General features: G+C 44.3%; 10 protein-coding genes, 1 long non-coding RNA gene and 1 pseudogene across 15 annotated transcripts in view; 10 read left to right on the forward strand and 2 right to left on the reverse strand.

The window, feature by feature from the left end:
• The first annotated feature begins 5,458 nt into the window (after positions 1-5,458).
• On the forward strand, positions 5,459-11,003 carry odc1 (ornithine decarboxylase 1). The gene is made up of 11 exons (XM_084675625.1): positions 5,459-5,608; positions 6,885-7,031; positions 7,263-7,399; positions 7,683-7,856; positions 8,082-8,254; positions 8,357-8,573; positions 8,874-8,957; positions 9,062-9,224; positions 9,396-9,511; positions 9,818-10,032; positions 10,122-11,003. The coding sequence occupies exons 3-11, from the start codon at positions 7,298-7,300 to the stop codon at positions 10,258-10,260; spliced, it is 1,383 nt and encodes a 460-aa protein (XP_084531751.1). The 5' UTR covers positions 5,459-5,608; positions 6,885-7,031; positions 7,263-7,297; the 3' UTR covers positions 10,261-11,003.
• A 2,164-nt stretch (positions 11,004-13,167) lies between these two features.
• matn3b (matrilin 3b) lies at positions 13,168-17,360 on the forward strand. Of its 3 annotated transcripts, none has more exons than XM_084675637.1 (6): positions 13,168-13,425; positions 14,164-14,847; positions 15,181-15,300; positions 15,424-15,549; positions 16,484-16,586; positions 16,903-17,360. In XM_084675637.1, the coding sequence occupies exons 1-6, from the start codon at positions 13,218-13,220 to the stop codon at positions 16,955-16,957; spliced, it is 1,296 nt and encodes a 431-aa protein (XP_084531763.1). In that variant the 5' UTR covers positions 13,168-13,217; the 3' UTR covers positions 16,958-17,360. The 3 variants fall into 3 exon arrangements, with proteins under 3 accessions (XP_084531763.1, XP_084531773.1, XP_084531783.1); XM_084675647.1 differs by having other exon boundaries at positions 14,164-14,781; XM_084675657.1 differs by having other exon boundaries at positions 14,164-14,739.
• A 405-nt stretch (positions 17,361-17,765) lies between these two features.
• On the forward strand, positions 17,766-31,244 carry wdr35 (WD repeat domain 35). Of its 2 annotated transcripts, XM_084675668.1 has the most exons (28): positions 17,766-18,097; positions 18,427-18,544; positions 19,667-19,738; positions 20,280-20,372; positions 20,549-20,677; positions 20,924-21,057; positions 21,506-21,671; positions 21,929-22,074; positions 22,453-22,578; positions 22,807-22,992; positions 23,398-23,430; positions 23,514-23,574; positions 24,191-24,335; positions 24,595-24,664; positions 24,937-24,990; positions 25,098-25,207; positions 25,355-25,574; positions 26,078-26,158; positions 26,534-26,670; positions 27,461-27,664; positions 27,854-28,000; positions 28,303-28,435; positions 28,584-28,694; positions 28,895-29,059; positions 29,174-29,308; positions 29,562-29,718; positions 30,227-30,467; positions 30,595-31,244. In XM_084675668.1, exons 1-28 carry the CDS (start codon positions 18,074-18,076, stop codon positions 30,743-30,745), a joined length of 3,549 nt encoding a protein of 1,182 aa, XP_084531794.1. In that variant the 5' UTR covers positions 17,766-18,073; the 3' UTR covers positions 30,746-31,244. The 2 variants fall into 2 exon arrangements, with proteins under 2 accessions (XP_084531794.1, XP_084531804.1); XM_084675678.1 differs by lacking the exon at positions 23,398-23,430.
• Positions 31,245-33,764: 2,520 nt separating this feature from the next.
• On the forward strand, positions 33,765-34,827 carry LOC146299763 (histone H1 pseudogene; annotated as a pseudogene).
• Positions 34,828-35,158: 331 nt separating this feature from the next.
• On the forward strand, positions 35,159-44,151 carry LOC146299764 (uncharacterized). Its single transcript, XR_014731459.1, has 3 exons — positions 35,159-36,024; positions 36,504-36,571; positions 43,874-44,151. It is a non-coding gene; the product is annotated as an uncharacterized LOC146299764 (long non-coding RNA).
• LOC146299765 (histone H2A-like) lies at positions 36,614-37,435 on the forward strand. The gene has a single exon (XM_084675775.1). The coding sequence runs from the start codon at positions 36,904-36,906 to the stop codon at positions 37,288-37,290; it is 387 nt and encodes a 128-aa protein (XP_084531901.1). The 5' UTR covers positions 36,614-36,903; the 3' UTR covers positions 37,291-37,435.
• LOC146299766 (histone H3) lies at positions 38,217-39,263 on the forward strand. Its single transcript, XM_084675761.1, has one exon. The coding sequence runs from the start codon at positions 38,248-38,250 to the stop codon at positions 38,656-38,658; it is 411 nt and encodes a 136-aa protein (XP_084531887.1). The 5' UTR covers positions 38,217-38,247; the 3' UTR covers positions 38,659-39,263.
• On the reverse strand, positions 39,628-45,403 carry hhipl1 (HHIP-like 1). Its single transcript, XM_084675692.1, has 9 exons — positions 44,944-45,403; positions 43,834-44,480; positions 43,532-43,675; positions 42,965-43,293; positions 42,457-42,583; positions 41,601-41,746; positions 41,334-41,415; positions 40,639-40,721; positions 39,628-40,270 (listed from the first exon to the last, which is right to left on the reverse strand). The coding sequence occupies exons 1-9, from the start codon at positions 45,232-45,234 to the stop codon at positions 39,654-39,656; spliced, it is 2,466 nt and encodes an 821-aa protein (XP_084531818.1). The 5' UTR covers positions 45,235-45,403; the 3' UTR covers positions 39,628-39,653.
• A 1,099-nt stretch (positions 45,404-46,502) lies between these two features.
• On the forward strand, positions 46,503-80,576 carry ccdc85ca (coiled-coil domain containing 85C, a). 2 transcript variants are annotated; one of them, XM_084675737.1, is made up of 7 exons: positions 46,503-46,571; positions 46,688-47,598; positions 70,625-70,704; positions 73,390-73,491; positions 75,958-76,050; positions 76,192-76,290; positions 77,190-80,576. In XM_084675737.1, exons 2-7 carry the CDS (start codon positions 46,893-46,895, stop codon positions 77,277-77,279), a joined length of 1,170 nt encoding a protein of 389 aa, XP_084531863.1. In that variant the 5' UTR covers positions 46,503-46,571; positions 46,688-46,892; the 3' UTR covers positions 77,280-80,576. The 2 variants fall into 2 exon arrangements, with proteins under 2 accessions (XP_084531863.1, XP_084531857.1); XM_084675731.1 differs by having other exon boundaries at positions 46,513-47,598.
• Positions 80,577-80,700: 124 nt separating this feature from the next.
• On the reverse strand, positions 80,701-86,208 carry LOC146299769 (cyclin-K-like). The gene is made up of 10 exons (XM_084675717.1): positions 85,275-86,208; positions 84,957-85,038; positions 84,711-84,842; positions 84,518-84,623; positions 84,303-84,360; positions 83,729-83,898; positions 83,215-83,471; positions 82,989-83,016; positions 82,795-82,866; positions 80,701-81,907 (listed from the first exon to the last, which is right to left on the reverse strand). Exons 1-10 carry the CDS (start codon positions 85,469-85,471, stop codon positions 81,342-81,344), a joined length of 1,668 nt encoding a protein of 555 aa, XP_084531843.1. The 5' UTR covers positions 85,472-86,208; the 3' UTR covers positions 80,701-81,341.
• Positions 86,209-86,474: 266 nt separating this feature from the next.
• setd3 (SET domain containing 3, actin histidine methyltransferase) lies at positions 86,475-105,955 on the forward strand. Its single transcript, XM_084675704.1, has 13 exons — positions 86,475-86,619; positions 90,091-90,227; positions 90,645-90,737; positions 90,886-91,034; positions 91,494-91,566; positions 91,815-92,071; positions 97,809-97,867; positions 98,704-98,818; positions 99,724-99,798; positions 100,579-100,745; positions 102,150-102,235; positions 103,273-103,433; positions 103,646-105,955. The coding sequence occupies exons 2-13, from the start codon at positions 90,125-90,127 to the stop codon at positions 104,294-104,296; spliced, it is 1,989 nt and encodes a 662-aa protein (XP_084531830.1). The 5' UTR covers positions 86,475-86,619; positions 90,091-90,124; the 3' UTR covers positions 104,297-105,955.
• Positions 105,956-125,698: 19,743 nt separating this feature from the next.
• The window catches only part of bcl11ba (BCL11 transcription factor B a), a 47,466-nt gene continuing 31,856 nt past the window's right edge, over positions 125,699-141,308 (forward strand). The window contains exons 1-2 of the mRNA XM_084683268.1: positions 125,699-125,756; positions 138,835-139,380. Of these exons, the coding sequence (XP_084539394.1) occupies positions 125,699-125,756; positions 138,835-139,380 (604 nt within the window). The remainder of the gene's footprint in view (positions 125,757-138,834; positions 139,381-141,308) is intronic.

The following is a 141,308-nucleotide window of genomic DNA, read 5'->3' on the forward strand; positions in this document are numbered from 1 at the left end:
TATTCTGGGGGAACATGCCCCCAGACCCCCTTTGCTGGATCACAGGAAAAATAATAGGTTTTATCTAGAGGCTCAGCCCCCCCCAAAAAGGGGAACCTAGATTCACCCCTGCTGTACATCAACTCAATAGTGTCTGAAGTATTATTTATGTTTTTAACTAACCTAGTTGCAATCAGGATTGTCATGAAAACATAACTGGGCAGCTCAAATCACAAAACACCATCAAAGTTAAAAAGTATTTGTATTTGAGCCAGACTATTCATTTCTAGCTTTGCCATACTAAACTCCAGGAGCCAAAATGAGTATTTCTTTGGAAGAGGCAGAAGTATGCTGGTTCAGGATTCACAGACATAATCCAGCAGTAATGGATCACAGAGTTGGCTAGACAAAAGAAGGTGGGTCTGCTTTAACAGAGTAATCCCCATCGCTTTGTGGTTGAATAGGCCGTCCTGAGAAAGGACCACGCACACGTCAGTGGCTGCCCTCTGACGCGGGTCTAGGTTGGACCTTGCCTGAAAGTGTGGGACGATGAAGGGAGGGACAAGGGGTATATAGGTTATTTCTTAGAAACAGATAAGTGTTATGGTGCCAAAAGGCTGCCCTTTCATTTTAATCACTCCACCATTTAATTGAATTTAGAGTTGCTCTGACAGGCTACTCTGGTGGACTGAGGACTGCCTGAAACCTATTACATAAGAATAAAAAGTGATTTAGTGTTATAGGATATAAAGATAATGTGTCTCTGATATTGATTTACAACAAGGTTTGACACAGTAATTTAGCAGCCTAATCCGTGTTTCAGAATTTGAGATCTTTCACATGTAATCTGTCCTTGACGTGGAATCATTTTGGGGGTATACATTCTTTTTGCAATTCATTCTTTAGCAACGTTTCCCTTTCATGTTAATCTCTGACGCATCTCTCTCTGTTCTCCGCTCCTCCTCCTTCAGAAGGTTGGATGGAGTGCAGTAATGTGCTGAGGAGGGACATTTTCCCTGAACTTACCCACGTGGCATGTGAACGGAGAAAACGACTTCATCGCCGCCTGGATGTCTCCGTCTCTAACTCGGCCTCAGTCGGCTGAGAATCCAGACAGCTTCACCCCAATGCACTTAATATTGTGTTAAGTCATAAAATACATCCCCTCCCCATTTAAAATTGTAGTCTGTCTTTTCTCACTGCTAAGCCAACTCAGCGTTGAAAGTCCAGGCAGAGCCCAGACACGGGAGAAATTATGTGTCAGCAAGTTTGGACAAGCTTCAGTCCTGAGCCAGGGCCTTGTGGATTCTATAAAAAAGACTCCCAATCTAGGAAAACCTCTCATGTTGAGATAGAATTGGCTACAGCTGTCACATATTTTGTTGACCAAAGCTGTGTGTGTTGGTTTTGTTCATTTCTCATTCATTCAGGCCACCATCAATACATCCATACAGTATATATTCTCTTTCCAGAGACAAACCCTCTTCAGCAGGTGCAGTTAATCCTGGATCAGATGTAACCCTTGTTTGAATCTTCATTACTGTCTAAATTGCTTGCAAATAAACTGCATGCCTGTTTTCTTCCTGCTAAAAACAAAATGTATGAAAAATGTTGCAGTTCTGAGAAGCATGAGGTCAAGAAGGCTTAGTTAAATTCTGGATTCCTTATTGGGTGATTGACAGTACAGCCATAGCTAAATTAAAGGAACCCTCAACAGTAAATTACAGACACACAGGATTCAAGTTTTAAAGTGGGCTGCTCCCCTTTCACAGAAAAGGTAGTGAATCATGCCCAATGAAGGGAATATCCAGGGTGTATGGTGTCAGCACACACACAAGGACCCTGCTCAGGTTGCATACAGTATGCTATCACAATCAGGAGCAGTGGAATAGTGCTGTGGGGAAGAGTTTCCATTTTGGGCAGGATTGTGATTAAATCCAGAAAAGAATAAATAAAAACAGCGCTTTGGAAACAGCCTGCAGCAAAACCACAAGCTTCCTCTCCTGAGCATGTGTGGGAGACAACATAAAATGTGAAGCTTCCTCTGAGCCTCATCTTCCCCATTTTCTCCACATCATATTATAATACTGCTGGTAGATCGTTTAACAGGGAGGTCTTCTAACCCCTCCAGCTGCATGTCCGTCTTCTGTGACGTCAATACAGTAAGGATCAGAGCTCCTAAGTTCATTAGGGTTTTTACTGGTTATTGACCAGAGCTTACTCAAGCAACAGGGCTCAGTGTGGACCCTGTAATGACAAAAATCTACCTCCAAAGATTAAATATGTCCTTGACCTGGCGTCAGTCAGAGGTATTGTGGTTCTTGGACATCCTGTCTCATACCCATGTCATCTTCAGTTCTCTTGTTCAGCAGAAGAACACGTTTCATACAAATACGTTTAAGTGATTGGCCTGGAAACTGTGGTAAACTGTTGGCCCAAGCAACTGCTTCATAAATTTATTTTTCCTCGTTTACAGTAAAATGTGTGTGGAGGCTTATGTGGCCTTACTTTTATTATGTCTTTATAAACATCTACAGGCATCAGTGGTTGAATTGTATTTATATGTATTTTGGAGAAGCAGAGTATTACAGGCTTTAATGGTGGCAAATGGTGTATGGAACAACAGCTGACAAGTTTATCAAGTGTTCAGAACTAGTTTTACACAGTCACCCACCCACCCTCTCTCTCTCTCTCTCTCTCTCTCTCTCTCTCACACACACACACACACACACACACACACACACACACACACACACACACAAACACACACAAACACACACACACAGCTGTGTATTGTGGGCAGCCACTAACAATCATCACCTTGTCCAGGCTTTACAACATGGGGTCAGGCCACCATGGTCCATACAAACGAAATACAGAGACTCTATACACGCTGGAGCGGGAATGATAGGGACAAGAGAGAGAGAGACGGAAAGAGAAACAGAGAAAGAAAAAGAGTGTGAGGCAGAAGAAGGTGGCATTCCTTTGTCCTAACCCAAGGTCACCATGGCTGTTAGGCATGTATCCTGTGAGGACCTTGTCTTTTTCAACAGTAGATAAATGTCTGGTGAATGAATCAGCCCCTGGAGCACAGATCTCCTGCCACATGGAACTTGGAGCAGGCTCCTACAAGAATGAGATGAACCCAGATGGGAGTGGTAGTAGGACAGTATTCTGCCAAGCGTCGGGGGAGGGAGGGGCATAGCAGACTGTGTCATCTGGTTAGTCTTCCAGTGAGGCATTTTAAGCTCATCCTGCTCTGTACTTGATGTGACTCTACTTTGAAAACCATTGTGGTTCTGGATGGAGATATAGGGAAATGACTTCATCCTCTATCCTGACAGCAAATACTTTTTTGGAAACTGGGTGTTAAAAAAGGAGAAGCCTGCTTGATTGTGTCCCCTATCTGATTATTACTTAAGACCCCAGATAATGTCAACCCCAATGTATCCTGAAGTTAACATTGAAAAAACATGTACCAGAGTATTACATTCTTCCACATCATTTATGTTAAAGTAAAAATTGTTTCAGTGTCCTGCCTGATATGTACTGCTAGAACAGATAGGAAGTTCCCAAGATGGTTCATTTCTTTATAAGACATCCATTAACCCCATTCATGCTCTTCCTTCCTCTTTTCCATTTTTTAACAGGATGTAGGTCTGGATGGTGCAACAACAACACTAAAATAGATGCCAGATGCAGGTTTTAATCTGGTAGTCTAGGTTGATACACCTCAGGTAGAAAGCTGCTACTGACTTGCTACATTGTTGCTACTAACAAATCAGGTCAGCAGTGCATTCATTCGTTTGGCCTCATAAAAAAGGAAGAGAAGCATGAAATGTGTGAATATGGATGATGATAAGTAGATGTGACATTGAAATGCTTCAAGCTTGGGAAATGATGTGGTCTGGCAAGCTATAGTACTGTAAATCAAGGCTTTATCACTCTGAAATAATGCTACTATGAATAAAATGTACTTACTTACTTACTTACTTACTTACTTACTTACTGACATTACAGGTGAAAGGTAGTGTTGGGTCAATGTCCATGGTTCGCCTGACTGTGATTTTGATCAGTGACAGCAAACCAAAGTCTGGGTCATTTCAACCTAATCTTGGTTGTAATATAGTTGAGGGGAAACCATGGTAAGTGTGACAAAACACATCACTATGTTATTCTTACCAATAAAACAAGCAACAATTATATTCAGGCCCTAGAAAATCTAAAAACCAGACTTTTAGCACATACTGTAAGGCTACCTAGTGAATGATTAACAATGGATTTGCGTCATTCTTTTGCAATAAGGGTGATCTCAAACACATCCATTGACTGGCCCATCACATCCTGCTCTAAATCTCTGTCTTGCATGGACAGGAATAAGAGGGGGTTAGCCTGGTATGGTTTACCAAGTCTGAGCAGCTTAACTCCTGCTGTCATTGCTGCCCTTTTCAGTATGGACCTGCTGTCACTTACAGAGAGCTGACGCTCACAAACTAGGGCATGGTACTCCAAATCACAATCTCTGTCTACAGGGGTCAGTTCACAATTGTGCAATGTGTTCTAAATCAATGAATGGAATTGTGTTTGAATTGTACACTCTTTCCAGGGGGCAGATTTTTGCATTTAGATTTAAATTCAATTCAATGTATAATCTATACTCATCACAATTCAGCTGACACTGACACGTGAACCAAACAAGACTCCAGAGTTGTTTATCTTCATCAGTGACACAGGTGTATGTGTCAGTTTCCAACTAAATACGAAGGTTCTCTGAATTTAAGTGTAATTTGGTGATCATTTCTTCCATTGGCCTACATTGTTGCAAGTTTTACTCTCATAAGTGAGAAAGTGTGTTTGATTTTACATATCAATGTGCTTTAGCTATAGGACTTGAAGAAAGAGCTTGGAGAACAAAATTATTTTTACACCTTTATGAAAAACTGTCGCTCTTGGATTTTTGTGTATTGGAATTGTGAAAACATACAGCAGGAGTCTTAGGCACTCAAGATTGTTTCATGAATATTGTCTTATATTTTATGTCTTTTGTGTTTGTACGGCAGTATAAAAGTATAATATTGAGAACATTTTTGTTTAGTCTTTTCATTTCATTATTTGTTAAAGCATTTTTTAAATGTGTGTCTTTAAACGTGTGCCTTTAGACTTTAGTACAGTAGACTACTGTATAAATAAGCAGACACATTTTAATTACACTTTATATTGAGGTTGATAAGTGTATAAAGAAAACACAAAAGTAGGCTACTTTTAGTTTTAGTTAGACTAGTCATGTTGCAGCGTCACATAATAACAGCGTTTTCTATACCTCATCATTAAAGAGGAATTAGCATGTTCCTGTCTAGCTATCTCAATAGTCTTCACATTTTCTTTCCCCAGAGGAGCACATGGTTCCAAAGACAAGACTAAACCGGTTCATACGTAGACTTAAGGCCGGTTTCAGCTGGTACGTTGCCCTGGAAACGTCATCACTATAAATACTGTCGCTGTCCAATGCCGGTTTTCACTTCAGCTAGAGACTAGAGAAACGGAGACGGTACGGGCTGCTGAGGAATCGAATTGTTTTATCCCAAGGATCCTGATCTAATGGACAAACTCTTTGTAAATGCTTTTTAAGGTAAGCCTTCTCAATGTTTAATCTACATTTTCATCTCCGCTTTCTGGTTTATTTGCGTATCTAGTGTGTGAGCAATCGGACTCAACTGCCAATTCACCCTTCACAATGAATGCCCACGTTGCTTGTCTAGTTTCATACTCGTGTTCCGGTTCGAATTAGCTGGACGCCACTTACTCCTTGAGCCTCCATATGTACCAACAATACCTTAGGATGAACTCTTACTATGGTTTAATGATTTGTTTGACTATGAACAAGTGTTTGGTCATACCCATAATATTAGATAGTCATCATACCTAGCTCATCTTGTTACAGATCATGAGACGGTGGGGTTGGGAGGCACGAGAGTAGCGGCAAAGACGGCAATGAGAAAGGTCTAGAGAAAAAAGAACTGTCCCTAATATTAGTAAAAGAAGAACAGCGTACGTGTCCTGGTAATTTGACATGACGGGTTGCTTTATAGGAAAGCTCATACAGTTTTTATTTTAAGGAGCGAACTTGGCTACGTCAGAACGTTGGTTGGCTTTTTCTTTCCACCTCCCATCATTTTGCACTTGAAATCGCGCCCTTCCGTAATTTCCGGCTTTACCGGTACTGTCGAGGTGGCCTCCCTTGTGTTAGGCAAGGTTTCTCGATCTTATAAAACTGTTTTTTTCTACCTTTTATTTATGACTCATGCGTACGCAACACCGGTTACTCTAAATCAGTTTCATGTGATTTGTTATTTATGAAATAAAATATTATAATTTTGATTAGCTAGGTCGTCTATTTCAAAAGTGATTGTCAACTCGTATTCTGCCAGTAAAATCTGGTAAAGGACATTTACGTATCATTATTGTTCTTATTCGTTCCTTAAACTTAATAGGTCAATGCTTATCGACATTATAATCCATGTTAAGGGCAATTTTAATAAATGGGCCGAAGTGAATTAAAATGTGACTATATTACCGCATGTTAGTTAGTCGTAAGGTTGGAATAGATTAGTCGTTTAAGGCTAGGAGTGATTACTTGTCCGCCATGTGATCCATTTTCAGACTGAATAATGTAATTCATGAAATCATCATGGGGTGGGAAGAACATTCCTAGATAAAGTTAACCCATAATTGCTCACACACGGAAACGCCTAGATTGCCTCACAAACTTTATTTAGTCTTACAGATCTAAAGTGTAATTTCAAAACCTCAGGACACCGCCACAAAGTACATACTATGAACAAATGCCTTGGACCTACAGCCTTGGATTTATGTCTACTTTATGAAATCTTGTCTTTGTTTTACAGACAAATTGCTTTAGGAAAGCACACACTGGCTACTCTGCAGGCCCCGGCCTCGAGTCTTATCTGAAAGGTTTCAACTTCACTGGAGAACCGCCTTGGCTGCTTTGCACCTGATTAAGGGTTTGCCAAATTCCATCCGTTTGTGTCAAAGTAAGTGTCCATTGTAACCTGCCAGATACTAAATGTTTAAGCATTTGCTAACTCTCATAAATTTACAGTAACGTATACACATTTACAGTAGCCTGCAAGTCACTGTTGCCACATGTCAATTGGCCTCATAAAACTAAAAAGCTTTTAGAGGTTATGTTAGTAAGGCTAACAAGGCAACTGAAATTAGCACTAAGTATTACTAAAACGTTTCTCTTCCCCTTTCTCCCCCAGTTTCTTTTTGTGACCACAAAAGTTACTCTGCGACCATGAACACTTTCACTCCTGCTGATTTTGACTTCACGTTCCTAGAGGAGGGATTCTGCGCCCGCGACATTGTTGAGCAGAAACTCAACGAGTCATCTAATTCGGTGAGGTGCCTTTCATGCTTCTCAAATGTTCTATTCAGGAGAGTCAGCATATGAACTGACATGTCAGAGATTACTAGCATGTTTTCCAGAATGACAACCTTAAGGATTAACAGACCATTTACTTAATTTAAACTGGCACCATAATTAGCCCCCCCCTAGGTGCAGACATACATAGACTGGCCTGTAAATACTTGGGCCTTGGGAGTTGTAGACTCTATGAATGCAGTGCATTTGTTCTATATTTTTCTGTGGTTTAACCCACCCTTCTTTTCCCCCAAATCAGGATGATAAAGATGCGTTCTACGTGTGCGACCTGGGCGATGTGTTGAAGAAGCATCTGCGCTGGGCACGGGCACTGCCTCGGGTCATGCCCTTCTATGCTGTGAAGTGCAACGACAGTCGGGCTGTTGTTATGACTCTGGCATCTTTGGGCGCTGGTTTTGACTGCGCTAGTAAGGTGTGTAACGTTAAACATCATCATGGGCCCTGAAGTCTGAACATTTGAATCATTGTCTGTGTGGGCCACTGTACATTTGTGCTATATTTGTTTTGAAAATACTATCTTACAAAAGGCTGAACAAGGTGCTAGGCCCAATACATTCCATGTAAACTGACCAGGAAATTCACCTGTCTAAGCACCATAATCCTTTTCTAAGTTAGATTTGTTTGTTCTGCTCCACAGACTGAAATTCACCTTGTCCAGTCCCTTGGTGTGGACCCAAGCAGGATCATCTATGCAAATCCATGCAAACAGGTGTCCCAAATCAAGTACGCGTCAGCACATGGTGTGCAAATGATGACCTTTGACAGCGAGGTGGAGCTCATGAAAGTGGCGAGGTGCCATGAAAATGCCAAGTAAGCAAACGCCTCCCTCTGCTACCTTTGTCCTAAAATGCATGATTTACCATTATCTACCCACCACCACCATCTGTCCTGACCCTCTACCCTCCCCCTCAGACTAGTGCTGCGCATTGCCACAGACGACTCCAAGGCTGTGTGCCGTCTGAGCGTCAAGTTTGGGGCCACTCTGAAGGCTTCTCGAGGCCTGCTGGAACGAGCTCAAGAGCTGGGCCTGGACGTGATCGGAGTCAGTTTCCACGTGGGCAGCGGGTGTACTGATCCAGAAACCTACACACAGGCCATATCTGACGCACGTTGCGTATTCGACATGGCAGTGAGTCTTCTCATTTTCCTGGTCATCTTGAAATATAAGGATCTGGAAATGCTATTAGAACTATGCACTTCTGATCCTTGATTTTTCTAGTGTTCTTTCTGTATGCACTGTATGTATGTGGCTTTGTTTAAAAGTGTCTGCTAAATGAATTGAATATCAAATGTAGTAGATGATTACATCACACTTTAGTGTAGAGTTAGGTTCTCCATGCATATGGACTTGTATATTAACCGTGTAACAGTTGTTGCCATGCAACAAGCCCAGATTGGTCAAAGGTTAACTTTTCCATCTTGTCTTCAGGCTGAGCTGGGCTACAACATGCACCTGCTGGACATTGGGGGTGGATTCCCTGGGTCTGAGGACGTCAAACTGAAGTTTGAGGATGTATGTTTTAGTCACTTAGTTTCAGATAGTATGACTTGTACAGTGAGGGCTTCAGAACATGCCCATTTGAATACTTGCTCAATTTTAAATTATTTGCTTCTTAGATCACTAGTGTCATCAATCCAGCACTGGACAAGTATTTCCCTGTTGATTCCGGGGTCAGAATCATCGCTGAGCCAGGCCGCTACTATGTGGCTTCTGCCTACACACTGGCTGTCAACATCATCGCCAAGAAGGTCATCATGAACGAGCAGTCAGCCTCTGACGGTATGCACAGAGAAAGGGCAAAACTCTTTACACACACCTCTACTCTGTTTACATACTGATGTTTAACAAACTGCTATGATTCACAAACCCGTATGTCTCATAAATGCCTTTTTTTTTAATCAATGGTTGTCCTGATGATTAAACATCCATGTCACCTGGTTTCTGTTTCAGAGGAAGACGAGGGGACCAACGACCGGACTCTGATGTACTACGTTAACGATGGTGTCTACGGATCATTCAACTGCATCCTGTACGACCACGCTCACTGCCTCCCAACGCTGCACAGGGTACGGTCAAGCAAACGACTGCTTGTCATTTCTAGTAGGGCTGGCCCGTGACTACTGCAATGCATCAGGATAAAATAGTTAATTTGTTGATCAATTATTATTGATTTTTAAATGCATGTTTTTTTATAAAAACCTGGAGAAAAAAAGGTTGATTTATCCATCTTACTTTGTGTAATCTTTGTGCTTTCCTGATGCTTTGCATTTAAGTGAAACCACGCCCCAAAAATGATTATTGCTACTCATGACCACATTCCCTGCCAAGTTGCTGTCCATGATGTTAACACCTTCTGAATGCCCCTCCTGCAGAAGCCGAAGCCAGAGGAGCGCATATTTCCCTGCAGCATCTGGGGGCCGACCTGCGATGGGCTGGACCGCATCGTGGAGCAGTGCTATCTCCCAGACATGCAGCTGGGAGACTGGATGCTGTTTGAGAACATGGGGGCCTACACTGTAGCTGCCTCCTCCACCTTCAACGGCTTCCAGAAGCCTGACATATACAACATCATGTCCCGGGCCTCTTGGTAAATATTCTTTATGAAATAATAATAATAATAGCTGCAATTTCCATTTGGAATCTTCTAAATTCGTCTGTTTCTCTTGTTCTGTGCAGGAAATATGTGCAGCAGATCCGTGCCCATGGTATGATTTTTTCCATGGAGGAGGCGTGTCCCGGTGAGGTGCCATCCGGTTGTGGCCGTGAGAGTGGCATAGAGCTCCCAGCCAAGCCCTGTACCACCCATGTTATCTAACAGGCACACTGCCACTCTCCGGGCCTCTGAATCCTGTGTCCGTCAATGTTTCTTTTTTTTCTATTATTTTGTATTTTATTTGACCATTTTAAGGGCCAATTACTTGACAGGAGAAAGAGAGGGGCATGAAGGCACACAATTATTTTATTCTGTATGAAAGATGGAGATCTAGTTCTGAAGTGAGGCTAAATATCCCTCTGAAAGTCACTATGGGTATGTTCTCCAGAGTGGTAGTCTGTTAGTTCTTACAGATATATTTATGGTTTATTCAAGTACTGCACCAATGTTTCAAAACTATTTTCATTGCAATGCAAAATTGCTATAATAGTAATCTACAACTCCCTGAATGCCTTCCTTTCAGTTGATTTCACTGTTTTTTTTACTAATGATACTACCCATGACTCTTAGAGGCTGTTAGAGGGATGGTTTTATTCAGGGAATGGCTGCTAAGATAAATTCTCTGGTCTCCACTTTCTTACAGAATCCCTTTTAAATACAGGGACCCAACAAGCAAACTGTTCCCTCTCTTCTCCTTTTTATATGTATTTTATGTTTTAGTTTGATTTTAGCAAGTCAATTAGTAACTATTTAGATTTAATATTGAGTAACAACTAAAACGATACATCTGGATATTTAAATGGATGAGATGGGACTGCACATTTGTATCGCTTTCCTATGGAAACTTTTTTAAATTTTTCTATTTTTTTTTTGTTAATAAAATCTAGCTGCAAAGCTGACTTGCACATTTGTCTTTTGTGGTCCTTCTGGTGATGCATACCTTAAGGTAGGTCTTTCAACACCATGTAGGAATTTAGTATTATAAATGTAGTCCTTAACTGTTTAATGTATTCCAATATATTTAAGAATCAATTTAAAATGGTTTTTGTTCAGCATCTTATATATACATTTGTATTAAAGTCCCATGACATGAAAACTTCACTTTAGGAGGTTAACATAAAGGAATTCCCCTAGCCTTTACTTTGGTCCCCCAGTGGCTAGAAATGTTGATGGGTGTGAACCAAACCCTGGGTATTCTTCTCTGCCTTTGAGAAAATGAAGCCTCAAACGCTCTGTTTGAAAACCCCCCCTATTGTGATGTCACAATAGGACAGGTTACCTCCCCTTTTTTTGCTTTGCATGTACAGAGAATTTGGCCCACCAATGAAGCATGGCAGTTAGCCCTGCCTCTTTCTTCCTCATAGCATTGAAAGCTACAGACACAGAAATGGCACATCCTGAGGAAAGCTTATTGTGGGACTGCTCGTAGTAGCTTTAATTCTGCACCAAGGCTGAATTTCGGGAAAGACTTCAGATACAGTATTAGGGGACCACTAAGGACTATATAAAAGCATCCAAAAACAGCATGTCATGGGATTTTTAAGTAGTTGTTACTAATTGTAGGTAATGCAGATTTTGTTGAATTCCATTTTAAGAACTTATGACCGTTATTCAGGGAGGCAAAATGCTGGATGTAAGAATCCTATACAATTCTTTTTCAAGCTGTAATATGATTACATTGTACATTCTAGCGACTAGGATATTCTACTTGATTACAAATTCACATGTTCAGTCTGTAATTCAGCCAATCCAACAAAGCTTAAGACAGTGCTGAGGCTCCCAAGCTGCTGGCTTCTTGTCACCCATCTTGCAACTTCGTTTACACTGCTGTCTTAAATTTATCATAAAGCCTCATACCAAAACAACCAAACCTAAAAGTGTCGGTCCGCCACCTTGCAAGCATCGCTAATAGAATGGCTTACATTTCTACAAACTGCAGTAGGCCTACAGCAGAGCCGGCCCAAGGCTTGGGTGAAATAAGTGGCCGCTTAGGCCCCCCCGTGGCCACCAGAGGATCCCCGAGAGCACATGAAATTAGAGCTATTATGTAGTTATACAAATTCGGAGGGGCACCCAAATCAATTCTGCTTAAGGCCCCATAAAGGCGTGGGCCGACCCTGATCTACAGTACTCCAGTACTGTATACTAGCCTACATTGTCCTTGAGTCCTTTGGGTTTTAAAAAGTGGTGTAAATTCAGACCACTTGAGTAGATCTTTCTTAAAATGAATGCACAATTAAATCACAGAACTGAATCGAAGTGATTCATTAGACATGGTGTCAGGTTAGGCCTACAAATTCAACGATTTAGCAATGCATTCTGGACAACTTTTTGCTCACGTCCAGGCTACAACTTGATGGCTGTCACATGAAATGATCAGCCGTGAGTAATTTGTAGGCTGCAGTTGCTAGTTTTGAAATTACTCAATGTTCAGTGCAAGAATTACGTTCGCTGCTTGTTGATTTGTCTTCAGCTATGTTACTTACTTTTTTTAATTACCTCAACGTGCCACTAGAGATCCCCATTGCACAGCTAAATGGCAACCGTGTATTTGCTCTTGAAGTAGGCTATATTTATCCGATGCGTAGAGGCTCTCTGTGAAACCTACAACATCAACATGTAACAAGAGTATCTCGGGTGCATTATTCTGGAGGTTCAGGTGGATTGGTTGGAGTTACAATTAACTCTAATAAACTATATGTTATGTATTTTGTAACTAAATATAAGTAGGAAGTCATATCAAATGCTGTTTATTGGTGACACAGAGACCGAACAATAACAATAATATCAGTCATTTTACCAAAATTAGTCTATTGACAACGTGGTTGTTGGCACATAACTGAAAACTGTAACTGCTCGTCAGTCATGACTACATAAGCTAATAACAATTAACAGATGTTTGGATATTTGTTTGCCAACCTCATTTTCTAAACATGCACCCCACTGCTACGATGCGATGTCCACCCCCTCCCCCCCCCCCCAAAAAAAGTTTATTTAGCCCATCTCAAATTCGATTGGACAATCATATCCCACGTGTCGAGCATGGTTGATTAAAATTGCCCCGAGAGAGCTGATCTTTCAGAAATCAAGTTATTCTCGAGACGAATCAAAACTCAACAATGGGCTATAAGACGACATCTGTTGTCAGTGGACTCGTTTGGGTCGTGTCCATTCTTGGTTTGGAGGTGAAAGGAACGAACCGACAGTATGGATATCAACCTGAGTACCTCGCTGACAGTCCTGTTCTGGCGCAACAGATTCAAAAGAGCGTCCGTCGACCTGTTGAACTACAAACGCAGATATTCGAGAATGCTCTTGATTCAACAGGTTGGTTAATTGTATTTTAAATTTATTAACTTCACCGAGAATCCTTAAGCACGGGTTTTGCGCACGATGATCAACGTGCAGAGCCACTGCGCCTTAGCATCTTTAACATTTATTTTCAAGATTAAGGTATTAATACCTTGTTATAAAAAAAAAAAAAATTGGCTGAAAGAAACTGTTTTATACATGATTTAAACGAACTACATGCATCTCAATTTGTTTGAGGTGTCATTGGGACATGTATTCTGTTCGACTCTTTCACCCTTATTTACTTGGGGACAAAAATAAACTGCCATAATTATTGGTTTTATGGTACCCAATTGTCATGTGGTACCAGGAAATGGGAGCAACAGCAAACCCTTCAATTTGACAGCTGGTCCTGATACCCCTGGTGACCTTTCCACCCTATAATGATTAGTACATTGGTCGTCATCCTTAATCTATTAATCATATCCAGAGAATGTGTGTGTTCAATGCCCATAATGCATTTGCCTAAAAGAGTTTCTGATCAACACTGATGTTCAATTGTTGTTCATGTGTGCCAATATAGTTAGATAATTCATCCCTTAAAACTATCATTCATAGATTTTATTGAGGTGAAATGTGGCCTCTTCCCAGAAACACATTTACTTTTCTTACATATAGTTTCTATTCTTGTAGGCTACTTGATGTATTTATTAATTGTAAATGCCCAAGCCTAAAAGAAAGCCTACAACCATAAAACATCTTTTTTACTTAAAGGGTCAGGAAGGCACTGCAAAAGCAGACCTCTGGACTTGGTCTTCATCATAGACAGCTCCCGTAGTGTTCGGCCTGCAGAGTTTGAGAAGGTCAGAATCTTTTTGACCGACATGGTGGACACACTGGATATTGGCATGGATGCCACGAGAGTGGCTGTCGTCAACTATGCCAGTACAGTAGAAATCGAGTTCCTACTCAAGACGCACTCGGACAAGTCAAGCTTGAAGCAAGCCCTCAGCCGGATCGATCCCCTGTCCACCGGCACCATGACGGGTCTTGCCATCAAAACGGCCATGGAACAAGTCTTCACGGAGGAGTCTGGGGCCCGTCCCACATCACAGAGCATCGCCAAGGTGGGCATCATTGTGACTGACGGCAGGCCCCAGGATACGGTAGAAGAGGTGGCTGCCTTGGCGCGCGCATCAGGAATTGAAATGTATGCAGTAGGTGTGGACAGGGCTGACATGCAGTCTCTCCGTCTCATGGCCAGCCTCCCGCTGGAAGAGCATGTCTTCTATGTGGAGACTTATGGGGTCATTGAGAAACTCACGTCCAAGTTTAGGGAGACCTTGTGTGGTAAGGAAACAGAAGCAACACCCATAATGAATGCAGACAATGGTGCGTCTTCCGCTCAAGACACATTTGAAAGTCCTCCTAGGGAAAATGACTCCTTGTGGGCTGAAGGTGAGCTACAGCTACATCATTTTATTGCTTGCTGACAGGATGCACATTCATGTGATGAGAGATTCAGGGATATAGAAGAACGATTTCTACAGCCCTCAAGGACCGTTACCCTAAGACAACTTTAGATGTGTAGTAAAATAGTTTTTCTAAAACAATACTTCATGTGATTATGTGTAGTAGTCTTGCTTACTCATGATTTTGTTTTATTATCAACAAAGAATTAATCAAATCATGATCAAATCATTAAAACCTTTGCGCAAGATTTTGATCACATTGCTGATGGACTAAGCCAGTAATATGTAATGAAGCTTTATTAAGAGTCTTTGTTTGCAGGTGTGGACGCTTGCTCCCTTGGACATGATTGCCAGCACATATGTATCAACAACAAAACCTCTTACTACTGCCAGTGTCGAGAGGGCTATGTGTTGAATACCGACAAGAAAACATGCTCACGTAAGAATGTTAAATAGGTGTTATTTAGAGGTAGTTTTTGTCAGGGAAGGTGCCATGGAGTCTTTTGCGCAATATTATGATCACATTGCTGATGGACTAAGCCATTAATATGTAAGTCTTTAGTTGCAGGTGTGGACGCTTGCTCCCTTGGACATGATTGCCAGCACATATGTATCAACAACCAAAACTCTTACTACTGCCAGTGTCGAGAGGGCTATGTGTTGAATATCGACAAGAAAACATGCTCACGTAAGAATGTTAAATAGGTGTTATTTAGAGTTTGTTTTTGTAAGGGAAGGTGCTATGGAGTCAGAAATGAGTTGACTTAACATGAACCCGGTGCATTGCATTGAGATCCTCCATTGGCATATTTACTTGAGACCCCCTTGACCCAGGAAGAGGCATCGCCATGGAATTATAATTCATAATGGTGAGAATTCTTGTTTCCACATCTCATTGTCTTTAATGGATGCCAAATCTTTGATGACCCACACCCGACCACACCCATTGACAATGAGTGTTGTGTTGTGTACACTTTGTTTTACAAAAAAAATACTCAAGATGTGGAGCAATCTGTTCAACAAGTTTCACAGTAGTAAACCTGCCATATTCATGAATGGAACATGACCATCGACATCTATCAGACTGTATGTCCTCCGAGAAGACTCGATGTTTGTCTAAGTTAACCGGTCTTTTTGTTCATTTTGTATTCCCAGGTGTGGAGCTGTGCAGTCTGTACATGTGTAAATAAGACAGTGTTCATTTTTCAACCGGAGTACTGAACATTGATAGCTGAGCCACAATAAGGAGTGTTGAACACGATGAGCATAAGGAGCTTTAATAATGAAGAGTTGAACCCAAAAGAGGACTGCATTGCAAATTGACTGACTTGCGTCTCCTGGTCTGATGCATCACAGTCACCAATTGCATTGTGTTTTTCCATCTTTTGGGAACCTATTCTAAACTAAATGATTAACTGAATTCATGTACTTTTCTGTTTGATCCTTTCATGATAAATTTGATTGAATAATTGGCCTGAAATATGACTGCCACTTAGTTTTGTATATCTAATGACCAATGAATTCCCTTAATACTTAACACAATCAAGATACTAAAATGTTAACAAGTATAGTACTTTCCTTTAATTGGAAATTCAAACACAAATTCATTTAACTCTTTTCAGAGGAATTGCGTGGTGGTGGGGTGTCTGAAAATGCCTGCATGTGTGAAGCCCAGATTGCGTTCCAGAAGAAGGTCCAGTCTACCATCCAGGATCTCAACAGCAAACATATCCTTTAATTGTCCAGTTAACTTTATACAGTACATCCTCCCTCCCCTTTGAAAGATTCTGGTCAACACATTCTGGAATGACCTTCTATTCTAAAATCCTTGCTGCAGAAGCACCTCTTTTAAAGTAATGTAGAAAAAGAATGGAACGTTTGAAGATAATTCAATTGTTAATAAACTGTTTAAAAAAAACAAAAATTATGTTATTATACAGTGCCAAGTATACTGTATGATAAAACTTTAACTTTGAAGGGTTTGCATTTCAACATTTCCTTTTGTATAAGGACCAAGCATGAATTCCTTGACTTTCTGTCCACTTGATGACATTTCCAGGAAAGTTCAACAATTCGAAGATGGCGGTGGATTCTGAAGTGGGACCAGGAAACAAATCTGAGCAAATCACTGTCTTTTTTGTGTCACAAAAAACTGCTTATGTATAAAAAAAAGCTAATGTATGTCTTCTTGCTAAAACTTCAAGTGACTTAAAGTTAAGTTGTTGTGACTGTGCCAGCAAAACAAATGACCATACATGAAGTTGACAGTCTATAATTGCACACTGAGTTACCTTTCAGATGATTGAATGGCATTGTTATAGCCAGGGATAGAAGTCTATTCAAACTGAAGCTGATTTGATCAATAACATGTTTAATAATGTGCAATACGTTGTCTAAAATTGTTCATGCTTGTGGGGTAAATAGAGGGCACATCAAATTATTTACTGGAGTATTGGGTATTGGATATTTGCACAAAATTAAAATAAATATTTTAAAATATTTCAATGTATATTGTCTTACTTGTAGTTCACTAATGAATAATGTCTATGAAACTCAAATAAGGGCACTTAACACACAGAAACAGACTGACATTCTTGACTGAGACTGACACACTAAACAAGTATCCACCTGTCACAAAGATTGAGTCAGCATGTGCAGCCCCAGAATTTATGTACTTGGATTAATAAAAGTGACGTCCTTTAGCCAATGATGTATGTATTTACTCCTAGCGCGATAAGTTAAGATAAGTTATAAATACAACCAAAAAGAATGGTTTGAACCCCAGCCATTAACACAATCATGTATATCTGCAGACTGCTGCAACCGTATAACCAAAGAGTATTTGGTACAACTTCAGAAAGGACTACAGGAAACCGCCGTTACAGTTTCCGGTTTACAGTTACCTTGGATACCGAGGAACGCCTTAGTGGTAGCAATCAGCTAACGTGTTAGTGAGCAACAACATTATCTACATTTGAGAATAAAAATCCAGACTTTAAGGATACTATTATTTAATTGTGTTTTCTTTCGATGCGTTCTCGCAATGGAACAGATATGTAGCTAGCTGGAAAGTGGTGGTTGCTTTGTGTAGCGTTAATGTGGTTGATATCTAGTTAGCTTTGTGTAGTACTCTCAGGCTAGGTTAAACGTTTGAAAACCAAACTAACGTGCTACTTTGCCTGCTGCCTACATAGGTAGCTAATAGCAGAGCGATGTTTATTTATCTCAGTAAAAAGGTAAGCTATCATATTAACTAGTAGGTTTTTATTGACAGTATTGAATCGTTTTGAGAAATTTGGTTGAACGTTTTCTACACCCCTTAAAAAGTTAGCTAGTTCGCATCTTATTCGCAGCACTATTAGAGCAAGCTAACCTTGGAGATTCCGGAATGCATTGCGTTGTCTGTGTACATCTCTTTGTAACGTTAGCATGTCCCCCAAATTAATATTGATAAGTGTAAGATTGGCTAATCTACCTATCTTAATTTGGCCCTCTATGTTTCTATGTGTGACAAAGGGCTTGCTAATACTAACAAGGTTGTAATTATGCTGAACCTATGTCCCAGATTGCCATCCCCAACTCCATACACCTAAAGTGTGTATCCTGGAACAAGGACCAGGGTTTTATAGCTTGTGGAGGGGATGAGGGTCTTCTTAAAGTTCTCAAGCTTGACACTCAAACTGGTAAGCACGCAGTTTCATATGTAGTAAAGCTGTGTATTGTCCAGGCGTCTGTTTTGTGTCCATCCATGCCAGTTCTTTCAATATGACCACAGTGCCACCAGCATATTGTGAGCACAAGTCTATCTCATCCATGAACGTATCTCACTCAGTTGGTGTGTAGACAAGTTTCTTTCTAGTTATTTAGAAAGCACATTTTAAAACAACTGTTGACCAAAGTGCCACAGGCTGAGTAACAAAAGCTCTAAAACAACACAATAAATACATAAAACAATTTTAACAAAAAAAAGACAAGGAAACATAACTGTCATACTGTGGTACAACACACAATACCCATGTTATTGTACTTCTGTGGGTTTTCAACAGCTACTGTAATTTACTGTAGTTTGGTGTTAGAAAGATCTAAATCTTTCATGAGATTTGGCCGTGTGCCATTCAAAAAGTGCTAGAGTGGTGCCAGGTACCGCTTGTTCCTGGAAACATTACCTCTATTTTCTCTGTTGTAGATTTATGTGCCTGATTTTAAGCTGTCGGATTTGTTATCAAAAGCCTTGACAATTGTGGACTTTAATCAGAATGGAGAAAAGCGTACCACGAAAAGCGTACCGCGAACAGTGTAAAAGGATGTAAGACCCAATTAATTTACCCTAATGCCTCATGCATTGTTTTGCATCAATTGTAAACAGCAAACCTCTTTGTATGCAAAAAGGTAGGCCAATATGTCTTTAGTGTTGAATTTTAAAGGAACATGGAATGATTTCTTTCTGATTTTGTTTTGTTTTTGTCCCCTATAAACACTTTAGCTAATGAGGCCCTCTGTGAGTTGACTAGGTACACAGATTGCTCAGTGGCAGGGCAATGTCCACTTCAAATTTTTGGTGTGGCACGCTACTTTCCAGTCAGTTATGTTACAGCATTCCCCTGCCCCTTCCAGCCAATCGTCTTCAGCGAGGCGGGGTTTTCTCCATAGCTTGTTTTATGAGATCACTATCAATTAAACTTGAGATGGAAGAAAGTGACAAAGTTCAGACAATAATTGGGGGGCTGCTGCTCATATTTGAATTCATTTATTTAAGATTGAGAGTTGGTTTTAGAGTTGATTTTAATACTTCTCTTTCTCAACAGATGATGCAAAACTCAAAGGGCTTGCAGCACCCAGTAATCTATCAATGAACCAGACACTGGAAGGACATAGTGGTGAGTTACACACCTTGGGGAAGATGCATGGATAGGAAGCTTTTGTGCCTTCATTGCTCCTTTCTCTCACAACGAAAGTTGCTTGCTGGGAGGCAGTTTACAATCATGTCTTTGGGGATGCACAACTGTACAAGAGTAGACCTTATTCTTAGCATCAGATACTTTTTCTGGCCCTTTCTTTTAGGTGCAAGAGCATTTCTTAAAATAAAATAAAAAATTCAAAAATAAATTCTGGACAAGCAAAGAGTGGGTTATTTAGATTTGTACACATTATACATTATGTCCAACATATTTTGGACTGAGGCTAAACATTTAATTCACTATGTTAGTACTTGAATGAAAAAGTATCACTTTCCGCAGATTACTGTCTGTTTTAAGCACAGAATACAATATGGACCCTAGCTTACTATAATGATTCGTTATTTATTTATGTCAGTGCCACAAAACTCAATTGTTCATTTTAAGTTACTGTAATTTGTTGTACAAAAAAACCCACAACAATTAGGTTACTTCTAATTTGCTGTTGAATGCTGTGACACAGGAGCAGTGCAAGTTGTCACCTGGAATGAACAGTACCAGAAGCTCACCACCAGTGACCAAAATGGCCTCATCATTGTATGGATGCTCTACAAAGGTGTGTACGTGTTTGGTCTACTAGTAGTTGGTCAGACAAATTGTTTTTATGTCCACTGCAATTGGGTTTTGGAGACAGGTTGCCAATGGGGTTTTATGTAGTGACAGAGAAGAGCATTTCATTCTGATTTCCAATGAAATGTGACATGTGTTTTGGGCTTTCCTGACTGGTGTCAGGGTCATGGTACGAAGAGATGATCAACAACAGGAACAAGTCAGTTGTTAGGAGTATGAGCTGGAACGCAGATGGCCAGAAGATCTGTATCGTCTATGAGGACGGTGCTGTCATCGTTGGATCCGTAGATGGTAATACATGTGCCTTTGGAAAGCAAGGACATGTTCAACATCAACCTTGCAACTTCAAGGCTTGTATGAATGCTTCTGGACTAGAACTTGAAACAGTGTGTATGATCATTGCAGTGTTCATTAATGGGGATCACAACCAATGTGTCAAAAGTACACAAGGAGAAAATAATGTATAGGTCCAACAGTACATAAGTGTAAACTAATGTTATGATGGAGGAAAGTCTGTAATGTACTTGGTTTTCTTAGGTAACCGGATCTGGGGAAAGGAGCTAAAGGGAATCCAGCTTGCTCATGTGGCTTGGTCCCCAGACAGCAAGATCCTCTTATTTGGAATGGCTAATGGAGAAATACACATCTATGATAATCAAGGAAACTTTATCGTAAGTCAACCTACAGTATTTGTTAGGTCTCACTTCTAATGTTGGTGATTTCCTCAAAACCATTTGTAGACTTGTTTGAACTGTTAATAGGAAAACAGGAGAAACTAATAGTGGAGATCATTGAAATCTCAGCCTCAGCTAAAAAGGCCGGAGTTGCCACACTGGCTTATTCAAGACTGCTTAAAGTTCAACTGTAGCTGATGTTGCACAAAAAAATCACATCACATTACAACTTCTCATAACTGGAGTAAGGGCATATATTTCATACAGTTTCTATATTTAGCATTAGCATACAGACCCACATCTGTAGATAAAAAAAATCCTTTATAAGGATTGAGTACATTGCTAATACTCACTCCTTAAGTACTACATATCAGTGTCAGATATCAACTCTCCGAACTACTCTGTAATCCGACACGGTCAAGTCATGGTTGCCGCTGTGTTGTAGATGAAGATGACCCTCAACTGTCTTCACAACGTGACGGGAGTCATCAGCATTGCGGGGATCCACTGGTACGCAGGGACTGAGGGCTACGTGGAGCCAGACTGTCCCTGTCTGGCCATCTGCTTCGATAACGGCAGGTGCCAGATCATGCGCTACGAGAGTGATGACAGTAAGTTTCAGGCCTCAGGTCCCACACCTTGCCCCCTGCGACCTTGTGGTGACCAGAGTTCATCAGACAGGTGGACGTTTTGATTGCGGTGGTGTTTGCTTTATATGAAAGCATCTGCTACATGAATACAATGTTATTTAATAAAATAAAATAAACTGTGTTTAAAGGTAAGTGTGGGTGGCCATGATCACTTTCAGAAACCAAGTGTCAGGAATCCACACCCCCAACTCAACCCATCATTTGATCCCTCTAATTAGAGCCCGTGTTCATAGACACGCTCATGAACGTGGCCAGTATCCAGTGGAATCAGTGTGGCAGCGTGCTGGCAGTGGCTGGCTCCCTGAGGGTCTCCACCCTGGACAAAGAGGTCAACGTGGTTCAGTTCTACACTCCGTTTGGAGAGGTGAGAGACAGCACTTGGTCGTTGTGGCCCATTCCTAATGTTACCTTTGATTACCTTGAAACTATTTTATGATTGGATTAATAAACAAAATAATAGCGAATGCTATTATTGCTGTACAGTACATACATTGCAAATTACTCCTTAAAGAATACCCAAATTAGTGTTTGATTTAATCAAATACGCGAGTAGACCTAAAATAATTCAGCTATTTATGCTTTAACACAGTTACTGTCAAATGCCATATCTTTGGGAATCAAAAAAGAATTGGTACCCTGTATGAGAGGCATTTCCAAATAAAACAAATCTAAGGAATTGAGGGATTGATTATTCTAGGATCAGCCCCAACATGACATTCTTTATTCCCATGTTTTTGGACAGCACCTGCGGACTCTAAAGGTTCCTGGGAAGCAGATGACAGCTGTTGCCTGGGAAGGAGGAGGACTGCGTATTGGACTGGCAGTGGACTCCTACATTTATTTTGCCAACATCAGGCCAGATTACAAGGTACAATTCTGGTTTAGGTCATCTGTGCCTTTCTGCCTCACTGCTGACTGAGGAATACTGTCCACTTAAGCGCAATGTCAACATCATATTCAAATAGGTTTGATTCATTCTAAATAACACAGAAAATCTCTAGTTTGAGAATCCCAAATATACATAGTCAGAGGAAATGGCAGACTGCTGTCATTTGAAAGTAACTATCTCTCGCTCTCTGTCTTTCTCTCTCCACAGTGGGGCTATTGCTCCAATACAGTGGTGTACGCCTACACAAAACCAGACCGACAAGAGTACTGTGTGGTGTTCTGGGACACCAAGAACAATGAGAAGTTTGTGAAATATGTCAAGAGTCTAATGTCTATCACTACTTCAGGAGACTTCTGCATACTGGCCACCAAGGCAGACGACACACATCCCCAGGTACACACTCAGGAGTACTCATGCTGTCAAATCTTCAGAACTAGGACATGAGGGTTATTTTCTGATCTGGACAAACTCTGGGCTTGTTCAAAGGCATTAAGAGTGCACAGCTGTAGATGAAAGAGTCAGGGACTATGAGGTGCATGCATGATATTTCCCTGGACTACACAACAAAAGATCCTACACACTTCAGATCAGGGCCATATGCCGATTAAAAAACATTCAATGCATATGGAAATGTTCCTATTACCCCATTGGTCATATTTGATCCAAATCTATTCTTCACTAAAAACAGTCATTCAGTAATCACATTGATTCACCACTGGCCACTAATTACCATCATGCATGTTGGTGTACTGTAACAATGTCCTTACATCTCTGCACGCCCTACTTCTTGTCACAAAGGAGGATGCTGAGTTAGAATCGGGGAGTGCATTGGTAAAGTATACTTCCTATACATTTAAGGTGGTCAGATTTGTTACAACGCTGGCATTAAGGGGCTATTAATGATGTTTTTTCAGTATGTGTTGGTTCTCTGTAACTCCATCGGGACTCCACTGGATTCAAAGTACATTGATATCGGTGAGTCCAGAAATGTAATATTACATTTTGTGTTAATTTGTGCCAAGTAGACATTTGTCTCTTAATGTATTGTTGACTAAAATATGACTACTGAGGGAACGGCTTTGGCCTTAAAAAGTGTAATACGAGAGATGCATCAGTAAATGTTGCTTCCTCTTTCTGAACAGTTATATTTCAAAAGCCAGTCAGGGTTTTCTTTCCACCTTCAATAATCTCTTTCATGCGCCCACATAGCGAGTGAAGGGTGTAAATCTGTCTGGCTCGCATGCATTTGTTAGTCCCTGTCTGGTCGGCCGGGCTGATGCTACACATTTACCCAAGTCCTCATGCGAGGCAAGTTCAAAGTGAGTCAAACTGTACGTTCTGGAAAAGTTGGAATGAACTCCAGATATCAGAGTCTGCTAACCCAACACAGGAGTGGGGGACCTATGCTGCATCTGTTCCTGTGTTTGAATTAGGAAATGTTGCCCTTGTCGGAAACGGGGAAATGTCATTTAGATTGAGAACTGTAGGTAGCCTTTTTTAAACATGGTTGTGTTGTGCTCCATTGAAATTCATAATTTGTCATATTTTTCTGCCTGTTTTTCTTTTGTCTTGGTTGGTGTGCACTTCTTAGATCCACTGTTTGTGACGATGACAAAGACTCATGTCATCACTGCGTCTAAAGAGGCCTTCTACACCTGGCAGTACCGCGTGGCAAAGAAACTGACTGCCCTGGAAATCAACCAAGTGTCCCGGACTAGAAAAGAAGGCAGAGAGAGGTGTGGTGGGGGGGGGGGTGCCCGTTCAAAAACCTAGTGATGGTATTGGCCTGGCATTTGTATGTGAGGGTGTTTTGACAGTAACGTGACAAAGGTCAGAATGGCTAGACTGTGACCAGAGCACCGGCCCACAGACCAGCTTTGTAAGGACTTACTGTCCTGCCAAGCATGTCTTCATGCCGAGAGGATAGTCCAACACTGTTTTCCCCTGTCTCTGTCCCTCTTTTTCTCCATGACACCCACATCCACAAACACACAGGGTGTACCACATCGATGAGACTCCGTCCGGGAACACGGAGGGTGCCCTGGACTTTGCCAAGGCCTTCACGGTGAGTCACAGCAGCCTTGCAACGCCACTCAGCACTTTATCCTCAACTGGAATCCTTGGAAAAGGCCAACCATAATGTTATAAAAATGTAATGTCCATTGTGACATTAACCCATGTGATAACCCAGATTACTATGACTTCATTACTACCTGCTTCATGGCTTTAGAGTGTAAGTGCTATGTCTGCCCCCCCCCCCTCCCAGGCCCAGATGCAAATGCACATCAGATGAAGTTGTAATGGCAACTGTACCTTTTTTCACCTTTTACTATTTAGGCAACACAAGATCATATTTGCTGCATTACAGCGACTGACAAAACTCTTATTGTGGTAGGTACCTCTACAATTGTTCATAGTCGGATTATAAGAGTCAGTTTAGAAAGTCTGACCTGTTTTTAACTGTGTGCACATATGTGTTTGTTCTCATGTGACCACAGGGACGTGAGTCTGGGACAATCCATAGATACAGTCTCCCTAACGTGGCTCTGATCCAGACGTACTCTCTTAACTACAGGGCCTACCATGTCTCATTGAACTGCAACTCCAGGTGAGTGTTGACTTGCACATTAACCTGTTGACATTACCGAATGGTGTTTGGGGCTTGGGTTGGCTCGTGGACAGGAAATCTGTTCAATTTTCTTGAGTGTGTTTCAAGCTCCTTTGAATTCACTTTTTGATTTGGTCTTGTCTTCAGCCGCCTGGCAGTAATAGACGTGTCAGGAGTCCTGACCCTCTTGGACCTGGAGGTGCGCGTGTCTTCAGGAGACAGCTCAGGCAGCCCGCTTACTGTGGGGGACCCGTCCAAGTTTGAGAGAAAAGATGTTTGGGACATGCAGTGGGCGAATGACAACCCTGATCTGTTTGCCATGATGGAGAAGACCAGGATGTATGTATTCAGGAATCTCGACCCAGAGGTGAGATTTAAATAGATTTTTAAATAGATGTTTTTTTTCTTCACAAAAATGTCAATCACTGTTACAACCCTCTTGGGCCAGTATATCAGAAACGTAACTCTTAATGTGTGAATGATTGAGTTGTTCTATTCTTTTCTTTTCCCACCTAAACATGCTGAATACGAATGTTTAGACAGGGTCTTAAGTTAGGGTTATCTGTCCTCTGCTCACAGTATACCAGTCAAACCATGGTTTTTACGAGTGTGAGTACTAGCAGGACAAAAGCACAGTAGAAAAACAGTTCGCTTAGAAATACTTTCTAGAATTTCCATGACTTCCTGCCTCCAATCTATCCACTTTATGTTAATCCTAATTTGTATAATAACCTGTGACAACAAACACAGTCATAAAACTGACAAGTCACTTTGTGACAGTTCACTGCAAGGTGTCCACACCACTATGCATCCACTGCTTGACAATGTTCTGAAAATGCCTCTTGTATTATCTTTCTGTCTTATGATCAGGAACCCGTCCAAACATCAGGCTATATCTGCAACTTTGACGACCTGGAAATCAAATCTGTCTTGCTGGATGAAATCATGAAGGTACCAATTCTTACACTGTATTTTCACATAAATACCAAAGTGAAAGTAACACAATCTCTACACTGACCCAGTCTCATCTATATACTCAAAATCTGCTGATGCATCAATGCTGTGTCACAACCCGCTCCGGGCCGTGACAAAGAGGGAGTTGACACAAGGGGGTTTTAAGGGCAAAACAAAGGATGTATTTAACGACTAGTGCAGAGCAACACAAATCCACTAGGTGGACATCACAGCTGTAACCAAAGATGGATTATTCTAAATTATTCTAAAATCTATCTGATAAATGTTGCTTATCTAGGAGATCATGTCAGTGTCTTAAGTGGTGTATCGGTACACTGAAACCTGCTGTCTTTCTTCCTCCACCATATTCAGGATCCGGAGCGGCCCAACAAGGATAACCTCATCAACTTTGAGATCCGATCCCTCAGAGACAGCCGTGCTCTGATTGAAAAAGTTGGCATCGACGACGCTTCCCAGTTCATCGAAGACAATCCTCACCCTAGACTCTGGTAAAAACATGCAAAGCTACCTCCGTGTTTACACCATGGAGTCTGTTAGAGTCTACATCTGAACTACACTTTATTCTTGACAAGCATCCTGAACCGTTTCTATCTGACCCCACCCTCACGAGGATAGTCAAGTGTGATCAATTAAAGCAGATTTACTGGAGAGGTGGACTTTATATTCTGGTATATGCTACCAGTTCCCTGAAGTTTGTTTGAATGGGAAGTGTAGACAGTCTGTGTACATTTTGCTTAGACTTATTGCTGTATTTTGTATTCATTTGCACGTCATCAAAGGTAAGCCATTTGTTTACCTTTCACGTCGACGGAATCACGGAAATTATATTTAAGTGTGGAGAATCCCCACACCGCCGCGACAGAGCTTTGGACATTCAGAGAGGTGCTTTGGTAGCAGAAGTCCCATTGACGTCTTGAAAGAGGACTTTGTGTGTCTATGTTAATTCTCACAGCAGCACTAGGAATTTGTGAACCACTGAAATGTCCCCATCTGCCCTCAGTTCCGAAAACCGACCTGTAAAGCAAAAAAAAAAAGTTCATGGAAAATCCATTAAAGGAGATTCATTATCTATCCAATATTAATGTAAAACAATTTGTTTAAGATTTGACAGTCATTGATGGATACATTTGTGTGGTCATTTGTCCCTGGATGTTCTCCATGTATATAACTTAATCGTATACCACTCACAATTTATTGTCTTTTTTTGGGGGTAGTAAATTAGTAGCCAGATATTTTCTTCACTGTAGTTTGCCTGCCATCCTGTTTCCTGCTGCTTAGGCGACTGTTGGCCGAGGCTGCGCTCCAGAAGCTGGACCTGAAGACTGCAGAGCAGGCCTTTGTCCGCTGCAAGGACTACCAGGGCATTGAGTTTGTGAAACGCCTGGGAAACCTGCAGAGTGAGGCCATGAAACAGGCCGAGGTTGCAGCCTACTTTGGGCGGTTTGAAGAAGCTGAGAGGATGTACCTGGACATGGACCGCAGGTAAGACGTTTCACAGCGCCACATGGTGCCTGAAAAACATATTTGATACAGTCATTTAATTTCCTGTGAATGTGGTGGTATACTTTGTACAGTATCTGTAACTATTGATACTGTGGACAACTTTTGTTGTGTTTTCTTTCGTTTTTTTTTTACAAATGTTCCCTGGCTTGCTTTTCCTGTCTCGTTCAGAGACCTAGCCATAAGCCTGAGGATGAAGCTGGGGGACTGGTTCAGGGTTCTGCAGCTGCTGAAGTCAGGCTCAGGGGACTGTGATGACTCCTTGCTGGAGCAGGCTTACAACGCCATCGGAGACTACTTTGCAGACCGTCAGAAGTGGTATGATCATGATTGTGTTTCATTGAAAGGGGTCGATGAATATTAAAGAGGGGTTCTTTTGTGTAAACAGTGGTGTTTGTATGCATGTGCATGTTCTAATTCAGCCCGTGCCCCTCTCACCCCCAAACTCCGTTTTTTGGGAAGATGCTCTAAATATAAAGAATAACATCATTTTCGAGCTACTTGGTCAAGAGGTTGACTTAGGAGCTCTCCTCTAAGGCCACATATACTACTTGAAGAATGACAAGAGCCTATCTTCATCTTATGCTGAAATATTTCTTGCCAAATCCTCCTTTCTTTAGGGTAAACGCAGTGCAATACTATCTTCAAGGACGCAACCAGGAGCGCCTAGCCGAGAGCTACTACATGTTGGAGGACTATGATGGCCTAGAGAGGCTGGCTAATTCCCTTCCAGAGAACCATAAACTACTCCCGGTCAGCTCATCTTTATTTTTGTCCAACACTCAACACTACACTTCACAATCCCACCTGACTGATTGATTGTTTCCTTCAAAGTGACCGTGCTTACTCTGTTAACAATTTATTTCATGGCCAACCTCCTGTGTTCGTCTTTGTGTTGTAGGAAATCGGACAGATGTTTGTCACAGTAGGCATGTGTGAACAGACCGTGAATGCCTATCTCAAATGCAATCAGCCCAAGGCTGCAGTCGATGCCTGCGTTCATCTGAACCAGGTATGAAGCTTGAGCTTGTGTCTTCAACATCTCACCCATCCTTCACCTTCAACTTTAGGAATCGCGTGTATTTTGATGCAAGTTATTATTTGCTTAAGGAAACATAGTCCAATCTTAAAGTTCATGTAATATCAAACACACTGTATCAGAGAATTTGCTTCATTAATTAGTCAAGTTAATTCTTGACATCTGGTTCACAGTGGAATAAAGCAGTCGAGTTGGCCAAAAACCACAATATGAAAGAGATCAAATCTCTCCTCGCCAAGTATGCGTCTCATCTGCTGGAGAAGAATAAGACTCTGGAGGCTGTGGAGTTGTACCGTAAAGCACACCATTTCTTAGATGCAGCCAAACTCATGTTCAAGGTACATTCATGGATTTGAACTGTAGCATCAATGATATGGTGGAGGGATATTTGATGTAACGCTACAATCAAACTGAAACATGGTTATTTGACTATTGTGTGTGACCTTTCCTAGATAGCTGATGAGGAGGCTAAGAGAAGTACCAGGCCGCTGAGAGTGAAGAAGCTGTATGTGCTGGCAGCACTGTTGGTGGATAACTACCATGGGCAAGTGAAGACATCACAGCAGGCCAAAGGAAATAAATCTGAGGTAATTTACCAGCCTTGGTAAAAGTCTGCTGTTAATTTGTGCTTATAGTTCTTTAATTAAAGGTGGTATATGTTGTTAGCGTTTTAGAAATGAGAAACAACTTTTAAAAGACTTGAGGCACACAGACAATCAATCACGCCTCTTCAGCAAGATTGCCTTTTTTGTTGCTGCAGATTTTCATATGATTTCAAAAGATTACCAGCCAAATGTGAAGCTACTTTCTCAGACCTTCCTCTGCGTTGTTTCCATCCAGGCCACGTCTGCTTTGGCTGGGCTTCTGGAGGAGGACGCCACCTCCTCTGATGATCGCATCGTGGACCATGCCTGGCGCGGGGCAGAAGCCTATCACTTCTTCCTGCTGGCTCAGAGGCAGCTGTATGATGGCTACATGGAGAACGCCATGATGACAGGTACCCCCTGGACAAGGATTGAGAACCGAGGTTTATAGGCTGGTTTGCAGAAGCATAGTCCACCCATTCTCTTGTTATTATCTAGATGTATTTATGTACTGTGTGTATGATCAAAGTGTGGGACTTATAAGTAGGCAGAACCTGAAAGTGTCAGTAGGTCTTTTTACCAAATCAGAGTCGGTTACAAGCCTTAATGGTATGAAAATGACTTCTAGACACTGTTTAGGGGTGTGCAGAGATGCCAAATGTCTATATCTGTAGATCACAATAACATGATCTATATTAGTAAAGAACATATCCAGTGTGTCACCTAGGCCTCCTAAACATGAATGGGAGGGTTGGGTTGGTTAACTCTGTGATGGAGCATCTGACTGCAGATTTAAAGGTCACAGGTTCAAATTGTTCTATTTATGTCACTTTGGGGGAAAAAGTGTCTGCTATATGAATACATGACATTCCATATGTTGGGATTCCACCATGACAAATTAATCTTGTCCTTCCTCACTAGCTCTCCATCTCCGTGATTATGAGGGCATCATCCCTGCAGTGGAGATCTATTCCCTGTTGGCCATCTGTTCCTCGGCCAACCGGGCCTTCGGCACCTGCTCTCGGGCCTTCATCAAGCTGGAGTCCTTGGAGAGCCTGAGCCTGGAGCAGAGGCAGTTTTACGAGGACCTGGCTCTGGAGATCTTCACCAAGCACAGCCCCAAGGACAGTCGCAAGTCAGAGCTGGACAGCCAGCCTGAAGGGTAAGAGAGGATAGGCACTTGTGTCTGCACAAAGCCCTTTGACTAGAATTGCCTTAAATATATAATTCCTTTGTGTCTTGATTATACATACGGTTAACAATCTCATCCCTGTCCATTCTCTCATCAGGGCGGTAGGGAAGTTACCCACTTGCATTGTGACTGGGCGGATCATCTCAGAGTACCAGTTCTGGATGTGCAGTGTGTGTAAGCACTGTGCCTTGGAGCAAGAGATTGGCAGCTATAGTTTTTGTCCACTTTGTCATAGTTCATTGTCATGACATCCAGAGACTTCTGTGCAGATCTGAAGTCATTTCAAGGATGGAGAATATTGTTTCCTTGCAGTTAGACGTTCATCTGTTTCGATACAGGTCCCTGGGACAGAAAGTTAGAATGTTTATTCTTCAACTATTTCAGGATTTGGCTTACGAGATACCAGATTCTATGTAGACTTGACTTGTTTACAATAGGTAAAAAAATGTATGTCCTATATTCTCACATACAAATAACCAGTTTTTTACGTTTTAGATATCTTGCATAACATATCTTGTTCATTGAATGTAGCCTATGCGAACATGTATCTTCTGTTTCTTGTTTTGTCATAAAATCTGATTAGAAATAAACACTATCGTGTGGCATTTATATAAATCATATTATATATCAAAACACATTTGCAGTTTCATGCATTTTCTTGAGCATCTGTGTATCAGTAGATCCACTCAAAATGAGTTGTAACCTAAACTGTCTTTATATTAAATGTAAGTGTAACTTTCTTTTTTTTTGGGGGGGGGGGGGGGGGGGGGGGGGGGGTGTTTAACAGCTGAAAGGTGTTCTGTAACTGTTAAAATGTTTGTTTTCACATAACTTTGTCTTTCACAATTGATAACACAAAAGTATACTGTTGCATATTAAAAAAATATAGTGAATGTATTGAAGTAAAATACGTGTTTTGGTATTCTTTTTCAGTTAGATCATGCTGGTAAATAACCAGTACTTCCCACGGCCTACATTATATTGACACGGTGTAATGCTACATTGTAAACTTTAGGTGGAATGTTTCTAACTCACTCGTGATAAACCATGTCTGCCACCTCTTGCTATGAAGTAGCATTGTAAGTGTGTTGCGGTTGTACGTGTGGTCCGGTTATTTGAAGAAATGACGAAGCCTATTTTTTTCATTTTTCAAAAGAAAGTGGGCTCTTTTTTTAAAGGAAAGCTCCACCTACCTAAACTGATTCTGGCTCAATGTCCCTCCCATTGCAACGCCCACACGCAGCGCGGACTGCTTTCCATCAAGTCCGCAAATATGGTATAAGTAAATTGACGTTGCCGACCAACGACACTTCGGAGATCTCAACGTTAGCAATATGTCTGGAAGAGGAAAAGGTGGTAAAGGGTTAGGAAAGGGAGGCGCAAAGCGTCACCGCAAGGTTTTGCGTGATAACATCCAGGGTATAACCAAACCAGCCATCCGGCGTCTTGCTCGCCGCGGCGGAGTGAAGCGTATATCTGGTTTGATATATGAGGAGACTCGTGGTGTCCTCAAAGTGTTTCTGGAGAACGTTATCCGTGATGCCGTAACGTATACCGAACATGCCAAGAGAAAGACTGTGACCGCGATGGATGTCGTTTACGCTCTGAAACGTCAGGGTCGTACTCTATACGGTTTCGGCGGATAAACATTGACACCCTCTCAACTGAAACCCAAGGCTCTTTTAAGAGCCTCCCACATTCCCGTAATCGAGCTTTCCATGTAACCATGTCAGAATTTGCATTAGGAAATGCTTCCACAGACGTCGTTAGCGGCTGAGTTAACGTCTTGAATTCTTAGGCTAGGTTATTTGACCTTTAACCATCCCCTATCCCGATTGCCTAAAATGTTCTCACTGACTTGAGCCCTCGTCCAAGGCAAACTAAAACCATCCTAAAGAGGTAGTGTGCTATCCATCCTGACTCCCCCAGTCCGCTATTAATCGTCACAATATCTCAAGGTGCACTGTTCAGAATCAGGTGCTCAATTCAGAAAAATGCATGAATTCCAGTCGTGCCCAGGGTTGAGTTAAAGCGGTGCACTTGCGTTTTATATTTGTTACATTAAACATTTAGCCTTGCAGACGCTTTTATCCAAAGCGACTTAGAAAGAGCAAAAAGGTGCAGGTAAATCATAAACAATGTGGGAAGCCGAAACATAGCCTACATTGTGAAAAGCAAATAAGAGCCAATGGGTAGAACCAGAAGAGTTAAACAAGTTACAAATAAACGACATGATTCTCGAAATTATCACTGGTTGAACGCCTGAAGTGAACTGATTATATTTCTATTTAATTAGGCTATGCCTTTCAGGATTATTACATTTTAAATAGCATGGGCACCACTCGGCGCCCAATCCAAAAGATAAGGTTAGGGAGTGGTAAAACTTAGTGGTAAAAACAATCAAGCGTTGGTGAGGCATTAAACTGTCCTTGGACGAGACACTTGGCCTATCCGGCACATTTTTGGCTATTAAAGACAACCACATTTAAACAGGTAACAAATGAACACAATAGTCAGACAACAGCAATGTAATCATCAATCTCACCAAGAACATCACTGTGGAAGTGAGATCGATCGAATAAGCCCAGCTAACGTGGAGCCGTTGAGCTCCAAATCTGTTAATCGAATCGTGCGTTGCGATGCAACTCTGATTAATTGTCAAAAGGTGACAACCACAAAGAGTAGCCAAATGATGTTTAATTGTATAAAAATGTTGATACAATTGCGAAAGAGAAAAAACCTAGGCTTATTAGCCTAACTCGACCTTAGCCCCAGTTTCAAGACTGTGTTTTACATCCCACAAAGAAGACCAATTTTAAAGGCACTGGTACTGGATCTGGGTATTCCAACGTTGCTTAACATATCGCCATACAACTTAGCTCACAGGAAAACGTTTGTTGGTCGATAAAGCATGCACTTTTAGACACTTTCGTAGACAAATGGCACAGGAAAAACAATGTGCCCTGCTCCCTCCTTGAGACCAATGGCGATGTTTTGAGCTTGCCACAAAAAAGCTCTTGATAATTCAGGTGTCCACGCGACTCTCTTTTGAACATTGAAAAGGCTACTCGCGTGCCCAATTTTCTTTTGGATCGTAGCTTCAATAAAAATAGGATTTTAAGGCAATTATTCGCAAGGAGAAAACACAAGTGTCAGGGCATTGCAGCAACCGAGCAGCCGACCCGGCAGGGTTGAGTCTACACAGTTCTCATGTCGTGTTTAAGGACAGCCCACTGCCTGTTACCAAGCTACAGTCACAGAGTCAGACGTGTGTGATCAGTGCTTAACGAGAGATAGAGACATGGCAGAAGTCGCTCCAGCCCCCGCTGCAACCGCCGCCCCGGCAAAGGCACCCAAGAAGAAGGCTGCCGCCAAGCCCAAGAAAGCCGGACCCAGCGTCGGTGAACTTATCGTCAAGGCTGTGTCCGCTTCCAAGGAGAGGAGCGGTGTGTCACTAGCTGCTCTGAAAAAAGCTCTGACGGCCGGTGGATACGATGTAGAGAAGAACAATTCACGCGTCAAGATTGCGGTCAAGAGCCTGGTCACAAAGGGTACCTTGGTTCAGACCAAGGGAACCGGCGCCTCTGGGTCTTTCAAGATTAACAAGGCTGCCGAGCCAAAGGCAAAGAAAGCCGCAAAGAAGCCCGCCAGTCCTAAGAAGACAGTCGCAAAGAAGCCTGTTTCAGCCAAGAAGCCCAAGAAGGCCGTTGCAAAGAAGCCTGCTGTCGCAAAGAAGTCTCCCAAGAAGGCTAAGAAGCCCGCGGCAGCCAAGAAGGCGACCAAGAGTCCCAAAAAGGCCAAGAAGCCCGCAACACCCAAGAAGGCAGCAGCTAAGAGCCCTAAGAAGGTGGCTAAGCCCAAGGCAGCCAAGCCCAAAGCTTCAAAGCCTAAAGCGGCCAAGCCTAAGGCAAAGAAGGCGGCCCCCAAGAAGAAGTAAACATTTTCAGTATCATGTACTACAAAAAGGCTCTTTTAAGAGCCACCCACTTGTCCATAAAAGCGCATCACCATTTTGTTTGCAGCACAGTTGACATGTGGCAGGCGCATTGTCTTGAAACAATGTATCGTGGACATCAACTGGTATAACTGATTTACCATAAGACCTGTGCCGATTGTCTACGAGTGTAGGACTAACTCGTGTCTAAATCACAATAGCCTAGCTAGCCTATATGAAGAGATGAGTAACATTCTTGTGGATTATGAGTTACGCATGGCACATTCGGCGTAAACTATAGTAGCCTAATTTTCAATGTCATCCACTAGCCCGTTTGTAAAACGTATTTTAGACATTTAACTGAAATATCTAAAACCATTAAATCTGCGCGCTTTTTTTAGTAGCCTAACGGATTATTATAATTGGCGCCCAAAAAGATGACAGATAGTCGCTCCCTCCCGAGGGTGTGGTGCAAGAGCGTCAAATCCGAAAAGAGATAATGCCTTCTGTCGCTCGTTGTTTGGATCACGCCACACCGGGTTTGTGACCAATCAGTGCAATTGAAAGGAGCGGAGCTCTGCTCCCCCATATGGGGCGGAGCTCCATTAGCTATGGTATCTGTGCAGTCTTTCAAATATCATCGTTAAGCCTACTCTACAGTAAGCAAAGGCATTATCAGTGGAAGAGGCAAAACTGGCGGCAAAGGCGAAAACCAGGTAATCTCGTGCGGGTCTCCAGTTCCCCGTGGGTCGTGTCCAGACTTTTCCGAAAGGGCAATGCCGAGCGAGTTGGCACTGGTGCACTGCTGCCCTGCTCAAGTTCTGCTGAAGTTCTGGAGCTGGCCGTTAACGCAGCCCGTGACAACAAGACTCGTATTATTCATCGTCACCTGCAACTCGCTGTCCGCAAAATGAGGAGCTGAACAAGCTCCTTGGTGGTGTCACCATTTCTCAGTGTGGCGTTTTGCCAAACATCCAGGCTGTGCTTCTTCTCAAGAAGACTGAAAAAGCCATCAATTTGAATTGAAAAACCCATTGTTTCCGATTTCACACAATCCGCAGTTGCTCCCTAACTGTAGTTTAAGCATGGTTCTCCAACATGAACATTTTCCAAGGACCCCCCCATAATCGTAACACCCATTCAGCATACCCTTTGTGCTCTTAAAAGGACACAATCTGCTATTTTATTGGTGCAAATGGTCCCCAGCTGTATATTATAATATATGTTTCACTTTTTAATGATAGAGCACAATTTAACAATATAGTTTATGGCTATGGTTTCGCGGACCTCACTTTGAGAACCACTGGTCTGAAGGACCTGTCATGAACAGTTCAACGTGACGTTGGCAATAGGAAAGCTTTTATTTCAGTGATTACACAATGTATCCTACTTTCGATAACGTATTTTACTTTATAAATACCTGGCAAGAGCGAAAACCTGATCTCAGTTTGGGTAGCCATAATAGTTTCACAAGCCCCGGAGCTTACTGGACACACTTTGCGCGAGCAGCAGATGGCACTAGACTCTTTGACAGGACTGTTCGAGCTGAGATTACTGCACTGTTACTTCTTTCTGAAGGGCCAGGAACTGAAAGTAAGAAAAGAATCGGCTCTACAGAAAGCAACAATGTTGCAAACCAGAAGTTTCATTGTTGCATTTTTGTGGACTGTGCTTTTCAATGGAATTCCTAAATAAGAACTGCAGATGTAGTGACATTGCACTACTGTACCTCACTGTATTTCGCCATCAGGCTCCTGTATGGTCATTGACAGTAATTGATTGTCCTCTTAATAGTTACTACTCACAGTCACTCTCAGCTGCTGGTTGCACTATTGCACTTTTTTATTGGTTAGAATAGGTTATAGGGTTGTAATAGGTTTTATGTGTATTTAGGTTTAGTATAGTGTATTATGTATTGCTATCTGTATATTCAGCAAGTTTCACTTATTTAAGCGTAGAATAGATGTAAATGATGTTCTGTGTTATGTTATGCCAGGTGCTTGTGTTGTCTTGTCTTGAGACATTTCAGTGCCCAGTCTGACCCTGTGTTGTTCTGTGTACCTGCAAAACAGCAGGACAGGAGTAAGACCAACCTACTGGGTGGCGGTGCCATGCAATTTTACACTGCTTGGCGGTCATGGTAATTATCTGCTCCACTTAATAGCCTAAATCACATTTCTTTCAATTCAAACTTCTAACGAGAATGTTACTGATAGTCCTGGACTAAAGTCAGAAACAACGTAGCTAACTGTTGTTGCAATCTACCACAACCTCGACAGAAGGAACAGGGTTTGGGACTGATTGATGTGTAAAAAATCCGACTTCCCAGCTAAAGTTCAGTTGTTCCTTCTGATTGGATAACACCACACCGGGCTCGTGGCCAATGGGTGCTATTCATTGCATACTATATATTCTGTGCTTCGCTCAAAAAGATTACGCTATATCACGTTTTAACAATTTAAGTACTTGAAAATGAGCGGCAGAGGTAAAACCGGAGGGAAAGCCAGGGCAAAGGCAAAGACTAGGTCATCACGTGCCGGTCTTCAGTTTCCAGTGGGTCGAGTCCATAGACTTCTTCGGAAAGGCAACTATGCCCAGCGAGTTGGAGCTGGTGCGCCGGTGTACCTTGCCGCTGTGCTCGAGTACCTGACTGCTGAAATCCTGGAGTTGGCCGGCAACGCAGCCCGTGACAACAAGAAGACTCGTATCATTCCTCGTCACTTGCAACTCGCTGTCCGCAATGACGAGGAGTTAAACAAACTCCTTGGTGGCGTCACCATCGCTCAGGGTGGCGTTCTGCCCAACATCCAGGCTGTACTTCTTCCCAAGAAAACCGAAAAGGCCGCCAAAGGAAAGTAATTGTGTTGTGTAGAATTCCAAGTGTATCACCCACCCCAACCCAAAGGCTCTTTTCAGAGCCACCCACAACAATCTCAAAACTGCTTTCTTCCATCCTGTGCAATAATGTCTTCTTGATTATTGAAATAAATAAACTAAAAATGTTGTCAGACTACAATATAGACGATTCTCAAGTAGAAATACCTGTTTGAGTGAATTCGAACTGCACTTGATTTGGCTAGACTTGAACCAACATGATCAAATATTAGTCTGCCGGTTAGAGAAATGATTTGATATAAAGAGCGTCGATCCAATCTAGAACTGTAAAGTCGTTTTAAATACAAAGTTTGAATTCTTGAAGCAATCAAACGAACTCAATGTTACATAGACAAAGGACTTTTGATAGTGTAGAGATTAAACACAACTCTAGAATTAGGACAATCACAGCCGTAGGCTACCTTCTACGGTCCATAAACCTTATGTTGAACATACATGTGCCTTATGGTAGCCTCCTTTAGGACTAAAATGTTATTTTATTTGTTGTGCACTGGTAGTAGGCTAGGCTGCAGCAAATGGGAATGCTCTTGTAGAACGTCACACATTGTCATTATGTCAAGTATACATTCTTTATTCTGTCTTTGTTTCAATCTGTTGCGCGATCAATTAGGCCTATTAGGGTTCAATAAACAGTAAAATCAGCTTTGTCTAAAAATTGAGCGGGCTTATGCGCATCAATAACAAAGTAAATGAGGTGCGCTTGGAAGGAGGCTGGGGCGGGGTCTTGGGTTCAAATTTTAGGCGGGCAAAAGTTACTCGATTTCTGCGACCAATGGTCATCAGAGGAGGCACCGACAGCCTACCAATGAATTTGCTGAGAGAGGCCGTCGAATCAGCGCACGATGGGACCCAACATGGGTTATATAAACTTCTCGAGTAAGACATCTACACTAACTCAACTCGCTGAGAAGACGTTATACCATGGCCAGAACAAAGCAGACAGCGCGTAAATCCACCGGTGGCAAAGCCCCCAGGAAGCAGCTTGCCACAAAGGCTGCTCGTAAGAGCGCCCCAGCCACCGGCGGAGTGAAGAAGCCCCATCGCTACAGGCCCGGAACCGTGGCCCTGAGAGAGATCCGTCGTTATCAGAAGTCTACTGAACTGCTTATCCGCAAGCTGCCGTTCCAGCGCCTGGTTAGAGAAATCGCTCAGGACTTTAAGACTGATCTTCGTTTCCAGAGTTCTGCTGTGATGGCACTTCAGGAGGCCAGTGAGGCCTACCTGGTCGGTCTGTTCGAGGACACCAACTTGTGCGCCATCCACGCTAAGAGGGTGACCATCATGCCCAAGGATATTCAGCTGGCCCGTCGCATTCGAGGGGAGCGTGCTTAAGCATTACACAACCGTCCCATGATATAAATGAACCAAAGGCTCTTTTAAGAGCCACCTACATTAACGTCGAAAGGCAATATTTTCCATGTTACAAGCGTTTAGAAGGTAACTAATTGAAACTTTACTTGCGACCAGAGTTGTGTATTTTCAGCATTTTTATTTGGACTAGCTACGTCTTGTACCTCCTGGAAAAAGCAGCATCAATTTAAGTAACCAGTTTTGGGTTCAGTCTCTGCAGTCGGTAACTTTTACAAAACCAATTGTGTCACACAAATCGTGGAAACCTGATACATAATTGCTGAATTTCTGTGGTGCTATGTAGAATGCCCTCACCTGGCGTTCTGTGTTCACTACAGCACACTGGTAATTTCTCTTTTCTACAGGAAGACTAATGTTTGATTTTTTTGGGGGTGGGTGACCATGATAAGCCTTGTAGAAGAGCCTGGTTCAGATTGCTTTATTCCGCATAATCTCTTCTCGAGAACTGGCAACTGGTCTAAAATTCAAGGAACCCATTTAAACTAAAAACATGAAAGAATGTTCCCCTAAATATCTGCTATGACTTGATGTGGGATGCTGATACAGGATGTTAAAAAGATCATTTGCTTTACAATCTAAAGGCCCTTTAGTCCCCATATAAAGGTTTCAAACACTGTGTCTCAGTCCTTGTATGGTACTGAAAACCACCTGTAAGAAGGGCTGAGAACCAGTTGCAGAATATCATTTATTTCAGTGTGATCATCACATTCGGTAAAATTACCTGCATTTCCAAAGACATTAATTCACTGGGTCTAGGTCTATCTTCAGTATGTTCCATGTTACACTATGATGAGACTACTGAAGACTAATGACAAAATGCAAATGTCACTTTGTTGAGGTAGGCAACAGTGCCTCCACAACAATTGGTCAAAGTTAAAATGATCCTTGGTTTTAGTTGTCAAATGCAATAAGGAAACAGAAATCAACAAATTATTGGGTAGAAATTTTGTAAGGTTTTATACAACATAGTCTGAGTTACTGCAAATTACCCCAGCGTCCTCATTGTGGGCACAGTTATGCACACCAACGCCTGAGTGCTTGCAGTCTAAAAGACTCGCTTCACTGCCCTCGCACTGCACGTCATCCAGAAGAATCCGCAGATCCTTCCCTTCGCCAAATTCAGAGTGCTTGGCAGCCTTCAGCGTGTACCGGAAGCCCAGCTGCCGACACACCACTGCCGCGCTCTTGGTGTTCCACAAGTCGTCACACACCGTCCCCCACTCCCCGTCAGCAAAGATCTCCACCCTCCCGTGATCTACACGCTCCGCCCTGTCTACTGCCAGCCTCACTGCACCGTTCTGGGGCAACTCCATGAGTTTGGGAGGCCTATCAGTCCTGTGTTTGCCCTTCCTCCCACGGCCTCTCCGTCCTGACTGCCTGGGCGGTTTGGTCGTGGTCGTGGTCGTGGGGGTTGTGGTTGTGTGGAACTCGGTATTTTCCTCTTCCAGGAGGTCCATGATGTCTTGGAGCCAGTCTGGATTGACCCCCATGTCTGTATCTGTTTGGTACGGTCCTTCAGGGGGTTCGTTTCTGTGCTGCACCTTGGACTTCTTGGTGTGAATGTGAATTAAAGCTGCATCATTAAGAAAGACAAAAATGTATGTTAGTGACTTGGTTTGGGTATTGCGTTCTTACGTTCAAACATTTCTAGAGACGGCAGATAGAGTGTGGCTTGTCTGGGTTGTTATATGTTTTAGATCTATTACTTATATCACTTGTATTATTGTTTTTGTTGATTTTATGTAAAGCACCTTGAGCTGCAATTCTTGTATGAAATGTGCTCTATAAATAAAGTCTTACTTACTTACTTCATACATCACCATGTAAAATCTATGAACTCAATATTCCCAGTGTAACTGATATTCAGGAGCAAATGGATTAAATACATTACAATCACAGCAGACAGACTGTGAGATGTTATGACATAGCCAGCCCACTCACTTCCCTTTGGCTTTAACTGGATGAGCTTGCTTTTCACTCTGACAGGAAGGGGGTCATAGTGACATTGTCCTGGTGCTGCCCGTCTGAAAAAGCAAGAATGAAAACATCATCTCCTCAGTGTTGGAATAAGAAGGGCATACATTTCTGGAAGTATCATTTTTTAAATATTTTAAGATGATTTTTGAAGATGGAGCTCGCTGTATGAGTCACATTTTGCTCCCCTTTAACAAACATAGCTGAGGTGGAGAATAATTAGAATCAGCTTGATGGATGAGAAACAAATAACTTGACATAGTTGCATACAGCTGAAGCCAACATCTCGAGACTGAGAGAGACCGAGAGGGGAATGAAGAGGAGAGGAACAGAAGACAGGGGCAGCCAGCCAAGACCTGTCTGGACTGATGTCAGGGAACAAGAGATGTAAATGACAGGGCTTTCGCACTGCTGCCAACATTCTATTTTCACTAGAGCGAGAGCGAGAGAGAGAGTGAAGGAGACCTCCATGAATGGGTAAACAGATCCCGACTGCATTCATCAGCAGTAACGTTGTGGGAAAACCCTGCAAATCGAATCAGGAACTGCTGTCAACTGCTACTATATATATATATATATATATATATATATATATATATATATATATATATATATATATATATATATATTAACAAAAGCCATAAACATAATTGGTGGCTCACCTTGAGGGATCCACTAGTTTATAAACAACCCCAGAGGGAGATGTGGCACTGGGGTTCTCAGTGGACATGAAGTAAAGCTCCCCTGATCACAAGGACAATATATGCTAGATCAATCAGTAAACTTTCTACATTCATCAAAAGGAAAACAAGACCAATCGATCAATGCCATGTAGCCTAATGACAAATTGTCTTGTTTGTGAGTGTGCGTTTCTGTACATTTGTGTGTGCATGCGTACGTGCACAGGCCTGTGAGTGTGATGTCCCTACCAGCCTCGTCCTCAGCAAAGGAGATAATGTACTGGTGATAATTGTCAATGAGTCCAGGAAAGGCGCAGGTCATGCCTACACCCATGCATATCTCCTGGTAGTCCCACTTCCCTGTGTTTCTGTTCTCCTGCAGGCTCATCATGCGCCTAACAAAGAGACAGACTTTGTTAACAAAGACACAGACTATGTTAACTATTATATGACAACATAGAAATACCGTTACAAGGTATTTACAGAGGAACTGCTTTATAAAAATGTTGTGGTACAAGTTATGACATTAGATAAATATGCCTATCTATGCATTATGTTGCTTGTATCATTAATAAACTGTCATTATGCTGTTTGCTAAAGCTTGCTTATGCCTGCATAGCCATAAGTTAGTTATTTGTAAGATGTGACTAGGATAAGTCTGTGACACAAGATTGTAGGTCACAATGTTACTCAAGTGTGTATAATGCCATGTGAAAATGAGATGAAAATAGGAGGAACGTCAAGGCCATGTCTAGGAGCCTCATCTAAAGACTAAACAAAAGCTATCTAGCACCATGAATGTGGTGTCTTCATTCTGTGCTTGCAAAGCTTTGTTGATTGTCACCCCACTCCCATATTGAGATACTATTTAACTGCCCTTCATTCCTGTATTCTTTATCCAGTCTTTGTCTTGAACTTGTATTTGGCAATTTACTTCATTGACTTGGTACCTTCACAGCAACGGGGTACAATAATAGACCTCTTCACTACCACAACTTATTTCCTCTGTCAGACTAAAAATACATAATATGTCGGGACAATCAGACTATAACAACAGAGCAAAGGGGTTTACACTAAATGAAAATGAAGTAGGGTGTCACCTTACCCACTCATAAAGTCTCCAAAGATGTACATGCCATTAAGGTTGGGGTATTCACAACCTCGGTAGACATAACCTCCAGTCACCGACTTGCCCATCTTGTGAGAGTATGCATAAATAGGTAGAACGTCATCTGGAATTAATTTGAGAGGGATTCTCATTTTGGGGACAAGGAAATACTTACATACAGTAGGGTATTAATGACCTATTAATGAGCCCTAACATCGATGATGGTACCAGTCAGTGTTTGACGTCTGTTCTGATCATCTGATCTAACACTAGTGTTCCTTCTCTGTTCTCTCTACGTACTGCGAGAAACAGTTACATGGAGTATTTTTTCCTCTATTCCAAACACTCGAAGACCAAACACATTGTTAAGATTGTTTCTTTCACTGTTTTGTGAAGCAGAGCACTAGATCAACTGTATACACTTTGACACAACCTCTCTGAAGCAGGAAACCAAGTCACAACAGAACCACCTGTCTGACCGGTGGCTGGCTCCAGGATTGCCCACCTAGCGAGCTGTTGCTGCATAGTTTCATGTCATAACAGGAGAAGCCCTCCTTGGCCCTCCAGCCGTAGTTCCGACCCTTCTCGATGATGTCGATCTCCTCGTACTTGTTCTGGCCTACGTCGCCGCAGAAGATCCGCCCCTTGCCGTCCTTCGTCAGAGGGTCCCCGCGGTCCACGGAGCAGCGCCACATGTTCCTCACCCCGTAGGCATACACCTCGGGGCGCGCCCCTCGCTCCCGCGCAAATGGGTTGTCAGGCGGGATCTTGTACAAAGGTCCCCTGTCATTGTCATCCACGTCGATACGGAGGACTTTGCCTAACAGAGCTGACCTAAAGCAGACAACAGAGGGCGGGTCAGTGGTTATGTCACTGTTAGTAGGTAACTTTGAGTACCTAAATAAATAACAGCTTACTTAATCAGTGACAGATGTTTCCCGATATATATTATGTTACTTTCTGTTACTACAATTACAGTTACAATACAAATGCATTGTATTATTATGACTCAATATCAGACAGTCAAAACCAAAATAAATCAATGTGCTCTGTGACAAGATAATAATACTACTTGTTTTGGGCATTCCCATATGTTCCAAAGGGATCTCCTGCCATGCCCCCATCCCCAGTGAAGATGTACAGGTAGCCGTCGTCTGCAAACAGCAGCTGTCCTCCGTTGTGGTTGGATGCAGGCTCATCGATCTCAAGGATAATCCTAGGAAGGAATTATAGATGGCCGTAGAAGGCAGCAAGGTTTAGCCATAATGTAAACATTTCATGTGTTTGTGGTCTGTGTGTGCGTGTGTTTGTGTGTGTGTTTGCATGTGTTTGCTTATATGTGCCTTCACAGGCCCAGCATCAGTTGGATTCCACCTCTCAGATCCATGATCCACTACGTTCATGTCTCCTGCAGATATCCGAAACTCGCTGATCCGTATCCTCTCATCGAAGCCGATCTCCACAGAGTAATATACGTATAGCTTCCCATTGTACTTGTAGTTGGGGTGAAAGGTCAACCCAAGAAACCCTCTCTCATCCCCTTCCCACGGCGAGGTCAACACTGCCTTGGTGATGTTCAGGAATGGCTTCTCCAGTTTGGACCGGTCCGGCAGATAAGTCCACACCAAGCCCACCTGCTCAGCCACAAAAAAACGGTGTGTTCCGTCGTTAGCGTGCACCATGGCTAAAGGGTTACGTAGCCCGTTGGCTACCTCTTCCAAACACAGCTGCAGGCAGCCTGCTGAGTCTGACCGAACCCTGCCTAGGTTCTGGGTCAACTGTTCGTTGCTGAGCAGGTGTGGGTAGCAGTAATCTGGGTCCACCAGCTCTAGATACTGACAGAAGCGGGTCTGGTCTGTTTGTAACTCCACCAGATGCGGGTCATCTGAGAGCAAGGGGACTGTAGTTCTGCATCTCTGCCAGAACTGAGAGCAGTAGTCGGGGCAGAGACCGGGGATGGTTCTGGTTGGAGTGCTTGGGTCCTCTGCATCAAAAAGGTGAGCTGCAAATGGAGAGCATTCCTGTTGAGGTGGAATGAAAAGGGGAGTCAGGGCGAAGAAGAAAGGAGGGAGTTGCAGAAGAGAAAGTGAGGGGTCAAGGGGAAGGAAGAAAGTAACAGGAAAAGTGAGTGAGGGACCACCTCTTTCATAGCTGGCTGCCACTTGAAGACATTGACTTGGTGGTTTTGTGCACGTAGACTATGCTACATCTGGCCAGAATTACTACCATTTGCGTGTTTAACCGTAATCTTGAATTTCACATCGTAACGGATATACCTACACATTCCTCAACTATTTACAGCAGCCAGACCATGAGCTTAATTCGTTATAGTGCCTTGCATTCTTAATTATTTTAGACATAAATAACATATTCTAAACACGTAATGTGAACCGTATTCGCAGGCTATTTGAACATGCTGGTACTTAGGTTGACACAACCCATGCTAAACCGACCTTTACCCAATTGGCTGTCATTCATGCTTACCTGGCAGAGAAGGTCCTGAACGTATCCTGCGCATTTGGAATATCCATCATAGTCAAATCTGTCCATAATTTTATAGAATCTGTCCATCAACTGTTGGTCTTTCGCATAGTCACAACAGCCGAAGTACTTGTACATGGAGCAAAACTGGAGCTCTTGTTGGGGTCGAAATGGGGGTTTGAAATCCAAACACTGAGGGTGTAAAATCACAGGTGCGACGCATAATCCAAACAAAAATAATCGAATGGAAGGCGAAAGCCATACACGACCGCGAACATCACAATAATGGCACATGTTGAAGTTATTTAGGATACAATGCACCACGAGAACAGAAGTTATGCAAACCAGAAGAAAAAAAAACACTCCCGTCTCGACTGTCCTCTGAAGCACTGTGTGAACTTTGTCCACACTTTAATTGTCAACTTTGGTCTGGGTTCGTTTACTTTGCTATTCAGAAGGACAACAATTTACTGACGTAGTTTTTCTCAATAACCAACCCGTAGGCTATGTCCTTAGTTCTTCGTCCTTACCATTTTGAGAATCGAATTGGTTGTCAGCACAGACGTTGCCTACATCTAATTTCTCTCAAAGACACACACAGAAAACAAATATGGGTTATAATAGCAGTCTGGATTATATTCCACATGTAGACCACCAGAACAAACAAAATAGGCTAGGCCTAGGTAAAAATGAATGTAGAATAGGTAACCTTCGTAGTGGCATAGAAAATGCATCAGAGACACATTTCTAGTCAATTCAGACACATTTAAGAATATTGGGAGAGTTGTTAACTATGAATTCTTGCTGAATAAAGTAAAATGCCACCGTGGTTTTGCGGCGAAGCCTGGACAATTTCACACTTAATTACATTTAAATGTATAGCCCATAAACAATTCAAAGTGTGACTTTCATAATCTCTATGCATTTGAAATGCATTTTGGAGTAAACATGGTACTAAAAAACTAGTGTAGCCTAGTTTTGCACATTCCGTAACATGCAGGAAATGGTTTCAATATGAGTTGTTGCATTTGGCCTCTAGATGGCAACGTTTACCTGCCACATTGTACATGCTTATTATTTCCTAATCCATGTCACACTACTTGGATATCAGGCATTCACCAACATGAATTTGAAACATGATAATATTTATAATATCCCCGTTTAAATTCATAACACCTTAATGCCGTTATCTACAATGACATTTTTGCACATATATTTACTTAACCCTGTGAGAGAAGGCAAAAGCTGTTTGGTCCTCCATAAAAGCAACTCATAAACCAGTCTCATTATGATCATGTAGGCTGTAAACAAAAGGGGCATGCTATATTGACAAATCTTGCAAAATAATTGTTAGCCTTTAGCCTCCATTTTGGGGGACTGTTAAATATGCACCAAAATAAATGCCATGGGTTATGTAGGATATAACCTACTCAAAGTCTTTCTTGTGTGAGAAACGATTCCCTGCCTGTTTGAATGTTGCCTGGGATGTGAGCGCAAGCGCTGACATCACGGGCTCGCGCTGCGCCTCTACCTCCTATTGAGGATCAGGCTTTGACTGGTCGTGGAGGGAGATCCGTCTTCCGTCACTCGGTGAGTCCAGGGTCCGAGGGGTTGTGCTCCGTGTTTCACTGGTATGTAAAGCGTGTTCGCCGTATCTACTAACAACACTTTTAAAAGTGAAGTAGGCCTACGTAAAACCTGAACGAAAATAAATCTCGGATTTTGTTTTCTTTTTTTTCTTCTCCAGTTTTATACCGGTTATTAGGCTACAGTAACTGGAGGTCAGCTGCGTGCCTGTCGATTTGGGTCACCTGCTCGGCTCGCTGTAGCATCTTCCACGGTGCTGAATTTAGATACATTTTGATTTGACAATGGATTCAACTTCAATGTCGTGCCTCGGTTAGACGATTAAAAGACACAGGCTACTCCAACAACCGGTGGGATAACGAAATATGGCCAAACATTGTTCTGAGGGACCGCGGGATGATTTGAGCAAGCTCTCTGACGAGGACCTGTCAAGGTTGAGCAAGGATGAGCTTGTTAGAAGGCTGCGGAAAGCGGATAACGAGAAAATGAATTTAATGGTGGAACACGGGAACATGATGAAAGACGTGAACCGGAGACTACAAGTTCACCTCCACGAGATTCGGAGCCTTAAAGAGGTCAATCAGAAACTGCAGGACGACAACCACGAGCTCCGGGAACTGTGCTGTTTCTTGGACGATGACCGACAGAAAGGAAAGAAGCTTTCCCGGGAGTGGCAGCGCTTTGGCCGCTACACTGCAAGCGTCATGTGGAAAGATGTTGGGGTGTATCAGCAAAAGCTCAAGGAACTGGAAATCAACCAAGATTCGGTTATGAGAGAAAACACGGAGCTAAAGGAAATAATTCTTATGCTTGACGAGGAGAGAAACGGGGCCGGCTCAAGGAGCTCCATAGACAGCCAGTCCAGCCTTACCAACCTAAACGGGGGTTCGGCCACTGTGCGCGACGTTGGGGATGGGAGTAGCACGTCGAGCGCCGGGAGCGCTGGTAGCCCTGACCACCACCACAACCACATACATAAACCCGCAGAGAGCAAGATAGCAGCCCTTCGAAGGTCGATGGACGACCTTTCAGGCACTCATCTCCACAGAAGCATCCCCAATGGACTGAACGGTGAGTTTTGTGCAACTGGCAGTGATGAGTTCATGATACTGGAAGGTCTCCGTTGAATTGTAACAGAGCATGTGTAAGAATAAAACAAGACGTCATCAGCCAGGCTTTATTCGGAATTTCAGTCCATCTACAGTAGACTATATAGGCTTGCAACATCCATTATTTGGGTTAACAGATGTCAGTCAGCCCTATATCTTCCATCAAAGACTTTTTAGTGACATCACCAGAATTAATCATGGCTCGATTGCAAAGCTAGATTAAGACACGTCCTGGTTATGATCGTTTGACCTCTGACAGATCCAGGGGTCAGATAAGGACATCTCCCAGCCTACTTAAAAATAAATAAACTTGAAAGCCTTTATTCACTTAATTGAGAAAGATGAGGGAGATGTGGGTTATATGCATGTATACAGCCATGTTTAACCTATCAGTTACACTTGAGATTCAATTAAACCTCCAAATACTTGACATCTAATATTAGAACCAAGAGTGATTGCTTTTTCCAACCAACCTCGTCCTCAATATGAATCATAGCCTATTGTCTTCAGGAGTTACCGACATGTTGAGAAACACATTCCTAATGAAATTGTGGACATTCAAAGCTGGATGAAGTTTACAAAAGTGGCAGTTCAGGTAGAAAATGGTACACTCTGTAACCCAAGCTCATCTAATCTTTATGACCACCGTCAAAGAGAGGATATGACAGTGTGCATTACATGGACCTTGGATTCAACACGAGTGAGAGGAACCTTCTTGTTAGGATGGTGTCCTACTCTTTACTGTAAAGTTGAGCTAGTGCCATTTGAATAACGTGAATAGTTTCAAGTTTACTTGCCCCTCATAAATAAGTACAGGTCTTATATTGCCTGTAGTTCTATATTCCATTGTGACCTTTGGAAAGTGAGGTAATCTATAGTCAGATATAATGGGTTGAGTAGTACTAGTACACATACACACAAACCATGCCTCAAAGGTAAAGAGGTAGGAATGTGTGTTCGCCAGGCACGAGGGAGTGTTTGTTCTGCGGTGTGTTGAGAAACCATTAAGAACATGGTGTGAAATGTCCGCACACAGCAGCACTCCTCATCTGGGTAGCTGGACACACGGGCGCTAAGGCTGAAGCTGTGTGTGCATGTGTAGACACTCATTCACTTTTAGGTGTTGGATAGGTACCTGGAAGTAGACTGTGTGGTCTCCTAAGGGCTCTTTCTTGTTATATATCACATGGTTTGATGCGGCTGCAGCATTCTCTCAGATGTATGCATCACATCGCAGCCAACACCCCTTTCAATCGTCACACTTGGAGTTGCGAAACAACTTATCTGCTCGGCTGATATGTCCGGTCCTTAAGGAAGGGATGGTGTTTGCTTACACGGTGGCAGTATAAGATGGCAACTGTCGCCCGGCCTTGCCTGACCAGATGGCCTAGCTCTAATGACCTCAGCTGGTTGCTGGTGAAGTCAGTCCTAATGAGGATTTAGCACCCTCGCAGTGCCAGAGGGATGCTAAGTAGTGTCAGCAAGTCACCTCATTCAGAACGCAGAACGAGGTAACATAGACAGGAGTGTGGCTGTCTGTCGGGCAGCACGTGCTGTGAGACAGCAACAAGCTACAGTCGTTCATTGTTTGGCACAATCTTTTGTGCGGTTGCATTTTTTATTCCAGATCTGTAATTGTGGCGAATAGTGTTTGGAAGTTGTATAGACAGAACTTGTGCAGTTGTTTTAGGGAAGTTCAAGTCAAACTTGATAGGATAGCAGTGACATGCCTGTAGTACTTGTTCACAGGACAGAACTTACAGACTCAGCATGGTTTTGTGACCTGCTTAAATAAGAGTTAGTCTGCCAGTTTACTACCTTCTTAGGAAAGCCTTACTTATTATTCACTTACTATTCCCCCTTTCTCCACAAAACGACCAGACCCCTTCTCCCTCACACAAGGTCTCAACAACTGATAAAGCTAGTTGAGTAACACCATGGAAGGAAAGCTTGATGAAACACTGTCAGTTACAGTATATCCATTTTCTAAACAACAGGACAACCCTGTGACGGTGGTCTATAATGTGTGCCTCTTTTGTCTGTACAGCTGAGGCCAATCAATGTGTGAAATGTGCAATGTCAGATAGCTGACTGGTTGGTGGTCCCGGGTTACAAAGCACATTGTTTAGACCTTCCACAGCCTGTGATTGGGGGTTAATACACTGCAGGGCAAACAATATTGATTGTGCACTTTTGTGTGCAAACTAATCTGGCCCACTTTTTGTATACATTTTGTGCTTCAATGTTTTTTCTGAGAGTTTAAATATGTTTTGTTATGGTTTTATAGGTAGCTAAAGGTCTACCATGTTCCACTTTTGTTTAATCTTTTTTTTTGTTGCCTGTTACTCACTCATTATTATTATAATGCTTTTCCAACCCTTTTTAAAGAGGATCTGTGTTTTTAAGGGTTAATCTCACACACACACACACACACGCTGTGAGAAGAATTGACAGACTGAAATGTTCAATCTTCTACTCCATCTTCGTCTTAATTTCACTCTTTTATTAACACCGGTGTTTCATAATTTTACACAGAGATTTAAAAGACACGGTGGGAGGGGCCTGTCACAGAGTTAAGAGTGATGGCCTGTTTATTGGTTACCTTTGCTCTCAGGTTTATTAAATCAACCAATCGTACCTGTGGAATGAGGTGCCACTGTGTGGCTGACACTCTTACCCAGGGTTTAAATGTACTATGCAGGGGGTAAACAGTATATGCATGGTGTTTGTCAGGGGTGCACTTTACCCCTTCTTATTTATGTGCTGGAATGTTTCTACGTGCAAGAGGCCACTTGTTGAGATTGATGCAACTGTAAATTTCCTGGATTAATTTCAGCACCCCAGAAGGAGAGGTTGGGTCTTCTGTCACTGTTCTCCATGTGTGATATACTGTACACCCTGTTCTATTCTAAAAGGTGGCTTCCGTGTGCAAGAAAAATAGAGCATAGAGAGAGGAAGAAAGAAAGAGAGAGCAGACTGAGTGTAACCTGTGACTGAGTAAGACATGTACAGTGTGAATGATCATATCCAATGTGGCAAGCACTTCCATGTTAGTCTGTGCTTCTACGAGAACAATTGTTTTTCTTTCCAACAAATACGTTTTTATGATTATTGCCCTAAACCTCGGACCCACTTCCCTCACCTTTTCCTCCGTTTTCCTGGGGTGTTAGGCTTCATATTTTATCTTTATGATGTTTGTACTTTTTCTTGAGGAGTCTATTTAAAAAAAAAAGATATCCAGTACTTTTTAGATTTTATTTATTAAATTGTTCAGTGAGAAAGGGGTGTTAGATAAGCAAATAGTAACTAGATTTTTCCTCCTTCCTGCAGTACATCACACCACTTCTAAGCAATTAGATAGTTTACTGTGCAGTGATAGCTCGTATCTTGTTTAAAGAGAAGGGGGATTGAGGGGCATTGTTGACTTTGGCAACCGGCCAGGCAGTGGTCATGATGATGAGGCTACGTAACGTTGTATTACATCTCATGTAATAAATTAGTTTAAAGTAATATGTCTGCAGAATTAACATATATATATATATATATATATATATATATATAAACCTTTTATGCATTATTAAGCTGTTTAAATAATTTGTGACCATATAAATAAATCATGGAATAAATTGCAACCTGAATTTTTATCCTGCAAAATATAGTAAGATAAAAGGTAAAAATGACCAACTGCAAAGTATTTGTAAAATGTACTCTTTGCTACCTTAGCCTTTCACATGTAGATGTGTTACCCTAGCAAGGCTATTGGTGGAAGGCTGATGACAGTGTTTGATCAGCCAGTGTAGTTCTTCATGGGTTTTGGGGTTGGACTTCTCTGGAACCCTTTTGTTCCCTGTGTGCTTCTCCAGTCCTTGTGTCCTGCTTCCCAGCTGCCCCCCCCCCCCCCCCCAAACGTTTTATCAATGGAGTCTCTCTTTCCTTCACTCACTCATTTACTCTCCCCCCCTGCTTGCTTCCTTTCTCCACTATCACACTCAACACTCTCCCCTTTTTATCTCGCACACTCTCTCTGACAGTACACGGTATCTCTCAACCTCTATTTCACTCTCTTTTTCCCATACTTGTTCTAACTTGATCCCCCATCCCCCATGCACTTTCTCCCCTCTCCTCCATCCGTTTTGGTTCCCACAGTGTGATTCCTGCCGAGAGTGAGTGAGGGGGAATGAGAGCACACCGGAGGACAAAAGGTCTGAAAGGGGCTTGGCTTTGACAGACTGTATGTATAGCTATGTGTATGGCTTTGTGTGTGTGTGTGTGTGTGTGCAAGGGTGTCGTAGTCCCCTTTCAGTATACCCATGATACACCCACAACACATGCCACTAACCACCCTAAACCCTAATCAACCCTGTTGATTCAGAATGAAGTGAGACAGCAATGCTTGGGCTCAGGAACTTGGTCTCCTAATTGGATCTTTGCATGTTGTTGTTTGCATGTTGGATCTCCTCTGGCTTTCTGAGTCAGGTTACTACTCTGCATCCCGGGGGCAGGGGACAGCATGAGGCTAGCCAGTGGAGAATCCTCAGAGGCTAAACTGAGGCCATTCACAACAAACTGCTGTCAGTATCAATAGAGAAGCCATGCAGAATGATGTTGTCAAATAGATATATTGCCTATTTCCACATTTACAGTAATAGCAAGCCCATGATCTGAATGACATTGTATTATGTTTTATTCATTTAGCTTTTATCAAAGCAACACACAATATTGTGGTGCTTACTGTAGAAAATATAGAAGAAGATCAAGGATCAGAAGTGCACAGTTCTGTAATTACCATAACATAATTATGATTTACTATAGAATAAACCAAAACATGTTAATGTAATTGCATTTATATTGTTACAACTTTGGAGTATGTGGCTGAAAACCAATTGGATATTGTGTCTTGTGTCACACACGTGCTCTTGGCCTGAGATAACAGTTACTTGTGTCAGATGGTGCAGAGTTTGAATTTGAATCCACCGGTATGTTCGTGTTTGCATAGCTGACATACCCTGAATCCCTGAACTCAGTCGGTCTGTCCTGGTATGTGACAGTTTGAAGTACCACACCTGAGTGCTGGCCGCCTAAAATTTCAAAAGTTCAAATCTTGTCACATCCTTTGCACACAACACTGGTTAACAGTTGTCAGAAGTGTGTGTGAACTTTTTCTTGCTTAAATTAGATCAAAATCCGATGAAATGGAATGAAAGGATGTGTTGAACTTTCAATATAGACCAGCTATTCAAACATCACGAGTGGAAAGTATGACTTGATTTTACCCATATTACATGATGCCTGTTCCAGTGTTCCAGTTATTCTCTGGTGAAACACGACACCATATGGCTCTGGCAAGTTTCAAATAAACACAATCATGGGATTTATATGAAACATGTGTAACCTAGCACCTAGGCCTACTTATAACTCACATTTACACTGAGACTAGAGGATACAAATCCCATATTTCAGCCAAAACATGTTGAGTAAGATCATCTCTCCAGCTTGAACATAGTGAGAACGATTAAACCAGGGTATTTAGTATATATTTTTTCCTAACTCAATGGCATAAGGTGAGCTTCTCTTCTACCGAACATATGTTGGAAGGAGATTAGGGAGGCTCTCTTTGGATACTCCCACACACACTAACACACACACCATTCCCAGTTCTGATGTGTAACCGGGTAGGGCTTATTTCTGACACAGGTTGTATCCTTTCATGAACAAAAGTACCAGTAAATTAAACGTGTGTGTGTCTACGTGCACGATGCACTGTGAGTATTCACAACTGTGTATTTCCATTTGTTGGTTTGCTTTACTGACATTCATACTTTAAAATAAAATAGGTTTATGCTGTGATGTCTATTCTTTGTGTTTAATTAAGTTATTAGATATGTAGGTGGTTTGTTACCGTGAGACCCACTTAGAATACCCAAACCACTTAGCTTCATAAATCAGTTTAAATCCACAGTGCTTAACCATGATGAGAAAGCCAATACGCACTCAGACAAAGTCATAAAATTAAAATCTGTCACTCTACCTCCCCATGATGCCAATGCCAAGATTGCTTCACCAGCTGCAACTTTCCTTTGAAGCATGTTTGTTTCTGTCTGTCTGCCTGTCTGTCTGCTTACCGGTCTGTCTGTCTACCTGTCTGTCTGTTTTTGTGAGTCTGTCTGTGTGTTTATGACAGGGACTTGTGGGTTAGATGTTTTTCTCCTGTAGGGTGTGTCCCATTGTTTTACAACAGTCATATTTCCCAAATGTCATTCCACAAGGAACTAGAATCTATAGACTCTAAGTAAAGCCAGACTTTTCTCAACAAAAAATAAACATCATGGGCCATATTCCCATCACCAAGCAGGAAAATAGCTTTGCGTCCTTCCTGAAGTGACCCTGGCCCCCAAGACGGTCAGCTAGGGACCAGGATAAACCTCCAACTCTGATCGGGGTCATTCAGGTTTTGTTTCAACAGAGAGATTAGGTTTCGGAATTCTCTTCCCACAGAGTCAGATTGGGGTCTCCAGAGGCTCCCAGCAGGTAGCTTGGTACAAAAGGACAGGTTTCCTGCCTGTCCAGCAAATGATTCCATTTTTACAAAGTGCCCAGCATGAGGGTCAGACACAGAAACAGCATCTCTTCCCCCACACCAACAGTATGACAACAATGTGGCCAGCAAATGTTCCATTGCTTTATATGCGCAATACATGCAAAGCTCAGTTAAGCCCCAGTATCGAAAATTCCGCCAATTGTGCATTCCAGGCTGTGTTTCGATTCCTCCAAGGATCCCATGAGATTGGGGGTGTCATAGAGCTGCACATTCATCTTCAGGGGGGGGACTATCTATCTGGTGTGACGGCCTAATCTCCACGCCTCAATGGGAAAGTGGAACAAACCGAATATTTATGCACCCACAACTTGCCCGGTCAGACAAACAGGTCAAACCCAGTCCCTGTATAGTAGGGGGGGCGGGGGGACCCCAGACATGAAGGCATTCATCTGTCAAACATAAAAAGGACATTATGGACCAACTCAAAAAACAGATGTTTTCTTATTTGTTCAAGTAACTTCTCAAGGTATTTTAACATTGTAGATTTTCTATAGGTGTTCTGTGCTTGCAGACATTTGTGTGTCACAAATGCTGTATGTGATGCTGAATGTGGCTGGGAATCTGACATTGGCTACTGATAGGATGCCAATGCTGGAGAACAAATGACCATACATACCTGTCATTTCACAGAACAGTCAGTCTCACATTGAGAAGAAATGATATGTTTTAGTACACCGGTTGGAGAGCAGGAATTGTTATGTCATTCTGCTGATTGAGGTTCTGTCTCCTCTTCCTCCCTGCTGCTTGCTCTTGACTCATAAATAGGATACTAATCTATCTCAGTTGTTTTCACTCCCTCTAAAACAGTTTTGCTGATGTTGTCTCCCAAAGGGGCCTGTAATTAGCCTGGACCATGACTAGCTCTCGGACTAGCCACTAAGAGTTCTCTAGGGAACAGAGAAGTGAAAACACAGACGCAAGGAAGCTCATAAGAGTTTTCTTCAAGGACAAATTACATCTGTCCAATTATTTCCTTCTCTCCGATCATAAGCTGGTTTTCTGGTTGTCCAATCCAATCAGATGTCATTTAAGTCTCTGAAAGATCTCAAAGGGGCTTCAATGGGCATTGCACATAGCTGCAGACAAATCCACTGATTGGTTAACATCCAGGATACCAACTATGTTTGTTGAAGGAGAAATTTGGCTTCCCGTCTCAGTAAATGACGGGATGAATAGATTCAGGTCTCCCTTCAGATTATTCTCCTCTCCATATGTGAACAAAGTGCCTCTTGGCCTTATCTGTGTTTTCTTGATACTTTGTATAGTGTTTATGGGAACCGGAGGAACAGAGACAGAGCTCCATTATATGTTTGGGGCATTGTTTGTGTTTATGTGTGTGCGTGTGTGTGTGTGTTTCATTGTGTGTAAAAGTAAGTGTCTTTATCAGTGCTACTGCTTGTATGTAAGTGCTAAACCTGTCTGGACAGATTTACTGCATGCATGGGAGAGAGAGCTTGGTGTTGTTATGATAATGACGCGGCATGGGAAGACCATGTTGGGTGTGAGTGAGACAATGAAAGCCTGGTGAAGAAAAGGTTTGATCGTATGAGAGGTATAAAGAGGCTGTAGTGTTTCTGCGCAAATATGATCTATTATTATCTATCTGTCTGTGTCAGAAGTTTTAGTCTATGTGTGTGTGTGTGTGCAGTACTGTATGCTGTGGTCTACTCTTTTTAAACCGTAATCCATTCCCTAGTTAACGTGGGTGATCATCATTCCTCTGGCCACTTCATAGCTCCACCAAACGTTGGGCTGGTAATTAAATCTGTCTATAGAGGCCCTTAGAAACACACACACCCACTTGGACAGCTGGACATCTGGTCAGGGCCAACGGGGAGTCTCTGGTTGCAGATTATTGAGGTATTTTCGCTTGAGTTAGCATCTTCCAGACACTTACAAAGATGAGACACTAAGATGAGGAAATTTAGCATACACCACTTGAAGCTTAAACACTGACAGGTTGTATGGTCAGCAATTTAGATTATGGGTTTGTTGTCTGGGTTGCGGCCACTTAAACGACATAGTCGCAGAACATAGAATACCTCATAGCTTTCAGCGACATGAACGCTACAGATGTAGCCAATCCAATACACATTATCTGACACAATTTACCGTTAGTTTTCAATAATAACGTAGGCCAGAGAGTCAAATTCGACCATTTTTCATGGTGGGACATATTCATTTACCAAATTACATTTGGACAAATTGCTCCATCGTGGGTCTATTTATTTTTTGTCAGAAGATATATTTATTTTATGACATCTGCATCAGCACTCATAATATTTCTAGAGCTGTCAATCTGAGTTATATTGCAAATTGGCACATTTTCATCTTCACCACAGTGGGGGATAGAGCCATAAGAGTGTATTTTAAAAGATTTATATCATTTGAAAGCCAATGACAAAAAATGACTGCAGTAGGCAGATTACTTTCCCAGACTCTAGGGAGCTATCTGACTTCAGGTTCATTTGGCAACAGTTACTGTTGCAACGCTAGCTTTGAACGATGGTTTCTGTGTTTCACAATTACCTTACACAAAGTTTGTAAAATTATAGAATAGTTACAAGGATTTTAACTTAAAAAAGTCATTTATTGCATATGGATATAAGCTTTACCTAATTTATCTTAATTGTATTCTAGCTCAGTTTAGCGTTAGCTCAGCAAGCAGTGTGTTGGCAGTGGTGAGGTAGGACTCATATAAGGATTCCCTCTGCTGTGTATATTGAAAAAAGGTGCCTGGTCAGGATCTCCCACATTCCAGGACAAACAATAGGGGAAGTGCAGCTGACTGGGAATCAGTGTTGGACACACCCAGGAAATAGTAACAATATGACAACCCTGTCGCACTTTGACAGTAACAGTGTATTCCTAAGTGTCAGAGCCTTTATGAACGTGTTTTTGCATGAAACAGCTGTAACGTTAATCATGGCAGAAACATTGTTGATTCAGAAAAGTAATCTGACGTGTGTGTTTTTTATATGTTTTTTTGCCAGTTTCATTTTTGCTGCTTAGACAGAATTAAATATCCAGTCATGCAGTTTTCGATGCTACTTGCTGTTACAGTTTCCAGCTCTCTTTCCATTTCCCTTTTTCTCTCTGCATTTCATGACTCGTCCTAAATACAAGTCCTTCATCTTTGATCACTTACTCTTTCGTTTCATCCATCCCATCATTAAACCACCTCTCTCTTTTCTAACAACCCCCAAACTGTCTTTCCCCCTCTCTTATCCCTCTCCTCACTCCCTGCCCATGTGGAGTGAATGACCTCATTGGAGAGAAAAAGGGGGTCAAAGGGGAGTGGGGACCAGGGATTGGCTGGGCTCTCATGGCCAGGAGGAGGTGGCGTGGAATGCCATAGCAACAGCCGATTATGAAGCGGTTGATTGATCCTAAAAGACAGTACAGGGAAAGAGGGGGAAGAAGAGAAGAGAGAGGCTGGGGTCAACAGAGATTGAGGGGTCAAATAAGGAGTTGGTGACTGAGTGTAATTTTAATGGAGTACACAGTGATGAGAGGAAGACCAGGCTGTAGCTGATGAGTACAAGAAGAGGCAGCAGCAGGTTCGATACAAACTCAATGACCTAGCATCACAAAGGTTACACAAGGTTGGAGGCAGTGCTAGCCAGACAGACACAGCCCATTGGATGGGACACTGTGACATACACTCACACAGATTCCATCTCTTCTGCTCTCTCTCTCTCTCTCTCTCTCTCTCTCTCTCTCTCTCTCTCTCTCTCTCTCTCTCTCTCTCTCTCTCACACACCACACACGCTTGTCTGCACACACAAACACACATTCATAATGTATGACTAGACAGGCCTAGACACTAGTTACATGGAAGAGCAGACCTGCATTAGAAACGTGTTGTGTAACCACTGGCTGAGTCACCGCAAAAAGATTGTCTGACAAATGCAATTCAATAGGTTTTAAAATAATTGTTATCTTTCGTTTTAGAATTTGTCTTTCATCGCCACTTCCTAACTACCAACTAACTGGAATACTATATGGTGCATAAGTCAGATGGCTAATTGGAGAAACGTCCTTGAAAACGCGTCTGACGATGGGCTGAAGGAACCTTCTAAATCCTTTAACAGTTGTTCTGGGCAGTACACGTTTTGGGGACTTACCGGGGAAACACAGTTTATGGAGTTTTCAGTAGGAGAAAATGTAGGCTGTCTGAAATCTTAATCTTGACCTTTATTGTGGGCTTGTGTAGTGACACATATTTCATGGGTCAATACTTTTATGCTGGGTCAACAAGAGCAGGGCGGTACAGGAAAAGGGGTTTGTTATTCCATTATCTCAAACATAGAGCAAACTAACTACATTACTAAGCCCCTTGGCTCCTGTGTCATATTCCGGGGGGGGGGGGGGCTGAGAACCCAAACACAATTGGCTTCTCTTTAGCAAGTTGGCTTCTTGTTTTAATCATGGACAATCTCTTAATCCCTCAGACACTATCTGTTAGGGTCTCTCTCTCTCTCTCTCTCTCTCTCTTTCTTTCTTTCTCAGTTATCATAGTCACACTATCACCAACATTGAAATAAGTACGAGTCTCTGATTCTGCTCATCTCCAGAAGTCTTCAACTCTTATCCCACCTCAGACAGAAACCAGCAGGGTGTATGTGTGTGGTGTGAGTGGGGGGTGGAGTGGGGTTGGGTGGGGGGTGGAGGGGGTTGGGTGGGGGGTGGAGGGGGTTGGGTGGGGGGTGGAGTGGGGTTGGGTGGGGGGTGGGAGGTTGTTAAAGAAGGTGAGGGGGTCAAACTGTACCCCTGCCACTGTCTGGTGCTAGGACTGGAGGGGGTCATAGCGACTGTGTGTGTGTGTCTGCCCTGGCCATCTGTCCGACAGTATTGTTTTGCAGACAATGGTGGAGCGGGCTCTTCAAAGGCCTACCACGGTGAATGGGAGAATGGGTGCATCGCGTCAGCCCCTCAAACAAGATCTCAGCCATGGGCTAACTAGACCGGGACTGAACACACACACACACACACTTGTTTCTGCTGTATGTTGTGGTCAAATGTTGGGGCACCTGTTTTTGGGGACACTACTTTCTTGACATCCAAGATATATGAACTTTACCTCACTTGACATGTCATTGATTTACTTAAATACATTCAGATGACAATGTGAGGCCTGAGCATGTCACAATTTACAGACTTCACAGGAAACTTCCTTTTTGTTTATATGCATGAAGATGCTCCTGGGAACACGTATTTGTGTACAATATAACATCTGACAACCATAAACAAGATGAAGTGCACTGCATTAGTTTGTGTTGCCATTGGGCACTGCAGTAGTAGCCTAGGCTAAGTCAAATGTATCTAAATGTTTCCCCAATTGTGGCATTGTCGTCAAGCTCTTTTCATGTTCCAGACATGGGCTTGCTGACAAACACACACACACAGTTTATTTGTACTACTCCCAACTCTCATGCATTCTCTTTTACATCTTTATTGTTCCTACTCCTAACACAACTCTTTCCCCTACTCCTGTTCTCTCCCAGTAAGGAACTAATTTTACTTGGCTGTATTTATCTCCACTCAGGAACTATTTGAACTCAGCAGGCTAACCTTTGAGGCTCACCTCTCTTGCCTGGCTAGTCACAGATAAGACAAGGGAACCGGCAGGGTTGGCTACAGAGTTAGGCCAGGTCAAATGTCAAGCCTGTCAGAATATCCGAGGACTGCACCAGCCTAATGCATTTAGGGTTATGGCAGCCAGCTGTGAAACTTTTATAGCTGTAGAGTGTTGTCAAGGAAATGAGTATGGGGTTGTAAGTGTCTCAACAGATAAGAGTTCATGGGTTAGAGTGACAGGGTCACATAAGGGTGTATTTTCTGTGCTTATTTGGAAAAGCTGCTTATATGTTTGAATTGAATGTGACCCTCACAACTTATCAAAAGTTCCCCGACATCAAATGTTATGTCACTATCCCCAAAATAGTGTCCTCATTAACGGATGAAAATATCCCTGTGTTCCACTCTCAGGGCTTCATTTTAATTGAGATAATCTGGAAATGCAATGTGGAGGCCAAATGATTATCAGATTTGTGAGCTCAGCTGAGAGGTCTGTTTGAAGTGTGTCCAGGACATAGCAGGGGCAGGAGAAGACTATAATGACCGTCCATTCCAAAACACTTCCATGGCCAAAACAAGATATTTTTTTCCACTGATTGTTCCGTCATAATTTCTAGTTTCCAGTTGCTGTTTATTCAATGTTGTTTCAATCACTTTTACACTGTACTCAATAATATAAAATAGGTGCAACTAACCTTAAAGTTATAAGTTACAGCAAATGCATGTTTTCTGGGGGAGGCGGGAAGGGGTTAGTGAAAAGCTGTCTCAAAATAATTCTAGTCCTGTTTAAAGAAACACAAAAAAGAGAAACTATCCAATACATCATTCCCCTCGTATGTATCTATTGTGTACAGGTCATTCATATTCAGATGGTAGAACCTCCTTTTCTAGTTATTTTTACGTCACTCATTGTCATTCCAGTGCATCCACTTTTTCCCACGTCTATTGTTACTGTTCTTAAGACTCTCTCTTTCTCTCTCTCTCTCTCTCTCTCTCTCTCTCTCTCTCTCTCTCTCTCTCTCTCTCTCTTTCTCTCTCTCTCTCTCTCTCTCTCTCTCTCTCTCTCTCTCTCTCACACACACACACACACACAGATACCCTCTTTTTTGGAATCAGCAAAAGGGCACACCCACTTTTGCAGTGACACCTTGAAGCCTGCACACACATAATGCACATCTTCATGACTCCCTGAGAGAGAGATTGGAGCCTGCTGTGCTCTCGGGGTCAGATTCTATTGAATATGGCAAGACAGTCATCCTGAAAACTGAAATTGTAGATGTCAATGTAGCTGGAGAACATGAGCCAGGGCTGACGATGAAGACATACAGTCTGAGGCTTTAATAGATGCCTTATGATAGAAATGGGTCACAATCTCACTCACTCACTCTCTTGTAATTCCAACATTGAAAGACAAACTGAAATATTTAGTGAAAAGTGCATTTGACATTGGGCAAAATGTTTTCTGTCTAAGACTAATAAATCAGTTTGCAGTGTGAAATGTTAGCTTTTGCGACAATGCTAAATGGATGGATTTTCATAAATGCTACGTTACATTGCTTTTCCAACCACAAGCCTACCATGCAATTTGCATTAGCATTATGGTAATCGTTTTCTCTGATAGAAGTGAAATTGCAGCACATTTTTTTCTGACATGGAAATGTTTTCTTTTCCAAGTCATTTTAGGTCAGCTCTTGTGTGTTTGAGGAATCAGTTCGAATTTGCATGCAAACCTTACACTTGCCAGTTGCCACAGAGATTAAATCATTTTACAATGGCTTAACATTCTTTTCAACGCTACTTTTCCATTTGAAAAAGCCTTTGAGTCTGTACTGGTCTGGGTTCTGATGTGTGCCATTAGATCTCATCTTCAAGCATATTGTAGGCCTACAGTCAATGTTCTGTCAGATATATTTCCTATACTTATATAGATATACTTCCTTGCTTCCCATGTTTGTGTGTCTGAGAAGGAGTGCTAGGTGTAGTTCATTTTAAGCCTGTGGCTGTGTAAACACATATGCACATTCACTCACAAACTCAACGGCACACATGCACACTTATTCTAGTCTAGTTCACTGTTTGTCACATACACTCCTTAAACCATACGTTCTCCCAGAATCAGTCTACCAGCCAGAGGACAGAAGTACCCAAAGTAGTGTCATACAGTCATGATGAGAAGCTGAACTCAAGAGAACAGACAGACCCCTAAGTCAAACAGTCAGAGCTTGTTGCTAGGAGACCTCCTTATCAATGGTTTGGTATGCAGTCTATCTCCCCTCACCACGTCTCTCCTGGTCCCACTCTGAGCGGCCTTCCATTGCTTGTCTTGTTCATGTGTTTATTTTTGAATCAAGCCAAGTCCTCCATGTGTCAGAGCAGCCCGCCAGCCACCCGGCAGGCTGTTTGTCTAGCTTTGTTGAATGACGGGAAGAACGCCTCGAATGTAGCCCTATCACTCACATTGGATTATATATCGCATGGATTATATACGCTCGCATGGATAACGTGCAATGGTATTTCAGGAAGGAGTAGAGCTGGTTTTAACAGTGCCAACGGCCACGGAAAAGGACGTTTGCAGCTTTAGACCACCTGGTGCTACAGTATGTTGCTCAAAATGGCAACACAACTTGTGGTTAGGCTGTATAACAAGGCTCCACCTTCGTGACCCTTTACTCTTCCCATTACTCATGCTCTCTCTCTCACACACACACACACATACACATATATACACACACAGGAATTGTAGGGAGGAGTCGTCAGTGGAGGTAGTGGAGAATGTAATCAAATCCAAGCAGGGGGCACAAAGGTACTTCCCCCTTCCCTGGTACATGGCCCTTCCTTCTCATATAGCCCTCCTCAGAGTGCTGCGGTCTGTGGGGGGAGGGGGAGGGTTCTGTACCTGTACTGAAGCCTGGAGCTGCCCTTGAACTTTGAACAGATACAAGTGTTTGTTCAAGCTGGGCGTGCAAGATTGAACAATTGAACTTTTTTATGATACACAATACAATACAGTCAAGTCCAGAGTCTGGCAATATGTTGCCTATGGGCCACATACCTTCACTGTAACCTGTTTGCCTTCAGTGTTCTTTTTCTAGCATCAAACAAATACCACAATTGTGCTTTTTATCATGATTAAACAGCATCTTGTCAACTGCTCAGAACAGTGATTGTAAAGTTGTTAAATTGTTTCAGTGAGGTTAGGCATCACTGTAAGATGCTATGGTAACCTACTATTCTCTGAAGTGATTACATCCATGGCCTGCACAAAAGATGAGGGGATGAATTTATCGCCAGGGGTATTGAGTGAGACTGCAGAGGGACTTTCTCTGCGAGATACTGTGTCAATGATGTACAAGCCTTGGGGGCTTGAATGGGATCCCATTTAAACTGCACCGTTCTGTGTCCTGCACGGGGACATCCTGGATGCCATGGGATTCTGTTTCCGGTGCGCCTGCAGTATGGCTGCACTGACGAGAGCTCCGCTATTACCTCAAGGGCCATCAGGCTTCTGAAAGAACATTGATATGGACATTGATACACTGTTGACACTCACACAAGTCACTTTACACACTGTCACTTCAGTTTCTGGTTGCTCTTTCAGCTACTGGTTGCACAATCAGCAATATTGCACAAATTGCACCCTACTTGTCTCTAAATTAGTATAGGAGAGAGAGAGAGAGAGAGAGAGAGATAGAGAGAGAGAGAGAGAAAGAAAGAGAGAATAGGCTTACTGAATAAATCATGCAATATCCAGAGATTATACAGCTGTAAGAAATTAAGGCAATACATCTTAGACACTCAGTACTTCAAATGCCTGAATAGAAAAAGTTGCCTCAGCATAAAAGCAATTGAACAAACTGTACTGTACTCAAAATGCACACAAACGCCCCTGAAAAGAACCAAGTAGTCTTACTTGAAAGCTGGAGACCTGGCATCATAAAAGACTCTATCAATGGTGCACATTCTATGGTTAAACACCTCACACAATGAAGCATGTGGTCAGCCAGGTGGTGAACCAAAATGGTGAACAGCAAAAATGATTAGTCTTGATACCTGGAGGTATGTACACAGTACACACAGGCTGTAACAGATATACATACACATAATACACACACAATACTCAGAGAGTTGCTCTTACAAGTGTTTTGTTTGACTTTCAGAGAAAGTCAGAACACGATCACGCTCTGACTCTCTCTCTCTGACTCTCTCTCTCTCTCTCTCTCTCTCTCTCTCTCTCTTTCTCTATCTTTCTATCTCGCACACACACACACACACACACCCACACACACACACAGGTTTCCTACAGTTTCTAGAGACGTCTGGTGATACTTTTTGTTTATAAGGCTACCGTCATTGTGTACATAGACAAACACCCTAGTAGAACGGAATTTTGTTAGTCCAATGAAATGGCATGAGATACACAAACACGGTACCTAGGTGACTTATGAAAATGTATTCAAAAGATAGTTTGATTGGTGTAGCTGATTTGAATGAAAAGCAGGGAAGCGGATAAGATGTGCTCCATGTTTACTTCAATTCATGTGTTCGTGTGTGTACGTGCAAATTGAGACGAGAGTCTGGCTGGTATATTTTCTGTGTCTGTCCGTGTGTGTGTGTGCGTGCTGTGACTTAGTGTTGTGCCTCGTTACTCTCCTCTCCACAGCTCTAACAGAGATTGATAGTGACAGCAGCGTGTCTGCAAGGGCATGAATGCACTCCCCTCTTCCTTTCTTCCTTCCTTTTTCTCTCCATGTCTCTCTCTCTCTCTCTGTCTCTCTCTATCTCTCTCTCTCTCTCTCTCTCTCTGTCTCTCTCTCTCTCTCTGTCCCTCTCTCTCTCTCTCTCTCTCTCTCTCTCTCTCTGTCCCTCTCCCTTTCCCTCTTCCTCTCCCCCTTCCACTCCCTCTCTCTCTCTCTCTCTCTCTCTCTCTCTCTCTCTCTCTCTCTCTCTCTCTCTCTCTCTCTCCCTCTCCCTCTCTATCTCCCTCTCCCCCTCTGTTTCTCTCCCTCTCCCTCTCCATCTCCCTCTCCCTCTCTCCCTCCCTCTCCCTCTCTCCCTCTCTATCTCTCTTTCCCTCTCCCTCTCTCTCTCCCTCGCCCTCTCTATCTCTCTCTGTGCTTGTCCCTGGTTCTTCACACTGTTGATAAGGCTCCTCCCACGGGTCCTGTAGAGTAAACAGACACTCCATCACTTAAGCCATCTCTATTATCAGCTTGGTGTGTGCGTGTGCGTGCGTGTGTGTGTGACCATCACCTCAGGATGATGAACAGACTCAGCGAAAAACAAATTCATTTTGACGACACAAGCTGTGGATTTGGAATAATGCTCCATCCCTCAATGTCATTCCGCTATTCAGCCTCCTTCTCCCTACAGAGCAGGACATATGCTGACTGACTGGAATTGTAGGACACCATATTCTCTGCCTTGTGGTCAGCATTGGGGGTCTAGTGTGTGTGTGTTTGTGTGTGTGTGAGTGTATGTGTGTGTGAAGTGGTTTATGTTGTTCGGAACTGTAGACCGCGCCCTTAAAGGACAGGGTGGAAAATGCACGTGGTGTTTGCAAAAAGGTGTGCAAAGTTTGTATGGCTGTGTGTGTGTGTTTGTCTGTGTTCAGGTGTTGTTATGCGTATGATGGATGAGAGTCGTGAAATTCCTTGAGCGAATCTCGGACGTAACCGTGATAACGATGTTGAAAAAAAATAGGTTTATGAATTAGCACTGCTTTAAGACCAACTTCCCCTTTCAGTCAATTTAAACTCTCCGGTTCCTTTCTACGCTGCTATCTGCTTACAGCAGGCAGAGCATGACCTGGCCTCTTCATGCTGCCGTTTGTTAAACAGTAACATTATCTGGACTGGATGATGTATCCCTGCATCCTTTCCTTAGCCCTATCCCTGACTGGCTGTACCTGGGTAGGCCTTTCTGTGGCTTCACTCAGCCAATTCGCTGTTTACTGAACCAACTTTATGAACATTGAATCCTGTCATTGATACACTGTAGGTTCTACCAACTGTAGTTTAGGCATTTTTGCCCGGACGGACGTCATAGGCAGTCTCACCAGCCTTTGACTCCGTCACTACCCTGTTGTGTGTTTGTGTGTATCAGCAGTACTGTGTGTAGAGTATGATGGGCTTCTTAGCACAGGGAACCGATAAACTAAAAGACTGATACTGATACAGTATTCTATACTGAGCAGGGGGAAGGGTTGGAGCCTGTCTAACCTGCCTTGGAGTTTTCTGTGAAATTCTATGAGAATCAGACAGGGTCAGGTGACTGTAGAGAGCAGAGAGAGAGGAAAAGAGCGAGAGAGGAAAAGAGCGAGAGAGGAAGGGGGCTGGGGAGAAGGGAGAGAGGGAAAGTAATGTAAAGAGAGGAGAGCAGAGGGGCGTGGAACAATACATCTGTGTTTGTCTGCTCTAGTGGCCCCTGCTAGCCCCAGCCCTGCCTCCTTCTCCCATAATTGAAATCAGTCCCTGGCTTTGGACGCGCCTACCTTGTGTGTGTGTCTGTGTGTGTGTGTGTGTGTGTGTGTAACCAGCCCCCACCCTTTATCTCCCCAGCTAAATGTAATTGAAATCATTCCTTAGCGTCTACCTCAGAGACTTCTCAAAGGACGGCGAGGAAGAGGGTGAGAGAGAGAGAGAGAGAGAGAGAGAGAGAGAGAGAGAGAGAGAGAGAGAGAGAGAGAGAGAGAGAGAGAGAGAGAGAGAGAGAGAGAGAGAGAGAGAGAGGAGGTTAAAGAGAGCAAGAAAGAGAGAAGGGGAGAGAGATAGTATATCTGTTTTTTTCTAAACCTCTCATCATTTGTGTATGGAGAATTGGGAGAACAGAAGAATAGTGCTACCCATGCATATTTCATAAAGAGCATGTAAGTTTGGCCAGAGGGAGGGCTCGTGAGTGTATATTTTTACAAGCACTTCATACTGTGTGTGAAGGAAGGGAGGTGGGGGGAGGGGAGGTGGGGGGAGTGAAAGAGAGAGGAAGAAAAAGAGCGAGGTGCAGGGTGTGTTTTATGAGACTTCTGTGACAGCATGGGGTATTTGAGAAGGGCGAAGGGGTCTAATTTGATTTTAATTGATTACATAACCAGGGACAAATCTTGGTCAAGGACCCATACAGCCAGTCTTCCATCCGAGGACATAATCTGTACGGTGTTTCAACAGTGTTACCAAGTTGGTAGAACATTTGTAGACATAGGTTTATGTTTATGCCTATACATAGGTATGTATCACCTATACAATTGTGTTGTGGTTCTCCATTTTCTGTGGCAGGCTTTCCCTAGGCTATGGTCCAGATTATGATCAAAGATGGATTAGAGTATTGTAATCAGTCTGAGCTGAGATCAGTGTAGTACTGGACGGGATGTCGTCATAGAGAGGCTGAAGAGATGAAAAGAGGGAGGGGGGGAGTGTAGTAGTAGCATCCATGTAGTCAACTGTACATTCTGAAGGTGTGTGTGTGTGTGTGTTAGGTAAGGTGTAGGTGAGTGGTCTTGTGTGTTGTGGCATGGTATGGTGGAGTGTGGTGTGTTGAGTGTGGTCTGGTCTGGTCTGGTGTGTTGAGTGTGGTCTGGTGTGTTGAGTGTGGTGTGGTCTGGTCTGGTCTGGTGTGTTGAGTGTGGTCTGGTGTGTTGAGTGTGGTCTGGTGTGTTGAGTGTGGTGTGGTCTGGTCTGGTCTGGTCTGGTGTGTTGAGTGTGGTCTGGTGTGTTGAGTGTGGTCTGGTGTGTTGAGTGTGGTGTGGTCTGGTCTGGTCTGGTCTGGTGTGTTGAGTGTGGTCTGGTGTGTTGAGTGTGGTCTGGTGTGTTGAGTGTGGTGTGGTCTGGTGTGGTCTGGTGTGGTGTGTTGAGTGTGGTGTGGTCTGGTGTGGTGTGTTGAGTGTGGTGTGGTCTGGTGTGGTGTGTTGAGTGTGGTGTGGTCTGGTGTGGTGTGGTGTGGTCTGGTCTGGTCTGGTGTGGTGTGTTGAGTGTGGTGTGGTGTGGTGTGGTGTGGTGTGGTCTGGTGTGGTGTGTTGAGTGTGGTGTGTTGAGTGTGGTGTGGTCTGGTGTGGTGTGTTGAGTGTGGTGTGGTCTGGTGTGGTGTGTTGAGTGTGGTGTGGTCTGGTGTGGTGTGGTCTGGTGTGGTGTGTTGAGTGTGGTGTGTTGAGTGTGGTGTGGTCTGGTGTGGTGTGTTGAGTGTGGTGTGGTCTGGTGTGGTGTGTTGAGTGTGGTGTGGTCTGGTGTGGTTTGGTAATCGGCTTGCATAGTGCTGCTGGTTGCAGGTCAGGTGACCAGGCTGTACTCTAGTTGGATTACAGGGTCACAAGGAAGGCAAAGAGGCTTAGTCCCACTGGCCATTCCTCAATGTTGTTTTGTCTCTTTCTTTCTCCCTCCTTCTTTCTTTCATCTTGTCTCCTTATCTCACTTGACCTCGCCTGCTCCTTTGGAGAGACACTTCACACAGCCCTACTTCGGTTCCTCTGTCAGTTTGGAGCCTCTGTTCCTCATTCTCTTTCTTTTAGCTTTTGGTTTTCTCACTTTAGTTCTTCTCATCTCTTTCTTTCTCATTTCTCCCTTTCTCTTCCTCTGACTCCCTTCCCCCCCTGTTTCACTCCCCAACCCTCTCTCTCTCTCTCTCTCTCTCTCTCTCTCTCTCTCTCTCTCTCTCTCTCTCTCTCTCTCTCTCTCTCTCTCTCTCTATCTCTTTCTTTCTTTCTCTCTCTCTCTCTCTCTCTCTCTCTCTCTCTCTCTCTCTCTCTCTCTCTCTCTCTCTCTCTCTCTCTCTCTTCTCTCCTTAGAGTCACATCATAATCTATTGAGGTGAATCAAGTTAATCACCATCAGTTCCTCCTCTTTTCTCCCTCTCGCTTTCGAGAAAGGACAGACAGCTGCAATCCACAGCCAATAAACCCTGACAATGCAGTAGGATCTGCCCTAGGCAGACTGTGTAACACTGCCACATGCTGGTCACATAGGCAGGTAGCCCTGGTCTAGGATCAGAGGGTGTATGGGGTGTAGGGGGTGAGGTCTACGATCATGGCTAGGAATGACACCTCATGGTTGGATGGTGTGGCTCACCCTCTGTCGTCAGGGACAGAGGGTAAGGTCTACTGGACCTACTGGTATATGGTTAGGGTTGTTTGATCGTTCGTCTGATGTTAGGGCTAGCTAGTTGTGCATCTCTATATCACCCATACAAGACCCCTTGGAACATCCCTATTGGGGATTATGTGGATCGTGGTTCTACACACAACATGGCATAACGTTGCTTGTTTGGCCATGAGGAAAAAGAAGAGAGACAGACTGATTTGCTAGACATGGGGTTCTAGTGTGTAGGGTGTAGGGCCTCCGTCAGTGGGCTCCTCAGGCTGGTCGTCTGGGAGGCATTAGTTCCGCTGCCTCCCTGCCTCGGCTTCCTCTTCTGCCTCCCGTCTCTGTGTCCTGCCTTCCATTTACCTCTCCGTCTCATCTATCGCTTTCATGTTTATTCCTTCCACCTGCACTTTGCCCTGCTGCCCCATCTCTCTCTCTCTCTCTCTCTCTCTCTCTCTCTCTCTCTCTCTCTCTCTCCTTCTGTCTCTCTTTCTTTAGAAGTAGATTTACGAAAACAGGTGTGTTCCTGTCTAGGGTCTGTCTGTTGCATGATGGAAATGGCGGGGAACAAGTTTGCTCCCTCCCTCCCTCCCTCCCTCCCTCCCTCCCTCCCTCCCTCCCTCCCTCCCTCCCTCCCTCCCTCCCTCCCTCCCTCCCTCCCTCCCTCCCTCCCTCCCTCCCTCCCTCCCTCCCTCCCTCCCTCCCTCCCTCCCTCCCTCCCTCCCTCCCTCCCTCCAACTCTAATGGGAGCCTCTCCTCTCATTAAGAAAACCACTGAAACGGTTGAGGGAGAATGTCTAGGGGGCCGTTGTGTGTGTTTTATGTGTGTTTTTTATGTGTGTGTGTGTGTGTGTGTGTGTGTGTGTACTGTATGGTTGCATCCTAAGCACTGTTGTTCTAGTTTTGTTGTTTACACAAACAATTAAACCACGACACGAGCACCGCTCATCTAATCCCAAACCCATTTTCCCAGTGGGTGAAACTCCATCACTTCAGCCCACGTATTCAACTTAAAATGCCAATTGAGCGAGGATGGAGCTTTGTGATGTATCGTGTATAGGCCTGAGTATCGGCATCTCGCAGAGCTAAAAGAGAGCAATTTTTGGATTAGCAGCTTTCTACTTAATCACCATGGGAAGAGTGTCAACAATGGAGGCTGGGTGGAGGGGGGGGGGGATTAAGGATTTGAGGGGCGTTGAGCACCACACAAACATGTCAATCAGGGGGTGAATAGAGAAAAACCAAGGGTACAGTGTACTCACATTAATGGGTATTCACTCCGGCCGGAGTGAAACTGTTTGCTCACTGGACTCAACATCGTTCTGGTTTTGGCAAAATGGCCGCACATGTTGGTTATTGGAAGGTATTGAAATGGAATTTAGAATGTGAAATTTGTACTTCTTTGAATCTGGGGGCAGTGTTCAGGTATATTTTCAACGTTAAAGTCATTCGTCGGTGGACGAATATGTCGCCATTTAATTGGTCCTTTTGCAGACACAAGGACGGGGATTTCCACCTGCGATCACTGGTTCTGCAGTCAGTCTGTGGACACTACTAAGCATCCATGGATCAAAAACAGGAACCTTCATATCAGCAGTGGCTTTTATTAAAAGGTTGACACAGGGATAGATTCAGTACAGGTTTCAGAGGCTGTTTTTGGTCAGGGTTAAAGATTTACGGGTTAGGGTTTAACGCTGCATTTGAAAACTGCAGAGGTCTTTACAGTCTGTTTCCTTGCATTCCAGATGTGTCCTCCAGCTACATCCGGCAGCTGGAGAGCAAGGTGAGGATGCTGGAAGACGACAACAAGCAGCTGCTGTGCCAGGTACGACCCGGAAGAAGTGAGGCGGACCTAACCTCTCTTCAACAGAGACAGTCTCTCCAAACTATTTCTCTCTCTTGCCCTGTCACTCTCTCGCATGACAGGGCGCGTGACACACATTACACATACACACACACACACATGCACGCCATACTTCATTATTATGAACAAAGCAAACTATAAAGAGGGAGGGGGTGAATATGCATGCTGTAGAGTTGTACACTGCAGGAAGATGAGAAATGGGGACCATATAGAGTCATGATACATGGATAGATACATGGATAGAAAGATCTAAGGAGAGATATTAGTTCCCTTGTGTGCTTGTGTTTGTACTAGACTTTTCCTAACTTCACTTCCCTCTTTAGAGAGATCAGTAAAAAAAAACTAAAGAGAGGGAGAGAAAGAGAGAGAGAGCTTGTTTACCTTTTGGATGGATGGGAAGTGATTTAAGTGAATAATTCAATACAGTGAAATGGCCTGAGCTTTAACTATTCATAGGGGGACATAGATAAAGAATCTGTTGAAACCGAGGAGAAATAACAGCACCTGCATTTTTCATGCCTCCTATTTAGAGAAGGCTGTCTGGGGCCTTGTGTCCCCATGAAAGCAATCCACAAGTATATGCACACACACACACACACACACACACAAACAGAACAAACACATTCTATATTTAGAACTGGATCTGACACAAACACACACACAAACAGACACGTATACACAGACACACACACACAAACACACACAGAGCAAACACATATTCTGTATTTAGAACTGGATCTGACACAAACACACACATACATACACGCACACACACAAACACACACACACACGTACACACAGCGTACTTTAGTTCTGTGCAGAATACCACCGCTACACCGCTCATTTTATGTTGAGAAGCAAATTCCCTGCTCAGTCTTTCATTCTCACACAGACACTCACATACCCCAGCACATGACAAAAACCTCTCAGAGGAGAAAGAGTTTCAAGGGTTTTGATCAGACAAATGCAAACACAAGTTATTTACTCTCAGCTGGAAGTTTCCTTTCTACATAAAAGTCTCTCCATACAACTCTGAGGGTTTGTGTGATCTCTATATTTACACACACACACACATACACGCACACACACACGCACACACACACAGAGTTTTATAACAGTCCAATAACCATAACTACCCTCACGCTGTATTTACTAAACTTCAGTTAAAGGCAGTGAAGTGTTTGCTCTTATGTAAAAGCCATTAGCAAACACCCACACACAGAGGGCCAGGGTGTGCACACAAGCCTGCAGAACAGCACACATGAAACAAGTACAAAGACACCATGTTCGATGGATTCAAAGTACCCGTCAACTTCTTAGAGCCCTCTACGTCCACCCTCAGGTGACAGGTAGTACTCTTCTAGGAAGGCATGACAGTGCGTTTGGAAGGTTGAAGGTTTTCTCTCCGGGTTTTTTTACACTGTAGGTCTCCCGTCGCAAGCATTTCTCAACGTGGCTTTGGCGTTTGGATTGCTAAACAGCACGCGGCGTTATCGCTCTGTGAAAGAGGATGACGCGTTTGGATGTGGTCCTATTACCTTTAGTCTCTGCTGGATCCGTACCTTTCAGACCTCCTCAGCCTGGTCCTTCTAAGAGCTTGGTTTGTTTGTTCCTCTGTTCCCGAGGAGTGGGAGGGGGAGCCACGTAGGAGACATTTAACCTCTGCCCCTAATCCCACTTTACCTGAGGGTGAACTCTGGCCCCATTAACAAGGAGACTGCTTTATTGTCTAGGTTGTGGAATTACAAGCAGTGTTTACCAAGGAATTGTCTGGAATGTTCCAGACCCTGGTAGATCCAGATCCTTGTCGTCAATCCAAATCCAAACAAACAGTGTTTATTAAAATGTAGTCAGTCACACCAAACATAATTAGTGTGGGGTATTGTGTGTGCTTCTGCTTGAAGGTAGGTGTGTGTGCTGGGTGCGGAGTGTGGAGGGAGCTCAATGCTTCAGTGCTGAGGGAATGTTTCTCAGAGATGAGTGAACGGCCATACAGAAAGATGCAAACAGGCATGAAATGCAGAAATGCACAGACACTCATGCATGCAGGGCACATGCACACAAGTAGGAAGCGCTTGCATTGTACATGCACTACACTTACACACTTACACACTGGGGGAAGTTGTCAGAATATCTGCACGTTCAGTCTCCAGCCAAACTCCCATTCTCTCTCTCTCTCTCTCTCTCTCTCTCTCTCTCTCTCTCTCTCTCTCTCTCTCACACACGCACACACACACACACACACACTTGCCTTGAAAACATTGTCCAATTTGCAGCATTTGCCTCCCTCTCCCTCATGACAACTGTATGTTGCGATGCCAAACAAGACCTGACATTTATAAACTGGTATTTGTCAACTCAACGATGCACACTGGCATTTCAACTTTCCATCCAACGTCTAACGGACCCTCTAGCCAAGCTCTGCCATTTGTAAGCTTGACCTGAGTCATCAAAGCACATTCAGTCTCATCAAAATAAATACAAATATGATTCATTTTGAAAATGAATGCTCGTTGTTTCCCCCCCTTATTTATGTTTCCTCTGCCCTCCTCTCATCCACTCCATCCCTCTTCTCCCCCTTGCAATCCCTCTCTTTCAATCTATATCTCTTGATCTTTAATTTGGTCTTTTCCTGTCTCTCTCCAGGCGAACGGAGGGGATCTGAAGACACTGAAGAAGGGGCTGTCTCTCTACCACTCCGAGTCTCAGCTCTCCTCACTCACACAGTACCAAGACTCACTGCAGAATGTATGTAGGATGGCCATGTGCTCTGCTATGCTTTTGTGTGTCCTTACAGGTCATGAGTTCCTCCTAATGTGTCTGTGTCTGAAAGCATGCGTGTGTGTGCATGCTTGTGAGTGTGTGTGGTCTCAACACCACACCGCTCCCCGGACCCCTAACACTGCCAAATCCCGCAGCTTCCCCTGAGTTCAAAGGGGGATGATCTGCTTTGAGCAGATTCTCAGCAGATTTAACGTTTCAGACCCCCCCCCCCGCGCCCGCCGCAATGGCATCGCTGGAGGTGGAGGCGTGAGCCTAGATTAGATTTGGACATTTGGATCGTTGTTGTAATTTCCTGCTGAGGTCAAGCGTCAGAGACTTGTTGGATCAAAGCTAGCAAGGAGAAGGCCGAGAGTGTGTCAGGGTCCGGGAACAATGTGGTCTCTGCCCATGTATGTGTTCCTTGATGAGGCCACAGCTGTTGGTGTCGTCTCTGTTTGTATGGATCCACCTCTATCGTTTGTAAAGGACAACCTTTTGGATTGCCAAACAAAATGATCCCCCCTCCCCCCACACCTTCATATTCTCTCAGAAAGGCAATGACTCTCTCTGTTCTGTCTCTCCCTCTGATCCTCCTCCCACACTGGAGCTCACCTTGGGCAAAGCATTGTCGTCACCACCCCCCAGCAGCTCCGCCCCTCGCTGCTTCTCGTCCCCCTCTTCTCTATCACCTTTTGTTCCCACTCCTCCCCACCTCTCCTCTCCCTTATCTCCCCTCTCCTTCTCTCTACCAAACTCTATCCCTCCTCTTTCATCCTCTGGTCCTTTAATCCTCCACTTGTCCCCTTCCTCTCTTCAGAGAAGTTATCAGTAGTCATGCAGGAAGGGGAGTGGAACGAGACGATTGTGGAGCAGAGAGGAGAGGAAAGGAGAGAACATGGGAGGAGGGGGGAAAGTAATCAGTGTTCATCTGGTCCTGATGAGAGAGGAGCCTATTTTGCGTTGTCACAGTAACCACTATGGGTTCCACCTCTATAGAAAGGAGAAAGCAATTAGGCATGTTTGACGCAAGCTGCAGCTGTGGAGACAAAGATAGAGAGAAGAAAGAGAGAGAGTGTGTGTGCAAACTACAGTTAGTGTCTACTCATAACTCTCTCTCTCTCTAACACACACACTCAGCTTCCGTGCTAAATTTAGCCGATCCACTGATTGTGCCAAAGCAAAGTCGTGACAATAGGAGCCGCAAACTGAATATCAGGGAGTTAAAATCCCACCAGTCAACATTCTACCGTTTCCTCTGGTTTCAGTGAGCAAAAGGCTAAACAGATAAGATGAGAACGTCCCTTTAGAGTGACCAATCTGTAACGGGAGTGTGTCAGAAGCACATGGCCACCCCCATGGCTTTCTGCAGATCGTTGCCATTGTCCTCTCTTCAGTGGTGTCTGTCTCTGTATTGACATCGTAACCGGAGGCGCGTGTGTATTGATGAAGTAAAATAAGACAGGTGTGTGTATATGTGTGTGTGTGTGTGTGTGTGAGTGTGTGTGTGTGTTGATATGGTAACCTCAGACAGATACAGTGATGGCTCTTCCTGTTCCTGTGTATAATGCAGCTACAGCAGGTGCACTACTCACTCCTTTGTGTTTATTGCAGATTCAGCTGGCTCTGTGTGTGTGTGCTGCTCACACTGTGGTCAACGTTTTCCCTATGGCTTTTCTGCAGTAGCCTCCTACTCTCACATACACACATGCTGTACACTCACACACACACACACACACATACACACCTGTATTGCATGCTCAGGTCGATTCACCGCTAAAGTGGGGCTCTATGGGTTTAGGCTAGAGTTATGGCTGGGGCTGGGGGTGGGGAGGTATGGGGCTGGGGCTGGGGCTGGGGCTGGGGAGGGGGCTGGGGCTGGGGAGGGATGGAGAGAGGGCTGGGGCTGGGGCTGGGGAGGGGGCTGGGAAGGGATGGGGAGGTGGGAATGGGCAGGGGACTGCAGCTGAAGCAGGGATGGTATGTGGAGGAGAATTCTAGCTATCTGCAGAGCCCCTTCTCTCTCTGTCCTCCTCCGCTCTCTCAAAGGCCCCTTTGTGTGCGCGGGTCCGAGCGGTGGTTGTGACCCTGAGACAGGGACAGAGCCAGGGGGCTGGGGAGAGATGGAGGGCAGGGGGTCCCGGCTGGGCTAGCAGAGGAGAGGGGAGCAGGCATAGGAGGGTCATAATGAGCTAATTTAACCTCATTCAGGGGCCCAATGTGATTATGGTCTCTGTGTGTTCAGCAAGGATGTGTGTGTGTGTGTGTGTGTGTGTGTGTGTGTGTCTATAAACAAGTGTTTGTGTGTGGACCACAGTAGAGTGTGGACAATTGTGTGATTGTACACTGGCCAAGATCTTGTCATCAACATGAATGTCACTTGCTCTGTGTGTGTGTACGTGTGTTCACCTTCATCCACGTGACTCTCATCCCTCATTTCCCTCCTCGTCCCAGGGCTCAGGAAGGCCTCCTAGTGGTGAGCCCTCCCCTACTGCCGGCTTCCTTCCTGCCAGCCAGAAACCTGAAGCTGTGGTCCACGCCATGAAGGTATCAGCATGTCTCACTGTCCAGAGTTTGGATTACATCTGAAGCTCTACATTTTAACTGGGCATTCTAGATGCTTCTGCATGTGTCCATAAAGTGTGTTTATAAAAGATAACCGGTGTGTGTGTGTGTGTGTGTGTGCAGGTGCTGGAGGTCCATGAAAACCTGGACAAGCAGAAGCTGGAGGCGTACGATGAAGACCTCAGTGAGAAAGAGAAGGCCATAGTTCGGGAGATGTGTAACGTAAGGATGACAGTCTTTCTCACGCGGTTGCTTTGTCTCCCACCATCTAATCATCTCCCTCCCTTTATCTCCTTGTTTCTTTCTCTCTGAATCTCCCACTCTGTTTGTTTAATGTTTTTTTTTTTTTTGGGGGGGGCGGGGGCTTTTAATTGCTTTTCTGCATCCCTTAATCCACCCTTTCACTTTCTATCTTCCTCTTTGTGCTCACTTCAATTACAGGCTGCAGTAAACGGGCTGTAGTTTGTACATCCCACTTGTTGGCACAATTAAAATAACTTGGTAGGAGCACACAATGGTCCCAATTGGGCCACTTTGGGCCAGAAGCCATAGACACACATGGCAGAAGCACACACACACAGGATGTTCCCTGTGTGACATGCATGACCTTTTGAGAACCATACACCCAGTGGGTAGATAAAGAGAGGGAACAGGGATGCACAATGCCATCATTCACATTTCTGTTCTCATGTATACATAAATACTACTACATTATGCTTACTAATGAGGCTCAGCTACATTGGGTCTCATTCACTTGTAATCCCTCTCTGACTCATGTTGTCCAGCAAAGCCTCAACAGTGGGTGTTGTGTAACCTTTAGTCGCCCCCCTCTCCCACGCCCCTGTGTTTTTTTATATGATCAGAGTGTGTGGGAGTTTACATTGTGGACATTTTTGGCGCTGTGAACGGCTACACAGTTTTAATTGGGACGCCATCGATGCGATGCGCTATTTTCGTCTCCTGCCCGCTTTAAGCTTCAGAGGACAAATTCGCTACTCACCACAACCTTTCTTTCACTTCAGAACGCCAAACATTCAGAATTCATAAGCATGATATGAAGTGTGGTGTTACATTGTTTTGTGTCCCCCTCATCACTTTGCCCTTTCATTTTGTGTTCCCAGGTGGTGTGGCGTAAGCTGGGAGATGCTGCAGGCTCCAAGCCCTCTATCCGACAGCACCTCTCTGGGAACCAGTTCAAGGGGCCTTTGTAGTCCTGAAGACGTGTGTTTTTAAACCCATGGATGTCAGCAAATAGAACTAAAAACACAACCGCCACTGTAGTTCCTGGGCACTGTGTGTGACCTTCACATTATCAACCACCCCACTTGTTTCATCCCTACCCCACTTCTTCAACATCCATGATGTTCAGCTTCAGTCCACTCATTGGTCCAAAGTGACTATTCCAAAATGCCGGGGCATTGACCATCTCTGACTGGTGGGGACAGTGGAAGACATCTGGACAAGGCTATTATTGTGTTAACACTCATATGTGATTTTTTTTCTCAGCTAAGCACACATTGTAATTCACCTGAAGGGGAGGTGATATGGGGACATACACCATAATGAAAAAAAGCTTTTGAGAACATTTTTTTTCTATTCCTGTCTGGTTTTCCCAGGCATTTCCAAGCATCACAGAGTCTAAACCTCAGTGACAGACAAGCTATCCAACATGCGACTCTTTCAATATCTGAATTTCCCAATCAGCAACTCTACCAAGACCTTTAGTTTTCCTTAATGTTCACCAGTGTTGTTGTTCATCAGTGTTCAACATTGTCTCATAGCACTTTTGAGGTACACATGGACTGAAACACAGTTTGCTCATGTTGCTTCCTTCAAATACTGATTTTTGACAGCTCTTCAAACAAGGACTACTCAACTGCCCTGTGACTTCAACAACACGAAACACAGATTTTTATCAAAAGTAAACAAATAGGAATGTACTGTTATATAATATTTTCCCAATACACAGTATAGTAGCAAGCCATAGGTTTATATTCTATACACTTCACTCTCAAGTACTCGTAGACCCCTTCACCTAAAACATACATATACAAATGTAGACAGAAAACCCTAATTGTTAACACCTAAAATGCAGCACCATATGCTGTAAGTTGTTTAAAGTAGCACTAATATTTTGAAACACATTTTCTTCTATGGCCATCTTTGTTACCACTGTTATTTAGGTGGTGCACCAAATTAGGTTGCATATTTTGAGTTGAAAATTTCACTTTTGAGTCAGAGCTTAGCCTATCAAAATAGAATATCCAAACGCTGGTGATAAAGACTTCCCAAATGATGAGTGATGTTTATGATAAGAGAAAGGATATTGCTGTATGGGAAAAGGGACTTTGACATACAATCTATAAATATTATATGACAATCGTTAAATGTTTTTGAAATATAATAATGCAAGAATGTTTTTTGGGGGAGGGTATTTCTTATATTAATAAATGAGAAGGTATACGACTTCCATACCTGCAATACCTTCTTATTCCACCTGTAATGAGGTCTCATAATTAAAGTCTCATTGGAGATCTATGTGTACCTTATGAAGTGTTATAACTAGGTAATGAACAGCATTGGGTGTCTTAGTGTGCTCTACACATTGAGGTGGGTTAGCCGAGTCCTGTGTATACTGAACCAAAGTATACGTTTAACAACAGTATGCACACTTGTTGGATTTCAAGTGCATCGAAGCTTGTGAGCAGAGAGCTAGAATGAGTTGATGAAATGTGATGTAAGACTTCATTTTACTTCTCCATGAAGCATCATAGTGAGTAAGTACTCTATGATAAGTCATATGGAAGAATATGGTTTCTGTTCAGCTTGGTTCTATAAGTTGATTGCAGTTTCTATGGATCTTGCATGTGAGTTTCACAAACAGACCATCAGATCCCTTGTAAAGCAGCGTCATAGAACTTATCTAACATGTTATGAAGATTTATAACAATCTAAGAAATGTATTCTATAACTGGTCTCCTACGTGTAGAAAGTTTGGACATGGAATGGAGGTTCCTCTGTCTAGGTTGTTTGTAAGTCACATAACTGATTTGTGACAAGTTATGTATGAAGTTTCATAGAAGTCTTACGAACTGTAAAAGGGCGTGTGGATACCGATAGATTTCGGAATAGATCATTTCAAACATGTATGGAAGACACTTGCTGCATTTTCCCTCTATTTGTATGTTATCTTGACAAATGGTCATTTGTCAGATGGATAGAAGGAATCAAATTTTTTTCTCAAAAAACTCTAAATAGGGTTCCACACTGTATGTGTGCTACTTTAAATGTATTTTTCAGAAGGGAATTTAAGTACCTACTGTACTCACATCCCTTTCTCATTGGATGAGAGATTATACAGTTTTGAGGAATGGCCAATGAGTATCTGAGTTTCAATGAGATTCAGGATGCAGCAGGTGACTTTTATTAGTGATGTTTATATGAGCCTGACCTTTAGCATGTACAAGCCGTATGAACAAAAGACAAGCAATAATTTGAAAAAGAAAGGTAACATTTGTATCGGTACACCTGATATATGGAAATACTTATTTCAATTGAGGATTGCTAAAAGAAATAATACTGTCTTGCACAGTATTTTTGGGGAACAGAAGGACAGTGATCAGGTCTTTTGAAAAAACACATTTTTGGATAACTCCATACACACATTTAAAATCAATTTTTCAAAAGTGACCTTCTAGAAACATCTGCTATATACATGGGACTACTGACCTTTTATATTTGTTGATTTGAAAGCACAAAGTGACAATTGAAAAGTTTTGTCAATTTTCCTATGGTTACTTTCAAATGCACTGCTTCTTTTGTCAAAACATGATGTGTTGACGTAGAACCTGCAATGACCTACTATATTCTCTTCTTAGCCTCTCTCTATCCCAGACACAGTGAACATGTATTTTAGGATATAGCCAGTGCTTTGTAAATAAATACTGTTCTCCCGTAGGATATATGAAAATAGCATGCCTTTATATATTTTTGTCTTTCATAAGCTGTATGTAGCTGAAATGCATCGATATTTTAGCAATTTAGGAAAAGAGTGATAAATGGATTAAGACAGCCTCTTTTAGATGATTTTTTGAATAAAATTTAAGTATACTTTCCTTTGTAAATATATAGTGTCTCTAATTGTGTATGTCATCAATTATTGTATATCGAATATACTGGGAAAGCTACTAGAGAGAAGGAACCAAGCTGGAAGCTCCAATAATTACTTACTTTTTGGAACACAATTATTCAGCTTCCCTAAACTTATTTTAAAAAGAGAAAAGCTGGTTCCAAGATCCGAGTCATGAGAAAATTGGTATCAAGGGATTATGCATTGGTACTTGTGTATTCTACCCATGTGGAACTCATGCAACATAGCAAGTTTGTTCATTTTCTGGATTAGGGCGCACTCTTGTGGTTATTTGTCAAACAATAAATCCAAACAGCCCATACTCAAATGATCTGCTAATGTAACCTGCCTTCCTCTTACTCTGAGTAACAACTGACTTTAATGACTGGAATTATAAAATATACACAGCCGAGTAATGGGCCTATCCAATGATGTTAGACCAGACATTACCTCAAAGATTTGGAGATTTAAATAGGGTAAAGACATACCAGTTACACATAGACAACTTTTTTATAAAAAAAAGACAATTATTTTAATTAAAAGGTTTTTTTGACACAAACTGTTCTCATTTTATGACGAATGAACAACTATAAACATGTCATAGCCAAAATAACTGAACAAAGAATTAGTTATTTCAAAACACATTTTTCCTGGATATCTGCATGCAACTGTTGTTAACAATTTTAAAATACATATAAGTAACGTATGAAATAGAGCTTACATGTGTTTTTAAAGTGTTCAAACACGTGTACAATTTGACATGGTGTATTGGTTCAGGCTAAAATGCTAAAAGAAGTAGCATAGATATAACACATTTTAGTGCATCTAGTGTAAACAAGGGAACGACTACATAACTACTGTGAAGTTGCCTTGTTCATGTTTTGGTCGAATCTTTAACCCTATTCAAAACAATAGGCTAACAATTTTACACGGCTAACAAATACAACATTCCCACGAACCAGTGCAATGACAGCTTATAATAAGACTCAAAGTATATGGGTGTTGACGTACTGGATTTAGTTTTTACAGATGGTAAAAGTGGAAAAACCTATCCCTTCAATGTCCATGGCCGATACGTTCAAAATACTGCTACTGTACTGTAATGTAGTGTTGGCACAGCCAGTCCTCGCATCAACCCCCAATTTCACATCATCCAAGCTCCTCGACTCATTCCACCCATGGGGGGCATCCCAGGAGGCAACGGAGGGGGCCCCTGGCTCTGTCCACCGGGGTAGCTAGACGAGGGCATCCCCATGCCCGGCAGCCCTGGAGGCATGCGCGGAGGCGGGTAACTGTGGTTGTAGCCTGGTGGAGGGTAGGCAGGCGAGGGGGGTGGGGGAAGGCTGGGCGGCGGATAGGAGCCGGCAGGGGGTGGTGGGGCACTGGGGGGGTAGACATGGCCGTGGTAGCCCGGCGGAGGGCCATAGGAGGGGGGTACGGGGACGGCGTAGGAGGGCCCCTCGGTCTTCATCAGGGACTGCAGGCTCTGGTAGCCCTCCCCAGACATGTAGGAGCTGGAGGTGGGGATGCCCATGATGTAGGAGGAGGGGGGCGGGGGGGGCGGGCGATGGGGGAGAGGTGGGGGCTGGTGGTGAGAGGCAGAGTGGGGAGGGGGAGGCGCTAGGGCCTTGGGGGCCTCAGCAGGTTCTCCATGGGCGTCAGTCTCCCCAGGGAGGGGGGCAGCAGGGTGGGAGGCCAGGGCCTTGCGGTCTGTGGGGGACCGAGGAAATGGACAGACAGATGGTCAAGACTAATTAAAAACAGAAGATGAATTTTGGCAATATATAAAAAAAAGATTCAGCTTCAACAGCCTAGTAACAGATTCAGCATGTGAAACACACAGACGCTCAAACGTGCCTAATAGCCACACACACACGGAAGTAATGAGCGTCCCCATTTAGGTCATGTAAACAAGCCGCCCAGCTACTCAGAGAAAATCTAAGGGCTCTAAGGCAATTATCAGATTTGGTGAAAAGGTCAGACCAATGCAAGAGGATCTCCTATTAATCCACCTATAGCATGGGTGTACATTTGTGTGTATAGAGTTTCCAACCAATAATTTCAATCTATTCCATTAACCAAATGAGAAGCAGATTCCTGCTCAGGATAATATTTCTTCTGGAATGCCCTGTGTCTATCCCCCCTGAGACAAGCTGCACTCTAGGGGCGGCTTAGATTAGGGGATTACCTGGGACCAGGGTAAATCTGTGATAATATTTTTGGGCCTAATTAATGAGAGCCCTTACTGCTCCCTGAGCCACTGGGCTTTAACCCCTGAAGGACAGTCATTTGGCTGGACAGTACTAAGAGATAAACAGTAATTGAGCCACTTAGAATGGTGAGCAGTATATTCTGCAGCATGTTCAGCAGTTATGTAGGAGAAGAAGGACTCTTATTGTGAAGGGAAGCATTTCGACACTTAAAACAGAATCCTCACCTTCCTGAATTTTGTTAAGGGTTTTCACTGGACAAAAGTGGCTTTATTTCTCTTGTTTGTTTTTGGCACAGAATTAGGGAAAGCAAGACGTTTAAGACTCTTGGGAGTGGGCCCTCGCTTCTTATGTCTGGCTGACCGAAAGGGCAAAGAGGGAACTCACCTGGGGGAGGCTGTGTGGTGGGCAGGGGGGGCATCGGGGCTTCAAGTCTGGGGATCTTGGAGCTTACTTGCTCTGGGGATGGGGGGGGAGAGTGGACAGACACAACGATAGGAGTCACAATCGTGTACAGGTCTGCAGACTTGCTTACAGGGTCTACCGTTTCAAATCAAAGTCATGAACACGGAAGTGCTTACCAGATGTCTTCTCCTCTTGAGGAGATGGCTACAGAACGAGAAAGTCATATTTATACCAGTAATAATTGTATGCATTATACCCACACAAAAAAGCATTATAGTGATCATACACTGTATATTGTAATGTTTTCTGAGCACAATTGTGTCCATTTTCAATTGTACATTCTGAAGAGGGGCCCTGTCGAACAACATGCCCCGCCCCCCACAAACGATTGCGCACACTCACATGGGCTCGTTTGATCTGGCGTGGGGGGCTGGCCTGTGGGGAGGCTTTCTTGGCAAGAGGTGGAGGCGGGGGTGGTGGTGGAGGGGCGGGGGAAGGATTGACACTGGCCTGGGCTAGGGCGAGAAGCTGGAGCTGCTGGGGGGTGGGAGTGGAGGAAGAGGAAGGGAGCGTCTTCTCCCTGTCGCCCCCCACCAACGCGCCCTGGGGCATCTGCTGCTTGCCCTGGGAGTACAGATCCAGGATCTGATGGCAGATATCTGGGGGGTGAAGAGAGCGAGGTTGAGAGAGAGAGAGCGAGGTTGAGAGACAGAGACAGAGACAGAGACAGAGAGAGAGAGAGAGAGAGAGAGAGAGAGAGAGAGAGAGAGAGAGAGAGAGAGAGAGAGAGAGCGAGAGCGAGAGCGAGAGCGAGAGCGAGAGAGAGAGAGAGAGAGAGAAAGGTTGATGTGTTCCATTTGTCTCCATTTTTTTTACTTTTGATTCAAAAGTTTTCAGGGACGCCAGCCACGCCCACCTTCCAGCAGCTCCACGGGCACATCCTGGACAAACTGCTCCCACCATCGGCGTGACGACTGCTTGGATGTCCACTCCTGGATGTCGAACTTACACAGGCGTCCCGCCAGGTACATGACCGCCACGGCGATGATCTCTGGCTCCCACTGCAGCGACAGCATGGTACACAGGCTGCCAAGATGCAGGCACAAAACAAAGGGGAGGCCAAGTTTGTTCAGGTTTCAGTCTATTCTAGATCTCATGGAAACTACCATTCGACTATACGCATGTTATGTCTAACACAACCAGTGCAGTGCTAATAATAGTTAGTGATAGTTACACAGTCGCTTGATACATAGTGATAATGTTTTGGGTAGACTGCTACAAGTGATCTGGTGTTGAACTTATAGATCTTATAAAGTCACAAGCAGACAAGCATTTAGTTGGAAGGTCAGATGTTGTGTTGATGTCCATATTGGTAGTAGTTCTTAGTCTCCATCCCTGGCAGTGACCCAGAGAAATGCTATGGCACGAATATGTTTACAAACACACAGATGCACATTGATCATCCTCCTACTGGACTATTCTTCACTCACCTGTCATTCACAAAGGTCCAGGCCATCTGAACCAGCTTCTGCACTTTGTTCTTATCACCTGGAACGAACACCCTCAGTTTTTCAAAAGGTTTCCAAAAAACATCTTTTTAATATTGAACAACATAATCTAACTCAAAGGGTCATTAAACTGTATTATCCTTACATGAAATCGTATACACCCATGTAGAATGAATGAATCAGCAGTGCCTCATTACCTTTAAGTTGCTTGGCATAGCGGAGCAAGAACTGATAGGGGTGCTCCACCTGCAGGTCAAACTTAATGGTCTGCAACAAGATCCTCTCCAGCACCATCACCTCCTCCTACAAAAACAACGTTGGGATCTGCACCTGACATCTACAAACACATCACTGCCAAAAACGGCACCGTAAAGGTGGTGTATGTTTTACCTTTGGATCGTCTCCAAACTGGGCAAACTGGATGTCGTTTAGGAGGCTGCGAGCTGTCTTGATGATGTCTTTGCATTTCTTTGGGGTCTCCTCTACTTTCCCTGCTAGGAAGAGACAGCAACCCCCTGTCACCTGTGAACACAACATTCATGTTCTGGGTTAGCAAGGTATCGCAATGTACAATGTATTGCAAATTAGTTTCGATTTTATTCATAATGTGAGGTAAGCAGTGAACACGGTAATTACATATCTGGGGAATTGCTTGAAAGAGTGGAACATATAAAAGCGATGGAAGTAGATGATTCCTGTTGCCAGTGTGTCATAGTGTCTGGGCACGGGGTTAAGGAGTTTGTCGAACAGTTTGTGCTCTAAACTTTATATTGGTTGGCAACAATAATCTACACTCTGTATCGGGACGCCTATTTGTTTCTGAAAAAAAGGGAGGACAATGCTTTAATCATCAGTAATTCGAAAAACCCCAAAGTACTTGTAGATAACAACAGTTAAAGATGAATTCTTAAAACTATTTAGTGGAAAGTTCAGCACAGCAGAAAGAAAGGATACAGTCCCAAGCGAGTTCCCACGTCGAAGATGAACCGTGCACCCTCTCTCCGGTACCTCGCCTCTGTGGCGGGGTCCAGTCCCTCCGACTGGGAGGGTGTGTGTGCTAGGTCCTTCTTGTCCCAATACCAGCATGGTTTTATGTGATCCAGACTTGCAGCTGGATTGACAGGGATTGAATTCTCCCGGTAGTCTTTCATGAACTGAAATAATTGTATACAGCGTGGTCTATATAGTCACTGACTGAAACCCCTTTGTAGCTAGCTAGCTGGCTAGCTTCTTGAATTAGCTGACTTGCTAGTTCCGTCCTTTACGTTACGTAGTAGTGATGGAGAGGATGATTACGACCTACTTTGCACACAAAAATAGCACGGACAATATTGCGCAAAAATGAGTAAAACATCCATTCAATGAAAGTAATTTGAATCCATACAACAATTTACACTGGAAATTGAGTGTAAGGCGCCATATTTAATTTATTAAAAATATTGCATCCAAGTGACGTCACTAAGAGGAAGGAAAATAATAGAACTAAAACCAAGACATACAACCGACCAAAAACAAGGACTGCGACGACCGAAAGCTACCAAGTCGATCGATCGTACCAAGTACATGATCATCTACACAGCAATAATATAAAGAATGATAAGATGACAGCTTCACCGGTTATCCGGTGAAAATTAAGCAGTATGTAAAGTCAAATCGTAACCAATAAATGTGCTTGTTTATTAACTTTTATATCCTTAACTTTATTTGTTTAGTCTACCTTTTTCTTCCCGGCTGCTACCAGTCACAAAACAATGTTTACAGTGAGTTGTGCAACTTTATGACCGCCTGCCTGTAAATTATGGGCACCCATATCGTAGGATGGCCTTTTTTTTTTTTTATCGACGACTGGCATGTTTTTCAACTAATCATATCGTCTAAATCGTTACCATGTATGGTCATTTTAATCCCACTAAAGTAAACTTCCAATCACAACCATAAAGGGTGATGTTTATGGATGCTAAACCAATGTATAATTTATCGATGAAATGAATGACAGTTCAACTGGCCAATGCAGTATGGAGATATTGCCGGCCATTTTGACCAATTCATTTGACGTTTGCTCTTGCTACATCCAACCGAAAACTAATGAAGCAACTCCCATCGTTCAATAACCAATAGGATTCCAGAATCAACGTTTTGTTTATGTGGGCGTATGACCATATTGCTCCAATCAAATCCTTTCAAAACTGTGTTACGGGCGTGGCTCTTAAAATTCAACATCAGGTTCGGTTTCACTGCTGTACCTTGTGGAAGAGGATTGAATTCCAGTCTGACAGGAGGATCGGCTGTCAATTAGAAGGTAACTTTGTTCTGCAAAGTGTTTTTAAATAAATGATGTCCGCACAATCATTATTAACATATGTAAATGTTTAGAAGCTTCAGCTGCCTGCCATCACCATTGCATGCATTGCTGCTCAGAAAAGTGTTGCTTGCAAACTGGCGAACCAACCAACCAGGCAGGCAGGGAGGGAACAACATAATACAGTAAAGAGCCAGTCAGAATAGCTAGCTGGCTAACTCTAATACTCGCTGGTTGTTCCACTTTAGTTCAGCTTGTCACTAGCTAGGTGAGCGAATCGTTATCGGTTATGTACAATTCCTGAGCTAGCATATGTAAATTCAAACTACGTCGTGGTTTTAAATGAATGGGATCGTGCGTTGCTAGCAGAGTTGAGCGATTTAGTCCAATTAGATTTCGTATTCGATGGGCGTGATTCAGCTCGCTAGCTACTAGTAGTACTGGGTAACCAGCTAGGGTAGTTTGGTACTTTCCCCTGTGATCATGATAGCTAGTGCTATGTCATGTGAAGTTAAGAAACACCCGCTACTGTTAGTTTACCTGGGTCCCAATTATCTGATTAACATCCATAATAGCAACAGATTAGTACTCGCTTGAGTAACATCAACGATATTTCCATGCAAAGTAGATTGTAGCTATTATTATTATTATTATGGTGAAACTAGACCATGATCAACTCGCAACATCTTATTCACGTTGTTAGCTGTCAGTTGGCAGAGAGACCTCATTAAAGAATCCCTTTCACACCGAGATGGCAGTCGTTCGTTGGCTTTCAGGTTTTAAAGTTTGGTCCGACCACATAGACAGCAGTGTTCTCTTCGCCCTTAATGGGTGCATAGTTGAGTGTGTTGGTGGAGTGGACTTTTGGCAGGCTTTCAGCCATTGCCAGATTGAACTATGGCCGTGCCGTGGCCCTTGCCCACAAAATGATGAAAGGAGTGCTAAGCTTTGTCTGCTTCAGTGTTAGTGGTCGGGAGATTGTGCACAGAGGAGCCTCAGTGTTGGGTTGTTCTAAACATCATGTTAACCATTTAAAGTATTATTGTCTTCACAATGATGTCTTCTTGAATTAGGTTAAGTCTTGTAGCTCTATGAACATTTGAGAGTAAAACTGGAGTTTTCAAATATAGCTTCCAGACCTCAATGTTATACATGTGTGTAAGTTGTGTGCACATTATTATCTCTGTGTCCTGAAAGTTGTTTGATGGCTCATATCTTTCACACTAGACAGAGAATTTTACCCACCAAGGTTATGCTGAAGTGTTTCGTTCCATCTTAACTTGCACTTTCAATTCAAATGCAAAGCATCAGGCAAAACTGGGATTTGGCTGTAATATTGCAGGGGAATAGGTGATAGAGATGTCTTTCTTGCCAGCAGCATTTTGAGGAGTCTGTGGACACAACATGTTGCAAAGTGACAAGAGCTGCGATTGGGTGTCTGTTTGCCTTGAGCAGCTGGTGCTTCATATAGCCCTCATCCTCGCAAATCTGCTGGAGTTGGTGTCTGTGTTTTTGACCTATTTTATCTAGGCATCAGATATCAATATAGACTTGCATGCCTTTGTGACATTCCCGGCACACTCTAGGGACAAATTATTCTCAAGAGTGGTGGAACTGACTGTTTTTTGGACTGCAGAAGGGCCTCACTCTGCCAACACACTGCTCTGGCCTGTAGCAGTGGCGCTGCTTTTAGCTTTAGCAAAGACTTGCAAGAAGAGCAGGTGACAGAGTGAGAATGAGGGAGGGAGGGAGGGAGGGAGGGGGGGGGCAGTGTTGGTCTGAGAGAGGAGGGGGAGAGAGACCAATGAAAGGGGGGAGAGAGAGGGGGGAGAGTGAGAGCAGCTGCAGAGGGGTTAGACAGATAACCATTAGCCCACTTGCTAAGATGGCCAGTGAAAATGGTCTAAGGTTCAGATATATAGTGTAAACGGACCATTTGACACCGTCTATTTCAAGCCATCATTACTACCACGCTAGAAACACTGCTTAACGCACTGCATTGTCCGTGCCGCTTAACCCTAAGCTAAGTTTAGCCTATGTTACTGTATCTGCCATGCTTTCACATGTGTAGCCTAGGCCAGGGCTAAAGTGTAGTTTGACAGAATCAATCCATGCGTGTTATAACCTGAGAGTAGACTACTCTAGACTTATTCTGTGTCCCACTCTTGCAGGAGACTGTAGGCCTACTAGTGTGCTGCTGGAGGTCAGCACCAGCGTGGGCTTTGGTAGTCACAGCTGAGCAGGAATGATTGATCACATCATTGATTTGCTTATTTTTCTCCTACATTAGAACAGACGTTTTAATCTAACTGAAGCAAACATTGAAATAACATTGCCTCGTCATTGGATAAAATCTTTATTTTTCAGTCTATAGTTAGGACTATTTTCTTTTCCTTTGACAGATTGACTCCTGCTGCAACAAGGAAGTTGCACAAGTGTGTCTTCATAATAAATACCTTATGTATCTGTGCCACAAGATCGACTGCAATGCTAGGACGACGCAGTGGTCATGAAATTAAAATCCTGAGAATGAAAGAGAACAATATATTTCTTCGATAATAAGACATTTTCTCAGAAGATGTTTCTTTTGTGTGAAAACCAACTTCCTGTGTGTCAAAATGTACTGCTGGTTGCCTGGAAAAAAAACCTGAACTGGGTTTATTTGAGCCTATGTCTTGTCACGTGCTGAAACTATGGTAAATTTGAGTTTCCATCACCAGTTTTTCCCCTTCATTTCCTAAAGGAAAGCTAGGACATTTGAATGGATATCCTGTGCCAAGATGAACAAAAAAATAGCCTGCCACTTTTGGTCGCTCAGTCGACTCGTAAGAGTCGCTCTCTTGTGCCCTCTAGTGCACATCGCATAGAACAATGCCAGACCTTTTGGGAGGGGGGGGGGGGTTTGTTGCTCCAAGATGTTTAGTTGCTCTGTTTAATTGAATCCATCCAATTATGTCCTGAGGCATTTTGTTCTGCGCTCGTTGATAAACACTCAGAGGTTCCACACTGAAACGCATTTTCGAATGTGTCTGGCAGTGACAGGCTATGGGGGAATTGATTCCAGTTTTTATTTCTCCATTACTTTGGTGTTGTGTCCACCAGCATAAAAGCCCAAACCAACAGGCAGGTAGCTCTCCAGGAACAGTTGAACCAACAGGCAGGTAGCTCTCCAGGAACAGTTGAACCAACAGGCAGGTAGCTCTCCAGGAACAGTTGAACCAACAGGCAGGTAGCTCTCTAGGAACAGTTGAACCAACAGGCAGGTAGCTCTCCAGGAACAGTTGAACCAACAGGCAGGTAGCTCTCCAGGAACAGTTGAACCAACAGGCAGGTAGCTCTCCAGGAACAGTTGAACCAACAGGCAGGTAGCTCTCCAGGAACAGTTGGAGACCCCTTGCGTAGACTTGTATATGATTAAAGGCAGTAAGTCAATGAATAATAGAATAATAACTTGAAGCATCTCTTCCCCAGCCCCTTTGCCCTTGCCCTGCTGTCCAGTTGCACCATGGGAAAGAAGAGTCGAGTGAAGACTCAGAAGTCAGGGACGGGCGCCACGGCCGTGGTTTCCCCCAAGGAGATGATGAGCCTCATCTCTGAACTCCTACAGAGTACGTTTACTTCCTGACCATCATCCTGTGAAAACACTCCCTAACCACTTCCTCCCTCACTTCCTTGAATGAAGCAAGAACCCAGCATTTGTATTTAAATAAGAAGGTCATGTTAGTTGAGTGCTGTTTCAACTGGAATGCGTCTCCATTAAGAGTATTGAAATGACCACATGGGGTTTATAAATATGAGTTTCCGTTCCTGATGATGGAACTGATTATGTCCTACTCTAGTTTGAACCCTTGATAACGAAGTTCATCAAATGGTATTCTCAGATGAATGATAATATGAACAGCATAATAACAGTTGTTACTATGTAGCCTAATTGCCATTTTTTGTTGCGTTGATCAAAAGTGTACCATCTGAAGCTGTAAGAGGAAGCTGCTGACTAAGGTGTGTGTGTGCACCTGTGTGTGTAGAGTGTAGCAGTGCTGCCCCCGCTCCGGGGAAAGAGTGGGAGGAGTATGTTCAGATACGAGCCCTGGTGGAGAAGATCCGCAAGAAACAGAAAGGTAGACTGTGACACACACTCATGCATGCCCATACATGCATACATACATACATACGCAAACACTTACTCACTATCACCAATTCCCACACACACAAGAGACAGGTGAAAGGTGTGTGCGTGTGCGTCTCACCCCCCCCCCCCCCCCCCAGGACTTTCCGTGATGTTTGAGGGCACCAGGGAGGAGTACTTCTCTGAGCTCATGGCCTGGGCCCAGGAGAGCGGCGCCTCCTGCGACGGCTTTCAGATCGCCAACTTTGGAGACGAGGGCTTTGGCCTCCGTGCCACCAGGGACATCAAGGTGCGTCCAGAACAGCCCTGCAAAGCACCCACCCCCCACCCCCCCCCCCCACACACACACACACACCCTACAGTACCAAGTAAAACACATGTTCATTGATGTTCGATTAGCTGACCTGATGCGCGCCCTCCAGACCCCACCTCCCCCCCAGTGAACACCAAAGATTGATCAGTACCTCCATTAGCAGAGCCAGGAAGGAGGCGCCCTCATTGGCATTCTCCTCCTAATGACCCCCAATCAGCCCTCATCGACTTCTCAAAAATGCCCGCCCGCCCACTGGGGCCGGTCGATGCGACAAAAGGCGTGCTAATCTGGGCTCCTGTCCCCTTTGTCTCTCGCTCCCATTCTGGAGGCTGATCAATGGCCGACCGTAGCCAATACTAAGGTTAAGAATGGTTTGGAGTCGTTTTTGCTAAGGAGTCCAATGTAAACAGGGTGTAATATGTTGTGTGGGCACAGGCAGAGGAGCTGTTCCTGTGGATCCCCAGGAGCATGCTGATGACTGTGGAGTCGGCTAAGAACTCTGTCCTGGGTACGTCCATGTGGTTTTAAATCTGTTATACACACATACACAGGGACACACTTCTATAAATAAATAACCTTGAATAGCCTCCTAGAAACTTAAGGCTCGGCTGGGCGTTTGCCCCTGGCGCTGACCAAGGCGTGCCCTATTCCACAGCCGACCAACACAGTGCCAACCCCCACAGTGCCCCCATATCCCAAGCACATCCAACACTGGGGGAACGTCTTCATCTGTAGTCAAATGCTCTCCCCATGCAGGCCCCCTGTACAGCCAGGACCGCATCCTCCAGGCCATGGGCAACGTGACGCTGGCTCTGCACCTGCTGTGCGAGCGCTCGGAGCCCGCCTCGCCGTGGCTCCCCTACATCAAGACTCTGCCCTCCGAGTACGACACGCCGCTCTACTACGAGGAGGAGGAGGTGCGCCACCTGCTGGGCACGCAGGCCGTGCAGGACGTGCTGAGTCAGTACAAGAACACAGCGCGCCAGTACGCTTACTTCTACAAGGTGGTCCAGGTAAGCGTGTGTGTGTGTGTGTGTTTTGTGAGGGAGCCAGTCGCATCGTTTGGACTTTGTATCCTGAAGCCCACAGCTCCCTGGTTTGACTGCATGTTTCACAGTCGATTGAATGTAAACCTTGGATTTGAGGTCCAGGCCCATGTCCCTTCAAAGAGGAGTTATGACCACGGCTTCTTAATTCGCCCAATCTGTATTTCAGTCCGCTGCACTTGCTTTCCCTCTTTCTCTCCTTCTCTCCCTCCCTTGTTTGCCCTCTTCTCCATATGACACCCTCTCGCTCTCTCGCACTCTTCTCTTCCCTTGTTTGCTGTCCTCTGCTATCTCACCTCTCTCTCGTTTTCTCTCTCTCTCCCTCGGCCTTCTCCTGTCTGTCAGCATGTCTGTTGCCTGGCAAGAGGAATCAGGCAGTAAGAGGTTTCCAGCAGTGGAGCGGAGAGCAGACGGGTGGAGGGTGAGATGGGGGCCCAGAGCAGGTTTAGAGTGCCCTCTTGCACTCAATTTCACAGGCCTCTGATAAGCTGCCAATGACACACAGAGCTGGGGGTTGGGGACCTGGCCTTGTAGTACTACAACGTCACCAGCAGGGGAGGACATTTCACTTTTCCTTAACTGGAAGAGGAAAATGTACAGAATAATACTACATAAAGCAGACGTTTGTATCCAAAGAGAGGATTTGAACTTGGGACCTCTTGAGCTGCAGTCCAATGCTCTGCAACTGAGCTATACCCACCCTGTACAGAACTGGACATGAGCTGCTTATGCGAGCTGCAGCCAGAAACCGAACTACTACCTTGTCTTCATTTGATTTGTTGAATCCATTCAGACTCGGTCAAATATTCAAGAACACATGTACCTGTGTTGAACACCTTGGTTCAATGGCATCCCTAAAAGAGGTTGACCAGACATGGAACACTAGAACGTTGTTTGGAATGTTCTCTGGCCAACGTTTGCAGTCCAATCGACAAAGTGAGGCTCCTGTTTTAAACGACGGGTTGTTGAAACAACAGATGTGTTCACCTCAGTCCTGCTGAAGCAGAGTAATAGTCCTCTCCAGTCTCCATGGTTTATTTCCGTCCACGTTTTCACGTCCGGTTTATCTCCGGCAGTGCTATCAATTCAACACAGAAGACAGAGAGGCCATGCAATATTCCCTTTATTATGAAGTCTTAAGTGTTGGCTAGACTGATGTATTATGATGCAAATCTCCAAATATGCTAATGCGGCATTATTAAAACACAGCGTCAGAGTGACAATTCCTTTAGTGTCTGCTCTGATCCAAACGACGAGGAACAGCCAGGATATTTTCCTTTGGTGTCGGCTCCGTGTGTTCTGAAATGATCATCTCCCTAAATGATTCTGGATTTTGGAATGCCTTTTAAAGTCTTCATTAGGTTGACTGTTAATTACAAGATGAGGCGTGACACATTTATGGAATGGAAACATTCGATGTTTAGTTTTTTTTTTTTCAGTTTCCTTGCCTCGTCTGTCATTCTTAATTAAACATTTATATTTTAGTTGTCTGTGGAAGGTATTGTCAGCTTTTTTATTATTTATAACCTCAACTCTTTTGATTAGCCTATTTTAAGATCTTGAATAAACTTGGTAGTTTATCAAGGATGTTTGACTTGCACAATTGACTGAAACAATTTGGTTTTACCATTTTAACACATGGACAAAACCCTTAAAATGAATACATGTATTCAAAAATCCTTAGATTTCTTTAGACATTTTTCTTTCTTTTCACAGTGTGTGGCATGTGTCTCTGAAGCACAAAACACAGCTTGACAAATGCCTTTCTTGAAATTGATCACAGCCTGCCAGTGATGTGCAGTTCCAGAATATTGGCCACTAGATGGTAGTGGCGAGTTAAAGAACAGCACAAAGCTGCTTCTGTACGAAACATTGCTTAGGTAAATCCAGACAAAACCAGCGCAATGATACTTCTCTCTCTCTTTCTGTATCCCTCTCTCTGTTTCCATCTCTCTCTGTCTGCCTCGTTCCCAGCCTCTCTCTCTCCACTGTGTCCGTCTCTCCACCACTCACTTGTGTTTATGTACTTACCAGTGGCTATAGTATGTGTAGATGCCTGGCCATACATGAGAAGAATCGTTTCAGAATAAGATTCCATTTGAATGATCACCTGTAGGAATTACCATTGTCATGGTATGGTATACATTGATTACTTTGATTGCAGTGAGAGTCTTATTGGCTGGTCACAAGCGTTTAAGACAAGCGAGTTCTAAGTGAACAAGGTGACATTTAAACATTGTTCTATCTCTCCCTCTCTCTCTCTCCTATCTCCATCTATAACTCTCCTTCTCGCTTGGCTGGCACTGCGTTTGTATAGATGTGTGTGTGTGTGTGTGTGTGTGCGCACGTGTCCATGTCACCTCAGCTACGTTTCTCTTTCATTTCATCCACCCCTTTTCCCCCAGTGCTCCCTCTCGTCACCCCTGTCTTCCTCTCTCCTCTTCTTCTTCCTTTTCTCCTAAACCCTCCTCTTTGTTTTTTATCTCTCCATCCCTCCCTCGTTTCTGTCCCTAGGTTTAGGGGCCGCTGGTGTCAGTGTAATGACTATTTCCAATGTCAGCCCCCCCCCTTCTCTCTTTCACTCTCTTTCCTTCCTTCCGTCTCTCTCTCTCACACACACACACACACAGACACCCTCTCTCCTCTTTGAGGCGGCTGCAGATGACCGGGCTGGAAAATTAGCTTGTCGCATTGGCTTTGAATTGAATTGACCTGATTGTACCTTCCCTTACATGTAGAATAGGAGACAGAGAGAGGACCTGTCTACACAGCCCGTCCCCCACCCCCCCAGTCCACCTTAGCTGCCCCTCAATGTATGCACACACACACACACACACACACACACACACACACATAGAAGAAGGGAGGGATAGACATAACCTGTCTTGGGTTGGAACAGGACAGTGTGGCTGTCTGATTCTGTCTCCTACATATCAGCCCCTCCTTAGACCTGGCATGGGATAGGGTTATCTGTGTATTGTATACACAAGAGTTTGTGTGTGTTTGTGTTCGTGTGTGTTCAACGGTTGCGTGTGCACAACCTGGGGGGGCGTGTGGCTGTAAAAGGACTTCATAAGGTGACCCCTGGTATGCATTGAACGCAGAGTAACCTTGGGGGGTGTGTGTGTGTGTGTGTGTGTGTGTGTGGTGACAAATGGTTGAGTCCCATAGGTGTCGTCTCTGTTACCTTTCTTACATCCTTTCCCCCTTTCTCACTCCGTGTTCTCTTCCTTTCTCTCTCCCTCCTCCTCCCCTCTCTCTCCAGTGCTTCCTAGATACCAGTGCGTACCACACACACAGACAGCCTGGCCAAATGTGCTAGAAGGCTCTTACTCATCCTCACCCTGGCTGGCGTCCACTACATGGTGCATTCATATATAATTAAATCATTTTTACGTAGTGATTCTGAAATGATCATACCAGGGATTAGCCAAAACAGTGGCCCGGTCATACTTGACCTAACAGTCAAGGGGTTCATCAGTAGTCTGCAGATCTAATCTAGTGACTCAATGACATCATAGCTGCCTTCTATCTTCTGGTCGTGAACCAATTATCAGCCTTTTACCAGGACCCGATACCCACGAGCATTTGCTCTGCGTGGGGTCTCCACGCACTCATTGTTTTCCAGGAGCTGACCACCTCCCTCTCTCTACCACCCCCCCCACTTCTCCCCTTTCTATGCCGCTCTCTCCATGTAAGCTACCCCTCACTTGTTTCTGTCCCTCTCAACTCACTGCCCCCCCCCCTGCCCCCCCCCCCCCCCCCCACTGTCTCTCTCACACACACACACACACTCCACAGTGGCTCATGATGGATGACCCTCGCCTGGTGATGCTAATGCATCAAGAGCTCAACATGCACCAGTGTGCCCCCTTTGTGTGGGAGACTGGTCCACATCTCACTTGTGGACCAGTCTCTCCACCAAAAACGACCTCTGACGGTGTCAAGCTCAGTCTGGCTTGTCTACTTTCAAACGCGGGGCTAACGGGAAGGACGGCCCAGGCCGCTGGATGACTGTTCAGTTCTGAGAGCAGCTGGCCCCCACAGACCAGCATTGAACTCACTATGAACCCTGAACCACGGAACTTCTTTCTTTCTACTATACTTTCTTTGTGTCTTTCTTTTCATTCTTTGTTTACTATTGCTCTCCCCTGCCTCTCCTTTCCCCCTTCATCTCTCCATCCTCTGCGGCTCTCCTTCCCTCTCCTTCTCCTTCCCCTATTCTCCTTTCTTTCCCCTGTTTTTGCTTTCTTCCTTCTCTCCTCTCAGCCCTCGGCCTCCTCCTACCACCGGCCTCTTATCTTTTAATGGCTGTCAGAGGCAGCGCGTAGAAGCTCAAGCACAGGGTTCTCCATAACTTTACACACACGCACACACACACACACACGTGCATTTTGCAAAATGCACACACATGCATTTTAGAACTAGATGGAGAGAGCTGATTTAGTATTATCATCCTTACCCCGCAACCACCTCTCCCTCAATTGAAGGGGAGCTCAGTTTGACAACTTTTGGTAACAAGTGCACAGACCTCTGTGTTTGCATTGCAGGGGGTCGGATGTTACGTGCTGTCACTAGGCCAGTGATTCTCCTCACCTTACTGTAGCTATGACTCAGTGTCAATCCCCGACCATCCAGCCTTAAGGAGGAATATGATGTGACCACCTTTTGCCACCCCTGCCTTAACCAGGTGTCTGCCTGTCTGTCTCTGCCCGTCTGTCTCTGCCCGTCTGTCTCTGCCCGTCTGTTTCTGAAGGGTGTGGCTGTGTACACACAGCAGACTAAAAGACAAGCATGATGCTGTGTCAGATCTGTACTGCACTGACGACCTGGATTACAAACAAGAAACCTATTGTCAACCTACAGTACTGTAGCCTGTTCTGTTGTCTCTGGTGTGCCAAGATGACACACACACACACATCCAGGACAGCATGTATGTGCATGCGGTAGAGTGAGACCCCTGCAATGTCTCACTTGTGCGTTCCAAGCGCCGATCCAGGCCCTTTTTTACTGCTCATTTTGCATGTTTGGAGGAGAACAGGGCTTTCGGAAGCAGATTCGGGACCCTAGTGCTCCTCTCTCTCTGTCTTTCTCTCGCTCCCTCTCTTACTTTTGCTCTTTGTCTGCCTCCGTCTTCCGTAGCGCACCCCCCCCTCTCTCTCTCTCTCTCTAGCTCTGCCCTCTCCTCTCTCCAGCCCTCGCTCCACCCCTCCACCAGGTAACCTAGCTCACCAGCAGCAACTCAGGCTCATTGCAAATGAGCCCTTGGGGGCGACCACGGCCGCAGCATTAAAATGTAGATTCAAGTGGCGCTCCTGCTATGTGTGTGTGTGTGTGTGTGTGTGTGTGTGCGCGCGCGCGTTTGTGTGTCTTGTCAGCCACCCCCCCCCCCACCACCTCCTCAAATTGATGAAGCAGATTTATGACGGCTGCTGGGCACAACAAATTAAGTTGACAGTGATGTATGGGGGGCTCCCGCCACCCTGATCCCCCCCCCCCCCAGCCCCATGCGTCGATGGACCATGCTCGCACACACACTGCCCCCCTCCCTCACCCCTCCCCATACTCCCACACCCTTGTTAGGCGTCCGTTAGCCCCCCCCGCCCCACGCATAATGAAATTTCACACACTGATTTGTGTTTTTATTTTTGCTCTCTCTCTATATTTTTCCCCCCCTCCTCTCGTTCTCACCTTCAATCTTCAGACTCATCCCACCGCCAGTAAGCTGCCCTTGAAGGATGCCTTTACGTTCGATGACTACAGGTTGGTGTGTGTGTGTGTGTGCGCTTATTGTTTTTTGAATAAGTGTCCCTCCTCCCTCTCTTAAGACTTGTTAAAAACGTGTGTGTGAGTACAAGAATCTAGAGCAACTGCCACGAGGCAGGATGGCCCCCTCCAAAACGAGGGCGTTTGTTCTCATTGTTCTTTCATTAACAGTCAAATTATCTTTGAGGGAATAATTTATTGCCACGGCTTTCTTTTTATCCCCCCCCCCCCCCCCCCGCCCGTTCCCATCCTCAAGTCTGATGCAAGGCTCCGCTCCTGCTGGGCAATGAGATGTGGAAAAAGGTGTCCGGCTTCCTCTTGTCACCCCCCTCCCCCCCCCCCCCCCCCTCTCTGTAATGATCACTCTCCTGCTCACGCTCCTAGATTAGCACAAGATACGGCAGATAATAGTTTGATGACCTCCTAAATGAACGGCTGATATCTCACATGACTTATTACAACTTGCGTTAATAAACGATCACCCAACCATGATTTATGATTCACCTTGCAGGAGGCATGGCCGCATGTTCCCGGTTTTGGTAGATTATGACGAGAGCCGTTCCTTGGAAGTCTCCAATTGACAGTTAGCCTGGCATCGCCAAACCAGTTTGCAATTGCGGATTAGTCTGGCCATCAAGGTCGTTTAACAAAATGCCTTAGTGGCACTCCTCTGTAGAGTCATTGTATCAAACCTGCCCGATATCAGATAAATGGTTGTGATTGGCCCTCACGATTGGGACTCACGATGCCTGAGTAATGAGTGTTAGCTTTGATTAGGATGAATCCAACCTTTTCCTGATTGGTGAGTCCCCCCCCCTCCCTCCTCCCCCCAGATGGGCAGTTTCCTCAGTGATGACCCGTCAGAACCAGATCCCCACTGAGGATGGCGTCCGGGTCACCTTAGCCCTCATCCCACTGTGGGACATGTGTAACCATACTAACGGCCTGGTGAGTCTCTCCAGCATGCCTACTACATGCATGCACAGGGTCTAGTACAAGGAACTCTGTACTGCAACTTGACAACTGTCCTGACAATAATATAAACGTATATAAACATGTGTGTATATATATACACCCACAAACACGTACACACAGAATGCAAGTTTGCCAGTGAAGCCAGATCTGTAAAAAATTCCTCATTTGATTAAGCTCGTCTCAAGGGAGTTGTTTTTATTTTTCTATTTATCAGGATTATTTGGCTCTGATTGTGTTCAGTGGCTGATTGAAGCAGAGCAATATCATAGCTTGTGTTTATACCCTCTAATGAGATTTAACAGGGAAGAAAGTCCTTAAAATGTGAAACTGCATCATTAAGACATGCAATGGAACATTTTCCAATGTATTCCCCTTGGTTTTGGTTTGATAAAAAGCAATGTTGTTTGCCTTGCCTCGGCACATTTTTTTGCGTATCTGCTTTATTCTTCATCAGATTTGCCGTTATTGAGAAATGATATGTGTCAACTAAATTTCCTTCATTTCAGGTCTCGCTAATTCGGTATATGGAAATCGTATTCATTGTGTGATCTTTAAATGCATGATGCATGCTCAGTTAAAACGTTTTCTCTAATGATTTTCTGTTTTGGCTCGCTTATCTTTTTTTCTTTTTTTTTTCTTGACGTTCTCACTTGAGAACAAGGAAATGTATTCTATTCTGAGGAAAAACTAGTTGTTGCAGTCACTACGGCAGTAAGGGTTTCCTTTCCCAAACATGTCTTGTCATAGACACCTGCACAGAGAATTCAAGATACACTTATGAAATCATTCTCAGCCACCCAGCACCTAACCAATCCCTTTCACTTCTTATCCGATCCAAAAAGCGACCAATCGATGAGCTTGCTCTGCTCTCTGTTCAGATCACCACGGGCTACAACCTGGAGGACGACAGGTGTGAATGTGTCGCCTTGCAAGATTACAAAGAGAACGATCAGGTGAGTGCCCCCTTGCTTTCACCCACACTCTCTCACTCACACACACACACTCACTCACACTGTGGCTTGTTGGGTTTGTTATCAACCCAGTCCAGAAGAGGAGGCCCTGGCATGCGCTTAGATGGTGAGGACAGGAGGAGGAGAGGTTAGAGGGAGAGAATAAGAAGAGGGATGGATTGAGCCAGGTGTTCTTCCTCTTTAATCCCTCAGCTGCCTCTTTACAGCCAAGGGCCTTCCCCGACACACACACACACACGCACTCTTCTCCCTCCCTGTTTCTCTCTCTCGCTCCATGTCTCTCTTTACAACAGGAATTATTTGATAAGATTCAGAGGGACAGAGAGGAGAACAGGAGTAAAGGTGGGGGTGTCTGGGCCGGGGGGGCTGCAGTACAGGACCAGAGAGGGACTCGAAAGTCTTGCCATTTTATCTCTGATCTGATCGTGCGATTACAATGTCTGGGCAGTGGAACAGCAAGAACATACAAAACTGTTTTTTGTACCAGCCTGTTTGGTTTCTCTACCTCTTGGAATATGGTCCATATTCCACGTATATGAGTGGGGTATTTGGAGAGAGAAGGAGAGAGGGCCGAGTCTCATACGAGTCTCATGGATGTCTTCCACAAAACACTAGGACACGACTCCCCTACATTCTCAAAACACGTTGCCATTCAGATTGAAACCACCTCCACGAAGCCTTTCAGGATCAGTTCCCCCACTATGAAGGACTTTTCCTGAGTTCTCCTGTCTCGTTTGACCTCCTATCCCCCTCCGCCCGCAGATCTACATCTTCTACGGCACCCGCTCCAACGCCGAGTTTGTCATCCACAACGGGTTCTTCTTCGAGGACAACGCCCACGACCGGGTCAAGATCAAGCTGGGCGTGAGCAAGAGCGAGCGTCTGTACGCCATGAAGGCCGAGGTGCTGGGCCGCGCCGGCATCCCAGCGTAAGCCTCCTCTCAGACCTCAGCACCAGGAGCACCCACCACCAGCTTGGCTCCTCCACGACAACACAGGGGCATGCATCATCTACGTCTGTCCCGGCACTTTCATCACCACCGAGCTTAATCATTTTATCATTACCCTAATATTATGCAGCCTTCTCTCGAAGGCATTTATAATCAGACGCCTTTTAATCTCTTATTGATGACACGCTAAATCTCAACAGTGGAAATTAAATGAAAGAATCCCCATTGTTGCTGTTGGTGCTCTATTAAACTGACAGATACAGTGATGTGTGGTTTCAAAGGAAGTGGCACACTGTCAGTTGACAGAGAGAGACACAGAGAGAGACACAGAGAGAGAGAGAGAGAGAGAGACACAGAGAGAGAGACAGAGAGAGAGAGACACAGAGAGAGAGAGAGACACAGAGAGAGAGAGAGACACAGAGAGAGAGAGAGAGAGAGAGAGAGAGAGAGACACAGAGAGAGAGAGACACACACAGAGACAGAGAGAGACACACAGAGACAGAGAGAGACACACAGAGACAGAGAGAGAGAGAGACACAGTGAGAGAGAGAGACACACAGTGAGAGAGAGAGAGAGAGAGACACACAGAGAGAGAGAGAGAGAGAGAGAGAGAGACACACACACACAGAGAGAGAGAGAGGAGAGGGATGACAGTGTGGGTTTCTTGCTTTTGAGCTGCTGTTTGTTGGTCCTCTTTGAATGTCAAAAAAGGGAATTTCCAGTGTTCCACGTTCCTCCATCCATCCAACCTACTCCATTTTCCCCTTTCTTTCTGTGTGTCTGGCCTATATTACAGTGTGGGCTTGACTCACAGCATTATGAAGGCATTCTGAACCAGGCCATAGTCTCTCAGAGTAGGCTTTGTTAGAAAGAGGTAATTTACTTTGCTTGGATGCAGTCTCGCTGTAGCAATGGGCACAGAGGTAATTTAATAGTTACACTGTAGAAGCTGGCCTCTAATACATTTGAGATGTAATAATGTCAGCCATGTCTATTGTTACATTGATCAATTTGTTGAAATTCAGGAAAATATTGCCCCCTGAAATTGCCTATGTCTGTGACATAATGGTAAGATGCTATTGTTTTGCCTTGGCTTCTTTTTATCTCCTACTTTAGTTTCTGCCTTAAATCCTGTAACTTTATAGAGTGATGCGAAATAGCCCTTGTATTGAGTTTATTGGAATGAGGCCTGCGTTTCTGCTGATGTTTGTGAATTGGGTGTCAGAGAGGGAATGACTGCAAGTCACCCACCTCTGACACATCAGGAGGGTATGGATTTGCTGTGTCAAGTCACCACTGTGCATGTAAGAGAAAGGTTTTATTGGAAGAAGTTCGACCATTCGTGACTTTCATGATAGCATTTATAACTTTCTGTCCCTTTAGGTCTAGCATCTTTGCCCTGCACTGCAGCGAGCCCCCCATCTCTGCCCAGCTGCTGGCCTTCCTCAGGGTCTTCTGCATGACCGAGGGTGAGACACACACACAACCTCAAACTTTGGCACGAGGACTTTCCCAGTGGATCGTCTTGGCCGCGGTCACAAACCCCGGTCACACAAACTCCACACGCCACGCTCCACACACCCTTCCCAGCACGCTCCTCGCTCGCCCCACCGCCAGGCGGCTGCTTCCCACCGCGGCTCGCCAGCGGGGGGGCTGGAGTCGAGCGGAAACGAAGGGTGGAAGAAGGTGGAGGTGAAGGAGTTGAGAAGGATGCGGGGGGGTTGGGGTGTACTGTCCGTTCCCTTAGGTGGTTAATTGATCAAGGCAGGACTCCAGATGTGTGGAAGGGAACAATCCGCGGGGGCCTGAAATATTCATCGCCGTGTATGCAGAAACACGGGCGGTGTCATAAATCCCCAACGCGCCTGAGCGAGGCCGCATCCTCCTTAGGCTAGGCCCCTCCTCAGGCCCACCACCATATATTATTCACACCCTTGCTGCATGTTAATTTTTAAAATGGCCCCAGCCCCTTTGGAAAGGGAGGGGGAAGCTGGGAGGGGTAGGATTAGGGGTCTTGTTCCTATACAGATGTGACACGAGGACGCACCGTGCACCACGCTAGCCGCTGGCGCGCTCCAAACCTTTCATCTTCAGCTTGTGTCATCAAAGTGCGATGATGTAATGGCTCTGATCAAACTGGTTTGGTTAAAAGGCCTGGAAAGGGAACCGCTAACGATTTAAGCTGTTGACCCTGGAGGCTCTCTCTTGCTTACCTGTTAATGAAGCTATGCTCTGGCTGCTACAGAGGAGTGAGTAGTTATGATGAAGGGTGTCGTCATGGTAAATAACCAACCCTCAGACGGCTGGAGTTTGGCCAAGCAGGTGCCCCCATGAAACTCACTGTTCACAAGAGTCTTTCACTTTGACTGAAATGTATTGTATTTATTTTCTTTGTCTGATTACTGGGAACTCTTAAATGTTTAGCCTGTGCATAAGCTTAAAGAGACTATATCCCCATATCTTTTTTCCTTGAATGCGTCTGTGTTTGGTCTCTTTCTCCTTGCAGAGGAGCTGAAGGACTACCTTCTTGGAGAGCACGCCATCAATAAGATCTTTACCCTGGGCAACACAGAGTTCCCAGTGAGCTGGGAGAACGAGATCAAGCTGTGGACCTTCCTGGAGACCCGGGCTGCCCTGCTCCTTAAGACATACAAGACCTCCTCAGAGGTCTGGAGCAAACTCTTTCCAACCACATCACCTCTCCAATCTCATCCACTGACATTTCTTTATTTAAGTGAAACAACAGATTTTTAACACCGTCTGTGGTATCTCCTTTTTTTGTTCATTTCCCTGTCCCCCCCCCCCCCACCTCTGTGTCTCCGCCCCTTGCACCCTGGTGTTTTTCATGGTATGTCCCCTACCCACTTCCCTCTATCCAGGAGGACCGGTGTGAGTTGGAGAAGCCCGACCTCTCCCTCCACTCTCGCGTTGCCATCCAGCTCCGCCTGGCTGAGAAGCTGATCCTGGAGCGGGCGTCTGGCAGCGGACGGGCCAAGCGCCTGCACTTCCAGAAGCAGCTGGAAGAGGGCGCTCCACTGCCCCGCTACGAGGAGAGCGACATCGCACTGCTGGAGAATGCTGACGCGGATGCTAAGATACCAATCATTTTGCGCAAGCTTGAGGAGGTCGAGGCAGTTGAGCAGGAGCTGAGCCTGACCGAGGTCCTCTCCCAGGAGGAGGACCTCGACGGGCAGAGGGACGTCCCTTTAGTCAACGGAAATGTCAAGTTGATCAATGGTGCAGATGTTAGCCCGACCGTGGATGCCAGTGAAGATGCAAGCCCGACTGTGGAAGCTAATGGAGACACTAGCCCACTGCAGGAGGCTTGTAAATTAGCTATCCCAACTCAAGAGGTTAGCAAAAGTGCTACCTCAAAGTTGGACATAAGCAATACTGCTAACTCAATGCAAGATGGTAGCCCAGAACAGGAAGTCCAAATGAATCATGAGAAGGCTGTTTCTCACACAAAAGACGTCAACAGCCTAAGTGCCCAACGAACTGGAGACGAACCCAAAGAGAATAGTAAATAGATATATCTCTATTATTGTGGAAGACAAGCCACGGCCCCTTACTGTTTATTTATTTTTGTCTTTCATAAGTGACGCACAGAAATAAAGAAGGAGCTGAAACAAATTTAAATAAAAACCAATGGCAGAACCTTTCACTGTCTGTTCATCCAATGTGGCTATTGTTAGGTGTCCGCAGCAGAAACTGGCAGTTGAATATTTCTGTCAGAGTATTTCTGTCTTTTGAGCAGTACAGTAAGTCATTTTTAATTAATCGTGGCTTTGTTTTGTTTTTTAGCAATGCTTCACTGGTTTACATCGCGTTAATTGCAATTTGTAAAACCCCTTTGTGATGTCTTTACTAATAATGGATGTCTCCCTTACTTCCAGGTAGACCAAAAAAAAACTTTTTTTTGTTGGCTCAAGTTAATATTCCAATAGCTTCTTCCTAATATTTGACCCAGGCATCGTTATTTGTCTGAATACACATCTAGATTCAGGTTATGACATCTCTGTTGAGACTACTGCCATCTCACTTTCCTCTACTGTTTCCTTCTAATAGTGTTTGCAACAGAACTGAAGAGATCTGGTGTACAAGGCAGATCTTTGCACTTCACAAGATTCCTTTGAGTTTCAGCAATTTGAGGTTGTATACGTTGTGGGTGACTGAGCTGTCTGACCGTAATTACTTTATGAATGTACCTTAAGCTCTCAAGTTGCAGTAATGACCTACGGATGTCTCGTCATAGTGATGAGGGTCTCACTTATGCTCGCCTAAGATAAAGCCATACTGTCAGAAAGGGGATCAAAATTTAAACCTCAGCCAAGCATGACCTGTAAATTGATCCATTTATTTGACACAATCACGTTGTAATCATTTCAATTTGGACTGTTGGACAGCCATGGGTTCATCTCAACAGGGCTCATCCTATATTAGACTGCTTCAGATCTTTTTATTGTTTTGTTTTTTCTGTTATCTGTTATATTTGCAGCTTTGGCTTGTGTTAACATTTGTCACAACCTGGTGTCCAGCTAGACACGCAGTATAGTACATAAATAACAACTGGTACTGTGCTCATTTCATTTTCTAGTAGTGGTGGTGTTGGTAGAGGAGTCCTAAGTTTATATATTTGTGTCATCTTGTTTATACAAATGTTTTGCCATGACAGGAGCAAATATTTTCAGAATTAAATAGAAATTAACTTCAACCTGGGCCTAAAATGTTAATAATGCTTCTGTAAGGTCCTACTTTTCTGGATCTGTCACTAGCTTTTAGAATGAGCTGCGTGTCAGTTTACAGCATACACTGCAGGTGTTAATCTGAGTACTTCATTTCAAATATCACTTGCAGCATACGTAAAATATATGATTTGGTACTTGTTTTTTAATTGTTTACATTTTCCACCCATTTGTAACCCAATCTATATGCTGCTTTTCCAGGATGATATGGACTAACTTTGTAGACCCTTACAGTTCACAGATTTAACAATACACACAATTAAAATATAAACCAACAAGTCAACAATCTCCTCTCCATCTTCCCGTAATGCAGTAGTTTGAGTTGTTTTCTGCGTCAAGAAGGAGGTTGTACAGTACAGTCTATTTGGAGGATAAGCAAACTTGAGAGAAATCTGTCCACATTGAACGGGCCGGAGATTAAAGTTCATCTCATTTCTCACTTCAGTCGTGTGCTGTTGTTCTTTGTCTACTCCTGACCCCTTTCTTCCTTCTGGCCTTCAGATCCTATGTTCTCCTCCACAGAGACACAGTCACCATCCCCATTCCTTTTCTCCTCTTTCTCTTTTGTTGGGGGGGGGGGGGGTAAAAAGTATTATTTAATGTATTTTCCCCTACTTTGCCCCCTGGCCCTATTACGAATTTATAAAAGAAACATTATCTTGAATCATTTAATTCGGGGCAATTAAATTTTGAAATTTCCCATTCATAATTCATTGGACTCCAAGATAAAACCCCTTTAATCCTTGAATATATTATTATAATGGGCGTTGGGGTGGGCAGTGGAGAGGGAGGTAGTCCTGCACATGTCCGGTATTGTTAGTACGGGCTGTGTCAGTGCTGGGAGCACGAGCGTGAGGACAAGGAGCAGGCCTGGGACCAGCGCTCCAAAGTAATCCTTCTCCATGAATTATACACTCAAGCGCCCTATTAATATACAATGGGAGTTGGTCTCGGCCCTGTCAGCCGGGAAAGACAACTCATTGGCATGCAAGTGTTTACAAATAGCTTTCCTGTGTCCTGTTTGAGGGCAACGCTTATAGTTTGTGACCAGGGGTCTGTATGTTTGGATGGATGGTGGCAGGATTGTTGTGTTTAAGAAGAAGCTTGAACTTGTCTCAAACCGCATCTTCTTCAAACCCTGTCTGCTTACAGATGAACTTTTGTTCTGGTCGGAGGTTGGCTTGCAGGTGAATGTTATTGTCCATCTCGATCAACTTTCATCAGTAGAGAACAGGTCAAAACTCGAAAAGTAAAGATGACCTCATCTTCAGGGTGTAAGCGAGACTTCTTCGGTCAAAAAGTTACACCTGCCCTGACAAACTCACTGATACCATCACATGGCTAAAGACTCAATAAAAGAGAATACCACAGATGGCCAATGATCATGGAGTGACTCACTGTCATCAAATACAAAAGAACACTGTGTGTCCCTCCTTGTCCTCCGCCCCACAATTCAAACTTTCAACGTCACATCGTCCCATCACTTCATCTGTCCTCCTATTCCCCCACCCCCATGGCCCCTCCCTGAGCATGAGTAAGCCTGCTTCAGCCCGAAGGCAGCATCAAAGCCTATAATGAAAGTGTCCATGTATTATTGACGAGGGGGTGTACAAGACCGAGAGGATTGAAGGGGTTCTGGCCTTGCGTGACCGGTCCCATCTCAAGGTCCTCGTCCCGATGCTTCCTGGAAGTGACATGTGTAAGGAAGTGATTGGCAAGTGCTGGGTTTGGTTGAGGGGTGAAGGTGGAGGCAGGTGAAAAAAGGTGTGAGTAACAAGTGCGATCATCAGAGCAGAGTGCGTGACGACTGAATATGCAGAGTGATGGAGGAACGTAGCGGGAGGATGAGCGTGGCTCACTCACCAAAATGCTCATGCGCTCTGTCTCTCTCCGTCTCTCTCTCTGTGTGTCTGTATATCTCTCTCTCTGAGAGCTTACTGTTCGGGGGGGGGGGGGGGGGGGGGGGGGGGTTGTTCTCCAGCACCTCACGTGGGCCGCTGTTTAACATTTAAACAGAGGGGGAAACGATACCTACAACAGTAGTGAGATTCACAGGTGTACGTGTGTTTAGACAGTGACGATAGCAGGAGAAGGAGGGAGATCGGTGGGAATCAAGAAATGACCTCTTCATACCTGCGCTTTACTTACGTTTGCCTAAGAATGGGCATTCAGTCAGTGTATTGTTTGAATTCTTAAGGAAGCCAACACTGATTGAACTGAGTTCACACATCTCTATCCTTCTCACTCCCTCTCACGCAAAGCAACCTCAGTGTTCCCCGGTGGCCTGAATGGCCACTCTCGCTCTATCCTAGTAGCAGGAGTTCAAGCTGATTTGCTATTCCTCCTTAGCAAGCCACATTTAATTTTTAATCCTATTTAAGCCAACTGGAAATAGTATTTTGCAACAGTGAAACCACCGCATGCATTATGGATGACTTGTCTTTGCTAATGCATTGGGAATGTTTAGCAGCAGAAGGAGAGGCAGAGTGATGCATGGGAAAACCCTGTGGGCATTGTGGCGCTAGGACCGGATGACCTGCCACACACAGAGAGAGAAGAAGGGAGAGAAAGAGGGGGGTGAGACAGAAAGAAAGAGTGAAGACACAAGATAGGAGAGAGAAAAGAAGGGTGGAGAAGAGATGATAGGGTGGCAGAGAGATGAAATGGGTGTATCAAAACGAGAGGAGGGAAGGAAGACAATGATTCCCAGTAGAAATTAACTGGCACAGAGAAAGGGGGATGGGAAAGTGATGGAAAGATGGCGAAGGGATAAAGGGGAAAGATTCAACAGAAATGGAGAGAGAATGATTGGCAGACGAGCACAAATGAGAAGGTTGGGAAAGAGTCCGAGGCAAAAACAGAGATCGAAAAAGAGATACTGTTGGAGAAAACACAGGTAGAACAGGGTGTCGTAAAAGATCGAGGGATAAGGGAAGAAAAGAGCAGAAGAAAGAGAGGAAAAAGTGTCCCTGTGCAGCCCAGCTGAACGTAGATGCAAATGGCATGCTGATAAGGGACCATAAATTGTGTGTGTGTGTCAGAGAGACGTTTCCCTCTTCCAGGCTCTCCGTGCGTCCCTGCTCCCCTACTCTGACAGATGCACACATAGGTCATCTGTCTCTACAACCCCCATGCACACAAACACACACACACACACACACACACACACAGGGATGAATTGCAGCTTAGAAAAGGCCCAGACAATATCTTAATCCCAGCATTCTTTTGTCTTCCTTTTCGATTCTCTCCTCAGGTGTAGGACTGTGGCCTAGAAACTTAAAATGAAAGGATGATTACCGAAGAAAAAGAAAGGAGAGAACACAACCAAGACAGAGAAAGAGAGAGAGTGGCCGGTGTTGTCGCACGGCCGTCCCAGACGGAGTTGTTAATTCTGGGGGCCCCCTTCACCTTCTCCCTCCTCTCCATCCACCCCTCCTCCTTCTCCCTCCTCTCCACCCCTCCTCCTATCTCCCCTTCCTTTTTTTCTCATTCGGCAGCAGGAGAGAGGGAACATCATTCTCTATTCTCCCAGGTCAGAGAGGGAACAATTAAGTCTGGAGGGCGCGCCGAGTGGAGCGGCGAGCCGGGCAGACAGGTGATGAATGGCCGTGTAGGCTGCAAGTGACAATATGCAGACAAGCGAGATCATTTGCAAATGGATGCAGGGAGACAGAGGGGGGGGGGAGAGATGGGGGGAGGGATAGAAAGGGAGCAAGGGGAGGGAAAAGTCAGGGGCAGGCAAGGGGGGAGGGGGGTGGAGGGGGTTAACCCCTTCCAGGCCTCCTTCCTTCCAAGAAGAAAGGGAGAAAGGGAGAGGAGGTGGAGAGAGAGAGAGAGAGAGAGAGAGAGAGAGAGAGAGAGAGAGAGAGAGAGAGAGAGAGAGAGAGAGAGAGAGAGAGAGAGAGAGAGAGAGAGAGAGAGAGAGAGAGAGAGAGAGAGAGAGAGAGAGAGAGAGAGAGAGAGAGAGAGAGAGAGAGAGAGAGAGAGAGAGAGAGAGAGAGAGAGAGAGAGAGAGAGAGAGAGATGGAGGAGATGCAAGCACCTGCCCAGGAGAGAAGCCTCATTTGTTTCTGTTGATGGAGAAGGCTTTCAGGCTCCTCTGCAGTGGTGTGAATGCAAATTCAGGAGAAGGGACCAGCGGCCAACACAAAGGGGAATATGTACTGTATCCTGGCATCTGGCTTGTCACATTGCTTTCTACATGAAAGCTTTGCAAATGTATCCTGGCCTATAGCTTACAGCACAACACTTTCATGTTACCACACCAATGTCCAGTATGGCCCAGACTCTATTTGATTCCATTCTAGTTCAAGGTATGTATAGCAGTTTATTTACACACATTCTACTTTACCCGGCTCTGCTATTCCACACCTCATTGTCTCTATTCTACTGAACTGTTTGCACTATTGTACTCAGGGTTGTACTTTTCTACTCTGTTAAAAACTGTCCTCAATTCTACTCTCTAGTTTCTGTCTTCTTCCGGCGTCGTGTATAGTGGTGTTTTATCTTGGGTGGCTAACTGGTGATCAGCATCAAATGAAGAGCCATTAGTCTAATAGTGATAGAATAAGTCTAATATCCAGGCCAGTCTGACATTAATCACGCCTTCTCATAACACGCTCGTACCAACCAATGACATCTATATTTAACGCTACCAGAGACAGACTTATACTACGCAATGAATCACCAAGCGGCAGTGTGTGTGGCCGTGGGACTCAAATGTGAATGTGGGAGCGCAAGAGTGTACCTGTGTGTGCGAGAGTGTGTGTGTTTACGAGGAAGAAGGAGACAGCAAGATAGAGAGATGGAGTTTGTGCCTGAGAAGAGGCCGTGTGTGTATGTGCATGTGTGGAAGAGAGAGAGGTGTGTGTGGAGGGGGAGATAGAGAGGAGGTGTATGTGTGTCTCAGAATCATGAATAGAGCTGTGTGGGAGTGTCAGTATGTCTCTGGTGAGGAAGTATTGCAAACTCCAGTGCACACTGATAGAGACTGAGAAAAGCAAAAAGGGAAGTGATATCAGAGAGTGCATCCAGGTCTTTAGACTTTCTGCTGCCACCCAGGAACTTATCAGAGGTACCACATTTTCTTCAGTCTGATGCGCTCCTCGTAAGTGGAACAAGTATTGGACCAACGTCTGACGGTTTTGAGTTTGGAACCCTCCTCCTTCTGTCTCTCTTTCTCACCTTTCTTGCTGTTATCCCACCCCTATCTCTCCTCCTCCATCCCTCGAGCCCCTGTCACCTCCCCCTTGCCCTCCTCTACCTTTGCCTCCTTCCTCGCTCTCCAGTTTTCCTTATCTCGCTCTACCTCTAACGCCTCCCCCTCTACCCACTCCTCAGCCCTCCAACCCCATCCCTGTGTCTCCTCTCTCTCCCTCTCCCTCTATTTCCACCTCCCCCATGCCCTCCGCGCCCCCCCCCCCTCCACACAGGTCTTAATTGACCCTGGGGTGTAAAATGAGGTGAGGACACCTCATCCCCAGTGCTCCACTTAGGCACCTGACATGTAGATCAATCACTGTGTTGATCCTAATACCCCTAACAAGGTGTGTCTGTGCTCAAAGGACATCTGCGCTCTGCCCTCCCTGCCACTGCCCCTGTCCTGCAGCCACACTTCAGGACAAACAGCCCCTCATACACACGCATATTTGCAAGTGCACATGCACACTGTTACAATCTCATACACATGCATATCCACAAGCACCCACCCACACACACAACATGGTAATCCACATGTATAGCAACATACATACACAGTTCTACACAAGCATACACACACATGCTTAAACAAAGGCATAGCCCCCCCCCCACACACACACACACACACCAGGGGTGTCCTTGTTTTGCATGTGGCTGCAATGAGGCTTGCATTGGCCCGTAACTGTCTGTGTGATGGATCTGGTGAGCTGGTGTATGTGATGGTAGCCGGAGTCACCCACCTGGTAGTCCAGAAGGAGAGCCGCAGCATGAAATATGGTGTGTTTGCCTGTGAGAGACTTGGTATGTGTCTGTTCAAGTGTTAGGAGATCAAAATAGCTTTTTAGAGTTGTGCCATTATAGCTGTACGAACTAAGATTGGTAGCAGTCATTTCGAAAGCATCGTTTCCTTGTATTATGGCAAGACTACATTACTTCAACATGTATGAATATGCATGAGACATTTATTAAACATTAGCCTGCTGCTATGATAGCTGTACTTATAATAGTCTCTGGCTAGCTAAGCTACATCTTGATTCATTTTTTCCTGGTTTCTGGATCGTTTTGAGGTTCACTCCAACGGTTGCTGAAAGAAAAACTGTAAAATAGCCCCGCCCATTTAATTAGCGTTAGACGTTTGCACACCGAATATGTTTACTGACGTTCCGAAGTGAATAAGTCATTTGAATATCCTCCCATATGCCCAGCAACTGACAAAGAGATGAAAACCCGCCCCCGCTGAAATCCAATTAGAAAAGAGACAAACTAATATGACGTTTCATTTTTATGAATAATTGCTTCCTACGAAGTCCCAGGCGGCTTAGCCTCAAGCAGATCAAACTTCTAATGCTTAAAATTGTCCGCCATTTTTTATTCATGGCATTTTATATATTTGGTTATTTCAAGATCCAAGGAAGCACTTTATTGTATTTGATGGGGATGTCTTATAATAGAATTAGCTTTTGCTGCTCTTTGTGTGAGCACAGATCTGGTCTGGGGAGGTGCCTTAACAACATTGTCTTAGATAGGTCTATGTGTAGTTATTCATACAGAGCAGTTACATGTGTGTTTCTGAACACATCTACACAACTCAAGTGTGACTGGGAAACATGTATCAAGACCTTCCTATTTGCCCACAACTGTTTTCATGTGGAAGTGCTCTCCTTAGTGTACTGTATGTGAATGCACTGTGTACTGTATGTGTGCATTTATGTGCAAGCATGTGCATGGCATTAGTCAAATGTTTGCGTATGTGCATGCTCCTTCCAGTGTGTTTGAGTGTTTTTATCAGTGTGTGTGTGTGTGTGTGTGTGTTTACATGGCTTCACATGGCCTCTGGAGAAGGGTGCTTTGAGAAGGCTGTGACCTCTTTAGAGTGGACACAATGCCCTCAGCTCCGTGCAACTTTGGGATAAGAAGTCCTGTCTGAGAGACTCCCTGAGACATAAGGGGAAGAGGGAGAGAGAGAGAGAGAGAGAGACGGAGAGGGAGAGGGAGAGGGAGAGGGAGAGGGAGAGGGAGAGGGAGAGAGAGAGAGAGAGAGAGAGAGAGAGAGAGAGAGAGAGAGAGAGAGAGAGAGAGAGAGAGAGAGAGAGAGAGAGAGAGATAAATAAACAGTAGATGGAGAGAGTAGGACATACAAATCAAGGAGAGAAAGCAGGACTGAGAAGAAGAGATGAGATTGTGTCCTTTGGTTTTCTCTGTAGATGAGTTTCGATTGACCGTTACATTAGTAATGGTGAGATATCGAACTACAAGTGGAACGTAAGACAGCCTAAACAACACCAGGTGACTCCCCCTGTGACACAGCTCTGAGTAAGAAAAAAGTAAGCATCTCTCTTTTTCCCAAGCTTCAGGACTGAGAGAAGGCATGTCCTCTCTCCCTTCCAGGTTGAACTCTTGACATGCCTCACCGCTCCCTCGCTTTCTTTCTTTTTCTATACCCTCCATCCCTCCATTCCTCTCCCCTGATGCAGACATTCGGCCTGACAGTCAGGCTACTGGCGAAGCTGGAGAGTCCACTGTGCCACATGCCATCATGTCACACACACACACACCCTGCATACACACACACACTCCGTCCACCTGAGCGGCCATTGCCTGTCACCACGGCAGCTCCGACAGGGCCTTGCCCCTGAACCGGTCAGCGGGACAGAGGAGGAATGGAGGTGAAATGAACACACACACACTCTTAGAAAAACACACACACACACACGCACACAGGGTACTGGCGACAGGTCTGTGGTTTCTAGGTCAGGGTTGGGGGTGTGACACAGATGCGGAGGGACACAGGCACTGGCCCTTTCTCGGTGGGGCCGGCCGGGGAGAAGCAAGGCTCACCGGTGGGTGAGCGGGGACGTGAGGGCCATCAGACTTGATATGAGCTGATGTTGTCGTCTCTCACCCCTCTCTCTCTCTCCCTCTCTCCCTGAGTGACAGGCGGGCGGGCAAGAAAGGGGCCCCCACACTGTCCGGAGAGCAGAGGAGGGAATGGAAGAGAGGAAGAGAGAGAAAAACCCTATACTGGGTACGGAAGAATAATGGACTATGGAGGGATGACGACAGAGCGAAGGAGGCTGAGAACGTTTTCTGGCCTTAAGAGGAGCAAGAGCCTTTCCGACCAAGTGATCACACTCGATCCTTTAGTTACTAAACAACTAATCAGAAAACCTATACAGTTTTGGATGCTTCCGGCATGCGTATGCGTGTGGGTGTTTGGGTGTGTGTAGGTGAGAGAAGGAGGTAGAGAGGGGTCTTGCACTTCTGCTAATTCTCTTCCATTACTTGCTAATAGGACACAGCAAATAATCTCTTGTTGACATAGCTCACGCTCATTATTTCTTGATTAAGGACTTCTATTTAAGTTAGACCAAAGGGGTACACACACACACACACACACACAAATGACTCATGAATTATTTAAATTCTATGAATGTTTAATTGTACTGGGTAATTCACAACCTTCCCATAAAATAATAGGGTTATGCTTTCACAAATAGAAAAGGGAAAACAATATTGTAGCAGCTGCTGTAGAGGTGGGGCAGTTCTTCACTCAGTGAAGTTCTCACTTTTCAATTTGCCTTGTACAGCAAATTGGCTACATATCTTCTGTCTACCTCAATGCTATGTGATGATGTGTTGAAAAGTGTGTCCATAGTTTGAGTGTTCTGTACAGTATTCTGTTACTGTAACTGTTAGTGCCAGGCAGAATCTCAATATTAGAGATATTTGGCCAGCAGAGGGCAGTGGAGGACAGTTAATAAGCCACTGCTTAATTACTGTCTGTCAGATACCCAAGCAAATAGTGAGAGAGGAAAAGAAGAAAAGGATGGGACTGTTTCACTGTGTAAAGTGTGACACAGTTGACAGTTGGAGTTTCACGACACCCAAGTCAATGTATAGTTTGATCGTAATCCTGTAATATTGCGGTGCCAGGAGAATGAAGCTACATTGCATGCATAGAGTATCTGTTCTTTCCCGTTCTAGATATACTATGGACAGAGAAGGCCATTTTGAGCACAGTTTATTATCTTCCCTATCTGTGTGTTCCTACATGAGGTGCTGTGTTCAGAGGGACCCCTGAAGCCTCTTCAAGCCCTGGATAACAAATCTCCTGCTGGAACACAGGACACACCACACACGCACACACACACAGACGCAAACATGGAGGGAGAAAACTACCTCAAACACAAACACACACACTCACATGACACACACCCACACCTTCCCACACAACACATCCACACACACCCTCTCTCTGTGAGCAGGTTTGGTCTGCAGTGGTCTGGAGGCTAGGGGGATGTGACATTGAGACAGTAGATAAAGCTCAGTGACAGAAGGGCTGCTCGCTGTTCACCGACGCTGCCGCCACCTCCGCCATCGCATCAGTCCCGCCAAGCGGTGATGAATCACAGCGCTGGGCCAGAGATGGCGGAGCGGGCGGGTTGGGGGGGTGAAATGTGAAACAAGCAGATACGTCTAAGGGGGATGAGGGGAGGTGCTGAAGAGGGGGCTAGACTAAAGCCAGGGTGAGGCTGTGTCGTGGGGTGTGGGGGGGGTGCAGAGGCCATAGGCCAGACTGGAATGATGACGGAGGGAGGAGGACACAGGGAAACGGAGAAGGACCACGAGTCTGCGGGAGACAGAGAAATAGAGAAACATTGAAAGAGTGGGTGAGAGAGAGAGAGAGAGAGGGAGAGAGAGAGAGAGAGAGGGGGGGGGAGAAAGAGAGGGAGTGAGTGAGTGAGAGAGAGAGAGAGAGAGAGAGAGAGAGAGAGAGAGAGAGAGAGAGAGAGAGAGAGAGAGAGAGAGAGAGGGGGGGGAAAGAGAGGGAGTGGGTGAGTGAGAGAGAGAGAGAGAGAGAGAGAGAGAGAGAGAGAGAGAGAGAGAGAGAGAGAGAGAGAGAAAGAAAGACAAGGATGAGATAACGAAAGGTAGAAGAGGGGAGGACCTAATCTCCCAAAGTGCTGATGGTGCTGGATGGGGTTGGGGGCTGTCGCCAGAGCTGCCGACTTCTAAAGCCAACGCCATTATTCACCATCAGGTGTATGTGAGAGCCCAAGAGCAGGATGCGTGTGGGTGTGTGTGTGCGTGTGCATATGAGCAAGTTCTATGTGTGTGCGTTTGTGTGTGTGTTTCAAATTGGTAAGTGTCTGTGTGTCTGTGTGTGTTCAGTATAAGGCCACTACTATGTGGACACCTCTCAGTATGTGGACATCAGATTGTTGAACCTCTCATTTCAAAATTCTATTTATTTGGATTTGGTTCTTGCTTTGTTTCTATAACTGACTTCAATTCACCATGCAGCCACAGGAGCATTGTGGCATTATCAAGCCGAAATAGGAAAGGGCATTCCCCAAATTGTTGCCACAAAGTTTGAAGCACAGCATGGTCTCTAGAACAACAATCGAGGCGTTATAGCATTGCAACCAGTAGAACTAAGGGCTCTAGCCCGAAACCATGAAAAACAACATCCAAAAAACAAGCACAAAGAGAGGTCCCTCCAGAAATGTGTTGTTGACTTTAGTGTGAAAAAAGTTTTTTCTGGCCTGCACCATCAAACCTGACTGAAAACCCTTGACCTTAACACTATCAAATGCATGTATAGTTATCACCCAACATCAGTGCCCAACATCCCTAATGCTCAGGTGGATGAATGTGAACACTGTCCCAGACACACAACATCTTGTGGGCTGCTTTCCTTTAAGAGTGCTACAGACACAACACAAGGCCAATTCCATATTAATGCTTGTGGTTTTTGAATGGGAACCATTCTAGCACCCAAACAGATCCAGGTAGCAGGGTTTAGTTCTGCTCACTGTCTATCCAATAAGAACCGTCACTTTCTCCCCTAAGAACCTCCTGGCAACAAAAAAACATCCCATCCACATGGAATAGAATATTTGACCAACACACATTATTTACAGAGCAATCACACCTGCTGGTTGTACTGTGGCTTGACGTCTTGCTGCCAGAATGATTGGGACAGGAGTACGATGGAAACTGTTAGCGTTTCTGTAATTGCATCATAAGGACTCATCTCAATAGTATAGACTGTCAAGCTTCAAACAATTATAAGATATCATTTGAGGATTGGTTGTTTAGAGTAGGTAGATCCACAAGTGTGTGTGTGTGTGTGTGTGTGTGGAGACCATAAATCACGGTGATGAATGCAGGTGTCTTCATCTCTAGCTGCCCTAACACAGGAGTCACCTGCAGTCAACCTGATTACAGCAGTTAGAAGGTAAATAGGGGCTTCGGTCACATGCAGCACAAAAGTGTGTGTGTGGTGTGTGTGTGTGTGTGTGTGTGGGGGGGGAGTGATCCATTTGAGCATTCATTACTGTATCTCTCTGTTAGATCATGAGTACCATTTGCATGTATGTGTGTGTTTGTCCTCAACAAAAATATAGTTTCCTCCCAAAGGTCAGCGTTCAACGTAATACAAGTGACATCATAGTTTTCTTGATTTCCTTGTGATGGCCGTGAGTCATAGTAACAACAACACCCGCACCGAGTTGAGATTGGACAGTATGGGAAACACAAGTCTGCGTCAATAATGCAGTCACCTAGCAGGTGGGATAACTAGTCAGTCTGGGGGGATCCAAGGTAGCTAATTGTTGTGAATACTAAGCCTTTGGCAGCGCAAAACGTCTCTGTCGAATGCCAAAGGATTTTTTTTCTTTTCTCCTTCCCTTGGTGGTTAGGGTTAGCCTCGAGCTCGTTCTGTTCATTCTTCCCTTCGTTCGTTTCCCCTTCTCCCGGGAGCGGTGAAAGTGGGCCTGCCGTCCGGCTGCCAAGCAAACCGATTTAGTCACACTCAGCTGCCATTTTTCTTTCCACAACAATCGCATTTAGCCCCCCTGTCCTTCCACCCACCCCCTAGCAGACTCTCGTCAGGGACTCTCCAACTGTGGCCCCCCGATGCCCCGTAGTGGAGCTCCAAGGGGGGGTTTGTGGAGCTCCAAGGGGGGGTTCCTGAAGAGATCCGGCGGCCCCCTCGGCAACACCAATCTAGTTTATTTCTCATTTGGCCCAGGCCGGAGAGCAGATCACCATTAGCCGGCCGGCCTCTCGGCCTCCACATTCAATGGTGGGGAGGGGGTTGGAGGTGGTGAGGAGAGAGCGGGGGTTTGAAGGAGGTGGTGAGGAGAGAGGCTGGAGGGGGGTGGGGAGATGGGACTGTTAGCTAAAGATGAGGAGTGTATTGGTGCCTTGTCTCACACATATTCTGTGTGTAAACTGTTTGGATGTTATGTTTCCATCTTGACTGAGAGGCAATTAGAGGAATGCATTCAATTACTGAGGAACACGTGTGGCTGTGCAAACGCCATAGAGAAGGAAAGAAAGTGAAATAGAGAGACAGAGCGATACTATAAAGTAAAGATGAGTTTATATTAAGTTTCAAAACAGTTATAGAAACAAAGCAAGAACCAAATCCAGTATCAAAATATTTTTAAACCACTACTCTCAGTTTATTAATAATGCAACCATATTTGAGATAACAAAAGAAGAACATTTTGAAACTTTATTGTAACTACAGTCACTATAGTTTTACTGTGTTAGTTACGAAAACTATTGTTTTCAACTTTGCCTCTGAGGACATAATATTAGAGCCTGCTCAACATGTATATATATACATACTAATATAACCCTAAATCCCTTGTTCGAATCTAAATTCACAGCAGAATCTCCATATACCTTATAACAACTTTACAGTCTTTTTTTCACAAAGTAACATCCTGTATTGGCTTATTATGACATCAGAAAGTGAACTCACGCAGAAATCCTGTAATTGGAGGCATACCTAATTAGGACAAGACACTTCTGGCTCTTTGAGTTCAAAACGATCCCTTTTTCTTGTTTTTAGGACTCATTATACAATACACCGCTAATAATGACCATCATGCATTAACCGCCAACCCTACGTAATTGTTGTAACGTTAATTATACTGAAAATAAACCCTTTTAGAGAAAGAGAGAGAAAGAGAGAGAGAGAGAGAGAGAGAGAGAGAGAGAGAGAGAGAGAGAGAGAGAGAGAGAGAGAGAGAGAGAGAGAGAGAGAGAGAGAGAGAGAGAGAGAGAGAGAGAGAGAGAGAGAGAGAGAGAGAGAGAGAGAGAGAGAGAGAGAGAGAGAGAGAGAGAGAAAGGCATCCAGCTTGATTAAGCTTGCCAGGAGTCTATTGGAGTGGCCTTAATGAGTACTCGACTGTGCTGCGGAATGTGTTAACTTGTTCTAAATAAACCTATCATTAGCATTTTTCCCTTTAAAAGGAATTATTTCAACTTTGATATTCTTAATTGTGCTTAAGGGCCTAGTCGCTAGTTTGCTTGTCCTCAAATGCTCAAACGCTCAAGACCCCCTCTTAGACCCATGCTGTGAGCGTTGTGGGGGAACTTTTCTAACATGTAACAGTTGCCTTTAGTTCTGGGAATCCATAATAAGGGCTTGCATGGCCTTTAATGGAACATTAACATCGCACACAGTAATAACTACCGAGTGAATATTATTCCAAGGTAGATATGGTCTAAAATCAACCGATTATCTATTCATTCGAAAGCTTGAGAAACTCGGGCGCCCATATGTAAAAGATACATAGGCCTACCACAAGCCAACGCTGTACAATGAAAGTGATCAATCATATTTAACACTGACTTTCAAATAGAGTCAGCAGATAGACATTTCTGGGACGAGGGGGGGGGGGGGGGTGGGGACGAGGAGCAGGGGGGTGAGACTGTGATCCAGGGAAGAAGAAATAGACCAGACTCGCTTGCTTCCCCGGTTTCACCCTGTGAGAAGGGGGAGGGGTGGTGAGGTAGTGGTGGTGGTAGTTTGGGGTGGTGGGGGGAGGTAAATTGCGCCAAGCTGGGCCTGCTCAGGGCACTGCAGAGGAAGAAGGGGGGGACTGTTGTAATTTGCATGTGGCAGCAATTCTAGCCAATAGAGGGTACTGTTGCCTTACAAGTCCAGGGGAAACAACACACAGGACCAGAGTGGAGGAATTTGTCTTTCCAATCAACTGAACAATCAAGTCCACCTCTCCAAACACTTAGGACCCTGGAGGATTTGGACCCTGTCATGGGGTTTGGGGGAAGGTGTGTCTCTATTGTGTGTTGTGTAATGTTGTTGGCATTTGGCACTGTTCTGTGTTTGTGTATGTGTTTCTGACCCCTGCTGCACACTAATTTCCTTTTGAAGGATAAATAAAGTTGAAAGTTGAGTTGAAGTTGAAGTTGAGACCATCTCAGTCAAACAACAGGCAGAATGGATGTTGTCCAATCCAACCTCACTCAGGGTTTGTCACTTTTGGCCAAAAGCCAAACTGTACAATCTATATAAATATTATGTTTTTGTTTTTATTGGGTACCTGCCAGGACTCAAAATACAGTTTGATTTTGACCAGGGTAAAATAACTGACTTTCATCACCAAAAACAAAGAGGTTATTTGGGATTATAATAAACCCAAAGGTATGCAAATGAAGGGCAAAACTGGGAAGCTGAGCTGAAGGTTGGAACAGACTTCGCCCTTACACCGATCATATTACGAGAAGAATAGCCCTCTAAACTTGAAATAAGGAGAGGAAATGATGCGATTGAGAGGTGACTGCACCTGTCCACCATCTGACTAATGGGCCAATCAAAGCGGAAGGACAAGATGCACATTCTGAGGGGGCGCCATGCGTGCTAGCCAACTCCAAATGGACATTTTTCTTGTTGACCCCCAGAGTAATGATTGAATGCTTTGTGGGATCAAACTTTTCACCGCAGAGGCGATGATGGCCATCAAAATGTTCTTCGAAGATCTTAGAAGATTTGTCAGACGACACCCTCAGCCCATTAATTAGTGCAACGGCCTCCACCACTTTCTCACACTTCTGTTGCAGCAGTTGACCACAGACATCGTTCAACATCATTTTCGGCTCTGAGTGTATGGGACTACCACAGTCATGACCATCAACACTTTATACATAATGATATAGGCATACAGATGAGTTGTTTAAATTAGATAAAGAATAAAGGTTGATGGAATTGTAATAACTGGCCATGGTGCTGCAGTTGTGAAATACTTGTGGGTGCATCGTGTGTTTAGATCCTTTCTAAAAAATAAGTAAAAGTGTTCTAAAGTTTTATCTATGTCACCATACTCACCTGGTTTTCCTTCTTCAACCATGTCACCCACTGAGAATCAACACAAATCACATCTAATCCCACACTGTAGCTTTTATATCCACAGCAGTTAAAACACTGGCATCGACTTCAGTCTTAAAACTGACAATGATTTACATTTCAACTTAATGCTCTCCGATTTGCGTTATGAGGACAAAGCAGTAGAAATATGCTTCTTAAATAGAAGTGGGAGTTTTGTTGTACGTGTTACAAAGGCATGATTTGGAACAACCTGCAATCCTTTCTTTTTCTTGTAAATGAGCATGGGAAATCTATTTATATACACCCACTAGAGAAAGAGTGAGAGAGGGATAGAGAGAGAAAGAGAGAGAGAGAGAAAGAGAGAGAAGGGAAAAGCTTGGCTCGAAGACTGTCAAGCTGGTGAGTAAAGACGCCCGAATGGCATACCGCCGCGCCAAGACGTGCCGTGAAGAAGAAGAAAAAAGAAACAGAGAAGACACTGGGACTGACAGCCAGAGGAAGAGGACTCAAGGCGGTGCAAATGGGTGCCGAACAAAGTAACAAAAGTCCAAAACGCTGTTTGCAGTCGCATGCTGTTACATGGTGCTTGTAAAACCTGCAGCAGGGCCACCACGGATTACAGAAGGCCTTTTTCACGCTAGCCCCCCCCCCACCACCCCCTGTCCACCAGATGAGACGATCTGCCTACCTGACAACACCTGGCAACCGAACAAACCATCTCCTCTAATCTTGATGTGAGAGGGCGGCTCAGGTAGGCCGCTGTGTAAAGGGATGTGGAAAATCTGAATACTATAAAACCTTTGGATACCAGGCCTGGAGAATCCCCCACCGATGGAAGAAATTGAGAGATTTATATAGGCTAGAAGAAAATCTGACCCTGTTACATATCCTAAATAGCCTATATACGTAAAAATTCTCAAGACACAAACAAATGTACGGATTAAATATCTGACAGCTGTTTTGCCTCCAGGCGAGAGATAGGAGGGTTTAAGTCGTTGGCATATCAACGTGGTGAAACAGATGTGTGAACCGGTGGTCTCACTTTTTGTGGCAATAAACTGTTGGTTGTTCAAGAGAACTCTTACCACTTCGATATTTGTGGTTCAATTGTGTTAAATAAATAGTTATTCAGAGTTTGTTAGTCATTCTCAAAATTGAGTTTGTCAAACAGTTATATGTCCTTATAAAAATGTAAGCCCTACTGTTTGATTGAGTAGCTACAGTATGTAACGTGGTCTAATTTTGCAGACATGCTTTACGGACAACACTTTGAAGGTACATCAACATTAAAAAGAAAAAACTGGAAGTGATGACAGTAAACCATCCCTTTAACCCCCAAAAAGTTGACAAACATAGACGGAGGGATGAGAAAAGAGGGATGATGAGACTAAGACACACAGATACAGACAGGAGGACAGGGGAAGGCTGCGGTTGTGTGTGTGTGTGTGTGTGTGTGTGGGGGGGGGGGCGGTTAAGTGTGAGTGTTGGGGGAGAATGTGCAGCTCCTGCATTGCTCTCTATATCATAACCATATGGTCTTCCACCCGAGTACAGACAAGGCTTTATCTCTCATGTGCTCCCCAGCCTGTCTGCAGGCAGAGGAGCCCTACACAGACACTGAGCAGAAGCCTTTCTGGTCAGCTCACACTGTCCAGTTTTCTGTTCTGTTATTTCCTGATCATCAAATGTCATGGCAAGTTATTTAATCATTGATTTTTGGTCACGACTCGATTGAATTCATTCGTGAATGAACATCTTACTGTGAGTGACATCACGTTTAGGGCCTACTTTGACCCTTTCATGTCCATGTTATTTGCAGTCATGGACATATGCAAGTGCACAGACAAACGCATGCAGCAAATACACAAACACACACACAGCCACACACTGCCACACATACTGCACACGTGAATACTCTCTCTTCACCAAATAAGTATGCAACAAATACATTCAATAAATATGCACACACAGTCACAAATAAAACACTTTCTCCTTAACAAACAAACATGCAGCCTACTTCAAAGTACACGTACAACCTCCAATACGCCCCCCCCCCTCCCCACACACACACACACACACACACACACACTACCTACTCCCCCTTACAGGCACCCTCATACACCTTTCTCCCTTACTGTCACCAAAGTCTAGCTTACATTTGCCTACCCCCAAGTTCCCCTCCTCCATTGCTGAGCAGGGATAGAAAACAGACATTCATCCCGGTAACCAGTGTCTCGTCAATCAGCTCCAGTAAGACATGCAGGGATATTACCAGCCCAGCCCCATGTAGAGAGAGCTCATCTCATCTGAAACTGAGAATTGCACTAAGTGCCTCTCATGTGTGTCACGCAGTCACCGGAGCAAGCAATACGGTTGCAACACACCGGGGGACTGCGTCATATTAGCGTTTTACAGGCTATAGCACAGTGTCGTATGAAGATATAGATTTTCACTCCTTTTTCAAATTTGTTTACAGGTGTTGTTTTGTAATTGATAAGTGTGATGTTGGTAAGGCCCTGGGAATTAGTTTCTGTTTTCTCTTGGAATTTAAAATGTAGAAATAAGGCAAAGGGTGAAAACACGAGCGTTATTCAAAACTATCTTATCTGTTATACGTCGAAATATTCCAGGGAGGAGGAAGAAATACAGCCTAAGTGATTAACAGTTTTATGAGGTGGTCACTCACTCTTATTTTGCTGTTGAATTTGTTAACAATAGTCCATGATTAAATAGAATTTACTCTGTTATAATTGTACTCATTTAACATTTATCGATTACATGTTATAGAGACGTGGTAATTTGGTCCAAGAACCTTTGATAAGTACACTTAACAAAGGTTTATAAAATAAAATGAGAATACGGTTATCAAAAACAATGCATGGCCGGATTGTAAATTAAAATAACTAATATTCGAAGATGTACACTTATTATTCCGTGTATTACTGGGTCTTGATAGTCTTAGCAAAATTGCAACAAATCTAAATTCAGCATTTTCTTGCCCTTATTCACAGATAAATAAGATTTTCTTGCTAACGCATTTGGTTGGAACAGTTATTGTTGCTCACATAAATCAACGTAAAATGCAATTATAAACACAAAATCGTTGGCTATAAGTAAGATAGGCAACAAAAGGCCTTATCACTATTATTTGGATGTCTTACATAGGCTATTTAATAAGCTATATTACGCATGCAAAATAGACTCCAAGGAAAAGCATCTTATATCCTGAAGTTCTTTTCAGAAAAATGTCAGAGTACTGATCATATGTTTGATGCAACTTTGGTCGGACGCGTAGCGGTGTAAATCCTCCTTTCAAACTTGTAGGCCCTGTGTTCACGGTTTGTAGACTATATTCAAAGAAAAGTCTTATGTGCAGAACAATATAATGCAATGGCAAGAAAAACTTTCTTGACCACTTAAAAAAGGTCACCAAATGTATTAATACGATTGACCTTAGACAAATCCTCCACATTTCAGAGATACTGAAAACAACGTTTGATTTGACAGGTGCCGACGACATATGCAACTGAAATGAAACTCAAAAGACTTCAGTGTGCATAACTGCCCCTTTGGTCTGGAAAGGTGGTAACCTATAGACTACCACAATTCAAACACTCGTTTAGTAATTGAAAAGTGTTTTTTATTTATTTGTTTAATCATTTTAGTCTTTCCGTAAAAGCGGTAAGATAAAGTTTATCGCAATGCCTTTTCTGTCGCGTCTAGTACGAACGAAGGCTTTGAGCGGCTCCGTCCACCGATGCACTGTGCGACTCGGTGGTGCGCTGCTGTCCATGCCTTGCTGGTGATCCGATAGTTGTGAAAAGCCACCACTAGTCGCCCCCAGTGCTCTTGCAGTCTCCAATTTTCCTTTCTCACTGTAGACTTAACGTCACGTCCGCACTTGAACTTGAATTTTATCCCATTGTACGGAGGCAGCCCTAGCCACAGAGAGACAGAGAGCTCGGGGGAAGCAGGACTCCGCCATCTTCACACAGAGCAAGAGTGAAAGGGGGAGAAAAAGCGTGTAGGGTCTTGATTTATTGGAAAAGGAGGTGGTAGTCTATGTGCCCGCTCTCCACAGAGCCGTACAAGGGGCGAGAGCACTCCGAGTTGAGGACACTGAGAAAGTAGCCTACCTGGCATCGCATGCCCGTGCACTCTTGAGAAGTGCCCATCACTTCTCTACCCAAGTACCGTGGACAGAATTGGATTCATATTATGTACAATTTTCTGACCAATTCTTGATTTTTTTCCCCCCCTTTTGAAGAAACGAAATAATTGTGGTCCAGAAGCTGAGCCGCTGACTGGACGCAGAGACAGCCTACCCACGCGCGCACTGACCACCGCATTCTGATTCTTCTTTCTCAGAAGGTGGAGGGGACACTCGCCTGGGTTTGATCCTACCTGTCACTCACAGCAAAGCGTGAAACATCAAGGATATTTTTTCCCACCTTCTGTTACCTGTTTTTCATTCCCTTTTGGGGGGACTCGGACAGATCTCTCTCTTCTTACACCTTTGCCAAATGGTGTGAGTTGTGTAGAGACGCAGTGCAAAAGCGAAAGGTGTAGCCGGGTTATCCGTGGTCTCAACACACGGCAAAAGCGCTCTCACAGTGGACCGAAGAGGAGAAGCGCAAAAGACACTTAGACATCTCCGACCCACGGACCCCTAGCCCTCCAGCACGACGCTTGTTCAACCCACCACGGCCGGCGGTGCGAGCGCAGGAGCAACGTCTCTTTTGTGGAGGTCCCGGGACAAGTTTAGGGACGCAATAGGAGGGAATCGAGCCGACTCTTTACAGTGCAGGTCTCCGGGCGATGCCACTGTAAATGCCAGGGCAATGTCCCGTCGTAAGCAGGGGAACCCGCAGCACGTGTCACAGAGAGAATTAATAGCACGTAAGTACCTGACTTTCAATCTCAATCAAACTGAAGAATATCTTATGTGCCATTCACATTAAGTTCTAAAGCGATTTCAGGACCTTTTCTGTCTTAAACAGTATATCGACAATAGTGTTTTATCAGTGCGTAAAATCAACTAAGAAGAAACAGTTTTGAACTAAGTTTCATTAGATGATAAAGAAAACCGGTGACTGTGTAATTTTTTGTAATTCAAGATGAGTTTTAGAAGTTTAACGTGATTCTACAATTTAAATACAAATGCATATATATATATATATATATATATATATATATATATATATATATATATATATATATATATATATATATATATATATATATATATACATGTATACAATACATTGTTATTACTTTGAGATGCTTACCATTCATTAAAACTTGATAAAAAAGTAGCCAATTGGTTGAACATGAAATGTTCATTTTGACAAGGTAAGCAATATACATGCAGAGAGGCAACAAACACAATATAATTCAAACATTGTTTGACATAATTTAAAATCTAAACATGACGATCTGAAGTGTCGATTTTGAGGTGCTGTTTAGGCCACGCAGGTCGGCTACCTTTGTGAGTGCAGACAAACTCTGTATGTATGAGAGCAAGTGAATACTCCTTATATTTCATATTTTAATTTTGACTATAATTTCTGATACAGACAAGGAGGATGACTTGATACGGATGACTAATTGTATCCACTTAATCTTAGAGAACATGCACTCGAACATACTATCTTGAACTTGAAGACAAATTTCCATCAAAATAATTCTCAAAAATTAAATAACATGATTACAACAATGAGACATATGATGGCAAGATTCTATTTCTTTTAGGGTGTTGTGTTTCAGAAGCTCAATAGCCTACTCTCAATGCATTTTGCCAAATCAATTAAAAACGATTTTCTCTCAAACTACTACATTTGCAACTAATGTGCTTTGAATGAACACTATGCCTACGTCTTGGAGCGGTGGTTTGAAAATACTCAAAGACTACAAACTTACATTACTCAGACAATTTAAATATATAAATATGATAGTTCCCCCCTCCCCCTGCTTCTGCACTAGTCAGATATTCTCGCGCCACCGAGGTATATCAACGCATACCACCAACCTTATTGTCTGAGATTGAACGTCTTTACATCCGAAGGGAATTTCCATTACGGTTATGTTTTCAGCTTTGCTAATTTAAAGCATTTTGACTTAATCGATAGATACAGACAGCCTATGGCGTAAAAACAAATGCATATTTAGAGAGAAGAATATATAGGTTAATATATAGCTAATATATATCTTAATCATGTAGACAAAGACAATAACCATTTATTGTTTTTTAAGTGAACTTTGCAATGTTGAGATATGTTTCGTTGTCACAGCTTGAAGTCAGGCATAGGCTAAATACCCACATACAGACTACTTTGAATTGGAAGCGTTGAGTTCTGCAAACGTTTTGGAGTCTGTCTACGTGTCCTTTAATGTAACGACCGTGCTCTTTGACCTAAATTGGAACTGAAGTACTTATAAAGAAAGGTGGACATTCAGCTGACAAGGGAAACATTGGGTTGCACGTGAAGTGCCTGATCCGTAATAGCTCTTATCCAGTCTCCGACGAGCCGTACCGTGTAGATCAGAGAGTAGAGAGGTGGCATGAAGACGTGGGAAAACAACGCAAACGGAGGCCTGCATTTATCTTATGCATCTATGTCAATAATTAAACACATTCCTTTATTAAATTTCGCTCCGTTTTTGCTGCAACTCAAAATGTACAGATAATTTTAAAGGGCTAATTTCCCCCAAATGTGTGACAATTTAAGCCACCTCTTGCAGAGCTTGAATAGACCTAACCAAATAAAAAATATGTTTAAAGGATTTTAAAGATGTGAATGGAGCAATGTCCTGAAGTCAAATTTTTCCTCCTGTGTGCCTTAAGTCCTGTTGCCTAAATCCACCTTAACTCATAACAGAGCCCACTGATGTCATTTGTTTCAAATGTGTTTTCTGTTGTTCTGGGTTAAGATTGTATACTCTGCACATTCTCTCACACACCACTTTTACTTTTTATGGGCTTGTGTGTGCATGTGTGGAGGTGCTGTCAGTCTGTGCGCACGCTTAACTGTGTGTGTATGTCTGCATTGTGTGTGTGTGTGCTTGTCAACTAGCACAGTGTCTACTTCACAGTCAGCCTACTACATCTTCTGGATAACATTTGTCTATTGAGCCAATCAGCCAGCTAGTCAGTCAGTCATTAAGTCAGTCAGTCAGTCAGTCAGCTACTATTAATCTGAGAACTGAGATTACATCCTCAACCGTGCAGTCCCAAACAGTATCCTCTCTCCATTGTTGTCCTTGGCATTCAAATGAATTCAAATAACAGCTCTGTCATCGCCTCTGGAAGGGGCGAGCATGGCCAACTATCGCTGACTTAAACTCTCCTTTGACTTTCCACTGAGATGGCTGTGTGGCAAATGTAAAGCAAGTGTACGACGTCTCCAGTTTAAGGTAGATGTTCTACGCTATGCAGTAATACACCTGTATCCACACATGTATGCATGTATGTGGAGTATGTACATACAGTATAAACAAGTATAGAGTGTCACACACACACGCACACACGCACGCACACTCTCACACACACTGCAGGGCCTGGATGTCTCCTGCCCCCCTGTCAAAGAGAAGGCAGTTTGTGGTAGGAGCGAGAGGCTGTGAGTGCATTGCTAATGAATGAAAATTCAAGCTAAACACACACACATACACATACTGGTGTCAAAACAACAAAGACGTTCACGTGTGTACGCATTTGATACAGATGACTCTTTGCATGAGTGTGTGTTTGTGCGCCTCAACATGCCTCCATGCAACACATCCAGATCTGGGTAATGGAACGCAGGCAGTGAGCTGTCTGTGTACTATTAAGTATTCATCTTCAGCAGGTCCAACCAGTCGAAAAGTGAAAACATGCACGCACACATGTACACCCACATACAGATATCTGCATGAACATGAACACATCCGTACACAGCCTTACCATTATCTGTTTATTGTGTTATATTGTGCCCTTAGAGAGGGTATTTGAAGCAGTTTATTATGTGTCTAATACACTTTTAAGACTATTTTGAAGGTAAAATTGAGAACTTTATACTTTTAAGTATATGGTAATAGTGAACCATTTAAAATGTCTGTTGAGTTTTCTAAAAAATGCTCTTGGGGCAGATTTGATTGGTTAGGTCTCTGGAAAAGTGAAATATAAATATAGCACCAGTAAAGAAATGTTTTATCTCCTCTGTCATTTCCACTATTTGACTTCAGGGGGAGGTCTTGGGAATGTAGTAAATGTGTGGGCTTAAGCGTGTGTGTGTGTGTTAAGATGTGTGTGTGTGTGTTAAGACGTGTGTGTGTGTGTGAGCGCAAGGCATAATCAACATGTCATCTGTGGTATGTAGTGTGAGCTAAGTATTGCTTTTCCTTTTGGATTCTCCTCTGTGTCAAAGCCAGTTTTAGGTACAGTTCTATGTGTTCATTTGTGTTGAAGTGTGTGTTTTGGCACTAAGGAACTAAAGTTCTACACCACCAGTACTACATTATCAAATATATATTTTCTTTCAGCCCAACACATTTTGTTGTTACTTATCGTGCGACCTCCACTACTACTTGAAAATTTGAATCAGAATATCCAACTTTTTTGTGGATCATTTAAATATTTCTTATATTGCTCTATATATTTTTTTACAAACCATTTTAAAGTTGTTGTTTTTTCAACAAAAAACAGGACAATTGCTGACCAGTGATTTATAAACAGAAGAAAAAAATATGTTGAATGGCTCCGTTCAGCTGGTGACATTGTTCACACACACACACACGCACGCACATGCACATACACACAGACACACACACACGCACACACACATCCACGCTCACAAGTACACATACACACAACCCCCTGTTCTCTTTCAGCACCACACACACACACACACACACACAAACACACATACATACATGCTTACACACACTTTAAACACATGTTACACCGAGCGAGTGAGAGAGACGTGTGTAAATTGCAGTAGGCCACTTGAGATGCACGTTTCCTCTTTGCCTTGTCAAATAGGGGGACACCCTGCTGTGCACCGTCTTTGTTAGGCAGAGAGAAAGAGAGAGAGAGAGAGGAGAGTGGGGGGAAAGTGCATAAGAAAGAGACAGAAGGAGAAAGAGAGAGTGGGGTGGAGGGGGACCTTGAGATGCAAAGCAGAGGTATGGCGTACACTTGGACGTGCGATTGAAGTGTCACCGTCGGTGTGTGTATATTGCCTTGCGTAAATGAAACACCTGCATGGGGTACAACACTGTGTCCTCCTCTTAAAAAATCATCACCCCTTGAAAAGATAACTGAATACTTTATATTGCTCAATCGAACCTTTTTAAAGGCCTCTTTACGAACAACACTATATGATCACACAGTATAAAAACCCAGTTATTTATTCAAGTGCCTGGTAAGAATATCAGAAAACAAGTTTTTAAATTCAACCAATTAAAGCAAAACTGGAACAAAGAATGTCTTTATATTTCCATTTTAAAGCCTCAGAAATCAACTCCCTGTTATTGGGTAACATTAGGTGTGTTATTTACCTTATAGCCCGATAGCGTGTCTGTGTGTGTGTGTGTGTGTGGGTGAGACAGAAACACAAAAAAGTATCTTGCAAGTGGGTGAATAATTTAGTGTTAGACAAAGGCTTCAGAAAAGCATGCCTAAACTCATTCTTCTGATGAAGAGGACGTCTGCTTGTTCGACCGCTATTCCTGCCCCTAATACCATCTGAGAGCAGCTCTCTCTCTCTCTCTCTCTCTCTCTCTCTCTCTCTCTTACACACACACACACACACACACACACAAACACACACATTCTGCATCTCTATTTCTCACCTTTCTCTCACTGAGACATACACACTCTATACCCCCCCCCCTCTCTCTTTCTCTCTCTCTCTCTCTCTCTCTCTCTCTCTCTCTCTCTTCCTATTTTCCCCTTCCTTCCTTCCCTTCCTTCTTTCTCCACAGCTTGCATACCAGAGTGGAGGTTTGCTTATTTTAGGGATGGTGAGCTGTCTGTCTGTCGTCACTGAACCTCTTAGCTCTGTCCTGACTCTGGGACTTCAGATGTGACTGATCTTGCTCCCCTTCTCTCTTTCTCTCTCTCTCTCCCCTTCTCTCTTTTTCCCATTCTCTCTCCCCCCTCTCTCTGTCTGTCTCTTTCTGGACGTGCATCCTTCCACTGCTAGGGGGAGCTCTTAGTCTGTCAGTGCTGGTGGCTCATGCAGTTCTAGTGAGAGAGAGACTAGAAAGGCAGCACATTTGATACTGTAAACGTGTATATGTGTGTTTTCTGGTTGTGTGTGTGTGTGTGTGTGTGTGTGTGCAGCTGCAGCCATGTGTAGTAGTGTTGGTCTGAGAAAGAGATATGTCCGTCTGTTTGTACGAGTACGTGCGTGTCTGCGAGAGCAGGGGAGGAGGTGTGCATCTGTGTATGTGTGTGTGTGCTTGTTTATAAGACTGTGGGTGTGTGTGCGAAGGAGTGGGGAGTAGCTAGAAGTTGCGCGAGGCCTTTTCTGACGACCCTGCGTTGATGTCTTTGATGATATCGACATCAACACCCAACGCGTTTCGACTCCAACTGTCAACGGCTCGACGCTGGCAGCTGGCCTCACAACATCCGCAAACCATCTCTTCTGTGTCTCTCCCTCTCTTTCTCTCTCCTTCCCGCCCTCTCTCTTTCTCTTAATCGAAAGATTTGGCCTCAACTGACAAACTTCAGAACTGATTGGCAAATACTGGAAACATCCCTACTGTACATTGTGAATGAACAATCTTCAATGTGTTTCCCATTGTACATGTATCATTTTAGAAGTACGAAGTTCAGCTCCTCTAATCTCAGCGCTGGGCTCTAGGTTTCCGCTCAATGTCGTCGTCGTGTATTTGCGGATAAAGCAGCGGTAGGTAGATCCTGTTTGACACGGAACACATGGTAATGCGGCGGCACATAAACAGATGCAGGGCTGAAACACAAGGTGAGCTCCCCTCGGTCCCATCGCCTTCCCCAGACGTGGTGCTCTCCCCTGAGCAATCTTACAAAATGTCTGCCCGGCCACTCTGATTAATACACGTGCATATTCTCCCCCCACTCTCCCCCCCAACCCTTCCCTCCCCCCCTCCCTCCCTCACGTTCAGATATCCAGCGTCTTTGTTCTCATGGAGAAAAGGAAGAGAGGCACACTCCTAGTCTGATGTTGAGCGAGGAGCATGTGTGTCTGTGTGAGAGTGTGCGTCTTTGTTTGTGTCTTTAAGGGCATTTAGGAAAAGTGTATGAGGTCTTGTGTGTGTGTGGCATTCGTGTGTGTTTATGTGTCTTCCAGCTTGAGATGTCAGGATGTCTGTAGAGGTTTTACAGTGTGGAATCCACAGCTGGACTGGAATGTGTGTGCGTACGTCAATGTGTGTGCGTGTGCAAATATATGTTTGTGCAAGGACATACTTAGCGCATACTACAGTAAAAGCCTTTATTTCTATGCATGTAAAAGAGGTCAAATCTCCTTTTCTAATCTCTCATTTACACTGTGTGTGTTTATTTCTACCTCTTCTAATATCCATGCATTTCTGCCTCTGAATCTCACATTTCTAATCTGTAGCCTTGAGTCAGTGTAACCAACTCTTCTCTCTTTCCTACACACACACACACACGCACACACACACGCACACACACACACACACACACACACACACACACACACACACACACACACACACACACACACACACACACACACACACACACACACGCACACACACATCCACACATCCACTAATGTTCCCCTGGTGAGCCAGCTCTGATAGAGTGTTAGCCCTGCTTACACTGTCTCCCTGTAGACAACACTGTGTTAATCTCATTTTACCTTTCTCTCCTTCCCTCTCAGCTTCTTTCTTTCTCGTGTCTCTCCATCCCCTCTCTCTTCTTCGCCCTCTCTCTCCTTCCCCCTCTCTCTCCTTCCCCCTCTCTCTCCTTCTATCGCTCCCTTTCTCCTTCCCTCGTTTTCACTCTCTCTGCCAACCTTTCCCGCTTATCTCTCGACCTCTCCATGTTTGCACCCTCGCTATATTAAATTACACCCTTACTAGACTTGGTCGGTTGAGAAGTTTGTCTTACTAACTACAGAGCTAACTGCTTTGTTACAGTAACCCTACTATTTACGCTTTAGACTTTGGTGTCTGCAAATCTCTCTCTCTCTCTCTCTCTCTCTCTCTCTCTCTCTCTCTCTGTCTCTCTCTCTTTCTCTCTCTCTCTCTCTCTCTGTGCCCACATGTGGGCATTCAAGGTTCACTATATATTTTAAATACAAAAATAATTTCCAAAATCCAAGACAAAATTGTAGGAAACGAGGATTTAACTGTCCACAGTATTGACACCCATCTTGCCTCTGTCACACACACACACAAACACACTAATGTGTTTGTTTTGGAGTATACGTAAGTGTACTCCAGATTACTGTGTGTTGTCTGTGTTCCATCTTGTTTGTATTGCAAATATGGCCATACTGGACATCATCCGCCCCTAACACATGTTCCATGTTCCATTCACCGGCTGCAGGGAGAAGCCCAGGGTGGCTGAGTGTTGTAGCCTGGACACGGTGCCTCGTTCCGGGCCGCGGTGACATCTCTCTGGGCCTGTTTGTTTGTTGTGTGCTGGATGAATTGGAGGGTTTGTCCAAACGCCTTCTGTCTCTCCCGGGCTCGCGTATGGACCCTGTCACAGTCTCCTATCGCTGTCTGAGATCTGGCACAGACGGAATGGGGCAGGGTGTGTGTGTCTGCTGGTTTGAATTAGTGTGTGTGTTTTAGTTGGGCTGTGCATGAGGATGTCCTACGTATGTATGTATGTGTGCGTCTTATGTGTGTGTGTGTCTATGTGATACTGTTACTCAGCATCTGTTTGTATGCCGACTAACAGGCTTGTTTGGCGAGACCAAGATTGACAGTGGGTGAATATTAGACTGGGGTTAGATGCTTGGCTTTGGCCCTCTGAGTCATTTGAATTGTGTGCCAGACAGGTGTGTCTGTCATATGTCCTGTGTGTTTGTGCTGTGTCTGTCTCCAATCTCACACGCCGACAGCCTAGCCGTTTGACGCCACCACGAGCAGTGAAACAATAAACCCACTTGTAAACTCTTGCCTTTATAGTTTGATTAGGACTTTTCTCTTGGTTTTATTCAATTCCAAACCGCCTTCCTCTTATACAAATGTACTACTATGAATGGCTTTAATTAGCAGACACTACATTTTAGATCTGGCCAGAAGCTTTCATGATTTCAATGACAACATGTACAGTTTTAGTTATTAATAAAAAAATAAAAAAATATGAAATCAGTATAAAGAAAGTAAAATACGTGTCTTTTCAAATAAACGACCTTCACTTCCTAACAAAAGCTTAACGGAAGAGAGAAAAGTAAAAAAGCAGTTGGAGTTTAACCGTTATCAGCTCTGTGTTGGTACACTGGCTTTCTTATCTGTGCATGTTGCCGCATGGCAAATTTGAGTGGTTTCGCTTAGTTAATGGTGTTTGTAGCAAAAGGGGGAAATCGTAGTACATAAATGGCGTGACGTGTATTCTGAAACATCACGTTGACATTCCGCTCCGCGCCGAAAGATGACCGTGGCAAAAAGTTAACTGAGAATATCGCTACTATTGCTGGAGGTGTTAGTTACATAACCAACTGGAACTAAACTCTGCAGGCATTTTTGGGCATCCTTGCCTGACTTCCTTTACGATTGTCCAAATACCTGTCAGTAGCAATTGTGTTCCTCCTTTAGGATCTCAAAGTGTATCATGGGAGTTTCTCAGAGCCAAGAAAATGGCAAGTTAACAATGCTTCAACAGCATCTTTCCATGCCCTCGCTAAAATACCTTGTTTTGCCAATGTATCGTTTTTAAACACATCCTATTATTACTGTACATATGTCGATTTTTTGTTCTTACGTTACCACCGGAAATCGCATGATCTTTCTGAGTCACTTCAACACCTTATTAGGTAAGTTAAATGAGGTCTTAGTTTCGGGCTTTCTTTATCCTTGCATCTGTTATTTGCATAGATGGAGACTTGCAAGGCCACCTTGTGCAACTGACAAATAATGCGTGACAGTGATACATACCAAAATTATAATTGGAAAATACCTTGTCAGTTTGGTCTTAACATCTGAGAAGACCCAGGAACTTCAAAACTGTGGGCTACCATTACAGCCTACACCCTGGGTAGACCTTTACTCAATGTCTCCTGAGCTGAACTATCAAGACAGCTTTCTAATGTCTGCAGCAGCCTGTCCAGCCCCCCCCCCCTCCCCCTCCCTTTTTGGGTGTGTGCTGGACAAAGATGAATGCCATTTGACATTTCTTCCTGAAATTAGATGAAGAATTTGATGAATGATCAATGGGAATGAGTCAGATTGTTACCTATGAGACAGTGTTGTTATCCAGGGTGGTACAGAAAGGGTGTTAGAAAAAGGTTTGTTTGGTTGTTTGTGTGTGTGTGTGTGTGTGTGTGTGTATGTATGTATGTGTGTGTGTGTGTGTGTTCACCCACCAATGGCTACCTGTAATGGCTTGTTGAACTTCACAATATTTTTGAAAAGACAAATGGGCAATTTGCCTTCTTACTGTAGTGAAGGTGTACGTCCGTTCATGTTTTGAATACTACTGGTTTTGTTGACTTGCAGCTCCAGTCTAGTCTAGACTAGTCCCATCTCGTCTGATTTAGCTTGGCCTAGAAATGTGTTCTTGGATTGAGCTGTTCTAGCAGGCTTCAGAAGCTCTTTTAAAGAAAATGAGTAAGAGTGAACAACCGATCCCTCAGATTGTCAAACAGAGCCATACTATACTTACATTCAGTGATGTGATAAAATAAGACATCATTGAGGAAATACATTTTGTATTTGTCAGTATTTCCTCTACTTTGGATTTCACACGAATCTCCCTTAATTAAGATAATAATTAACATATTTTCAGAGCAGTGGAGACGTTCTAAGCTGCTTATATTCCATATGGTGAGCCGAGGCTTGGAGTGGTCATCTTTCTAGGTCACACAAAGAGTCTTCTTCCAGTATTGTTTAGAGCGAGTTGTTGTATGCTGATCTCTGTGGCCTGTTCATTTACATACGTGAACCTCTGCAGCCTAATTTGATGCACAGATGGCCCAGTCTTGCCTGCAGGGCTCCTAGGCTCTCTGACTATCTGTGTGTGGGGGTCGTTAGGATCAGGCCATGGCATACATATGCACGCATACACACACACACACACACACACCCACACACACACACACACACACTCACACACACACACACACAGAAACATGAACACATGCAAACACTCACGCAGGCCTACCCCCCCCCCCCCCCCACACACACACACACACGTCATGGCATGTAAACACACACAGACTGGCCAGCTGATGTTACCCCCCCTTGTCTTATAACACAACACAGTGGTCACATGTACATAGTGATGTCTTAGTAGACAAGATGCCGGCATGGTGGACCAACGATACCGCCCCTCCTCTAACGCCACACGAGATCTTCTCACCTATGTCAAAGCATCTGTCGTGGATGAAACACAAACTGCCTCCACCCAACGCGACACGATTGTCAGCCGTCTTTTCATGTTCAGTTGCCATTTAAGAAAGCCCTTAAGAAGCAGATGAGAGGAAACGAACTTTCTCCCTTTAACAGCGTTAGACAAGCAAATCGAACAGGCAATGCCGACGGTGAGAAAATAAACCTGTGCCAAAAATCAACATGGATGCCAAAGGTGGGCTCTTGCATCTGGAGCCTGCCGCTGCAGCTTGACATTACAAATCTGTCTGCATTTATAATTTGGAGCGTGGACAAATGGCAGAAGGGTGGCCAGCTTGGTGGTGATCCATCATCTAAAATTAGTGGAGAGGAGAGCGAGTCCTGGGGGAGATGTAAACAGGGCTACCTGAGCACACTGCCAGGGGCTCCGAGGCTCTCTTGGAGTTCTGTTCTATTGACTCCGACGCTGCCTCGCTCTGCCTCTGATTCTTCTGCCTCCCTGTTTTCCCCCCCTGGTCTGGTAATCCTACTTCCAGGACTCCACCCTTCTGTTTCTGACAAGGTGTTTCTTCCTCTGTGTTTGTCAAATATCATCGTCGTGGTGATGACGACAGTGTGGCACCAAAACACCCTCTTTCTTCCCTCACTCTCTGTCTGTCTACCTTGGTGCTCACCCTGCCCCTCCCTCCCTCCCTCTCCTCTCTTCCTCTACCGGCCTTCTGCCGCTGGTGTGTGTGGATAACATCTTACCCAGAGTTCCTGCGATAGCATCACAGTTTATGTTTGGCCTCACGCATCTACAAACAGAACTCTCTGCACGCTTAAATCTGAACCAGAGAGTGGTCGAATACAGTAGGACACATACGCACGCACGCACTCGCACACACACACCCCACCCCCCCCCCACACACACAGCCTGCCACAATCAAAGGCATTGACATACACACACTCACTCAGGCGAGCACACACACACACACTCTCATACTCGCTCAGGGCTGCTCAGAACGAGGCTGTAACAGCTGCAGCTGAGGTTAGTGCTCGGTGCCGGGTGGAGACATGCGCTTCGGCGAGTCGAGGTCAGGAGGGTCGCAGTACAACACGCGCAGGAAATGGCGCCCTGTGAGCAAACTGTCCGTCAGAAAAAAGTAGTTTCATCTCTAACAGTTCAGAGGCGGGGAGGGGTGCGTGTGAGGATGTAAGTGTGGAGAGAAGCGAGGGTGTGTGCGTGTGTGCGTAAACTGTCAGCTCAAGGGGTGATTGTATGATTTGTGAGATGGTGTGATTGTGTGTCTGCTCTGGTTGAAGAGGTGGGTGTACTGTACACTGGCTTGTCCCAGTCGGGCTTTTCCCTGCCTTCTTTAATGAGTGTGCTTCTCGTTAACCCTCACCTGGCATTTACGCAGTGTGGTGATGGCACCCGGACATTTGAGACGTTATGTTCGAGAAGTGTTCAAATGTGAATTCAAAATGAAGGGTAATGGGGGGGGGGGGGGGGAGAAATGGAGATGTTCAGTGTAATGAGACAAAGAGTGTTTTGTGACAGGAGAACGGAGAGGGGGTTAGAGTGTGTGTGACAAAGAACAACCTTTAAGGTTCTGTTTATCTGGGTGATGGAATCAACCTGCACTTCTGCATAGCTTCATGCTTTGGCGGCCGTGCAAACACCCCTCCTCTTGCAATCCCTCTCATTCATCCTCCCCTCCTTCGCCTCCTGTCTGTTCTCTCTGTCTATTTCTGTATTCTCGACCCCTCCCTCCCTCCTCTTTTATTACTTTCTCTTTTTGTCTTTCTTTTTACTTTGTGCAACTAGAATTTTTTAAATCTCTTTTCATTCACTTCTTTTTTTTCCTCCATCCCTCTGTCTCCAGCTCGAAGCTGCATATTTATAGCACTGTGACTTTTCTGCTTGCTCCCAGCCCCACACATGCAGATTTATCAAAATGTCCGCCACTCGCCTGAGTGTGTGTGTGTGTGTGAGCAAGAGAGACACACACACACACCGAGAAGGCTCTGCCAGGTGTGTGGTCGTCGCGGCAATCAGGGGGAAACTGAAAATAACTGTCTCCTCAGCAAAACAAGCGAGTCTTTACCCAGGAGTTCTCTGTTCCACTGTGAAGCAAGACCTACTGGATCTTTATACAAGTACAGAACTTGCCTGAAAGATGAGCTCCCTACCTTGTAATCTTGAGAGAATGTGTACACAAAGAGGTTATAAGCAGACTCCTATTAAGATATCACCACCTGAAATACACTAACCCTAACCCTAACCCTTTCAACATGCAACTTTAATAATACTTTCTCTTTTTCCCTTTCCCTCCTGCTCTCTCTCTCTGATTCTCTCTCTCTCTCTGACTCTCTCTCTCTCTCTCTCTCTCTCTCTCTCTCTCTGTCTCTCTCTCTCTCTCTCTCTCTCTCTGTCTCTATCTCTCTCTCTGACTCTTTCTTTTTCTCCTCCGTCTCGCAGCAGAGACTGACCATGTGGACGGTGGCGCCATCCTCTCCGAGGCCCTCCCTCTCTCCCACGCCCTCTCCCTTCCACAGGCCCAAGCCCTGGCGCTGGGCCTGCCCCACCCCCTCGACCCCAGCCTGGTGGACGGCCTGCCGGCCGAGCTACGCGGCGACCACGACCTCTTGACCTGCGGACAGTGCCAGACCAACTTCCCGCTGGGCGACATCCTGCTCTTCATCGAGCACAAGAAGAAGCAGTGCCACGGCCTGGCGCCCGCCGGCTGCTACGAGAAGATAACCGACCTCAGAGGGGGAGGGGGCGGTGGAGGGAACGGCGGCCTGTCTTCTGCGCCCAACCATCGCCAGACACATCACCTGAGCCAGAATCACCATCATCATCCCCACCACCAACGCAACGGCATCGGCGAGCTTCGCAAAGTGGTCGAACCGGTGGAAATCGGAATCCAGGTGACACCTGAGGAGGACGAGGAGGGAAGAGAGAGAGCGGGGAGGAGGACGCCCAGCAAAGGAATTTGCCCGAAGCAAGAGAATCTTCCAGCAGGTAAGGGTCACACGGATACATGTGCTCCATAGAATCAGTATTGGGATTGTCGAATAGGGCGTGGCGTGACACAAACGTGTGTCTTGGGGAGAGGGAGGTAGAAGGGTTTTGAAAGTAAATATGATCTGGGATGATTTGGCATTGGTTGTGTCATAGGCTGTCACTTCCTGGTTCTCTCTCTGTCAGTCTTCCGTTCTGTCTGGCCCATACACAGCACTGGGGAAAAAGGCAAACGCGTACTCAGTAACAAGGACACCAAATAGAGATGCCTCCTTCCCCTCTCCTTGTCTACTCAGCCTATTACATGTGCACACACACACACACACGCCCACAAACACACAACAACAGCACCTTGCCGACTCTCCCCCTCCCTCACACTCATGCTCATTTACCTCTCTGGTAGACTGAGAGGGCTTCCTGGAGAGATTGTGATGGTGTACTTTACCCAGAGACGAAGAGACAGAGAGGCGAGAGAGGGAGGTGGGAGAGGGTGTGAATACAGAGGGGTCGTTTTTCAGTGGTGTGTGTGTGTGTATGGGTGGGTATGGGGGAGACAGTGAGGGAAGGGGGGGGGGGGGCGTGGTGGCAGAAGGAACTACACATTACCCACTCAGGGCCTCTACGCCCCCCCCCCCCCCCCCCAGGACTGGCTGGTTGAAACAAACTGCTTCAAATGTGACAAAAAGAGAGAGGGAGAGACTTGCCCTGACTTTCAGTGAGAAATCCAGACTAAGCCCAGCTGCTTAAAAAGGTGAAAAGCTCATTAAAATTCAAATAGGCAAAGAAAAAAAGGAGGGGGGGGTGCATAAAAGGGATTAAAAAGAGTCTAGTTTCCTATTCTGTGGGGTAAAGAGGTAGTTTAGTTTGAGACCAGCTGCAGGCAGGGAAGAAGAGCTTGAGTAGTTATCTTTCAAAACAGCGCCCATCAAGTCCTTCGCATAGAACCCGGAGGGAACTCAGTGAAATGGGCCTCATAAAATAATATTCCGGCATGGACGATCACCGGGGGAGGTGGGAGCAGGAAGAGGCTTACAACACCATTTTTGTCCTTGTTTTTTGTTCATAGTCGGGTCTGAAATAGTTATTTATGAAGCTAACTTGCGGCACCAGAGGTCAATTATCCAAAGCTGTCGTTACACTTCAAGAGTTTAAATGTTCCTGATAAAAGGAAGGGATACAATTACCCATCATCTGATCGCATATTTGTTACTTTCTTGTTTAGACAGCCATTGGAAGTGAAAACACGCACACTTTCATTGCAGATCAAGTCAGAGACACACTGACATTCACAATACAACATATTTGAATAGTACCAACACATTCCCCACACTACAGTATGTGTAGTGCGGCAGTACTAAGTGTATTACTACCTCTACCTGTTAATGTGTCTTTACATCTTCTGAGTGGACTAGTACATCTACTTCAGAGTGTATTAGCATGTAGCTACTGAGTAGCTAGCTCCTAAGTGTGCTGTTCTGTGGTTTTGCCCAAGCTGTAAACTACTGTTTGGGGGGAGGGGAATTCATCAATATTTTACAACCATGCTACTCTCTCTTACACCTCTGAGGCCTGTCCTGACCCTTTCCTCCTGGCCAAGATAGAACTTTCTAACCGCTCTCTGGGCAATGTCATGACAAATATGTTTTTGACTCACAGCAAATACATATTCAGTGTTTTTGTTGGAGGATTGTTACAATGTTTGCTCAAAAAAAAGCTTAAGCTTCATAGTGTTTTCATTTGACACATATTTGACACATATATTCTCAAAGGGGGAAGAAATATAGAAAGGACACAAATAGGCCAGTACTTAATGATATGACACAGCTGCTGCAGTGTTCAGAAATCTGCTCACGCATGTGCACTAATTGATTGGTATTGTTAATTTGAGGTCATATTAATGAGACACATTATGTATATGTGTATGCATT

Source organism: Hypomesus nipponensis, chromosome 3 (assembly GCF_054491055.1).
Source record: "Hypomesus nipponensis isolate SF chromosome 3, ASM5449105v1, whole genome shotgun sequence".
NCBI classification, from domain to species: Eukaryota; Metazoa; Chordata; class Actinopteri; order Osmeriformes; family Osmeridae; genus Hypomesus; species Hypomesus nipponensis.

Coding starts and splice junctions, on each gene's coding strand:
- ccdc85ca (XM_084675737.1), top strand. CDS start 46,893: ATGGCCAAACATTGTTCTGAGGGACCGCGGGATGATTTGAGCAAGCTC. Junction 73,492..75,957: donor ACCAAGACTCACTGCAGAAT/GTATGTAGGATG, acceptor TCCTCGTCCCAG/GGCTCAGGAAGGCCTCCTAG. Junction 76,291..77,189: donor TAGTTCGGGAGATGTGTAAC/GTAAGGATGACA, acceptor TTGTGTTCCCAG/GTGGTGTGGCGTAAGCTGGG.
- LOC146299769 (XM_084675717.1), bottom strand. CDS start 85,471: ATGAAAGACTACCGGGAGAATTCAATCCCTGTCAATCCAGCTGCAAGT. Junction 84,361..84,517: donor CTATGCCAAGCAACTTAAAG/GTAATGAGGCAC, acceptor TGTTCGTTCCAG/GTGATAAGAACAAAGTGCAG. Junction 83,899..84,302: donor TGGACCTTTGTGAATGACAG/GTGAGTGAAGAA, acceptor GCATCTTGGCAG/CCTGTGTACCATGCTGTCGC.
- wdr35 (XM_084675668.1), top strand. CDS start 18,074: ATGTTTATTTATCTCAGTAAAAAG. Junction 19,739..20,279: donor GACACTGGAAGGACATAGTG/GTGAGTTACACA, acceptor GCTGTGACACAG/GAGCAGTGCAAGTTGTCACC. Junction 20,678..20,923: donor CATCGTTGGATCCGTAGATG/GTAATACATGTG, acceptor TGGTTTTCTTAG/GTAACCGGATCTGGGGAAAG.
- setd3 (XM_084675704.1), top strand. CDS start 90,125: ATGGGAAAGAAGAGTCGAGTGAAGACTCAGAAGTCAGGGACGGGCGCC. Junction 90,228..90,644: donor CATCTCTGAACTCCTACAGA/GTACGTTTACTT, acceptor CTGTGTGTGTAG/AGTGTAGCAGTGCTGCCCCC. Junction 92,072..97,808: donor ACTTCTACAAGGTGGTCCAG/GTAAGCGTGTGT, acceptor TTCAATCTTCAG/ACTCATCCCACCGCCAGTAA.
- hhipl1 (XM_084675692.1), bottom strand. CDS start 45,234: ATGTGCCATTATTGTGATGTTCGCGGTCGTGTATGGCTTTCGCCTTCC. Junction 41,416..41,600: donor CTTTGCTGAGGACGAGGCTG/GTAGGGACATCA, acceptor CCTTGTGATCAG/GGGAGCTTTACTTCATGTCC. Junction 40,271..40,638: donor CCAGTTAAAGCCAAAGGGAA/GTGAGTGGGCTG, acceptor TTAATGATGCAG/CTTTAATTCACATTCACACC.
- LOC146299766 (XM_084675761.1), top strand. CDS start 38,248: ATGGCCAGAACAAAGCAGACAGCGCGTAAATCCACCGGTGGCAAAGCC.
- matn3b (XM_084675637.1), top strand. CDS start 13,218: ATGGGCTATAAGACGACATCTGTTGTCAGTGGACTCGTTTGGGTCGTG. Junction 14,848..15,180: donor TGACTCCTTGTGGGCTGAAG/GTGAGCTACAGC, acceptor CTTTGTTTGCAG/GTGTGGACGCTTGCTCCCTT. Junction 15,301..15,423: donor CGACAAGAAAACATGCTCAC/GTAAGAATGTTA, acceptor GTAAGTCTTTAG/TTGCAGGTGTGGACGCTTGC.
- LOC146299765 (XM_084675775.1), top strand. CDS start 36,904: ATGAGCGGCAGAGGTAAAACCGGAGGGAAAGCCAGGGCAAAGGCAAAG.
- odc1 (XM_084675625.1), top strand. CDS start 7,298: ATGAACACTTTCACTCCTGCTGATTTTGACTTCACGTTCCTAGAGGAG. Junction 7,400..7,682: donor TCAACGAGTCATCTAATTCG/GTGAGGTGCCTT, acceptor CCCCCAAATCAG/GATGATAAAGATGCGTTCTA. Junction 9,512..9,817: donor GCCTCCCAACGCTGCACAGG/GTACGGTCAAGC, acceptor CCCCTCCTGCAG/AAGCCGAAGCCAGAGGAGCG.